The following is a 141,059-nucleotide window of genomic DNA, read 5'->3' as shown; positions in this document are numbered from 1 at the left end:
ACGAGACATCTACGCCCGGTAACGTTACCTGAGAGGATGCTAAGGTGAAATGGAGGTATGTGATCGTATGTGTGCGTGTGTGTGTGTCTTTTTTTTTTTTTGGGGGGGGGGAGGGGGATAGTGCTTCAAAGAGAACATCGACACTTGGGAAGGGCGGGTCTTTAGGGCCACTTATCCGAAGGAGGCTGTAATGGCTCCATGTGGAGTTGATCAGTGATGGGACAAAAAAAATGCACCCAGCCTGATGAATAATTAATGGACGCTGGATTACACAAGATGTAGCTGTACTCAAAGGGCGTGATGGCTGAGTTGTCAAGCGCTTGGTTTCCGAAACGAACGGGTCTCGAGTTCCAATCACTGTGACGACTGGAATTCTGACCAAATGGTTTTTAGGACACTTCCTGAGTCCACCCAACTCTTGCGAGTACATGACAAACTCTAGGGAAGAAAAGATTGTCGTGCTGGCCACATTACACCCTCGTAAATCACCTGTAATAGAAACAGATTAGCTTTAGATCAGGCATGTCAAACTCATTGAGATGTATGGGCCACTTAAAAAACTTAATATGACCTGAGGGGCTGCAGCAAAAAATCATTTGCAAAACAGTCTACTAGTTTAATGTAAATTAGAAAAAATACAACAGAATAAAAAAATTAATGGAATACCTGTCCCTCAGTAAGCTTTTCTTTTTTGAAGAACAATTAAATAATTTTAAATGACTATGATTACGCATTATTTTCTCTGTCCTGATGCTGGACATCTTTTCTTGGATACAAGTTTATTAATGTCAAGTTGATTTTTTTTTTGCCACTGACACTTTCATCACTGATGACAAAGATAATCTCATAAAATTATTCCCTAAATGATTTGATATGGCTTGCAATTATACATGTAAATACATTCTATATGAAAACTCATTGTCAAAACACAAATACACTATAAGAAAGAGAGAGAAAGAGAGAAGGAGAGAAAGAGAAGGAGAGAAAGAGAAGGATAGAAAGAGAAGGAGAGAAAGAGAAGGAGAGAAAGAAGGAGAGAAGTAAAGAAGAGAAGGAGAGAGAAGGAGAGAGAGAAGGAGAGAGAGAGTAGGAGAGAGAGAGAAGGAGAGAGAGAGAAGGAGAGAGAGAAGGAGAGAAAGATGAGTGAGAAAAGGAGAGAGGGAGAGAGAGAAATTGTAGATACAGAAGGGGAGAGAGAAGGAGAGAAAAATGAGAAAAAGAAGTAGAGAAAAGGGAAGAAAAAAAGGAGAGAGAGAGAGAGAGAGAAGGAGACAAAATGTAGAGAGAAAGGAGAGAAAGAGAAGGGGAGAGAAAGGAGGAAAAAGAGAAGAAAGAGATGAAAAGACTGGGAGAGAAGGAGTTGCAGAGAGAAGGGAAAAAAGAGGAGAGAAAGAAGGGGAGAAAGAGAGAGAGAAAGAGAGAAAAGATGGAGAGAGAGAGCGAAGGAGAAAAAGAGAGGAAGAGAGAATGAGAGATAAAGATACCTTATTGTTACAATTTCTAAGATAAGAGACATGAAATTCGTCATCTAGTATTCGTCTTTTTTTTCCAGCTTGCAAAACAATGAAGTCTTTCAACACGGAGCCTTTGAGACCATGTACTAATAGCGAAACAAAGGACACTGTTTAGAACTTGTAAAACAAGCGAAACGATTTCATACCAAAGTTTAAAACAAACAAAATGTAGTTAACTCTTTCTCTCCGTTATTGTTTACTACATTCTGGTGGAATCAACGTTGGTACCGTCAGTTAGGAGACAAAGAGTTAAACTGTGTACGTAGCGAGGTACATGTTCTAGATCACACTAGGTTTTACTTTATTTATATTGCACCCCCCTGATGCAGCAAAATTGCAGCTTTTCACACGGGAAGATGGAGAAAGATTCGGGAGTCAACCCTGAGGAGAAATTAGGAGCCGGCCAACCCTAGGCATCTTGCAGCAGACAGTTCTAGGCCCTGGTTACGCCCTGGTAGAGCAGGCTTCAAAATGGAAGAGCCCTTGAGGCTGCTGATCCCAAATTGTATCGGCAATGGACCTCATTCACCAATCGTAAACAAACAACATTTAATCACCTGATCTTATTGAGAAAAAAAAAAGAAACAAACGGTCACGTGACAACCATCATGAATTAAACATGAGATCGTAAATTACATAGAAGAGATAGAGCACCACGTGGCTAAATGTTGTTTATTTACGATTGGTGAATGAGGTACATTCTCATTCCTTTGGACACATCAGATACATGAAGAAAGGGGGGGGGGCACTATGGGCTGTACCGTTTTGACCCAGTTATTCGTCCCGTTAACCCATTGGACCATACGGTTGATATGCATCATGCAGATAGACAGAGGCATGGTAATTTACTTTGGAGTATATTTGTTGACTTCGAAGTCTATAAAAAATAGGATATAAGTGCTGTAGATTAAGGTTTATTTACTTTTAATTATAATGGGAAGAAAAAACAACAACGAATAATCGAAGTGATCCAAGCATATTTAGAATATTTTTATTTGCCTTTATAATCTCCCCTTGGACTTGGAGAGCTAAATAGATTTAGTAGAAAAGTCAGAAAGTGAATTTTTGTATTAACTCTTTCTCTCCATAATTATTTACCACATTCTGTTGGAATCAACGCTGGTATCGTCAGTTAGGAGAGAAAGAGTTAAAAATAGGCGGAGGTTGAATTCGAAGACACTAAATTTAAAAAGCCTTTAGGACAGAAGACTCAAAAGTAAAGTAGCAATTATACATTAAACAATGAACCATAATCTTCAAATGCAAAAACAAAATCTAATAAAATGCTCAGAAAGACACAAAGATAAAGGCACATTCCTCGTTCCATATGCTAGGACAAATTTATACAAATGCTCCTTCTTCCCTAGTGCTATTAGAGCATGGAGTGGGTTGCCAGAGGATTTAGGTCATTGGTTAATATCCATGACTAAATGCATGACACGTAGGACGTAATTATCTTCTTTTTTTGAAGTAACGTCTGTGTTATATAAGATAAGATCTAGAAAATTATAAATCTATTTCAATGTCTATATCTGTGGTGGAGGATTAAATTCTAAACATATTAACATATGTGAAGGGTTTAAACAAAGATACTGGTTTAACAGCCCTATGAATAATATGTCCCTCACCTAAAAGAAAAAAAAAAAACAATCGTATCTGGTTGTATAAGTGGTACAGTTCAAGCTGTAAGTCTTAACACAGCACATTTGTGAACTCGGGCTAAGGTTGATAAAATAAGGCTGTTGGTTCAAGGGAAACAACTGTTTAAATGTTTTGTTTCTGCGTTATTTTTTATTATTACCTACCTTGCACAATTATAATTCAAATGTCTTTATTAAGAATACAAATTTAGAATGATAATTCATTTATTTTGGTGAAGTAAAAAAAATAATTATACTTTTTTTTTTTTTAATTACAACTTTTATATTTTCCATTACGTTGTCAGCGCTTGTTGTGTAGAGTTATCCACCAGGAAGTAGTCTCACCGTGTCGATTGTGACATTGGAACTCTCATGTTCTCCCGATAGAGACACATCTCAAATTCAACAGGCTGAACTCCAAACTTAAAATTCCTGGTATCCTTATCATATCTCTTTAAGATTGTATGACACCTTTATCTTCACTCGAGCTAATATCCCATGTCTGCTCCTTACTTACTAAACAAACTTGGCAGTCACCATGCACAGTCTTTCTAGTAAGGCAGCGATGCCCAAACGAATACCTGCAGATCATTTCGGCCCGTGACTTGGCCAACCTCCCCCCCCATCCCACGAGTGTTTTGCTCACAGTGCACTTCGACCTGGCCGGCCTTTTGTAATTCGAGGCCCTAGGTGTAGTGAAGAAATAGGAAAAAAAAATAAATTAAGGCTAAAAATACACAATGAATTAAAGGCCTTCCTTGTATCTATTTCTAAATCAACAAAAAAAAAGGCTAAATTCATATGGAGTCGATAGTGAGAAGGCACTTCATGAACGACTGATGATTGCTAGACTAGAAATAACGTTTCGACGTTTCAACAAAATGGAAGAAAAAAAAGGGTTGCTTGAATCAGTCAGGAAATCCAACGACTTAGCAGAGTTAAAGTCATTGATGCATGACTAGATTGACACATGAGATGCACAGGACGTAATTCTCTTCTTTTTTTTTTTGAAGCAACGTCTGTAATATATAAGATAAGATAATATTTAGTCTGACAAGTAGGTCTAGATCTAAGGGCGGCTGCTTAGATTTACTATTCCTATGGCCGGCCTTGACCATGAGGCCTCAGAGACTCTGTCCTTTGGGCTTCGACGACCTGTTATGTGCGTGGTGTTGCGGCCAGCAACACGATTTGTTGGAAATGTATGTAGCTCTCAAATCGGACTACGTAGCTTTGGAAGACTGGTCTTGGACTGCGACATAAGATCAGATCTATACTGATTTTATCAGCAAAAAATGGGCAGCAAGGATTACGATTACTATGAAAACTGTCCTCATTTAATGTTAGCGAAAAGGTTGTGGCTATGTTTTATCAAGCTCACATCTGCAATATTTTAAGTCTCAATATCACTGCCTGGTATGGCAATCTGAGCATTAAAAATAAAAATAAACTTTATAGAATCATAAATGCTGCTGGTAAAATCATTGACAAAAAACAAACCCCATTTGGGCAGCTGTTTGAGACAAACATCTATAAAAAAAAGCTAACATGATCCTCGAAATAAAGAATCACCCTTTGTGTCAGGATTTTGTGATTTTTACCATCACAAAGGAGATACAAGACACCGATAGCAAAGACAAACAGACACAAACACTCTTTTGTTCCCCTGGCAATCAAATCATTACATAGGAACAATCTGATATAAATTTTCACATGTGATTGAGTCTGGTGTGAATGTACATTTTGGTTTCTTATAGTTATAATGTTTTTTGTTTGGTGTAATGCACAAATTGTAAGACAAATTTCCATACGGACAATAAAGATTATTATTATTATTATTTTAAACTTTTATATAGAGGAAATGTTGCATTAAGCGTGCTATCTTGCAGAAATTGGTTTGTGATTCGATTCAGGTACATTTGCACTGAGGTGCGGTGGCCGAGCGGTAGGGTGCTTGGGCCCCGGGTTCGAGTCCTGGTAAACACTGGGATTTCGGGATCTTTGAGCGGCTCTGGGTTCGCCTAGCTCTAGTGGGTACCTGACATTGGTTGGGGAAAAGTAAGGGCGGTTGGTTCATCGAAGGTCAGAGAAGCGGGTGACCTTCACATCATATGCCTTATAGACCAGAAGTTTGAAAGAGGAGCTTTACTTCTTTTATCTTTCGCCCTACTGTAAACAGAAGGGATTCAAAAAGTTAACACAGTGATCTTCTGGCTTCCGCAGATAACAAAACCTCAAACTTAACACTAATAAATAAAGTATACGGTAACTAAATTACAGTTTTCGTACGTGACTTTAATAATTCTCATGGATGCAAACAGTACTTATAGCATCTAGACTCTATATGGGCGTAGCCCGAAATAAATCCCCCCACCCCCTTTTACGCATGAGAAATTAGTTGGATGTTTTTTTTTTGCCTTATATTTTATGGGTTTACCCGTTAAGCCGATACATTCATATCTATTACAAACGAAAGAAGCACGAGTTGAAAAGGATATAAAAGTACAATTAAAACGGGTTTACACGATTTATTAAACGAATAGGATTTTAAAGTACGTAAGGACGTCTACATTCGCAGATATATGGAACGAGTTCATGTAAAACTGCTTTTGAAACACTAATTTGAAGGTTAATTTTTACTAAATAACGAAACCAATACCAATGGAAGTTTCAAAGTTGTACCATCTTTCTGCCAATGAAAAAGTAACTACAGTTACCAAATTCTGTAAGCGTAGCCAACGGGGGTGGGGGAGGGGGTAATTGAGGTAACCTTTCCATCTCTAATAAAAACTAAAGTTAAACTACAATCACCACCATGAACTGTAAGGCTAAATCCCCCATCAACAACAAAAATAAAATAAAAAAGTAAAACATAACTATTGTCACCGAATTTTATGAGCGTAGGGGGTTTTGAAAGAAGAAATAGAAAGAAAAAATTATCTTCTCTTTGAAATAACGTCTGTCATTTATCTTCTTATACATTACAGACGTTATTTCAAACAAGAAGATAATTAAGTCCTACCCGTGTCATGCGTTCATCTTGTCATGCATGTTAACCAATGACGTAAACTCTGCCAAGTCGTTGATTTGACTGGCTGATTCAGGCAACCCATTACATTCTCTAATGGCTTTGGGAAGAAAGCGCACTTGTACGAATTTGTTCTAGCGTATGGAATAAGAAATGTGCCTTTATCTTTGTGTCTTTCTGTGCATTTCATCAGGTTTCGTTTTTCTACTTGTAAGTTATGGTTTAGTTTTGTATGTATTAGAGCTACTTTATTTTTTATTCTTTTGTCCTGAAGTGTCTCTAAGTTTAGTGATTTTTTTTAAATGGTGTTACTCTAATCAAATTGGAGTATTCGTTGGCTTTTATAAATCTCACTGTTCTATTTTGTATTCTAGTTTCCTTTACGTTCTCTCGAGGGATCTCAAACAGATGGATGCATATTGTAATAACTAACGTTAGGCCTGAATAGCATTTAACTTTTATGTTCCTGTTTCATTTGTAAACATTTCTTTTAAGAAAAAAAAACACACTATGTTTTGCTTGATTTTTAAAATAATTTCATCAATATGGTGATTCCATTTATAAGATAAAAACTAGATTGTGCAATGTTAATAAAATTACTCTTTGCAATTTCTTATGTTATCTTATCTTATAAAATATAGACGTAAAAAAAAAAAAGATGATTACGTCCTACGCATCATGCATATAGTCATGCATGTCAACCAATGACCTAAATTCTGACAAGTCATTGGTTTTCCTGGCTAGCTCTCTCTCTCTCTCTCTCTCTCTCTCTCTCTCACTCATTCTCTCTCTCTCTCTCTCTCTCTCGTTGCATTCAGAAATAGATTTACTGTGACATTCTCAAAACATTTATTTGTTTCCCCTTTGCTACCAATAACTGGAACACAATTCAGAAGAAATAAAAGTAACATAGAAAAAAACAAATGTACATTTTAATTATCTAGTATTTAAATTACAACAACATACCACATGCAATAGTTTAATGAATGTTTTGTTTTTGAAACAACACTTGTTTCGCGTCCCATGTATACTGACTATGCATCATGCAAAGGGTTAAAGCTTGTTTAAATTACTAAGAGAACTATGTACAGCGATCAGAATATTTTGGCTAATTATAAACTCTAGGGAAGTGCATTAATGGCTGCCTTTTCTGCCTCGACCTTTGCCATGGCTTCCTTTTGAATCGTTAGAGCCTCGTCTGCCATGCCCGTGACCTTGACCGTGACCTTTTCCGTGACCTTGGCCAGGGTGACATCCCATGCTCTCTGGTTAAAAAAAAAAAGTTATAGTTTTAAAGTAGGGCTACAATTAAAATCTAAGATTAAGAGCATATAATAGCAGTTACTCAGTGTTTAGGGTAGGTGGAGAGATCAATAATTAATTGGAATAGAACAGGGAAGCAACATTACAAAACTGCAATAAAAATAGTTTAAATAAAAGTAGTTGGTCTCTTCAGTCATTAGTTTTAGTGCAAAGGACTTACTATGATATTGAATAACAAGCACAACGACATATTCCCATTACACGAGTAAGGAACTTTTTAGCGCTGGAATAATATAGGAACAAAATATAAATAAAATCAAATAAAAATAGTATAAAATATAATACAGATCTTTATTGCTTGCCTTTTTTTTTCAAAACGAATAAACATTTGTATTGTATTGAAAGCCAATGAGAAATCTATTAACATTTTTTTTTGGTATCACTACACCCTTTCTATTTGGCACGCAAATTGTCACGAATCTAAAACTGTAGAAAAATAATTTATTATTAACGTTAATCACGTTATTCTAAGAATTTAGATGCAATTGAAATAAGTAATACAAGTCTAAAGTCGTAGCTTTCCATAGGTTCGGCAACCTTTGCTACATGTATAATCATAGGCAATTTTCCACGCAGATGGAATCTTATTGTCACGCTTGACTGCATTACTTCCCGCTAAGGAACTGGCCAGGTCAATCTGTGTATTCATAGAGCCATGATCAAAATATGCGGTCACTTGAAAGTCCTCGTAAAGATATTTTAATAAATAAACACGCAGCTCACCAAAAAGAGAGAAAATTCTTACTCAGAGTTAGGACTGACGTATTCATCTAGAATCTCACAAGAAAAACGGGACAAGGTATTGGGGTCATTGTTCATTAGTCTATTGAACAGTAATTATTTATTGTCCACTTTGATTTATTTCACAGCATATTTTTGTTGTCCTGCAAACTATTTACAAAGCTTATATCAACTCGCTCTGTCTGTCTGTCTGGTAAAAAGTTTGTGCATTTTATTTCTCCCACACTCATTCTCGGATCAAGCTGAAACAGGAATCAATAAAAACAAGGTTACAAAGATAGTTTGTGTGGAAACACAAACTCAACATCGGCCCCCGAAGTGGTCCACCTAGAGTCTTCACCAGGATTCGAACATGGGACTTCCGGTTCCAAGTGCTTTACCCCTCAGCCACATCATCTCCATATATTCGTTTAGCGCACATTTATATTTTAAAAAAATAATAATTATTAACTTTATCCATACATTCAAAATTAATAACATTTTACATGTAAGAAAGAGAAACTCAAAAGATGTATTCTTCTAACAAAATTAGATAAATTGGCAACACGAAAAAATAATAATTCTCGACCTACTTTAAGCTACAATTCGGTACAAATGACTTAAATAGGACATTCCCCTTAATATCTCCATTGTCATTTGTGATAGAAACTAGACATAGATCTGAACTACTTTTAGATCTAAATCTAGATTGAAGATCGAAGTCTTTGTCTAAGTCTATCTCTAGATCTATAAGTCTAGATCGAAGTCTAGAACTCGATATAAGGATCTTTCAATTTATTGCTTCTTTACTAGTTTTATGAATACATAGGTGATATAACGCGTTAGTTTGTGTTTCTTGGTATCTTGAATGCGATTCTGTTTAGTTTCAACCTGTTCTCCTATCATTCTATCTATAGTCACTAAGAGTTTCTGTGGCTTACGACAAATTTCATACTCATATCAATAGCCTTTAGATGTACATTTCTATAGATGTTTTTATTACATACCAACTATTAATAAAACAAGGATAAGTAAATAAATATTTCCTTGCTAAGCATTATCACCCTTGTTAGAACAGAAATATTTACGACCGCTGATGCCAGAAGTGTGTTTAAAGAAGTCTTCAGTCCTATTCTCACACTAGAGTCATCGATTTTTTTTATTGATCGATTAGTTATGTAACCTTCACCTTTATCCCTTAGCCTGTTGAACCGTTGGGGCAGCACACAAGATCTGTTAACCGCCTTTCTCCCTTCCTCTCTGTGTTTTGCCTTGGATTTAATTGCCTTCAATGACTGCATTAAGAGCGGCGAGCATAGACCACTGACCAAGGCACAGCAGTCGATATGAACGTGGAACTAACTAAAACAATAAGACTTGTTTTCGAGTCCGAAGATTATTGAGGAATGCAGTATTTCCAAAGGCTAAACAGCCCCAGCTGCAACCTTGTCAAGGGACAACTGAAGCTCATATCGCACACATTGTTCTTAAAGAACATCAATGTGGCTTCGGTATTCCGACAGTGCATCGTGAGAGAAGATACAGAATATTATTATTAGTGCGAAGCGACAAGCCTGGAAAGTTCCGTGACTGAATGCGTCTGTGCCCGCCTAAGCAACTATTTGGTTCTTGAAAGTGTTCTTTTAAGAACAATGTGTGGGATAGGAGCTACAGTTGATTAAAGGGGATGTCTAGTGATACTGTTCGTACTCTGAAATAGTGTACATATAAAAAATTAAATACCGTGAAAAATTTAATTTCGCGTTCGGTCTCTAAACGTATCATCTTTCGAAAATCAAGAAAACATTATATATTTATTTTTAATTTTCATTATAAAATCAATTTTTCAAAAATTTTATTGATTTTACATCACTATAACTGACTATGATTCTTTCATGTAGAAATAATTATAGCCTCACAGCTGGTTCAAACTTCATCGCGTTTTCCTATTCAAATCCGATTGGGTGTCTTTATTTATGAAATAAACGAGATTAATTTGTCGCTTCCGGCTCCTTGTTTTTATTGATGTCAAGGTGAACTGTTAAACAATGATAGCTTCAAAGAATCGACAGGTCATAAGATGCTGTCTTTACCTCAATCGAACGGTGTTTGAAACCAAAAATGTCCTGTTAAGAGCTTGCATGGTAATTGGTACCATAGATGCCGGGGAAGCTTCCAAAATATTAAGTAACAAGTCCTAGTTAATGAGAACTTTGAGAACTGATCTGTATTGCGTAGCAGAAGGTGACAAGGAAATCTATGATCGCTAGTCCCCAATCAGGCACGGGGCCTGGGAGGGTTACCCTACTTGCCTCCCCCTAGGGCCGCTACTGTTTTAGTCCGAAGTTCAAAATCCTAGTCTTCAACGATATTGGAACCCGAGATCCTTCAGTTAAGAAATCAAGCGTTTTACCACAGGTCACAAAGCCCCTTATGAGAGTAAACAGAATTTAAGCCTTATTTTGTACAATTGATCTTCAATTAAAAAACTGTTACTACTTTGACATTTCACAAACACCTACATGTGAACGTCATGGTGGCCTAGTGGTGAAGCCCTTGGCTCCTGTTTAGAGGGATCTCGGATTTGAACCGCTGTGATGACAGGGAATTAAACTTTTGAATTTTTATGGACGCACCCCCCCCCTCTCTGCCTGAGTTTACCTATCTACTGGGTACTTGCCAGTATGTAAATAGAAGTAAAGACACTTGGTCGTTGTGCTAGCCATATGACACCCTCGTCAAGATCAAAAACAAAATTTAATAAAATACTCTGAAAGACACAAAGATAAAGGCACATTCCTCGTCCCATATGCTAGGACAAATTTGTACAAACACTCCTTCTTCCCTAGTGCTATTAGAGCATGGAATGGGTTGCCTGAGCTAGCCAGGAAAACCAGTGACTTGGCTGAATTTAAGTCATTGGTTAATATGCATGACTAAATGCATGACGCGTAGGACGTAATCATCTTCTTTTTTGAAGTAACGTCTGTATTAGATAAGATAAGATAAGATCTGAAAGGGATACCTTTACTTCTTGACTACATGTGATACTGGATTAGCTGCGCTGCATTGAGATACATTGTAAGTTCATCCCTTCAAAAATGACGCCAAGCTATATTTCTATTACATGAAATTGTTAGCTAAGACATACATTTAACACTGAACAAAATTTTATAATTGGAAGAACTAAACTAGGCCGAAAACAGTTACAGTTAATGTATGTACGAAAAACAAACTGTTACTTACTCAGCGCAGACTGGCCACACCCCATTTTTTTTTTTACTTTCTCTTTCTACATACGGAAGAAAGAAACATCATCAATTAACTAATCAATCATTATGTGAACTGCTAAAATCGATAACAGTATAGACCGATATTGAAACAAAAATTGATAAAGCGAAAACGAAGACAAGTCTAAGATAAGTCTATACAGCAAAATTATAATTGCATGTCTATTTAAAAAAATAGCCTGTCCGATTTATGAACCAAAATAAAGAATTGGCCTAAGTGAAATAATTAATACGTAACGGTAATATAATCTTAATCATAAACTCACAGAATAATACAAACACTTTCAAATTTGTATAAGCATCAACTTACAAAAATAAATTGAAACCTTGACGTAGTGGTCTATACCACAACAGAGTCGATCGTATGAAACACTAGATAAATGAGAAACAATTTATACCCTATGTTCAATAACTCGGCCGACATTGTAAATAAATGATCCATAATATCTATTGATGATTACACCCCCTATTTTATTATGTCTGGGCCCTTGTTTACTCCACCCTAGAAGATTCAGGTCGTGTTGATGTGTTGCTGGGGCGACTGAAGACGTTTGACCTCATTTAAAGGTGCAAGAGACTTCTTTCTTCACTTTAGGACTCAAACTAATGCCTGTAAAACAAAATTTATGCTCTGGTTTAAAGGGTTGCCTGCTTGACCTAGGCCTACATATTGATCGAGTCAAATTGTTTTGAAAGCAGTCGACTATGCGGTAACTGCATGCATGCATTCGTATAAATGGATTGTCGATGCTTCCATTCATGAGGGAATTTTGACGTCATCATTTTATAAGTTTACTCCAGAATGGCTACCTAGTCGAGCTGTTTGCGCTCTATTCTGTCGTTCGATTTGCGTGATGGTACCGGTTTCTAAAACTGCAGGCAGCAATCCCCCACCGTTCTGAGGAGGTTTGGGCTAGGATGTAATAATCTTCACTAAGGCACATCCGAAACATTTATAAGTATTATTTTTTATTCAATACTGAAGAGATTACCTTGCCAACAACACATCAGACATTAACATAAGTTTACGGTGTACACAACAGTTTACGTTAAAATTGTTCATAAACTGTCCAAACTTGACGATCACTGGGTTGTCCATTGTCCTTTGCTGTAGAGAAACGAAGTTTTTGGGATTCTTTCGGATGGATCTGTCATTATTTCCTATGGAATCCCAAAGATTCCAAGAAATATAAATGATTATTCAATACTGAAGAGATTACCTTGCCAACAACACATAAGACACTACCGTAAGTTTACGGTTTACACAACAGTTCACGTTAAAATTATTCATAAACTGTCCAAACTTGACGATCACTGGGTTGTCCATTGTCCACTGTTGTTGACGAACGAAGTTATTGGGATTCTTTCGAAAGCATCCGTCCTTATTTCCTATGGAAGCCCAAAGGTACCAAGAAGTATAAATGTTTTTATTGGAGTGATTGAATTCATGAAACTGTTGTTACGTACCACAAAGCGTATAATCAACACAAAAAATTGTTGTTGTTGTTGTTTTTTTTTTTTTTATAAGTTGTTGGCATTGGAAAAATATTTTATTGAAATTTCATAGGCATGCAATTGTAACCCTATGATGTTATGCTGAATGAGAAACATTTATTAAAATAAGTTTTCAGGTTACATTTTTTTTTCAAGACTAACAAATAACATTAACAAATGTTAAAATTTTCTTTAAGTTATGTAAAACTAATAAGTGTGTAAATATGTGTACAAAGGTACAAAGGTAACTCTGCTGATCCATGAGTGTATGTTGTGGACAAAATACAAAAGCAAAATATCTCTAGCATATACAATCGTATAAAGCCATTAATAGCTAAATGTACGAATAAGTACAAATCTTCACATCCATTTTAATTGTCCATTATTTTTGTAAAAGCAAAATATACATCAATTAAACATTAGAACAAATTTTAAAGTAAAAATCTAGAGAACATTTTAACTAACGACTGAAATGTAAAGCATGAAAAATACTTTTCATTTTCTCGAAGCACCGCATTTCTTTTTGGTCGTCTTGGCTGGTTTTCTGCCGGCTGTCTTTCGACCAGCCTTAGGAGGTGCCCCACATTTCTTTGTTGTCTTTTTGACTTTCTTTGGAGTGGTACCTTTAGATTTTCCGCAGACATTCTTGCTCACTGTTTTCCTTTTAGGATGCTTGCAGTTTCGTTTACAGCAGTGGTCATCATCAGAGGAAGATGTATCGGATGAGTAACTTGATGAGGTATAAGATGAACTGTCACTTGGAGTCATACAGTGAGAGCAGTCACAATCACTGGAGCAGGTGGTACAAAAAGAGTCACTGGAGCTGTAACTATCAGAGCTACAGTCAGTGTCGCTGTCGCTTGAGTAGGATGAACTGCTGCTGCTGCTGCTACTAGGGGAACTAATTCTTCGAGATTTCAGTGAACGTTGGCAAGTCTTCTCATTCGATTTGGTTTGGCATCGTTTCTTGCTGGCTTGAGGTTTAGCTCCTTTTTTGTTTCCTCCAGTTAAACGTTGCTTGGTTTTAGCTTTTGTTTTATCCATAGCTAATGTTAGTATTAGAACAGCAGTGTGTCTCTTTCCATTGACCAATGGTAAAAAAAAAAAAAATTGTTCGTGTCACAAAATATAAAAATATGAATGCAAATTTGAAATACATGTGAATATTTGTGTAATTATGTAACCTTTTGTTTCGCTCTAAAAAAAAGCTTTTAAGTTCATGAATAAAGTTAGTTGAATAATTTTAGCATATTTTTAACGATTATTTACACTATTGGAGATTTTCATATATGGCAGAAAAACCAGAATAGCTCAGCATTTTGGAGTATCCGGTGAGCAATATAAAGGAAGTGGTAATATGCTCTGTTTGTTAAAATGTATTTGATAATTATAATTTTTTTTTTCATTTTTCAGCTCTGCAGAATCAAATTTTCTAAACTCTTCAGCTTGTGACACAAACTAATTTTACTAACAAGATAGTAGTAGACTTTCACTCTAGGATTTAATAATAGAAACAAAGCGGCAACTAATTAGCGGTGATAAAGAAGAATAGATAAGATCACCTGCCAGGCATTGAGATCTTGTTCAAATTATAGCTCAATTCTTATTTATTTAGTTAGCATTCAATTGAGACCCATGACGACTAAATCTATCATAGTTAAAGCTCTACTTTATTGATGCATGACACTAGCTAGATTGAAAGTCTGTTACGGCAATATACCTTTGCTGCTTTCTTTGTCCCACTCATCCTCTCCTTCTGTTCCAGTGCCGCCAATGTCTCGACACAAACGTTTCAGAATGGCGACTCTACCTTATCTGACCCCATTCCGATCTTCAAATCGCCTTTCAAAAAGGTTATCAAATAGCTCATTTAAACATGACATTAATGATGGCCCTTGTTTTAATTTTGTGGTCAATGTGTAACGTAAAGAGTGCAAGACGTAGACGACTTTCTTCCCTCGGTGATTAATTCAACCAACAAGATAATAGCCAAGTAAACGTTTTCTAAATGTTTTCGGTTACTTAACTAATCCCAGATCGATAACAACAACAACAACAACAACAGCAACAGCAGCAACAGCAGCAACAAAAACAACAACAAAAACAACAGCAACAGCAGCAGCAGCAACATTAACAACAACCACAGCAGCAGCAGCAGCAACAACAACAGCAACAACAACAACAACAAAAACATCAACATCATCATCATCAACACAACAACATCATCATCAACAACAACAACCACCAACACAACAACAACCACAACAACCACCACAACCACAACAACAACCACAACAACCACAACAACAATAACAACCACAACAACAACCACAACAACAACCACAACAACAACAACCACAACAACAATAACAACAACAAACACAACCACAACAACAATAACAACAACAACAACGTTGACGCAGATTACAAATTTAATTTTCTTTTCTCTAAAACAAAGACAGACCAGTCCCGTTACAAAATATAGCTTTTTTAATTTCTTGCGACACACAATTTAATAATAATTGGCCTCCTTCAGTCGTAGAACGACTATGGTTCATCTCGAACACTTTTTCATATGTGGAGCCCTATTTTGGAGAGACACTCCTGTCCACATATATTGCAGGTCAAGGTGGCCTTCGCTTTGGTGGTGGAGGATCCGGCCATTTTCCAGGTGGCACGCTTTTTTTCAAGAGCTTAGATAATATAAGATAAGATAAGATAATTTTTTATTGATCCAATCAAATGGAAATTCAGTTTGACAACAATTGACGACCTCAGCGTAACTACTGTAACAATAACATTATAGATGCAAAATACGAACAACATTCACACACGAAACACATACACACTCACAACCAGCGCTTCATGAATTTGACTTCTATGAACTTTTCGATGACGACAGCTGATCTTGTAACACTCTGACCGACAGTGGGATGAAGGAGTTTTTAAATATTTCTGTTTTAGTTCTAATGGACCACTTCGTTCAGATCTTATGTAACAGTGGTTTAATGGGTGGAGGTTGTCTTTAAGAATCGTGTGTGTTTTAGAAAGGCATCTTTCATGGAAAAGCTCTTCAAGAGATGGTAGCTGTGTTCAAGTGATATACAATGCTTTTTTAATTAGTCTATTTAGTCTAAGTCTTTGTGCAAATGAAGTATTACCATACCAGCAGGTGATGGCAAAGTTTAACTTAATAAGACTGCTGATGGTTGCTGTATTAAAAAGTTAAATTATTGTTTTGTCGATGTTAAATTTTCTTAGATTTCTAAGATAGAAAAGACGTTGTTGAGTTTTTGAGTAAAGGTTTTGACAGTGTTCACTCCATTTCAGTTTGCTGTTGTTGGTTGTACCTAGATATTTATATTCTTGCTCTTGTTCTACATTTTGGTTATTTATCTGAATTTCTGCAAGATGGTCGCCTTTATGTTTCCTAAAATCTATTATCATTTCTTTCGTTTTCTGAACATTTCAAATGAGAAAGTTATCTATACATCATTGGTAAAAAGTGTTAATTGTTGAACGGCACATATTTTCGTCACCTGCAATAAGGCCGATGATTGCTGTGTCGTCAGCAAATTTTAAGATGGGAGTGTCAGCTGATACGCTCTGAATGTCATTTGTGTATGTGGTATACAATACTGGTGACAGAACGCACCCCTGTGCCGCTCCAGTGCTAAGCTCTCTCGTGCCTGACACATGTCCGTTCATTTTTTCATATTGTGGGCGTTTGAAAAGAAAGTTTAGAATCCAAGCTTTTATGTTTTTGCTAACGTTCAGTTCAGACTTCATAGCTTTCTAGGTCACCGTCTCTCTCCAACTAGTGCGGTCTAGGGCTATGTCTTCCTAATGGTCAGTATCAATTTTCACTGATTTTAAATATTGTTTTATCACATCCATGTAACGGAGGTGGGGGTGACCAGTTTTTCTTGAGCCAGACGCGAGTAGCCCGTACAGAATTATTTTCGGGATGCGATTGTCCCTCATCCGGCGAATATGTCCTAGCCAGCGCAGGCGGCGTTACCTGAGGACTGTAAAGATGCTGGGAAGGCCCGTTCTCGCGAGGATCTCGGTTTTACACACTCTCTCTTTCCATGTTATTTTCAAGATCCTTCGAAGGCAGCTCAAGTGGAGTGGGTTAAGTTTTCTCTCTAGCTTTGTGTAGGTAGTCCACGACTCACTGCCGTACAGTAGCGTGCTAAGAACGCATGCCTTGTAGACCTCCATTTTGGTCGCTGGACACACAATTTATAGAACAAATAATTCACAAAATCAGTGTGATATCCAAGAAGTTTAATATTAATCAAATATGACTAGGACATCAATGTTTGCACATCTATAACACCTGACATTTGTTTTCTCTTCACAATGTTCATACATCACCTATGACCTATACAGACATTTGTTTTTTTTTGTTCCCAATGTCTACTTTAATACTGCTTCGTTTAGATATATACACCAACAACAACATGTAACATCTGTAATAATGAACATGAAAGAACTAAATACGTGGTTTATAATCTTAAAACAATGTAGTGTCAGGGATTAAATCTCTTTAAAAAATACACCATTTATTTATTTATTATTATTATTATTATTATTTGCTGTGTCAGGAACAGTAGGCCTACTAATCAAACTTCTGGAAATTAATGAACATCTTCAAAGATTATTTTCAAAGAGTAATATTGGAGAGTATAAGTTTCTTTCTCTTATAAAGCAGCTCTGAAAAGATAAATAACTAATAAGAGGAACATACTGCATACGTGTCTTGAGATTTTAAGAGATAATTTTTATCAACAGTTAATGATAGGATAATCTTTATTTGAAAGAATGAAAGTTAGTATGATGTGTTCCTATTTACCAGTACTATAACCTATTCACTTGAGGAGGACATAAAAAATAAGACTATGATGCAACCAAAGTTAAGCTACACGGTATAAAATATCGTATTCTCTTAGTTAAATCTGGTATAAAATATCATATTCTCTTAGTTAAATCTGGTATAAAATATCATATTCTCTTAGTTAAATCTGGTATAAAATATCATATTCTCTTAGTTAAATCTGGTATAAAATATCATATTCTCTTAGTTAAATCTGGTATAAAATATCATATTCTCTTAGTTAAATCTGGTATAAAATATCATATTCTCTTAGTTAAATCTGGTATAAAATATCATATTCTCTTAGTTAAATCTGGTATAAAATATCATATTCTCTTAGTTAAATCTGGTATAAAATATCATATTCTCTTAGTTAAATCTGGTATAAAATATCATATTCTCTTAGTTAAATCTTGTATAAAATATCATATTCTCTTAGTTAAATCTCGTATAAAATATCATATAAGAATCTCAAAAAGGAATCTCGTTTTTAAATTTTGGATGATACAATGTGAATCTCATAAAAAAAAAAACAGCAACAAAGTGTGAAAGTGAAATGACTGAGAATTGTGGGAGTTTTTTTTTTTTTCTTTCACCTACAGACAAATCATTGTCACTCAGTTTCACATCAATTATTTAAAAATCGCACAGTGAACAATCAATATATTGCTGCAAATGTGGAGAACAAAAAAAGACTCTGCACTAATGGTCGTGGCCTTTGCCATGACTGCCTTTGGAGTCGTTGGATCCACGTCTGCCGTGACCTTCGCCATGCTCGCCTTTGCCCTCTCCATGACCTTTGCCTTTGCCCTCTCCGTGACCTTTGTCCTTTTTGTGACACTGGCCTTCCTTGCCTTCTTCTGGAAAATAATTTTGAGACGTAATTAAAATACGTTACCGTTAACTTGGTCGTTGATAAATTCGCAATTTACGTTTTTATGAAGAGTCTTTATTTAAAAAAAACCCATAACAAAACAGAATGCCTATTTGCTAAAAAACAGCCCAACAAACTGGCCAACTTTAAATTAGGCAACATACTTTCATCGGCAATGTTCCTATATCATATTTCCTTTCGGTCTCCACTTGTAAACTCGATTGCACCCAAAGTTCCATGTTACTCAATCATTTCTTTGTGTGTGGTGTTACAATCATTGAGACGTGTGTCCCACATTTACATGCTTTCCCCTACCTCACGTTGAAAACGTTTGAGCACCACTGCTCTTCACAACCATTTCGCATCTAGATTATTATATCAAGAAATATTCTACACAACTTGCAGAGTATCGTTGTTGTTGTTGTTGTTTTTTTTTGGTCACGTCATGAAACAACACTATATTGCATTTGCGAGACTTTTTGTTGTATCCTTATATTGTATTAATTCAACACACTATTTTTTTTCCTCATGTCACTATATTGTCATTTTATCCGTATGCTTTAACAGCACACTGAAAACATAGGAAAATAAACTTTAAACACCACACACCACCTCGACCATTGAAATTTTATAATTAAAAATCCTTAAATTTTTTTTTTACATTTTGAATTTGTAAAATAAATTAATAATTCTGTAATTGTAATTCATATTTAAAAAAAAAACTTACTCATTTTAGATGGACCACAACCCATTCTTTGTGGATTTCTTTTTTTGCAGTCAGCGTATACAATCTGTGATATACACAACATAACCCATATTAAACGCATGGCTATTACGAGATTTTTGATGTAACTTATAATAAACTATAGACTTCAATGTTCAAACAGCAATTGAGAATGTAGCGCGTTAAAAGCGCATTCGCATCCGTGTCTTTTCCATTTGTTGAATCATTCGAATATAATGCGTTGTTACATATATTTGGATTATATGGTGCTATATAGGATGAAACAGGGTGGAGGACACGCACTAACCATGAGATATATCAATTGTATGAAGACCCACTAATAGTGACCGAAATAAAAAAGAACAGACTACGTTGGGCAGGTCACCTTGAAAGAATGTCAGATAACAGAGGAGCGAAAATCGTATAATGGCAAAAACAAAAAGGCAGGCGACCCAAAGGCAGACCCCGAATGCGATGGATTGATAATGTGGAGGCAGATCTGCAACAGCTTGGGGTTAGGGCGTGGAGGCAAAAGGCCCAGGAGAGATCTGAATGGAAGGATGTGTTGAAGCAGGCCAGAGCCCTCCGTGGGCTGTAACGCCACTGGGATGGATTGGTGGATATTGTTATGACTTTGCCATGGCACCACCATCCAGGCTAGTGCAGAGATGCGCACCTCTAGTAACCAAACTAGAACAGGATGTTGACATTGAGAGACAAACGATTTCCGCCCAAGGAGAGAGCCAATTTGGAGATGATGTACTCAAGGCAGATGCCCCTTTGTGTTTGTCATGTCTCCGTGTAAATAAACGTCTATGTCTCGTTGAGTTGCCTCCCTTCAGTTATTACAATATTTATAGATGTGCAGTCGATATTTTACGAGTGTTGCAGCCTTAGCGTTGCAGTCCACGTGATGCAGTCCTTGTGTAGTAGCCTTAGTAGCTTTAGTGTTGCTCATTAACTCTGAAATCGTTAACTTCTTCATTACTACAATCATAAAACAACAGATCCAAGCGTCTATTGTGGTTAAAATCGGTGAGTCTACTACTCGTTCAATTATTCTTTTAAAAAAATGTTTAAGGAAAAAAAGCTTATTTTTAAATTCTATTTATAAATGCAAGTCTCTATCTTCTTATCTTATATGATACAGACGTTACTTCAAAAAGGAAGATGATTACGTCCTACGCGTCATGCATTCAGTCATGCATATTAACCAATGACTTAGATTCTGCCAAGTCACTGGTTTTCCTGGCTAGCTCAGGCAACCTATTCCATACTCTAATAGCACTAGGGAAGAAGGAGTATTTGTACAAATTTGTCCTAGCATATGGGACGAGGAATGTGCCTTTATCTATGTGTCTTTCAGAGTATTTTATTAAATTTTGTTTTTGTATTTGAAGATTATGGTTCAGTGTTTTATGTATAATTGCTACTTTACTTTTGAGTCTTCTGTCCTGAAGGCTTTCCAAATTCAGTGATTTTACTAATGGTGTTACTCTAGTCACACCATGGTCTTATAAACTTCTAATAAATAGAGTGTAAAGAAATTCACTATTTAACATTTTCCAATGGGTGTAAAAAGGCGATAACAAAATATGGGACTAGCTATGACCTCCAGTATTTAAGTGGATTTTAGTTTCTAATAGAGAAGTTCCAAGTTTGTATAAATCTAGTCTTCAAAGTTTGAAAATCGTATCAAATAAAAGTAATAAATAAATGCATAATACATGATCTAGTCAGGGCTGGCCTAAGGCATAAGCAAGCTGGGCATCCGCCTAGGGCTTCCGATTGGTGGGGGCCACGCAGAAGAGTTAAAACCATTCTTTTAGAGACGAACTAGCTAAATATCTAACCAGTGTTATTGTCGGAGTACACCAGGTTGTAAATTAATTGCGTACTTTTATTTTTTCGTGGTTTATTTTTTATTTTTTCTATTTCATTTAAGGCCACCAAACTCACTTCAGCTAGGGCCTCTAAATTATCTAAGACCGGCCCCGATCTAGGAAACACTTCAAACACAACTATTGACGTTGAAATGTTTGATTTTAATCAGCGTGACTATATGAGGGGAGAGAGAGAGAGAGAGAGAGAGAGAGAGAGAGAGAGAGAGAGAGAGAATAAGAAAGAGATTAACTTCCATAGGATTTAGGACACTTTGCTGAAAATTTTTAGTAAGAAGAGAGAGATATAGAATGTGTGCGAGCAAGAGAAAGAGAGAAAGAAAGAGAGAGAGAGAGAGAAATGATTAGTTACAATATGTGAGCATGTAGTAATAATAATAATAGTACGTGAGACAATCAACTGTTCGGTCAAAGAACATTCCTAACAACTTATCTGCATACAGGTGTTTATAGATCTACAAAAGTAAAAGTACTGATAAACTTTTTAAAAAAAGTTTAAATTTGAGTTTTTAGAAAACTTATATCAACTCACTCTGTCTGTCTTTCTGTCTGTCTGGTAAAAATTTCAACACGTTATTTCTCCCACATCTATTCTTGGATCAAGTTACAACCTCGCACAATTATTCATTAGCGTAGACTGCCGTAGACAATACATACATCAATTTTAAAAATCATCCAATTAGTCAATTTATTATTAATATTATTAATTTATTAATGGTTATTGGTTATTTTATTTGATACCAACAAGAGAAACTAATTCTTCAGTTTTCACAGTTTACTTAAATATGTCGGATTTTGTCCCCTCAAGTCATTATACACCCTTTTTCTTCCACTCCCATTTCCGGTTCAAGTTGAAACAATAAACAATTAGATAGTGTACCAAACAAAACATGACTCAGTTACAAAATTAACCAATTAGTAATTTTTTTAATAACAAAAAAAGGGAAATAAATTCTACATTCTTGAGTAATATTGTTAGAGGTGCAGAGTTCTTCCCCTTGGATACGCTTTGTTTCTGTTTTTAAGGAATATAAAAAAAATATTTCGCTTTTTTTTTAGCTTGAATTGAAATAAACGAAGAATGCGATACAACTAATGTCAACTTGGACAGACGCTTACAACGCATTTATTAAGCGGAATTTCAGCTAAATGGAAAAGTAGTTGGCGACAATGATAAGGGTAGGCAAGAATATTAGTCCACGGTCACTTGAAAAATCAACCATCGGTAAACCACGGCTCCACTCAAGAATCCGTTTTAACAAACGCTAATCTTTATCTGGGAGCAATGCACGAGATCCATTTAATTGTGTGTGTGTATGTAGGTGTGTGTGTGTGTGTGAATATGTTATATGAATGAATCAAATTGAATCGAAACGTATTAGATAGTTACTGTTGTTGTTTTTTTTCCAGTCCTTATTTTGAATGAATGATAGACGTCTGCTGGTTGGTCTCGCGCTGATCGGAAAGCTGTTCACAGCTTAGGTATGAACAAACAAAAAGTGTCACGTAGCGTGTTCACAAACATCTATTACAAACCTGAACTGGCCTATTCATTATCCATGCCATTAAATAAATACAAGAATTTTTATCGTGTTTTTTCTAAATTCCAATCTATTTCGGTCTCACATTAAACAGTTAATACTAATACGTTTTATCCATTTACAGTAAACATTCTTATTTTCAGCCTCAGACCACAATGATGCGAGTAGTAAAGAATTCATTGCTAACGTTCTTCTGTTTGAATGAAACTGTTACTATTCCTTTATCATTTATTTATTTTCCATGAACCAGTCAATTATTTATAAATTTATAAGACAAATGGAATTTTTTTTTTGACACATCGGCACAATTAGACACTGTCGTGCCGCAAGACATCAGATTTAAAATAATTAATAATGCATTGACTAAGCAATTATTAATTTGTGTACAGAATATAGAACTAACAATTACATAAAGATTATAATTGTGATTTTATATAATTTATTTTAAAAACGATTATGATATCTTAACATCAATTTTACTTAGAAATTTATAATATAATTATTCTCATTTAATTTAAATATATTTATCATTATTTTAATACGATAATGTGTTTTGGTGCAAAAAAACAACAACCAAAAATAACTGATGAAATGTATATTACCAAGTTTCAAAAAACAACCAGCTGTCATAGAGTTTAAACCTCTGAAATGAAGAGAGAGTGTAGTCTAGACCTGCACCTCCTTTGATGTTGTAATATATACTGTTACCCAATCAATACTAATACGGTGTCATAACTAAAAATAAGTCCCGCATAACGACTCGCTTTCACTGGGTCACTTTCTTTCTCTTGCCTTGCAATTCTGTCGGATCATCGCGACGTTTCTTAAAGTACAGACGAAAAGGGAACTGCCTCTACGTGTCAATAAAATAAGAGCTATTCAGGCTCGAGCCTTTGGAATCACACGGTTTGAGACGCGTTGCATGTTACGTCACCCAAAACAAGAGTGTTTGTTGATAGGTCACCACGGAGACTTTGATCAGGAATCAATCGATAAATTACATTCAGAAGGGCCCAGAACAAGTTCTATAAGAAAACATTACGGTCTACAATAGGTACACAGACGTAGCCGTGTCTTAGAAATGGGACACAGTTCACAACTAAATGAAATATCGTAATTTTAAATAACTGTGAACTGAAATAAAAGGATTAATTGTTAAGCTACGTAAAATTAAGTTTCCTACCCAGACCTTGTGATCTATAGGGCAGATGATGTAAAGGTCATCTGTTTCTTTGGCCCACGGTTAACGAGCGTGTCATGTGGCCAGCACAACGACCAACAGCTTTTACTTCTCCCCAATCAATGTCAGGTACCCATTCTGGGTGGACTTAGAGGCGCCGTAAAAATCCCGAAACTCTAACTCCCATTCTTCACTGAGATTCGAACCCGTGACCCCCGGATCAGAAGCCAAGTGCTTTACCAATCTCCCACCGCGTCTCCAAGCTTAATATTGATCAAATATAATCTTAAAACTTTAATTACAATCTGACCCATCATGTTTCCTGACCTATATGATCTGTAAATTATCTGGACTACTTGGCGAGGAGGATCGAGTTTGAATCCAAACTGGAGCTGTGTTGTGTTGGCTGAGCGAAGAATGGAAACCATCTCCCCCTTCCACCATTGGTCCACAGATCATAGTGGACAGAGCGTTCTGTAGCTCTTTTTGAAAAAGGCAATAGCTTCCAGTTCTGGGATGTCGTATAGAAAGACTGAGACGTTTACTCGCGCTCTCAAATCACGTTCTTATATCTGACCACACATCATCTTCGTAAAACTGGTAGACATCGGGATCTACTTTAAAAGCTGTAAGAAATTTAAGGACCATAATCCAATTTAGTCGATTCGCGGTGGCTTCCAAAGTATGGGTCCCGGGTTCGAATCATGATGAAGACTGGAATTTTTAATCTCGGGATATTTGGGCGCCTCTGAGTCCACCCAGCTCTAATGGGTACCAGACATTAGTGGAGGAAAAGTAAAGATGGTTGGTCGTTGTGCTGGCCACATGACACCCTCGTTAGTCGTGGGTCACAGAAACAGATGAACTTTACATCATCTGCCCCTATAGATCGCAAGGTCTGAAAGGGGAACATTATTTTTTTTACTTTACTAATCCATTTAGATACAACACTAGACCTTTTCAGACGAAGAAACCCGAACTACAGACTAGTAATACACATTCCACAGAAGCACTTACGTAGCTGAAGAAAATCTGGAAAAATAAAGGCATTGCCCTCGGCAGTAAAGTCAGACTGATGGAAACTATTTGTTATAGAAGGCCTGAACACTGACCTGCAACGTCACAGCCTGTGGGCAGTTTCGACCAATAGCTCGTTGCTACCTGATACAGAACTGCGATGTGGCAACGAGCTATTGGTCTAAACTGCCTACAGGTTGTGACGTTGCATGTCAGTGTTCAGGCCTTCTATAACAATTGGTCTTGGAATGATGCACTTCTTGACTGCTTGCTAATCTTGGACGCAAGCTGCCGAATTGGAGAGGAGGATTGAAGCCTTGGAATCTAGATACTTTAGAAGGATCCTAGGTATCCTTCCTGCTGGGAACAGTATCAGAATACTTTCGTTTATGTATTATTGTCAATTCTTATTCTTATCAGGAGGATTGTAGCCTTGGAATCAAGATACTATAGAAGGATCCTAGGTATCCTTCCTGCTGGGAACAGTATCAGAATACTTTCGTTTATGTATTCTTATCAATTCTTATTCTTATCAGGAGGATTGTAGCCTTGGAATCAAGATACTATAGAAGGATCCTAGGCAACCTTCCTGCTGGGAACAGTATCTGGGAAAATAAAAAGAGGCAGACAGAGAAAACGATGTATGGACCTATCATCGAAAGAGATTCTATTTGAGGCTAAAGACAAAAACATGGAGAAAAACAGTCTTAGCTCAACAGATCATGTTTGTTGTCCAACTGACCTACAGACTAAGAGATAGTAGATTGTGAAGGGGAGACCCTTTTTCTTAGGTTGATACATAAGTATATGCTTATAATGGGGTGAGTACGACTCCCCGTTTCTTAAGCTTTGACTCCGACCCTGTGTTAAGAGGACCGCATTTTAACTTTTCTATGATCTAGATTTTCTACGATCTAACTTTTCTAAGTTTATTGTAAAGCTGGTTGAGAAAATCAATAAGGGCTTTACAATTTTATTTTTTTAAATAGTTTTCCTTTCGACAACTGCGGTTACACAAAAGTGACTTGGCAATTTTGTATATGAAGTAGCAGACGACACATTGTCTTCCTGTTGCCATCTTGTGCAATCGTCATAACGTCTATTTATACACTTTTTTTTTTGGTCAATGCGCAATAATTTTAAAGAATAAGACTTGACAGGAATGCGTTATGCGTAAATGGAAGGGAGAGTTAAATCATTTGCATTTGTGTTTTCATTTACCCCAAAACATGCTAACGTTTGAAAGTTAACGCTCTTTCTCTCTCCCTCTCCGTTTTTCTCTCTCTCTTGCTTTCTCTCTCTCTCTCTCGTATCTATCTTGCTCTCTCATTAAACGGCTTTTAAGTAGATTTTTAACATTTCTAATCCGATAAAATTTTATCACATCTTGTCTTGTACGTTGTTAGACTATTGGGGATATTATATGAGCTTTTGAGCAATCCCGACATGCCTGCTGGTTTGTTTTTTTCTTGAATGTAATGAGTCTCTTTTCTTATCACTCTCTGTGCTTCATTAATATATGCCTGTTAAAGTATGTCATCAAATGGTGATAAAACTAAATCAATTTTGTGGTATATAGTGTCTTGTAACTAAAATTACACATTTTTAGCATCAATGTTAATAGTATAAGTGTGTTTTTAAATCTTACTTTAACTAAAATCTGAAGTTTTCTCTGACATCTTGAGAAACATGTAGATACAGTCACAGCTTGATCCATAAGTCTCACAGTTACCTTTCTTGACATCTAATTTGAGTCTTAGAGTTACCTTTCTTGACATCTAATTTGAGTCTCAGAGTTACCTTTCTTGACATCTAATTTGAGTCTCAGAGTTACCTTTCTTGACATCTAATTTGAGTCTTAGAGTTACCTTTCTTGACATCTAATTTGAGTCTCAGAGTTACCTTTCTTGACATCTAATTTGAGTCTCAGAGTTACCTTTCTTGACATCTAATTTGAGTCTCAGAGTTACCTTTCTTGACATCTAATTTGATCCATGAGTCTCAGGGTTACCTTTCTTGACATCTGCCTGGTCGTGCTGTATGCGCGCTTAACTGTCGTTTGGTCGTCTCGTTGGTCCCGGGTTCATACCCAGACCGCTGCCATCCCCCGTCGTCCTATTGGAGATTATCTTAAAACCTCTACAGTTCGTAATTCCAGAAGGCCTTAAAAAATATTAGCAGCGCTTTACATGTCATGTTTTTTACCCCAGATGTGTGTATTTTTTTTTCATGGTCTGAAGTTTTAGTAGCTAGTGTATCCGATTCTACTGATAGTTGCAGAATTAAAGTAGGCTTATAAATATGTAAAAGTAACCATTTCAATACGTTTATTTTTAAAGAAAATGAAGAATTAAAATATCATATTTAAAATTAAACAATATTCAAATTTCTTAGGTCTACACATAGAATGTAGATCCGTCCTTATGTAGTTTAAACAGTCTGGGTAAATCCGCCAAGGTGCACAGACCAAAATAGAGCCCTGTGGACACAGCATTTGTCTTTATCAGATGTGGATAAATATGCAGGTCTCAACAGAGCCGGCCTTGGATGATTAGAGATCTGATTTAAGTTATTTTTTGTCAAATTTATGCGGTACCCCAGAGATATAGAAGACCCCTACCAAGTGTATGCCCTAGGTGCCTGCCTAGTTTACCTATGCTTGAGGCCGGCCCTGGTCTCAACTGGATTTACGTAGACTTTATTTAGACAGTTGGGAATATGCCATGTTACAATCTAAGACCTTTACGTGTTTATGAAAGTGCTTGTCAAGTGACTCTACTTTAATTAAATACTTTATTAAGTATGACTTGACACTTTTCTGGAAACAAAGGCATGGACTAGAATGGAAACAATATAAATAAATTTTATTAAAATGACTAGCATTAATAATAGTAAAAAATTCCTTATCAAGCGTTCCTAATAATTAGATAAATGATTACACCAACTATCACTAGACCAAGAGATATCGTTAGGCATTTCTCTATCCTAGAATAACATCTCAAAGGACGTATTGTTGCGCGCCTATCAATTAACGGTTCACGCTCATCATTACAGCCACGTTGATGGACATGTATCACTACCAAATGTGTTCTCTTTATCTCTGCTTTATTAAAATCTTCTAGTCGGTACTTTCTGTTCAAAAGACTCAAACACCTTTGGAGATCATTTAGCTGGCTTTCTCTTTTCACTGGGTTGTCGGTCTTGTTATCAAACAAAACTATTCTATACTCCACTTCATTAAGCAGTGTTTGCATGGCCCCCATTTGTTCCATGCACCAGTCTCTAAAGGTCCTTTTGTTGTTCTCATTGTCCACCTCGAAGAGATCTCCGTAGGTCATAATTATTATTCCGTGATCACGTAACACGTTTTCGCCAAACATCGACCTGACCACCTCCACAGCGTCCTTCTCCTGTTGGGTGAATCTGACCCCGTATTTTAGAACGAGGCAGATGGCATCAAAGCCTCCGTCTCCTTCATATTTTTCTATTTCCTTTCTGACATTTTCCACGACAGATTCGATAGGTGCTTCCAGATCTTCGCCTATGTCCCCTACACCGGAGCAGACTACAGGTAAAAATAGGAGATTATCCAAGTTTATTTGAGGTATGTTGATGGAATCTGCACTGGTTCGTTTTCCATTGCCTCCTCTACCAACAAGAAGTAAGGTCTTCATGATTGCAATGTCAATGTATACGGTTTAGAACTTGAACTTCAGAAACTTGTCTCTAAAACAAGAAACAATGAGTTTAATTAAACTTTCATTTAATGCCATTCATGTATCTATTTAAGTTGAGACTTCTAATGCATACCCTAAATCAATCTGCTGGCCATTTTATTTTCTGACACTCGTTTCGCGGGCCACATCAACGAAAAAATACAAAAAACGAATTTACCCAGAGTCGCAGATATGATTTTCTCCCTGCGGCAACTACAGAAGAAAAGCAGAGAACAAAATCAGTCACTCTATATTGCTTTTATTGACTTGTCAGCAGATCCGCCCCTGTTTGTCGTATTAGAGAGAATTGGCTGTCCAAACAAGCTACGGAAACTAGTGTCAGCTTTTCATGAAAATATGCAGGGCACCGTACAGTTTGACAGCTCCGCCTCTGGGCCATTCTCCATCAAGAGCGGAGTAAAACAAGAATGTGTTCTAGTTCCAACACTATTCGGCATCTTCTTTTCAGTTGATCTCACCAGTGCTTTTAAATCCCTGGAAGATGGAGTATATATCCACAGTAGATCGGATGGAAAGCTATTTAACCTGGCACGCCTTAAAGCCAAAACGAAGAGACGGCGTATTTTGATTAGGGAACTGCTGTTCGCCGACGATGCGGCTCTCATATCTCATTCACAAGAAGGATTGCAGAGTGTTGTGAATGCTCTGGCAGCTGCTTGCCCAGAGTTTAGCCTTTGTTAGGCACTTAGCTTATATTATTAGTTAGTGACGCACCATAAAGGACGTATATTGAACGGGACTAGTGACGCTTGGGATATTATGGGTTAGAGACAGAAAATAAGTTAGCAATAGGATTCTCTTGGGTAAAGACGTGTTTTATTTGACAGAGACTTTGACTGACGCCTTCTTCTTATTAGATTAAACGGTGTTCATTGTTCATCAGTGTTTCGGACTTATCTCTCTACCTGTTAACAAACCGCTGGTGTTTGTTTGTGTTGTTAGTCTACTGCACTGAAATACTGTAATACACCCGAACAAGAAACTCAAACACTTGCTGATTAACTCTTTCTCTGCTAATCGACGATACCATCGTTGAGTTGACCCCAGTAAATTAAATTAATGTTATATAAAAGGGCATGCATTCCCCTTTAATTCTAGACCAAATCCAACATTTTCAGAAAACAAACAACAAAGCTATTGAAGCTTAATCATAACAGGGTAGTGAAATAGTAATGAGCCAAATGAAGAATTCCTTCAAAACGTGGAAAAATAATTACGGAGAGAAAGAGTTAATAGTCATAATTTGACAAGAATCTACAGTTTGACTACAATACAGATTAAGCATCCATCAAACCTTACAATAAGCATCTCCAAGACTATTATCCTGGCACAAGATGTCGAAGAAATACCAGCGATACATATTGGAAATCACACATTTACAGTGGTGCAAGAAATGTACATATTTTGGAACATCAATATTGTTGTTATTCTACAAGGAATAAAACATGATCTTCATTTTTATTTTCATTTATTGTATTTAGTCTTTTGTTATCTGCTACCAAATAACATTTAAATGAACATGCGAAATATTTAAATAATACTTTTAAAAATATTATGTAAGGGAAAGAGTTGCACATTTACAGCAAATATCGTAATAATGTAAGATATGTTTCCTTTTTTTAAATAAAAAAAAAGCGCTAAAAATTAACATTATTGTTATTTTGGAATTGAGTCATGTGTTGTCAGGGACAATGAATAATTGCGTCGGATTTCACCTTGACCAGTTTTCTTCAACTCTGCTGTTAACTCTTTCTCTCCGTAATCATTTTCCTCGTTTTGATAGAATTATTCCTTTTGCTCATTTGCATTTCAATATCCTGTTCTGATTAAACTTCAATAAATTTTTTTTTTTATCAGAAAATGTTATATTTGGTATGCTCTTTTTGTATCTGCACCCCTGCAAGTCTCTGTTCACCCATCTCCAACAGTTTGGTGTTTTCTGTTTTGTCTTACAAGTGTATTTTGTAAGATACTTCTCAGGCATTTGTTGATGAAGGTCTGTAATTTTTTGGCTGCTGTTGCTTCAGTTGTTCTCCGTGTTTCAGAACCATACAGTAGGACATTAGAGTTAGAGATTCTTGTTTTAGTCTTGTTAGAGATGTGAAGAGATTTTCAGGTTTTAGGTCTGTAAATGTCTGACGCGCTAAATTTATTCGACGTTTATTGTCTTCATCTGTTCCACCTGATACACTGACTACACTCCCTAGGTATATAAAATTATCTACTTGGTCTATGGTCTGAGAATCCAGCTCTATGTCTCCTATTTTTAGGCGCAGTTGTAGCGCAAGTGCCCATTATTTTCTCTACTTTTGGGGATGAAGAAATCAATAGTCAAAATTTAAATACAGCCCCGAAAATGACCTTTACTTTGCGATGGAGCGATGACATTCTTTTGTAATTAAAGCAAAGATTTTTTTTGAAAAACAAAAAGGGAAAAACTTTACAACAGACAAATGAATCGCAGAAGAAGAAAAAAAAATGTACTCTATTCTTCCTTTCAAAGAAGAGTTAACTAAGGGCTTAATCCGAGAATGGGAAGTGGAATAAATAAGGTGAACAAAATTTGTATAAAACAGACAGCAACACGGAGAAAGTTGGTATAATCTTTGTAAAAAAAATATTATTTGTATTTTATCTATAAACCAATCCAAAGACATTTTTTTAAACAGACTATAACGTTCAATTACTGATATACTGAAGTGGATGTCTTGTTATTAAATAGCTCAATTAGAAATTGGATTAATTAACCCTTGATTTCGTCATTAACATGTTTTAGAAATGGACAAGATAAAGAAAAAGAAGACAAGTACAGCGAAAACTAAAAACGAAATCAAAACCAATACATTTTTAGGGTTGTCTTTAACAAAATGTGTTAACTGATAACGTGAGCGTCCTCCCTGGGGAAAATGTGAATCATTATAAGACGTATCAGCGCTTAGGTTTTCCCGTCTAGCATTTTCAAAATCTTGTAATGTGTACGGTTCAGATAAATATCCGAAACACTCGATCAGGTTATTGTATTGGCATCTTTTAATTTCCATGTCATTTGTTTTATTGTCTAGTAAATATACTTTACGTCTGACTTCTTTAAACAGCTTCTCCACGTCGCCTCTCTGCTCCGTTACCCAATCCATAAAAGTAGGCCCGTCTGTCTCATCGATCCGCCCAAATAGATCTCCGTAGCTCATGATTATTATCCCGTGCTTCTGAAACACGTTTGCCCCAAACATCAGTTTCACTTCTTCTACGGCGTCCTTTTCCTGCTTGGTGAATCTTGTGCCATATTTCAAGACAAGTGCTATGGCGTTGAAACCTCCATCTTTGTTGTACTCCTTAAGTATCTCCTTTAGTTTATATCGGGTACATTCGATGCTCTCTCTGCGGTCATCTCCTGTGTCCCCTACTCCGGGACATTCTATTGCCCACGTTCGAAAGGGAGTGTAGTCAGTTTGTACATCGTTAATTGACTTTGCACATGATGTTAGGCCATTACCTCCCCTGCCAACTAAAAGTAGTCGCTTCATCGTTGCCATGTCTGCGATTATGGATCTTTAGATCAGTCAGACTCTATAAATAAACAAAAAAATGTTCATTCAGTATTTCATTTTATTCATTCGTTGCTTATTTGTGGCGTATTTCAATTTTGAATTTTTATATTCCTATCTTAATTTCCGTCAGCGTACATCAACAGACATGTTTTAATCTAGTGTTGTATACTATTTGTGGGCTAGTTATATAAGATACAGTATTGCCTCCAGCAAAGTATTTTTCAAGTGATAATCGGCTCACGCAGACCAATACCACTCTTTAAACTAGATGCAGGCCTCAGTGGCACAGAAATCATTTATCTTCGGACTCAAAGACAAGCCTTATTATTATTATTATTATATTTACAGACTGTATCAATAACAAGTCATTGATGATTTTCCTGGTTGATTTAACCAGTACGTTCTAGCTGCACTAAGATAAGAGAATCACTTATTCTGCTTATAGAAATCTGTCGTAGCATTTCGTACAATAAGAGTGCTTTGTGTCGTTCGGACTATATTTGGTTATGCTTTCAAATTCGTAAGTTAGAATTAAGTTTTATACACATAATTAGCTACTTAATTATTTTTCTCGTTTTTTTAAAGCTTAATGATCTTTCTTTTGTTATGAATATCATGATTTTTGGGGTTTCTGGTCTGGTCTACAGGAGGATGGCTGCCTGGTCGTGCGGTTTGCGGGCTGGACTGTCGTTCGGATTTATCGATGGTCGAGGGTTCAAATCCTGCCCGCTCCCATCCCCCGTTTTCCTGCGGGAGGTTTGGACTAGGAAGTAAACTATCTTCAACTCTGAAGGAACATCCGAAACATGTAAAACAAAACATTTTACTTTCATTACATTTTCTACCAGTGTAAGCATATTTTAATATAAAACAATTAAATAGCATGGCTTAGCATCAGTTAAGTTCCCCTTATACGGGGCAGATGAAGTTAAGGTAGTCATCTGTTTCTTTGGTCAACGGATAACGAGCAAGTTGTCATATTGGCCAGAATAACGACCAACAGACTATAAATTCCGAAATTCCGAATCTCAGTCTTCGAACCAGGGACCCCATGTTCGAAAGCCAAGCGCTGAATCACTCATCCACGGGGCTTCCAAGCTTAGCACTAAACTATGTCTAACTAGTACATTATATTTTAGTTACAAAGCTTATATCAACTCTAGTTTGTCTGGTAAAAGTTTGTACATGTTATTTCTTCCACGCCCATTCTCGGATCAAGCTAAAAATTCGCACAATTATTCATTGACATAGACAAGACATGAATCAATAAAACAAAAATTAACCAATAAGACAATTAATTACTGGTAATTCATTATTTTGCATAGTAGTGTATAATGATGATGATAATCGAGCAGGGTGTCATGTGGCCAGCACAACGACCAACCGCCTTTATTTCCCCCCAAATAAAGTCAGGTACCCATTATAGTTGGGTGGAATCAGACGCGCACTGAAAAATCCAAAAATCCAAAATCCCAGTCTTCACCAAGATTCGAACTTAAGGACCCTAGGTTTAGAAGCCAGGTGCATAACCACTCAATCACCACACCCCCTAGCGGTCAAGTATTTTGCTCTGTGGATCACAAGGTCTATACAGAGAACTTCCTTTACTAATTATCCAATACAGAAAAGGAAATATAGCATAAGAGAACATCAGTGCGATTTTTCGAGAGCAAATTTTACGAGATAAACTACTAAAAGTATTTTAGATGTAAAAAATAAAGAGCATATTTAGCTTTAAAACTTTTCTTAAAAGCTTAATTTCAACTCAAAAAAGAAAAAAAAATGTTATAAAAAGTTTCATATATTGTATTTGTATTTAAAATCCAAATGATATACCTTGTAAAGTATCAAGTAAGGGAAAGAAATGCTGCTTATTAAGATATGTGGCTGTGTGTATAGAGTTATTCTCCCTATTACGTTTTATAAACATTCTTCCTTCCACTTACCATCCTCTTATCAAGTTGAATTTTGCATAATTCTTCCTAGTTCATGACAATTAATCAATCGAAAAAATAAATTAACTAATTAGCTAATCAATAAGTTGTCATTTATTATAGACTATTAAGTTCTTTCATTTAGATAAGCTTTGTTTTTTTTTTGTTTTTTTTTTTACATTAAAAAAAAATGTTTTGCAAATTGAAAATAATTTCAAAATATTTTTTTCTAAAAAAATTTTACTAAGTAATTAAAGGCTATAAAATGTGACTACTTAGAAAATTCGTTTCAAATTAGTTTCGCACTATTCAGTTATTTGAAAGGTAAAACTAGACTTACCTTGTCATCCTATTGTTCTAATGAAATGCCTGAAATGGCTGAAAAGAGATATTCTAAAGTGTCTAGAACCAAAAGAGTCGTTCAAATTAGTTTCGCACTTTTCAGTTATTTGAAAGGTAAAACTAGACTTACCTTGTCATCCTATTGTTCTAATGAAATGCCTGAAATGGCTGAAAAGAGATATTCTAAAGTGTCTAGAACCAAAAGAGTCGTTCAAATTAGTTTCGCACTTTTCAGTAATTTGAAAGGTAAAACTAGACTTACCTTGTCATCCTATTGTTCTAATGAAATGACTGAAAAGAGATATTCTAAAGTGTCTAGAACAAAAAGGGCCGTTCTACATGCACCCTATTATCAAATACTAAACGATGCAAAATGATAAACGAGAGAGGGCGTCTGCTAGTGTGTCAGGGCTAGCAAGATGGACACACAAAAAAGATACAAATGTACGTTCTTAAGGCCAGGTATCTTAGATTTTTCCCGGAAAATTAAATCTAAGGTTAGGACTGCTAACGTTGAAAGAGAACGAGGGCAAGGAATGGTAACTGTGTAACACTTTCAAAACAATGAAATCTTAATAGCATTGAAAAGTTAAACCTAGATCTATTGTCATATTACTACATTCGAAAGGGGGTCAAAAACACGGTTTACTTTTAGAAGAAAGCCGCATGGTGAAAAAGGCCTAATATTTTTTATTTCTCTTCTAGTTTTTGAGATCTGAGTGTGACAGACGGACAGACGGACATTTTGCACAAAACTAAAAGCGGCATTTCCCCTTACGGAGGTCGCTAAAAATGTACGGTCTTAATGCCAAGTATCTTGGATTTTCCCGGAAAATTAAATCTGAGGTTAGGATTGCTAACTTTGCCAGAGAAAGAGGACAAGGAATGGTACTTTTAACACTTTCAAGAACAACTATATCCTAACTGCATTGAAAAGTTAAACCTAGATCTATTGTCATATTACTACATTCAAAAGGGGTCAAGTAAACGCTTTATAAAACCAAAATTGATTTTGTTTTTAATTTACAGAGGACAAACTACAACTATAAATGAAGACAGGAGAATGGGATATGTCTTCTTTGTTGTTGACCTGGGGGGGGGGGGGGGTGTTAAGGAATGGATATCTATAAGTGTTACTAAAATTAACGGGTCCATGATATGAGAGCGTGTATGTGTCGGGGGCATTATGAAGCGGGTCAAACCAAAGCAAGTCAGCAGTCTTATTATGCTGGGAAATTACGATACGCTGGTATTGAAAATGGGGGCGGGGGGGGGGGGGAGGGAGCATCCAGAGAGCGAAAAAGAGAGAGAGATAGTGAAGGAAAGAGAGAGCGGGTCGAAAATGTCTTTGTAACAGACACACTAATTCAGGGGCCAAAAAACTGTGCTAGGTTTAACGTTACATTCTGGCCCGTTTATTATAATTTATAAAAAAAAATGAAGCGGGTGTTCCGGCCATAATAAGGCTTGTCTTCGAGTCCGAAGATTAGTGAGGAGTGCAGTATTTCCCGTGGCTGCGCAGCCCCAGCTGTGACCTACATATTTTGCCACATCCAAGGCAAGCATAATCATTGTCCGGCCATAATAAACAGCATAAAGCCTAGAAACAATTCAACGGGAGTAGCCGGTGTGTACTGCTAATCTACTATATAAAAGCTACAAAAGACTACACTGAAACCTAGATATTTAGATCAGATTCTTGTCTACTTCTCTGTTTATAAATCTAGAGTCTAGATCTTGATCTAGTTTTAAAAAGAAAAAAATATATAAAAAAAATGGAGGTCATAAATTTTATATTGTTTTCTTTCAGACACAAAACACTCTCACACAAATCTATAAGGGTCAATGTTATTACAAAGCTTACACCAACTCACTCTGTCTGTCTGTCTGTCTGGTAAAAGGTTTGTACATGTTGTTTCTCCCACACCCAATCTCGGATCGAGCTGAAATTTTGCACAACTATTTTTTTTCTCCTGACAACACAAGAATGACAAAAAAAATAATTTAACCAGTTAGTTAATTAAGTATTGGTAATTATTTTTTTTTATCTTGAACAAGGGAAAGAAATCGTACTTGACAGATGTGGTGGTATAAGTTAAATTAGTTCCCTTGAGGAATCTTGAGCTCTGAGTGTACATTTTGTAAACTCCATTTTTTAAAGAATCGATCATGTCACCGTTCAGAAATATACCCCAATCTTTTCTTTCCCTTTCGCAACAGACCCAGATAACTGATAACACCATAGCGCTTTGAGAAAGCTAAAAGCTAAACAAAAACCATGGTTAAAATTATTTCTACCTCACAGATTGTCTAGGACAGCGGTTCTCAACCTTTTAAGCTCGGCGACCCCTTTTTACAATGCCCCACTCTGCCGCGACCCCCCCCCCCCCTTTTTTGCTCACATACCCACAATCGAAGAATAGACAAAAACAATCCATTTTTTTCGATGGTCATTGGCGACCCCTGGCAAATCGTCAATCGACCCCCAAGGGGGTCGCGACCCACAGGTTGAGAACACCTGGTCTAGGACAATCCTATGTAAAACTATAGGACTGATTGTAAACTAATTGACAATATTACACTTAGTATAAGCTTTTTTTTTAAAGTGCTTTTTTAACTCTTTCTCTCCGTAATTATTTACCACATTCTGGTGGAATCAACGTTGGTATCGTCTGTTAGGAGAGAAAGAGTAAAATGTTTTTCTTGTTTTATTTCTGATTTGTTTGTTTTTTCTCTTTATGTACTTTCACTTAGTTCGCCCATGCCAGAACATGTTCTATACATGGTGCTATCAAAACAATGACAGAGATCTTTGGCTCACATTGCCATTGAAGAGATTTCTTTTTTAGAGCTATTCCTCTTCCATTGAACAAATACATTTTTACAAAGCTTATATCAACTCTACTTTGTCATACCAGTAGTAGAAGTAGAAAGCACCAAACTGTGGGAGATGAGTGGACAGACAAATATAGAAGTGCAGATCTTAGAGAGGAAGTGGAGATGGATTGGTCACACCCTTAGAAAAGATACCAGCAACAGCGCTAGGCAGGCCTTAGAGTGGAACCCCCAGAGAACAAGAAGCAAGCAGAGGAAGACCAAAAAGAACACGGCGACGCAGTGTACTTGAAGAAGCAGAGAAGACCAGCAAGAGCTGGGAAACCATAAAAAAAACTAGCAAGAGACCGTGGAGAGTGGCGTGTTTTTGTCGAGGCCCTATGTTCCATGAGGAACTCAAAGGGGTGATGATGATGATGATATATCAACTCAGTCTGTCTCGTTAAATGTTTGTACACCCAATCTTGGATAAGGGTTACATTTTGCACACTTATTTCTTTTATCTGACAACACAAGAATCAATAAAAGTAATTTGGAAATTAGTTAACTAACTATATTTTGTATGGTATCTCCAACAAGGGAAAGAAATGATACTTTACTGAGGTGGTTTTATAAGATAAATTAGTCCCCCTTATAGGTCGCCACTAACTATACAATATTCTGTAGTCATAAATAACTCATAGAGTGGTGAGCACGTCGGCCCAAGGAGGCGAAATCCACAAGTTCTAATCCAGGTCGTGGTCGCCTTTTTTGTGTGAAAGCTTTTTTTTTTTTTTTTTTTAAAAAAAAGTACTTTTAAATGTACCCAGATATCCCTTTTTATCTTACCCACCAACCCACCATTTTCCTAACTGGTCCAGGTAAGTGATCAGATCATAGCGTATTAAGAAAGCTAAAAGTATGAAATAGCTACTGATAAATACAATTGCAATTACGTTTTTTTTAATAAGTATTTTTGTATGTTTTTCTTCTTCTATAATTCAATCCTATTATAAGTGACTTATTTTGACACCACAATGCTTTAACACTATTATGCTATAGAAATAATAAAAAACCTGAATTAAGTTAAATACATACTATACCATTCAAAGCAATCAATAATGCTAATATATAAAAGGAAACATAGATCATTTTGTGTTGCCAATAATACGTGATCCTTCGAGCAAGACATGGGATACATCTAGAGCAGGGGTTATCAACATGTGGGTCGCGACCCCCTTGGGGGTCGATTGACCATATGCCAGGGGTCGCCAAAGACCACCGAAAATATGGATTGTCATTGTCTACTCTTCTATTGCTGTATGTATGTGTGTGTGTGGGTGGGGGTTGCGGCAGAGTGGGAGATTGTTAAAAGGGGTCGCTGAACTTAAAAGGTTGAGAACCACTGATCTAGATTGCAACTAAGCAACGCTTCTAAGAGTTACCTCTCCCTGTGTACTATGAGCCCCTTGACGCTTCGCATCTTAACAATCCATCCAACCTCAGTGTTGAGCAGAGCTCTAGGGCGCACCATACTATGAGCCCTTTGTCGCTTTGCATCTTAACAATCCATCCAACCTCAGTGTTGAGCAGAGCTCTAGTGCGCACTATACTATGAGCCCTTTGGCGCTTCGCATCTTAACAATCAATCCAACCTCAGTGTTGAGCAGAGCTCTAGTGCGCACCATACTATGAGCCCTTTGGCTCTTCGCATCTTAACAATCAATCCAACCTCAGTGTTGAGCAGAGCCTCTAGTGCGCACCATAATCGCGCGTATTGGGACAACCCTTACATGATTAAAAATGAATAATTGTGCACCTTCAAAGATTAACTATTTGAAAAGAGATTATGTGGCATTTTACGTCTCGAGAGACGATCTTTTCCCTTTGCAACTTCTTGTGTGACTAAAGAGGCCAATCCTTGATACACAGCTGCGGTCGCAGGTTGGGCATATGTGATCACCAGGCGCCGTTGCATTTTCACCCTTCCTTTTGCTTCTGTTGTGTATGACATCTGCAATCCGTGACCCTTCCTTTATGCTCTTTCTCCATGTGGATCTATCCAGTGCTACCTCTTACCAGCTGCTAGTGTCGATTTTGAAGAGCTTCATGTAGTGTTTGCATACATCCGTATAACGTAAAAGTGGGCGACCAGCGGCTCTCCTGCCTTCTATTAGATCGCCATACAGAATGTTCTTTGATAGCTTCTAGAGACTACCCAGAGAAAAGAGATTTACAACAAACATTAAACAACAGCAAAACGAAGCCTCTTACATGCGTAATTTGTTTCCATCGCTAAAGAGCCACTTAAGCCCTTTGGTCCTTTGTTGTTTATGATAACACACACCATTGTCACGTGATATGTGTGTTGTTCTTTTTTTTCCTTGTCTCATTTTCCAGGAAAATTAAAGCTCTAAAAGGTAATAAACACAATATTATCTCCACGTCTTTGCGGACCTGGAGCTAGTAATGATTTGATTAGGAACGACTCAAGCCTATTGTGTTGTTTTTACAAAACTTATAACAACTCTGTCGGTCTGTCTGTCTGGTACAATTTTCGTAAGTTATTTCTCCCACTTCCTAATCTAGGATCAAGTTGAAATTTGACACTATTACTCACTGAACCTAACAAAACAATCGATAAAAAAAGAAATAAATTGTTTATTTTGTTTCATTCTTAAAACATAGAAATAAATCATACAGTATTGAGAGATATTGTTTTAAATGTGGAGTTCCTCTCCTTATGAGTTCAAATTTTTTTTAAATGTACTTCTTTTTTTTTAAAGTATTTTTTACATTTTAATTGTCTCTTCTTAGGGTTGACATTTTGCATATTAAACATATTAACAATTTGCTTTGGTCTCTTAACTCTTTCTCTCCTAACTGACGATACCAGCGTTGATTCCACCAGAATGTGGTAAATAATTACGGAGTGAAAGAGTTAAGGTAAAGCGAACAGTCGAGAGTTCTTTGAAACGTGACTCTGAAGTGGGACAGTGTCAAAATGAATTGGCTAGTTATAGTAGTGTTATACATTCAAACCCAGTCACTGAAATGATAGCGACAGCTCACGATGAATGAAATTACCTCCAATAAAAGCACACATGTAGATTACTTACTGAAGTATCGAAACAATAGGCTGGCCGTATCACGAAGAGATTAGAATCAGGATAAATACAGCTATTGGACCCTACGATGACCTGCTAACCACTGTTAAAAAAAGCTATATGGCCAAATTACAAGGTCCTCAGGACTCGCAAAGATCTTCCTTCAGGGAACAGTACCAATAAAAAGAAGAAGAGGAAGTCAGAGAAAGCTATGGGAAGACAACATCAAAGAATGGACAGGCCTGCCAATAAATGAAGCTCTATCCAGGGCTAAGGACAGAGAGGAACGGAGAAGGACGGTTTACAGATCCTGTGTGGGGCCCCAACAGATTAAGGAATAAGTGAAGGTGAATGTGGCATGACGATAGATTAAAACAGAACTGGGATGATCTAGGAGACGATGAGAAAACCTTATTTCTTGTTAAAGTGAGGACTTGGTTTTGAGACGAAGTACTTAGGTGACATTGAATTGTTACCCTTCATTGAAATGAAAATGTGTGTATTTAACCATACCACTTTACTAAATAAATAATGTTCTACTATCGGTAATTATATAAAATTAAATATGGGCTAATAGTAAGATCAAGATAGAACAACACTTCTGACTCGTTCCAAATAGATAGACACACAAAAGAAGCTGATATCCGCTTGTTTTAAAATACGTTGGCAGCGTTAAGGATTGCCAGCACATAGGCAATTATTTTCAATACTAACTTGTGCCACTATTAGGGGGAGATAATTTCAAGCGTTCTTTCAACCAATAGAAGAAAAAAAAAATAGAGTCAAGGGGAACAAATCAGAGAGCAAATGATGGCATGTCAAGGTCATCAGCATTATGTACGAAGGACTTGTTATCAGATGTAATATGTAGTAAATAGATATTGAATAATTTTCACGTATCGTAATCTGTACATACTATGCAGTGGTTATCAAAGTTTATTTCATTAATTAGTGAAACTATTATATACATATAACAATTCTAAGTCACTTTGATCGCAATTATTTGAAATTAATGGCTGATATCCAATGCATTCGCAAGTCCCCACACTCGAAATAATTTCAAATTTTTTACATGCGCCCTCAAAAGAAGAAGGTTGCGCACCCATGATCTACATACTGTATATAGCATGCGTTATGGTATCAAATAACAATCCCTTTATCATGATCATTTACATTATTTTCAATTATAATTTCTATTACATCACATCACGACATTGCAGCAACAAGATAATTAAAACCATTGCTTTTTTTTGTGACGGTACGCACCGGTACTGCGTACCGGTACCTTCTTCAATGTGGGGAAAAATTATTACTTTTATTATGAATTTATTAGTAGTTAAAAAGTTAGCCAATCCATCACTGAGTACCGGCATCTATTTTATTACATATAAACCACAGAATAAAACTATTAGGCATAGAACAAAAAATATAAACAGAATGAACAGAATTATTCTAAAATGTTTTTGGAGACATAGTAAGAATTGACAATTAGGGTTTGCTTGGCCAAATATTGAATCGATATCAAGTTGGCTGGCTTTTTCAAAATCTTCCAATGTGTACGGTTTCCTTAAATGCATGAAACATTGGCTCAGATACTCCACTTGCTCCCGTCTCTTCTGGATGTCGTCTGTTATATTGTCAAATAAGTAAACTCTGGTTTGAACGTCTTTAAACAACTTTTCAATGTCTCCTCTTTGTGCTGATACCCAGTCCATGAAATAATTTTCTTTTCCCACATTGTCGCCTTCAAAAAGATCTCCATACGTCATGATAATTATCCCGTGCTTCTGAAACACGTTTTTCCCAAACATCAGTTTCACTTCTTCCACGGCGTCCTTTTACTGATTGGTGAATCTTGCGCCATATTTCAAGACAAGGGCTATGGCGTCGAAGCCTCCATCTTTGTCGTACACCTTAAGGATCTCCTTTACATTATTTCTGGTACATTCGATGCTCTCTCTTCGGTCTTCTCCCCTGTCACCTACTCCGGGACATTCTACCGCAAAAGTTTCTATGGGACGGCAGCCTTGCTGTACCTTGTTTATTGATTGTACACATGATGTTAAGCCATTTCCGGCTCTGCCTACTAACAGTATTCGCTTCATCGTTGACTTGCTTCCGTAAGATTTAACTGAAATAATGAATAAACAAAAAGCTGATTGAATATTTCATTTTATTCATTTTGTGCTTGTGTTATGTTGGGAAGACATAGCTCTAGACCGCAACAGATGGAGAGAGACAGTGACCAAGAAAGCTATGGACAGTGAAAGTACACCGGTCTTAGCTCAGGAAGAAAAACGTACAATCCGAAAAAGGGCCAGCTCCTCTACCACCGAAGTAAAGGCCACCTTAACCTGCGCTATCTGTGGACGGGAGTGTCTCTCCACAGCCACATGAGGAAGTGTGCTCTGAGATGAACCATAGTCGTTCTACGACTGAAGGAGGCCAATGAATATATGTTGGTATCGTAATTTTAACCTCCATTTTTATTATATAACATATCTTCCTCATAACTGTTATATAGCATTATCAAGAATCGAAACAGGACAGTGACAATTGGGCCCAACGAAGATTTGATGACCATGATAAAAAAATGCTCCTTCTTTCCTAGTGCTATTAGAGCATGGAATGGGTAGCCTGAGCTAGCCAGGAAAATCAGCGACTTGGTAGAATTTAACATGCATAACTAGATGCATGACAAGCAAGAAGTAATCATATTTTTTTTTGAGTAACGTCTGTATTATATAAGATAAAATAAGAATTTCTGAAACTACTTTAATCATTTTGAAGTGCCCATGAAATTCCGCTGCAGCAGTTGACCTATGACTTATGACTTATGTCAGTAACACTACGTGTCCTGCAAACATTAATTCAATGCAACACATGACTGTCACAGTCTCAGTTGACATTGCTTGATTTAATGTTCACGTCATGTTAAGAGTTTAAAAGACACGTGGAATTCCTGATGTAGAAAACAGGAAGTAGAATGAATAAAGCTGACTTTGAGTTCAGTCAAATCAGTCAAGAAAAGTCAGTCGAGTGTCATCCTCTGTACGAGGCAGTTATATATTATTACCCTTTTAGTCGAGTTCTAACTCTTGAGTTAAGAAGTATCTTTTAGGCAGTTGATGCCAGTATTCTTTTTGAGATATGTATTTATAGTTGTTAATCTGTATTATTCTGCACAGTGTTACCCGCTGAGATGCGGACGTGATTTGTAATATACTCTGGAGAGTTTAACGTATTGGATACATTTGATACCGCTGTTATGCGGATAGGATTGTTTACTATTCCTTGACTTGTAGCACTAACAAGGAGTGCAGTATTATTATGTTGTAAAATAAACTTTATATTTGTCTGCTGAAACGGACTTAACTTAGTTTGTAGTGTCTATATTTGTCACGTGTCAAGAGTACTCCAAGAAGCAAGAACCCAGCATTCCACGACATTCGCATTCTTCAACACTACACCATTTAACATCATTTACAGACTAAAATATGAATGCATCCCATTCACTAAAATGAACGGTCACGGGATGATATTGATAAAACAACCAATACAACTGTCACGTGATAACCATTGATGATTAAAATTAGATCGTAAATTCTATAGAAGAGAAAGAGATGCATGTGGGTTAATGTTATTTGTTTACGATTTGTGAATCAGGTCCATTCTTTGTTAGGGAGTCTATTTAATTTCTATTGAACATTTTTTTATATGCACTTAAAAAAATGTCTACTGTCCCAATTATATATTTCATAAGGTTATTTTCAATACAGCATATTAAGTCTGTACGTGAATAATTAGGCCTAATGTTGCAAATACTTGTTAGTAGAAACATTACACCTAAGTTTGAAAATTGTTATAAATGTGTTACATGTTTCGGATGTTTCTTCAGAATTGAAGATAATCGACCTCCTAGACCAAACCTGCCGCAGGACGACGGCGGATGGCAGCGGGCAGACAACATAACGACAGTCTAGCGCGCATACTGCACAACCAGACAGCCACGGTGTAAACAATGCCTGTGCTCGTTGAGCAGTCGCTAATTTGTACAGAGCATACACAAATATCCAACAAATTAATTATAATTAATAATGATTAATGTATTTGATTAATGTATATATCTGTTCTATACTCGTTCAGTATTTACTTACCTAATCATTCGTAACTAATTCTAAGTATCATTCGAACAAAACTTTGTCTTGTTAACCAAGAAAAAAAAAAATAAAGATATAAAAAAGTTTGTACAGTTTTGTACGCTTAACTGGCAAGTCTTATTTTCTGAAAAAAAAAAAGATTAGCAAAAGTAGCCTTTAGAACATGATTTCTTTATCTGGCCTGTACTGATTAAAAACTCCTTCTTCGTTTTCTTTTTATATCTTTACCCATTCTAAACATTACCTGGAAAGAACATGTCCTTTGATTTTTTATTAGGGTTTAGACACATTGTGGGCGTGGTGGCAGAGTCATAAGGCGCTTGGCTTCTGAATCGAGGGGCCTTGGTTCGAGTCTCGGTGAAGACTAGGGTTTTGAATGTCAAGATTTTTTGGACGCCCTACTCTAATGGGTGCCTGAATAGTTGGAGGAAATTAAGACTGTGGACCGTTGTACTGGCCATTTGATATCCTCGTTAGCCATCGGATATCGAAACAGATTATCTTGACATTATCTGACCTGTTGATTGCAGGGTCTGAAGGTGGTTAATTACTCGAAACATTGTATATTTATTATAAGACAAATATTCGTCTTAATGTGAATATCGCGAACTAAGAATCGAAACTTTTTGATACTAAGAATCGATACTTTTTGGTACTGTGAAGTGAAGATAACTTGGATAATACTTGAAGTCTTTCAGGCACGATATTCAGCCAAGAATATTTTTCAGGCATTTGTCTGGCATTTTACGTCTCAAAAGATGATTATTTCCCCTTTTTCAACTCCTTGTGTGACTAACGAGAAAAATCCTCTAAACACAGCTGCGGTCACAAGCTGGGCATCTGCAGTCACCAGGCAGTGTTGCGCTTTCAGCATCATTCACCTTTCTTTCTACTTCTGTTACGTATGACATGTTGAATCTGGTACCCTTCCTTTATGTTTGCTCTCCGTGTGGACCTATCCACTTTTCATGTCGCATTCGCATACATCAGTATACTTAAAGAATGGAAGATCAGCAGCTCCTCTGCCTTCTGTTAGGTGTCAACGCTGATGCAACTAGTGTTAGCTTGCGCTCCCAGAGTTATTTTTACATGTATTTTCATTTTTAGGTTAGAGCTATTTTGTATATTCTTTCTTTTTATAGGCTGTTGTACAAAACCACAGTCAAATTAACTTTACGAGCCATCTACAGTAGATATAGTTTTCCAACAAAAAGAAGATAAACATTCAGATCTGTCTTCTAGATTTACTATCGACTAGTGAAATATCGCTTTTTTTTTCTAAGAGGTCGAGATAGATTTAGATCAATATTGATATGCCAGTGACTACTAACGTAAATAAACTATTGGAACTTCTTGTTTTGGTTAAAATTCGGCTTTATATTACATTTTTATTAAATGAAAGCTGACAGTGCCTTTTTCTTTTAATCGTAGGTAGAATTGTCGTTTTCAATATTGAATGATATCCCGAAATGTCAATTTTGTCTGTTTTAAGATTTTCATGAATTTTTCTTATATTTTATAATTTCAGGAGAATTCCGGTTAAAATAGTTTAATTTAATAATTTACACCTAGAAATTCGCATCGCGCGGGGCCTATGAAAGTGCGGGGCCCACTGCGCCCGCATAGGTTGCAGTGGTCTAAGACCGGCCCTGGATATAGTATACGACCATCAACGTTTTAGGTTAGAGCAAATAAATAGTGGAGGAGCGGTGACTTAGTGGTAAAGCGCTTAGCTTCCGAACAGGGGGGCCGGGTTCAAATCCTGGTGAAGACATGGATTTTTAATTTCGGGATTTTTATGCGCCTCTGTGTACAAGCAGTTTTAATAGGTACATGAGGAAATGTTGGGCGGTAAATCGTTGTGCTGGCTACATGACACCCTCGTTAACCGTGGACCAAAAAAAAAACAGGGAAACTTTTATATAAATAGATTAAAAGATTGTATTTATTGTGTTCATAAATTGTTAAATATAATTAAAAAAGGTTTAAAATACAGGCTCTTGAAGTAAGCCGACATACTTCCTTCCTTCCCTTTCTTAGACAAGGATAATTCAAACACTTAAATACGCTCCTTGTATTGTAAAATAATATTTTTTTTTAAATCTATTTTTATCCCTTTGGTAACATCGGAAATTACCGTTCTGAGTGAAACTGTTTTTTCCTTGAACATCTGAACACATTTAGATCTATACGTTAATAAAATGTAAGCGTCATAGTTTGGAATGTTTTTAAAGACATTCATGAATTAATACCTAACTAGTAAATAGGTTAATCATAAGAGTGTTTTTTACACCTTCGAAATGCATTCAATAATGAATTGACTTTTTTAGGCGTAGGTCCTCCCGCACAGTTCGGCGCATTGGACGGCAGAAACGACAATGAATTGAGCTTTAAGAAAAAAAAAATCTTTGTAAATCTTTTTTTTTTACGTTATGGATGTCCTTCCAGATTTGAAGATCCAAACCCAAACCTTACACAAGACGATGGTGATGACAGCGGACAGGGTATGAAGCTCACTGTTATCGAATGGCAATGAGTTTAGCAACCAGCTATTTCCAATAAAGACGATGTGAAGGTTCTTTTCTTCTCTAATTTACGTATGTGTATTTCAATGCTGATTACTAAATGTTACCAAGTCCTGAACAATACCGTAACGACACATATAACGACAGAATGAACATTCAGAATGACAATTCACGGACATATAACATGTTTATTACATATGCTTTCATATAATACAGGCACAGTTCTGGCAAATGAAATATCCAGTATCAATTGAAATATCCAGTATCAATTGAAATATAACAGCTCAATATCCCCTAAGACTGAACAATAACTATACAGAAATAATTAGAGTCTATAGTCTATACTTTAACTCTATAACTAAAATCCAACTGTCCTGGACTATGAACAAAAACTACACTGTTTTACTATCAGTTACATTCCATTCCAAAAAAAAAAAATCTCACAAAGTAAAACAATCCAAAACAAAAACAATCTTGGAATCAACAACCCGAATTGCCCCCCTTCTCCTCTAAAGTAAACAGGAGACCCAGGCTGACCAGAACTTATTCCTGACAGACGATCTTATAACGATAGAGCCTATTATACCCAGATCAATTCAATAGTAAAATTCCCTAGCAATCTTTCGCAGAATTATGATTTGAGAATCCAAAAAAACTTAACCATGAATAATAGTTAGAAAGGACGCTATAATCTTTTTCATTAAATTGAACTTCTTTGAGAGCAGGTCACATAAACTGTCTTTAAGAGATGATCTACCCATTCTTAAAATTAGAAGTAGTAGAAATGTTTTTTGTATGGAGGGGTGTATGATTATGGATATTGATATTAGATCATTTGAGGCCCTTGGCGAAGTGAATTTGGTCCCCCCCCCCCGCAAAAAAAAAATAGAAAAATTTAAAAAAATGCTTCGAAAAACAAAAATAACGCCATTTATTAAAATCAGTTAATTTCTCAATAAAATTGAGGGCAAGTTTCGCTATTTCTTTCCTAATTGTTTAATAGCCCTATGTGAGGCCCACACCATCTCTGTGAATACTGAATTATTAGTTTCCTTATTGATATCAAAGAAAATAATTAATTATAAGGAATTAATCGGTTACTTTTTTAATGATATATGTCTTGTCTATGTCAATAAATAATTTTGCGAAGTTTCAACTTGATCCGAGAATGGGTGTGGGAGAAATAACCTGTACTCACTTTTTACTAGACAAGCCAGAATGTAATAATAATGGCTAAACATTATATACACCTAGCAATTAACTAATAAATAAAATCATTTTTAATTTGACAAAACAAATAGGACTATCAGTCATCTAATGAAATCAAAGTACCTGAGTACTATAAAGAAACTTAATCTTAATAGATCACAAGGACATTTTTTTACACAATTTTAAAGCGTTTGGAAATAAGCATAGATCAATAACAGATAGTTTGTTTTAACTTAAAATAAAATCCTAAAAAAAACAAAAACAAACGAAAATGTACAATGGAACAAATAATTTTCACAAGAGCCTATTTTAAAAAGTAGATTAATAAGAACAGAGCCAAGACGGTAATAATAAATACGCAAATTATTAACCATTTAAATCTACACACGAATGCATAGACCGTGTTTCTATTTCTAACTGGAACAAGCATGTCTTGATCGCTGTCACGGCGTGGTCTGGGCTTGAACAAGGCGATTCGTTCGTTTTGGGCACGTTCTCGTAGTGCTTGGTTGAAATCAGAAAAGTTGTACGGTCTTGTTATTTGACTCAAACATCTCTGTAAATCTTCCAGCTGCTGCTGTAGTTTGCTGGCGTCTTGAGCTCTTTTATTAAATAGAACAACTCTGTAGCTTAGCTCTTCAAAAAGAGATTGTATGTCCCCGCTCTGTTCTCTGCACCAGTCCATAAACGACAGTCCTTCTTCCCCAGAGTCCGCCTCAAAAAGATCTCCGTAGGTCATAATAATTATCCCGTGCTCGCGGAAGACGTTAAGGCCGAACATTGACCTGACTTCCTGCACAGCGTCCTTCTCCTGCTTGGTGAACCGGACGCCATATTTCAGCACAAAGCAGACGGCCTGAACGTCGTGTCTCTTCAATTCTTCTCTGACTTTGTTCGTGACGGTTTCGACACTTTCTACGCGGTCCGATCCGGTATCGCAAACACCGGAACATTCCACAGCTTTAATGTCAGTAAGGATCGAGTTCCCATGTAGAGCTGCTCTGTTGATTGATTGAACACAGGATGTTGTACCGTTGCCACTACGACCAACAAGAAGGATTGTTCTCATGGTGTGTCTTGGGCTCCTTTTGTGTGACATTAAATAGACGTCTAGAAAAAAAAAGAATTCAAGAAACATTAAAGTTAAAGAAAAATAAAAGCTACCAACAACAGAGCTAGACAGGCCTTAGAGCGGAGCCCCCAGTGAACAAGACGTAGAGGAAGACCAAAAAGAACGTGGCGACGCAGTGTACTGGAGGAAGCCGGGAGGACAGGGAAGAGCTGGGAAGCCATTAAAAGATACCAAGAGACCGTAGACTCAGCAGCGGTTCTCAAACTTTTAAATTGGCGACCCCTTTTTACTATCCCCCACTCCGCGACCCCCACCCCCATAACATACACAGCAATAGAAGAATACACTAAATACAATCCATATTTTCGATGGTCTTAGGCCACCCCTGACAAATCGTCAATCGACCCCTCAAGGGGATCGCGACCCACAGGTTAAGAACCCCTTGACGTAGAGAGTGGCGAGTTTTTACTTTGGCCCTATGTTGATGATGAACGTTTAAGAAAGTACTACAAATACTTATTTTTGTAAAATAAAAGAATAAAATGTAATTAAAACAAGAAAAACATTATACAATTCTTTAAAAAAAAACACAATACCTTCCTTGTAACACCTTTAAAGCAAATATTTTTCTCTTAATAACTAATGAATGTTAGACTTTAAAAATTGAACATTTTCTTTACAAAACCGCTGTAATAGTAGGCCTAGTGGGAAAGAAAGAGCTTGTACGAATTCGTCTTAGTATAAGAATTAAGAAATGTGTATTTCATTAGGTTGTCATTTTGTTTGTAAAGGCAACCTCTACTTTTCTATACCTTTTTGTAACAAAATATTCAATAATATTTTAAAAAAAATAACGGTAATGATGTTAATTTTTATTTTTTTTCTAGTGTTACAACTATGACATGCTTTTAGATATATTAATATTAAATGCATTTATATTTAAGTTTGAAAAGGTTGGAGGATTCGACAAAAATCATGTACAGGGCCACGGCTTTCTCAAATCTTATCTTATCCTATCTTATCTAATATAATACAGACGTTACTTCAAAAAAAGAAGATGATTACGTCCTACGCGTCATGCATTTAGTCATGCATATTAACCAATGACCTATATTCTGCTTAGTCACTGGTTTTTCTAGCTAGCTCAGGCAACCCATTCCATGCTCTAATAGCACTAGGGAAGAAGGAGTATTTGTACAAATTTGTCCTAGCATGTGGGACGATGATAATAACACCACGACAATGTAAAAATAAGTCAATACAAATGTGTTCTTCGTACACTGTAACACACAGTACATGTAATAAAAGAAATAGCACCTGAACGAAATTATGTGTACACTAAGAAGTAAATAGATAAACTATTTGAGTGAGAAATTGTTTAACACTTTTGCTAAGCTCTGAATGAAATACATCTCTAAACACTTTTATCATAAAATCCTACCTGGTTTAAAGGCGTGTGACCGGTCTGGTAGAGCGTGTCAGGGCATACTGAAATCGTGTCGAAAAAGTTAACTTAAAAAAAATCACATCACACACGCATACCAGCACTTAAGCTTATGAGAGAACTAAAGCTACGAGTTATGTATCCTGCATGTATATAGTGAATTTCTTGGGAATTGACTGACAGAGGTGATATGTCATCGGAAACTCACAAGTTTGGAATATGTGCCGGCGTGTTTGTTACTTTTCCCCGGGAATATGACTAAGGTACCAGCGTAGGCTTATCTAGTGAGGGATAAAAAAAAACCATATACCCACTGAAATCTAAATAAAATTACGTAAAGCAAAAGTATTTTTATTATATATTACTCCTATCATTGCCTAACTAGCTTCCCTTTCAGACCTGGCGATCTATAAGGCAGACGATGCAAATGCCAGCTGTTTCTGTGGCCCAACCGGCTATATGGTTATTTGGGCAAATGTCCGGTGGGCCGGTACCCAATCGGACCTGTAGGGCCACAGAAATGGCCGCATGAATGTCAGTAAATTGTTTTAAGTTTTTGTAATATTCTGTTTAAAATAACCCTTTAAAGTCTAATACTAATGTAAAGCAGTGTCGTAAATAGTCTACATCCGTATACAGTGCTTTTAGTAGAAGTCCATACCTTATAGCCTACACACTAAAGGATAAACAAGAAATTTAAGGCCTTTATTTCTTATTGAGATCGGCATTAGTGTGAATATATTCGGATGAATCTTATGCAGGGACCAAAAAAACAACATTCAAAGTCATATAGATAACATGTCCAGTCACATACGAATTCTTATTGATTTGGTGGAGATGTCGCATGATCTCGCGTTTGCCCAGCTACGAAGTCCTTCATAAATCACAATTATTGTCCTGAACAGTTTAGCAATGCGTTGATTAGAATCAGAATGCAAAAAAAAAAAAAATCGAAAAAGAAGGAGCTGATATTGCTGAAATGCTGAGCAAAAAAAGAAAAAAAAAATTATTAATGTTTTCTAACAAGCACTAGCGATTCACCAACGTTATTATGACAGCAATTATGAATGAACAGGCTCAACGCCAGATGACGACAAAGATCTAGACTTAAGTCTTTGAGGCGCTACTGTAATACGAAACAATCTTAACAGCATTTGTTAAACTGAACGTAAGGATATTATATTACCTTCAAACAAGTGAACTTATTGTTTTTGTGTGTGTGTGTAGCCAACTATAAGATGCAGACCGTCAAGCTAGGTTTCCAAGTTATTGAGAAAGCAGTCAGTATATGACCTTTTAAAGTTTCCCTTTCAGACCTTGCGTTCTACCGGGCTAATGATGTTAAGGACATCTGTATCTTTGGCCAATGGTTAACGAGTAGTGTCATGTGGCCAGCACAACGACCAACAACCTTTACTTTACCCAAGACCCCAGGTTCGGGAGCCAAGCGCTTAACTGCGCCCCGATGACCTTGTAGGATGGGCAGTTAAATAATGGATGAAGAGTTGTATTTGTTAATTGAAGTCCATATGCCTGAGTCTATTGATGGAGGATCTTTAGATGCCTTGAATGTGAGTGTAAAGTACATGCATTTGTTAATGTATATGGTACTAGCAATTTTTTTGACATTAAGAGATTCCCCATTCCAAGTGTAATTTCAAGTGTAATACTTAATTCATTTAGTAATTGAGCTTATCAGATCCTTTCCAAATTAACTAATAAATTATTCATATAAATAACTACTTTCGATGCATAGTTAAACTTCACACAATGCTCTTCATGAGAGACGTCATTGGATGCCCATCATGTGGCATATAATTTGTGGGACGGATTGTATAGAAATGCCTGAGCCGATTTTGACACACCCAGTCCGCCCCTGGGCCCAACTGCCGAACTGGGTGTAATAAGCATTCCTGACTATGATTACAAAAAGCACGCCTAGAGAAGGAATAAAAGAAGGACGGCTTGGACGGATGCCACGACCTTCAAAGGAAGACGTTTTCTCCTTTTGTCAGGTGTCTGGTAACTATTCCTTGTGTGACGGATACTTCGTTTCTGGTTGTGAGATTTTTTATTACTATCTTAAGGTATTGATGCTAGACGCAAGTGTATAATTTTATGAATGTAGTTTAAAATCTTTTGCCAATCTCACACACAGAGACATTACAAACAAACTGGAAGTGACAAAATCCACAAATCTTCAAAAGTTAACAGGTTTTAATACAGAATGGGATAGGAGACAAGTCTCTGTCTCTAAAACCATGTTGTCGGAGTATAATTTATAGTTGTAAATAGACTAAGTCTCTACACTCTCTATGTTTATATTAGGACGTCACTAACATAGTCACAAGTAAGTTTTTATCTATAGTGCGTTGCTATACTAAATAGGTACTTTACGCCTGACAATGGGGTTAAGCGCCTGGCTTCCTAACCTGCAGGTCCTGGGTTCGAATTTCGTTGAAAACTGGGGTTTTGAATTTCGGGATTTTTAGGGCGCCCTTGAGTCGACCCTACTCTAAGGGGTATCTTGACTTTAGTTGGGGGAAAGTAAAGGCAGTTGGTCGTTGTTGAGCATCATATTGGATTAACCTTTGACATTTACGGGTCAGTTAAAAAGCTTTTCAAACTAAACTCAGGTGTTGGCTTGCATGGTATGCCATCTACACTGTAGTTCAAGTCTAAATGGTCCCAGATCCTCCCCCCCCCCCAACACTGCGGGAGTATTGGCTTAGGAAGTAATTATGTCCAAATGTGTAGGAATATGTAAAACACAACTAACAAATTAATGCTATTTTTTTTAACTAGTTCAAATAGTGATTTTTAAAGTTTGGGTGATCTAAACAACCTGTTAATCCGGTTAATTATTCTGTTTGACTTTGTACTATTGCTTTTCAAAGAGTTCATCTTAAAATAGGCCTTTTATAAAAACAAAATAAGAAAACAACAAAATACAATAGTACTAAAAGTTTATGAAAGATTCAGCATCCAGTTTAATTTTAAAATGTTATTGTCCAACTGTAACTACTGTATATACATAACATACAAGCAATTTCAAATCTCAGATAATTGCTATAAAGTACTTCATTGTGAAAACACATAAAGGTGTAACAAATATATTGTTTAGGAGAGTTTATTGGTAGAATCAACAAAAATATATTTAGTCTCATGAGTCTTTCCATGCACTTATATGTGGCCAGCTGATTTGGCAGGTCATCTGTTACATTTGTTAAAGTATTTTAAAAGTTGTATAGTTTTGATAGATTAGGAGTTAATGCACAGCACATATACATTTGCATATTTACCACTTTCAAGATGAATAGCAAATGCTAATCTATTCATAATTAAACAGATTGGGTATCAAATGAGGCTATTGTCTCTACAGCTTAAAGGCAGAGTATCAATCTGGGAACAGCAAAGTGTGTCTGCACCATAAACAGCTTTGGTACATTATATTGATAAATAAATTAAAGAATTTCTAAACATTTTTTCTTTTATACTTCAAATTGGAGTTCCATTGACATGTTCTTGTGCTAGTCAGCTTAAAGACACACTGTCATCTATCATTTCAATACTAACCATAACATCATGTAGCCGCAGGGTGCTACAGGGCCAGGCTGTCATGAAATCAGCTTGACTACCCTAAATTTGGCCAGGCACATATCATAGCTTACAGGACCTGAGGGTTTCCTAAAATCCTAGCCACTAGATGGATCTAATCTCATGAATCTTAGTTCTGATGCCACATGTTGGCAACCACTTTTCCCTTGTAGATATAAGCCTACAATAACAATATTCATGTACAACACATTGACAACATTTTTTTTTCTCATTTACAATAATTAAGTTTACAATTCAGCTTGCCCACATTTACTGTAATATCTTGTCTATAAACTTCAAAAGATGCTTTATAGATTCTTCTTCTTCTTCATTCTCATTTTACATGTCGGAGGTTTCAGATCAGTATTCCTATATCTGAGATGAACTGTGCAGTTGTTTCCAGATCAGGCAGTTCTCCATATAGTTTTTGTTCTGAGGCTTTGAGGCCATGGTCTTGTTCGGGCCTCTTCATATAGTATGCAGCTTTGAAGGAAATGGTCAGCATTGTCTGGTGGTGCTCCACAAGGGCAAGTTTTGCTGGTCCCAACTTTAAGCTTCCGGAACACATGTTGTGTCATTCTGTTGTGTCCGGCCCTGAGGCAAAAAATTATGCGTTGGTCATGTCGAGATTATAATAGGCGCCATCTTTCTTGTAATTGGGATGTGAGATGGTCCAATTCTCATTTATTCTACACTCTATTATTTTCATCATTTCTTCTGGGTAGAGAGAGATTTTCATTTGTTTGTTTATTCTTCCATCTTTGGCCAGCATGTCTGCTTTTTCATTGACTTCTAGTTCAATGTGTGCTGTGATCCATTGAAGAACAGTTTTCCTTGCTGTTGGTGTTAAGGTTTACAAGGGCTGTCATGAGTTGTTTTATATAAAGAAGTGTCCAAGTCGTTCAGGCTTTGAAGGACTGTTTTGGCATGGGTCAGTCAGACAATTTGGCTGTTTGGTGTACATGGCTTTATAGATGAAAGTATTTTTTTTTCTTTTCTGGTTGAATATTTTGATCCATTAAAAATTTTTTATTTACAAAAGTTCAATGAAATTGTGTTGGAAATTTTGTAGGTACATAACAAAAACTGAAAAAGTTAAAAAAAAAAAATAAAAAAAAATCGGAAATTAAATAATTGTGCCAGACATAATATACAATGCATTTATATATTAAGAAATTTGACAATTTTCAAAAAAATTGATAAGAATACTATAGAAAAAGGTATCAGGACATATCAATATTAAAAAAAAACAGCATTAGCAAAGAAACAATCTATAACACAAATGAAATTGCCTCAAAACAATTCAGAAAAAAAAATGTCCAATCCTTAAGGTTTATGACTGGGTGGGCCCTGGTGTAAGGGCTGTTGAGCCTTAAAAAAAAAAAAACTTTTAAAAATAAATGTTATTAATAAGGAAAACCAAATAACATTATCATTGAAAGTAATCAAAGCTGTATCAGTGATGAATTAAAAAACAAAACAAAACCCAAATTATTCTGATATCATCTAAACAAGAACTTTCTTAGACTTGACTTCCATGTCTCTGTCTCTGTCTCCCTCTCAAGTGGAGGTAAGCAGCTCTTGAAGACAAACTCAAACATTTCTCTAACATTCTCATTCCTGAGACTTGAGGTCTCAAAGTAAGGGACTTGCGACATCCTCTCCAGATTCTCTGGCGTGTTCAACTGTCTGGCGTATTCCTCGCCCTCTTCTTTAGTTACCTCACGCTTTGGATCATCCAGTTTTGTGCCCACAACAACCTTTGGGCTATTGGTGGCAGTGAATTTCAAAAGTGGTTCAAATGTATCCCTGGGAAATAAACAAAATATGAAGTCAAAACAAAATAACAAAAATGCTACAGAGAGTTCCTAGGTATCACTTACAAAGACTGTATGAAGAAATAATTAGAAACAGGATTAACAGAGCAATTGGAATCCACCTGCTAACTACTGCAAAAAAAACACTAATGTTAACTTTATGGCCATTTCACAAGATCCTCAGGGCTTGCAAAGACCTTACTTCAGGGAACAGTACTAGCAGACAGAGGCAGACAGAAAAGCAATGGGAAGAAAACATACAAGAATGGACAGTCCTGTCATTGAAAGAAATTTTATCCAAGCAAAAGACAGAGAAGAATGGAGAAAGCCGGTTAACAAAACTTGTGTGGTGTGCCAACTTTCAACAGACTAAGGGATAGGTTCAGGGTTACAAAATATTAAATCATCCAATATATAAATGAACTAAAGTATTTTTTAATTATTAGTTTTATCCATTTCTTAATTATTACTTTTATCAGGTAAACAGAGTTAAATATTTTAATGCTCAATGGAAGAAAAAAAGCTATAACAAATCTATGCACATAAACTATGACATAGCACATCCTAATATTTTTGTTTGATAATTTAAGTGACACAGACAATAATAATATTAAAAGTAGGGCTAGACTTAGGTAAGTGGAGGTCTTGGACAGGATTTTACTATACTATTTTCTACACTCTATACTAAACTTTTTCAAAGACTTTAATACAAATGGACTTAATTAATACAAGGGAAATGACACATGTATATTTAATCTCATTTTCTTTTATTTTTTGTTAAATTTTTAAAGTAAACATATTACATATGATACACATCATCATCATCATTGGCCTCCTTTGGTCGTGAAACGACTATGGTTCATCTTGAACATTTTTTCATATGGCTGTGGAGCCCTATTTTGGAGAGACACTCCTGTCCACATATATTGAATGTCAAGGTGGCTTTTGCTTAGGTGGTAGAGGAGCTAGCTATTTTCTAGGTGGCACGCTTTTCTGCAAGAATCGAGGCCCATGTTTTCTCGCTTTCTAGGTCACCGTCTCTCTCCAACTAGTGCGGTCTAAGGCTATGTCTTCCCAATGGTCAGTATCAATGTTCACTGTTTTAAATCCCTTTTTATCACATCAACGTTACAGAGGTGGGGGCAACCATTTTTTCTTGAGCCAGACACAAGTTGACCGTACAGAATGATTTTTGGAATGCCATTGTCCTCCATCTGGCAAACATGTCCGAGCCAGCACAGGCGGCGTTGCCTGAGGACCATAAATATGCTGGGAAGGGCCATTCTCGCAAGGAACACACTTTTTCTTTCCATGTTATTTTTAAGATCCTTCCAAAGGCAGCGCAAGTGGAATGTGTTTAATTTCCTCTCTTGTTGTTGTCCACGACTCACTGCCGTACAGTAGGGTGCTAAAGACGTATGCCTTGTAGACCTCCTATTTGTTCGCCGTGGTGAGCTTCTGGTTTTCCCAAACTCTTGGTCGGAGTCTAGCGAAGGTTGATGCAGCCTTCCCTATGTGTTTCTTGATCTCTTCTTATAGTGACAGGTCACCTTGAATAGTAGACCCAAGGTAGCAGAATGCGTTTAAGGCATCTAGCTTGTTATCGTCAATGATGATGGACAGTGGTGCTGTAGCAAGTGGTCCCATAACATTAGTTATGATACACATTACATAAAGGCAGAACTAAGAATTTTAATGACAGAATGGTGTAGGGAACAGTTCTCACTAGGGCATGAACAATGGACCCTATGATTTGAAAAAACTGCCTGGCAGCAACACATAACTAAGCAAAGTTAAAAAAAGGGGAAATATTTGGTTGATAAGTTTATCAATATTTATAAAAGATGCCAACAAACATTAAGTCTTACTTTAAAACATCAAAAGATTTTCTAGAATTTAAAGCAAAGAATAAAATGGCAGCCCCAGCATCTCTGCAGTACAAAGAAGTAAGAGATACAGTTGATTCGAGCCCATTAGTGTCCTGAAATTAAAATTAAAAAAAAATAGTCGAATTAGCTTTAGTCATATTTAGACCTAAATAGAGTATCTTATTTTATAAAATACAGACGTTACTTAAAAAAAACAAGATGATTACATCCTATGCGTCTAGTATGGTGCATTGTATATAAAATTTCATAGAACTTAATTTAAATTAGTCAAATGTAAATAAGTGAAACAAGCAGATAAAGTTTTTTTTGCAATAATTGCCCTCAATTTTTTAAAATGTTTCAAGTGGATATCCTAACCACCTCATCCTCCATGACTGCAAGCCAGTAGGTCTAAGGCTATTTAATTAAATATTCATAGCTAAATCATATATCTAAGGGTTTTCTCCCCAATACACCACCTAGTAATGCACTTGGTAGAAGAAGATAGCTCCAACAAGAGTTGAAATAGCTGATACTATGTGTTAGTTAGTTTGATTTTTTTTAATTTTATGGGGAAAAAACAACAACAAAGAAATGCTTCCCACTCGTACATAAATATGACCTGTGAATTGTATTATACCTTACCTCTCACCCTCTAATAAAAAATGTCCTATATACAATCCCAATTCTTTCGTTTATGAGTTCTATATTATGGTAGGCTCTGTCAAGAGGTGAAGAAAATAAAGTCTGCACAATCAATACCTATATCACAACACTTCCCAAACCTATTCATGGCCTGTTAGTTCTAGCATTCATGATACTAGTGCTTCACTGTGTTGAAATAGTTTATAGACAATATATTGGTTATTTGGGCTGAACCACCATCAATTTTTTTTTTGGAGAATGCCCCACATTATAGCAGCCATATTCCCACTGTGAATTATGGTATCCCTTAAATAATAAAAAAAAGCTCCTATATTCATTTAATTTTTTTCTTAACATGAGCATAGAAAGCCAAATATTCACGCAGCTTCTTCCTATCATCGGGAGAAAAAGCAACAAAATGTTTTTAAAACAATGGACAGTTATGCACCAAAGATGAAAGGAAGTACCGGTATATTTTTGTGCTGTTGAATAATTGTATTTAAGCTTTATGATGCGACAGTTATGCTGGGCAGGGCATGTATCCTATATGGGAGACAAAAGTATGCCAAAGGCAGCTTTTTTGGGGAGCTAAAAGGTGGTCAACATAACAGAGGTGCCCCACGGAAACACTTCAAAGACCAGCTTAGGCGCCAACTTGCATTAGCTGACATAGAAGAGAGCACCTGGCTGCATGTGCCTCAGAATGAGACAGCTGGAGGTCACTCACAAAGGCTGCGGGATACACATTTGAGACCAAAAGAAAATCTGCTGCTGAGGACAGACGCAGATGGCAAAAAGAAAATCTTAATCAACCACTAGGAGAAAATGGTTATGTTTGCCCTAGATGTGGTAAAATATGTAGGTCACAGCTGGGGCAGTGTAGCCAATGAACTACTGCATTAATCTTCAGACTCATTTACAAGCCTTATTTACAGCTTTATAATATATCAGACATTTTTCAGGAAACAGTGAAATTAAATACAAAAGCTTGTCAAATTGTCTTCCTAACCGATGTGAAAACAGACCTTCAAAGCTTTAAAAAAAAACTCTGATTCCTCCTATGTGTAACAACTCAGGACAGTACTTATAGAGCTCAACAACAACAGCAAGAAAACTGTTCTCCAATGGATACCAACACATGTTGAACTAGAAGAAAATGAAAAGGCTGACACAATTGAACACTGCACACAATCGGGAAGAAACAGAGATACTAAAAGTGAATAGAAGTAATGAGAAAAGGACCAGCTCTCATCTGAACCACAATAAGACAACAACTATCATAACAAGACTAAGGACCTCTAATTTTTCGCCTCAGAACCAGACATAACAGAGTAAGACAACATATGTGAGAATGAAGAAGAAAAAATACAAAGGCTTAATAGAAAGCTAGTGATATTTAGCAAAATACTGCATTCAGACTGAAAATATATCAAAACTGTTTCTTAGCTAGCACCTAAGAAGATAAAGAAACCTAAGCATAAAACTTTTTGGCAAATGAATCATTGGTATTATGCAAATCTACAGATACAAAATGATAAAAATGGTTATCATTTGATGCTATTAAAAAATGATGCATTTTTTTGTTATCGCACAGTGCATTTTTCTACCTTGTCTCATTTTTATATTCGAGCTTTCAGACGACTCAGAATATATGAGATGAACTGAACAATGGTTTCCAAATCAGGGAGCTCTCCTTATAGTTTTCTTTCTATTTTGGTGCTTTGGGGCCAGTGTCTTGTTCGGGCCTCTTGGTAAAGAATGTTGGAGCACAGTGTATTGAATTTCAGGATTTTTAGGAGGCCTCTCAGTCCACCTAACTCTAACGGGTCCCTGACTTTAGTTGGGGTAGAGTAAAGGTGGTTGGTCATTGTGCTGGCCACATAACACCCTGCTCATTAACCACTGGCCAAAGAAACAGATGACCTTAACAACATCTGCTCTATAGAGGGCAAGGTATGAAAGGGGAAATTTACTTTTAGTGTCAACAAGTAAAATATTTAAAAAAAAAAAAAAACTTACCCAAATGTCAAACTTGTTATCACCATACATCACCCTGCTCATATTAGCACCAATAGTCTGAATTTCAATTTAAAGATAAAAATTAGACAAGGTGTTGTCATTGTAGAAATACTAATTTCTTTATATATGGGGCATCTTTCAAGTTGAATCATCTTTTTTTTTTAAATTATACAATACATTCAATGAAAAGTCTGAGAAATAAATAGTATAAGTAATTTTTTGTTAGTACTCTAATAATTAACAAGTGGTGAAAGGACCTCATTCACCAATCATAAACAAACAACATTTAGCCACGTGATTCTCTATCTCTTCTATACAAATTATGCAATCCATAAAGGCTGTCACGTGATATGTTTTATTCATTGTTTTATCACGTGGCTACATGTTTGTTTACGATTGGTGAATGAGGTCCAATGAGAGAAATCATGTAGACAAAATAAAGAAAAACACTTACAGCATAAACAATTTTGAACTCTCCGTGAACATAGCGATGAATAAGGCAAGATTTACCACTGTTGACATAACCTAAAGCCACAACTTTTGAAATTCTGTAACAAATTGTTTTGTTACATCTATTTAATGAATATATGATATATGAGAAAATACAAGCTTGTATTCTTTAAATATTAGAGGTTATACTTTTTTTTTTTTACATTTTTTAATTCAATGAAACAATGATTATTATTATTTTAACTATGAGTTATAACAAAAGAGCTATCAAAATATCTTTATAAAAGAACTATAGCTTTATAATACATATAAGGGTACATATTAGCATTTTTCTTGAAGAATACAATAAATATAGTTGTTACTGTGAAAAACAGAAATCTGTTGAATGTTGAATGCATGTTGAGAAGTGAATGTCAACATTCAGTCAATATATTTACTAAATACCTTTTTTTCTGACTAACACTGGCATATGTCAACATTCCCCATGCACTAATGATAAATGCTGAATATGTCAGAGATTTATGTTTTCCTTTTATTTCAGTCGTGATAAAAAGTCACAGACGTTGGCAGGCCGGATGAAACCATGTTCGGCCTGAGGGCCGTATTTTGGGTATCACTGTCTTAGATTTTAGCTTGAGAAGATGAGATGCTCAATATTGCTTGCCTTCTTAATAATAGCAGTTGTACTTATGTTTGGCCAAGAAAGAACTTGCCATTTATACTGTATTCAACATTTCTTATTTGAATCATGCTTTATCATTAGAACACATTACCATATGTGTCAAAAGAGAAGAAATGAACTGTTGAACTTAAAACAAACAGTGCAATGTAACTGAAAAAAGAAAATAACAGTTATAAGAAAAACTGTAATTATGAGATGGAAATCTTATTTATTGCAACAATTGAAACTTGTATGACACTTTAAATTACACAAGATTTCCTGGCTTTTACAACTGCATTCAATTATGGAACACTTCCTTTTGCAATGACAGTGTGTATAGCCTTGCTCCTGCTCCTGTGGTGTGCATAGACAATCACCAGTGAAAGTCGACATTCAACTATTTTGTCTTTCACAGTAACACATGATCAACCTAATGTTAAACACATATCCATAGATGGATATATAGTAAATTTTAAATTTGTATGAGTATTCATGTTATCAAAATATTTGTAATGGTAATAAAATAACATATTTACCTTACCTCTTGGAATTATCTGATGAAAAAAAAAAGTGATCCAATTAATTACAAATAAGTTTATATTCTTCTTGTCTAATTTCTTATACTGATCTAATAGTATCAAGAAAGACAAAGTGAGTTTAAACATAATTTTTGAGATATTTTCCCAGGAGGTAGACAATGAAAATGATAGGTTGTGAAGTTTCTGCCTGATCTTGCTTTGAAATTGGGTTGAGAAAAAAAAAAGTGACATCGTGACAATCTTCAAAGTCTAATGAAATGATCCAAGCAAAAACAGGATGATATTGGTTGTAAAATAGTATACAAATAATAAACGGTTTAATTTTTCTACGTGTGTTGTTAAATCATATTCTATTAGCATATTCATATAAAAAATTTATTTATATATATAGTACCATAATACTGCCCTAGAGATTAATGGTTATTTTTCACTAATTTTCTAAACTATCAAATTTTTTTTTCATTTGTTTTTCAAGTTATTACTTTTTAAAAATTTTTAATTGAATTATTTTAATTTATAAGTTTCTATTTCTTTTGTACTTTAAACAATTTTAATTATTTAAAAAAAAAATCCCCTCCCCACTTATAACATGTATAAAAACATTTAGCTAAATTAAAAAGGTAAAAACGAATTCAATAAATGAGTGTTTTGGAAGCAAGGGATGTGGTTTTGAAAGAATCAGCAGTGGTGATCCCTCAAAGTCAGGGGATAAAATAAAGAAGACACACCCAAGTGAGAAATAAGAATGTAGAACAAAAATCACAATGTAGAGATGTATAGCCCCCTCTTAGAGAGTTCAAACAGAGAAATTTTTAAAGAGGTTTGAATCGTGTGAAGAATATTGCAAAATGAAACTAGTTCTATTTTGACGTAACTAAAAAGGTAACTGCTTAAAAATATTCTATTTCCTTACGAAATCAGTTATAGAACAACATTGGCTTTTCTCATAGAGCCTTTCTTCTAGTTAATCTGGAGAAGCTGTCTTAACCACATTTCATATATCTTAGGTAAAAGTGGCATCTGACTAGGTTTCAAAAGCCTACATAAATCATTTTTTGAGTATGCGTTCCTTAGAGTAGAACATACCCTGCAACTTATGCATTTGAAATAAAGAAAATATACACAATGTATATAATTGTACCAGAGTTTTGATCTTATATATGATAAATTTGAACCTACCTTTAGATTGTGCCATAATGATTTCTCCGGACTCTCTCACTGAATTGCCTATAACAATAAAAAAATATTAACTCAATTATAGCACGATAATTTAAAAAATGAATACATTATAAGATTTGGACCTAAACCTGAATGATGATTTTGCAATGAATAGAATGTTCAATGTGTTGAAGTTGTTTCATTTAGTTTTGTTGTTTTGTTTTTCCTCCAACAAAACTGTATTAGAATATAATTCATTTGTAGACTTTATTTAAAAAACAAACAAAAAAAGTAAGATTTTGTGATTTAGAAAATATATAAAAAAAAAAGATACAATGTTGGGCGGATAGAGTTCTTCAAAACATTTGACATGAACAGTAGGTGTTCAATTTTGTATAACTGTAAATAATTTTTTTTTTTTTTTGATTTATCGATGGAACAGTGTCTTTCATGTATTTACAAGTCATTAGATGAACTGTTGTGTTAAGCCAACAATTGTGGAACTAAGATATAAAGAAGCGTAAATTAAAATTACCATTCTTTATCAGCAAAAGCCAAGATTAAAAGAAGCAAATTTGACAGTATTGTCCTAAATAGTGTCCACTGGGAGATTTTGTTAAATTGTGTAAGGCCTGCAGCCGTATGGTCTTCTGACAGATAGCAAGTATCTGCAAAGTTTAATTTCTAGATTCTGAAAAGGCCATTTATCACTACCCTATGTACCATATAGCTGATAATTGCTTACATATTATTATAAATATCAAATTTTTTACATTAAGACACTGTAACAACATAAAAAAATTACATTTAATTTACATAATACACACATACCAGTAATAAAAGAATGATAAAGTAACTCAGATGCTGACTTTCGCTTAGAACTATTGAGTTGAAATGCTGTGTTGAGAAAGTTCTTAACAAGGTCAGACGTGCCAGCTGGCAACTCATACTCTGGATATTTGCAAGTAACTATCTTGTAGATGGCAGCACAGGGTTCTAGGTGAGAAAATGGTGGCTTTGTAGTCAACATTTCAACAACAGTGCAACCAACACTCCTGATAAATCAAACCAAATCTATTACATTTTTACAACTAGGTCAGTTTTTTTTATATCAGTGTGTGCAAAGTTCAATAATGGTAAACATAGCACTGAATATATCTGAATTATAAAAAATGTTTGTAAAATGTTTTACATGTTTCGGATGTTCCTACAGAGTTGAAGATAGTTTACTTCCTAGTTCAAACCTCCCGCAGGACGAAGGGGGATGAGAGCGGGCAGGGATTGAACCCATGACCATTGATAAATCCAAATGACAGTCCAGCGCGCAAACCGCAAGACCAGGCAGCCATCCTTATGAATTATTTCTATATAAACTTGAAACTAATACTCTAAGCTATAATTTAAAGAGTATGTGCTAAGAAAAATTACATCCTTAGATTCCACCTACTTATGAATGATCCTAATGGTGCCACCATTCAGCTTTGTATTGATTATTACTGATTTTAAATACATTACAAAAGTAATAATAATAAAAATTGTAGATGATGAGAATTAAAATAGTAGAGCTATGTTGCCAAGTGGCAAAATCCTTGGCTTCTGAACCAACAGGTCTTGAGTCCAGGTGAAGACTGGGATAAAGACACCATCCTTAATCATCAACCATAGAAACAGATGAGATTTACATCATAGCCCCATACATAGCAAGGGAAACCTAAAATAACCTACTCTAATCTAAATATGTTACCCCAAAATAGAATAAAGATATGTGTCAAGTCAAATGTTTCAACGAAAGGGAAGTAGTCAGCATAAAAGTTTAATGTTTTTTTCCCTCAAGGGCACAAGTAAATTGAGATTTAAGAGTCAAAAGTTTAGGCCTAAACATAAAAAAAAACTTAAGACGAATTGAGCTCACCATAAGTCTGCATTCTGACCATATCCCGCCTCTTTGATTACTTCAGGGGCCATCCAGTAAGGTGATCCGATTGTTGTACTTAAACCAGATGCACAAGAAATGCTGTGAAGCTGTTTAGAAACTCCAAAATCAGTTAGTTTGATGTTACCCACAGTGTCTCTGAGAATGTTGGCAGCTTCATGATAAACAAGAATAAAAAAAGATTTCATTAGAGCATTTAAACATAAAAAAAGAGAAATTAAACTATTACCCTTTATGAAAATGTTACATGTTAATGAATAGACAATGTTGGTAAACATTTAAGTGAGAGCGTGTAAAAATTGGATATAAAAATCTGGGGATAGAAAGTCATCCCCAAGAAGAACATTTTAAAATACTATTCCGACTTGAAGTAGCACATTACAGAGATGACAAGATATGTCAAACTGAGTACTATCTAAAACATAAGTAGAGTAGAATGTTTTGATGTCTGAATCACCTTTGGGGCTTAAGGGATACAGAAGACATGAATTATGAATGTTTGTGAATAACTTTTTTTTTTTCATTAGTTTTAGCATTGAACTGTTTTGTATTGGTTATCTGTGGCTAATATTCCACAGACTCACCTACATCTGAGGAAGTCAATAAATAAACTCAAAAAAACACAAAACACCCAGCACTGATGACCTTTTGGTAGAAATCTTCACAATGAAAGTGTTGCTCTAATATAAAGGCTAACAGATTCACTTTTGGCTTGAGAAAACGGCTTTTACCGCCTGAGCTTCAAGATACCATTACAATATCCATTCATAAGAAAGGAATTAAATTTAACCTCTCCATTACTTTTTCTATTAATAGCAGGAAAGGTATTTGATTTTTATAAGTCTTACTTAACTCTTTCTCTCCGTAATTATTTACCATATTCTGGTGAAATCAACGGTGGTATCGTCAGTTAGGAGAGAAAGAGCTAATCAACTGTCCAACTCTATAGTGGACAAAATTGTGAGAGCCAGTGTGTTTTAGAGCTGGTCAAAGTACCTCCAACATGATTTTTGTCAACAAATGCAAGTAAAATGTAAGAAGTAGAACCTGAATTATATGTGTTGTCTTTGAGGATCTTATTAAAGTTTTGACAAACTAAGTCACGATTGTCTTAGGAGGATTTGTCGGTTGTCCTACAAGGTTCTTATCCATTCTCAAGCAGGTTCATGAGGGACCAAAATGTCCAATGTAACACAATGGTAGCCTCTCTTCCCAATAGAGAATGACATGAAGCACTTGCTCCTACTCTGTTCACTATCTTCTCTGGCACAATTCTGGGTCTAATGAATCAATGATTGCACATTGGCTTCTACATCTGAACAGTTTACAAATTTACAATATCAGAGATGAATCTTCTAGCAAATTCTATGTGAATGGAGATGTCCCTCTAGAGTAGGGCTCTATAGTTACATGTAAAAGTGTGATGCAAGATAAACCATAAAACAAAATTGAAAATTGCATCAGAAGAAGAAATGGAAACATTATTATATGTCAACACAATAATAGGCCTAAAGTTAACATATTAAAAAAAACTAGTTGATTAAACAATGTGCATACCTTTACAACTTAACATATGACTGAAAAAATACTTTAAAAAATAAAAACAACCTTATATTAAGTGTAATTGTATCACTTAGTTTAGATCAGTTATGTAATTATAAGTGCGACTGACCTATAGAAAATAAATATATGCGATGAGAAATATTTTTACGAATTATTTTTGTTTAGCTATTAGCTTTCTCAAAGCGCTATGATCCTATCACTTGTCTGGACCAGTTTTGAAAGGGCGAGGGAAAAATGGAGCATCTTGGTGAATGTTTACATGATCGTTTTTTTAATGCATACAAAAATGTTTACTCAGAGCTCAAGAGTCCTCAAGCTCAAGGAGATTAATTCAACTTGTACCACCACATCTGTCAAGTATGATTGTTTTCCCTTGTTTAAGATACCAAACAAAATAATTAATTACCATTAGTCAATTAACTAATTGTTTGATTTTTTAAAAATTGATTCTTGTGTTGTCAGGTAAAGAAATAAGTGTGCGAAATTTCAGCTTGATCCGAGATAGGATGTCGGAGTAATAACAAACTTTTTAACAGACAGAGTTGATATAAGCATTTTAAACTAAAACTAGTTGATCGAACAATGATTTAAATTTTAAAATATTAAAAATAAAAAACTAGTTGATTAAACAATGTACATACCTTTAATATCCCTATGGACAATGTTATTTTTATGTAAAAATACCAATCCTTCCAAGATCTGTTTTGTACAGTTCCCAGCTACAGCTTCTGTCAGTGGACCAAACTGCTGCATGTGATTTAAAAGTGAACCCTGATAGTGTGTAAAAAGAAATAGATGTAAGTGTAAAGTTAAATATTTCTTGTATTTCTTGTATTTTGTTGTAGAATTGTCAGGTAAAAGAGTACATGAAATAATAAATAAGCTTTAATATCCTGAAGGAAACTCCTTAAATGTTTGGATTCTGCATTTTAGGCAAATTATTAGAATGATTTAATTCTATTTGTAATAATCAAATTGGGAAACCAGGCAGAGATGTCGAAACAGATGCTAGCCTGGTTAAATATGGACAAGATTTCTTTTTAATTACATACAAAAACAACAATTTTTGAAAGATCATTTTAAAAAAATTGCATTTGTATAGCTGACTTTTATGCTTTCAAAGGCTCAGTGCAATCTAAACCAATCTCTTTCGTAGACATTGGTGTGTGTGTGTGTGTGTGGGAGGGGGGGAGGTATAATTGTGAGTTATAAACCACAACTCTGCTTGAGACAAAAATTCACACTCTAAATCCCGATTTAAAATTAAGTCCCTTTGATAGGTACCAAGTGGCATCTGCCACACATCCCATGTTCTACCATAAATGATTTCTGGCATGAGGTACTGCAAGTATGATTTGCTTTTCCTGCGGTAGCAAAATTTTTTTTTTTAATGTAAAAAGAAACTACATAAGACAAAAATGAAATTTAGGTTTAAAAATTTACCCCAGGCATATACTCTAAGAAGATTGATAATGATTCTTTGTTTTCTTGGCAGCCCAAGTATTGCACAACTCTTTCATGTTGAATTTTACTAAGAATCTGAACTTCATTGATCAGTGCTTGAACTTCCTGGAAGAACCAACAGGAAAAAGAAAAATATTTTGCGTCCTCTTTTTTTTTTTCCATATCTCACACCACTTTCTTTCTTTTTTTTTTTATGTTTATGCATTTACTATAATACATCTAAACTTGTCTTTTATTAGCTAAACATGAATATTATTTCTGAAAATACGATTCAAGATAAATGGTCTCAAAGATGACTAAACTATAAGACATGTACACATTCTAATGTTTTGGCACACTTCATGCTAGATGCCCTGAGATTGAACCCTGAGCACTGTCATCTTGCCATCCTGCAGGAGGTTTGGCTAGGATGTAGCAAGCTCTTCTAAAGGAACATCCAAAACTTGCAAAACAAACATCATCCCAGAGCTCATGTCAAAATATTCAAGGGTCCAGGGAGTGAGACAAAGAAAAGAATAAATCCCACATACCCACCCCTCCAAACTCTCACTACCTGAATGCCCTAATTTAATTCACATTAGTCAGTCCCTATTAACTAAAAAGACCCAACATAACCAACACTCTGTATAGTATTGCAAACAGATGGGGAAAAAAACAACACTATTTTTCTTTGGCATAGACTGCAAAAGAGTTACAGGTCAAAAGAAAAAAAAAAGTGAGACAAGTGAAAAATACAAGAAAACAATCACTTTGTATGTTTAATGTGTATGTACTGAGCGGCTGCCTGGTCATGTGGTATTTCTGACATATCGATGGTCCCAGGTTCAAACCACTCCCATCCCCTGTCATCTCGCGGGAGGTTTGGACTACGAAGTAAATAAATTATCTTCCCCTCTGAAGGAACATCCAAAACATGTAAACATTTTACAAACAAACATTTTTACAAATGGATGGTAAATCAGCAATGAAATTAGTCTTTAGCTTAAATACTCTAAGACATACCTTGGAAATGTGACTGTTCAAGTTACCAAGATCAACTTGTTTCATTGCGAACAATATAGAAGTGCTGGAATCACAGCAGAGGTAGACTCTCCCATATCCTCCTGATCCTAACAATCTTCCAATTGTATACTGCTTAGGTGTTTCTGTAGTTGTAACTAAAGAAAAAATGTGACTTTTAATGGAAGTCTCTATTCAAGAACATTTATTTTTTGGGCAATCAAAATATTTTTCAAATTATCTAAGCACATTTGTTAATAAAAGAAAAATAATTAATAAACCAGAAATGTAAATTTTTGGGTTTTCTTAATGTAAAATTAGATCTATTATAGGTTAAAGACAATTTGGAATATTGGTACAGACCTAACATAACCTATTAGGAGGGTAAAGATATACAGTGTGCAGACAGTAAAATATTATTACTATATTACTACTAAGAATTTGTTTTTTTTTATTTCATGGATTTTTTTTTTATCTAGTCTGGGATGTCCAGATCACAAATATTTACCGTCTAGCTGGTTCTATAAAACTTAAAATTTGCTTTTAGATCTACTCAATTTAAATTCCAAATGCTTTTTAAATTTATTTTAAGGAATATTACTTAAAAAAAAACTAGTTCTTGTGGAAAACAATATGAAATAAAATAATTAACTCAATATGTCAATAAGTATTTAGACCATCCCAAAGTGGAAACCAGCCATACAAGTTTGTAATTAAAAAATTAATACTTACATTTATCCACTAACAATAACTTCATCAAAGGTTCTTGAGACACATTGCATTCTTTGTGATCTAAAAAAAACAATAAGTAAAATCTATAATGATTTGTTTACATTAAAAAAAAAATGAACTAATGCTTATATGTAATTTAGTTGCTGTTTTTTTATGCAATTATAATTGCATATATACATGTGTTTAACTGGTGTTTAAACAATGTTTGAGTGGCATGGTACAATATATTATTATAAATCTGTCTCTACACTGTACAATAAACTATGGTACACAAAGTCTTCTTATTGGAAAGATGGGTTTTGAAAATTTCTTTATCATATCATCTGTGATACCAGGAAAAGAAGACAAATGAGTTTGCACTTTTGCTAGTTAACACTCTGGATGGCAAAAAGGAGGAACCCTTCAATACTGTGAAAAGATGAAAGCTAAGCTGGTTTGGTTAGGTCACATAGTCATCTCACTGTCAAAAGTAATCCTTCAAGGTGCAATGGAGGGAGGCACTATGAATAGCTTATCCAAAGAAAAACTGGCTGGCCCATGTATAACAATGGGCTAGCTTCTCTCTTGATGTCCTGCTAAGAACAAGCTGCTGACCAGGAGTATGGAGGGATTTCATTAGGCAATATCCTTCATTAGGCAATCTCCTATGAATCTTAAGACAGAGGGCAAGAGAAAGATGGTGATGACAATGACCAATAAAAGTATTAAAGACTGACATTTTTAAAAAAATTAAATAAAACCCTTAATTACCCTTTTTAAAACAGTTTCTTCCATATACATTTAATTGTTCTGAAATAAAGTTTTTATTCTGGAATAGAAAAACACTACTTTTTATTAGTCCCATAAAACATAATCTGATGAAATGCTTCGTATAAATGTCAAGATGTAATTAGCTAAAAATGCTACCTTCTATATTTAACTGTGCAACTAAAGTTGAAGGATCTACAGTTGGTGTTTTTACATTTTCATTGTCTGGATTTACTGTAACTAGAGCATCTTCATTCATGATTCATTAAATCTTGAAATGTTGGTAAGGTGAAATAATCCAATTAGAAAACCTCATTTTATGGTATTATTTCTGAAAAATAAAAATATTTAAAAAAAAATATGATATAATACTGGCTTATGACATTGCAATGAGATTTTAAATAATTAGTTACTGTTTCTTGCAAAGTTAACAATGAGATGATGCAAGAAGTTTAAGATCTTTAGTAGCTATGTCATTATGTTTTTGGCATTACTCTTGCTATGTTTCAGGCTGACTAGATTCTCTGGCTGGCTTTCCTACTGGCCCATAATTTTTTCTAATTGGAATGGTACCAACCATCCATTGATGTGATTAACTTCCAGGTTAAGACCTCATTGCTTACATGCTGCTTTTTAATGAATCTCATTTCACAGTAATAAAAAAAAAAGTAAAGTAACCCTTTCAGAACTCATGATCTATGGGCTGATGATGTAAAGGTCATCTGTTTAAGTGTGTCATGTGGCCAGCACAATCACCAACAGCCTTTACTTTTTTCTTAACAAATGAAAGGTACCCATTAGGGTTGGGTAGACTCAGGGGTGTCCTAAAAATCTTGAAATTCAAAATCCAAGTCTTCACCAGGATTTGAACCTGAAACACTTCAGTTTGGAAGCTAAGCACTTTACCACTTGGCCACAATGCCCAAATCTCATTTCACAAGCGGTTATTTATTGCTTTTGTGGAGATTCAAGTTTGAAAATAGAACTATATTAAAAATGTTTACAAACATGACCATTGTTTCAATGATTGATGCTCACAGCAATTGCTAAAAGTGTTCAATCTAACTGACTTGTATAGTACTATGTTCTATAACAATTAATTTTAATTTCAGGCACTGCAAGCTAATGCTCTTTAAATTTAGTCTATTCCTTTTTTTTATGGTACCCTATATCTTGCTATTGTTATTACCTTATTACTAGACACTTTTTAGGATTCTATGGTGAACCCAAGTCTAAAAATACTGTTACTGTCAGTGAAAAGGGTCATCTTAATTTAGAAACTAATATGATGAAACTTTAACATTTGGAGAGAAGAGATAAGTAAAAATACATCTACATGCAATGCAAAATAAAAAGTAAAATGATGTGATTTTATTTTTAAGTGGCTTTTCTTTGTTTATACTTTATTCCCCGTAAATATTAAAATGAATGAATAGCCTCGTTGCATTTCTCCACTTACATGCCACAGTTATATTTTCTGAAGCGATGCTGATATGGAGTAAGGACATTATGATAATTATGTTTATCTATGTGATTATTATGATGGTATTTTATATGTAAGTGGTGTTGGTAAACTGTAGTTTCCTGGATCAGATTTATCTCCTTTTTAAAATAGGGCTGTTTGAAGTGCTGCTGTTAAGTGCTTGAAGAGAGGATTGGGAGTCTGTAAAGACAACAATATCTGATGGTGATTGTACCCCTTCATATAATTTGTTTTTGATTGTCTGCAAAGCTATGGTAATTGCTTCAATTTTGGCTTGGAAGTTTGAGCAGTAGTTGCCACAGGGTGCACTTATTTCAAAGTGTTTATTTTTGGGGAAGACCAGGAGAATGAGAATATTTACCAAAATGAGAAAAAGAAAATGAGTCGGTGGTAAAGGCAAAGGTAGCTACAATGATATTCACGTCAAGCCATTAATTAATTAATTAAGTACTAGTCTAGAACCGCATGTTTCTAATAAAATTGTTTCAGGTCAATTTCATTTCGTTTTTGTATCTTTTTGGTCATTTGGCCTGCGAAACGAATGTCGGAAAATGAAATTAAATGGCCCGCAGGTCGAATCAGGCTGGGCATCACTGACTGGGACTCTAGTGAGAGTGTTTATAAATTATACACATTAAACTATTTAAAATTTAAACTAGATCTAGACCTAGTGTCTAGAGCCTACTTTATTGAAAGACTTTATACTTTTACTTGAAGTTGACCAACAAGAGTGGCAAGAGAATCTAGATCTCTGACTAACTAGTCTAGATTCTATGTAATTAATAAAAATAATAATCTATAAGATCTTATAGATCTAGATCTAATACTATGCTGACATTTCAGACATTTGTTTAGTTTTATTTCGTTTTTATTGAAGTCGACTCTAGTCTATATATAGATCTATGTGACTTTGTGTCTCTAAGTCTAGATATCTAGATCAGTGCATGTTTTTTTATATTTTGTAACTGCTGTTTACTTCTCACAGTTTCCTAAATAAATCGTTTTCATTTTTTAGATCAATAAATATGCTTAACCCTTAAAGACCAACTGAAGAGGTTTTTTTCGAAATTGAGATAGCGATTGATTTAGATAGTAGATAGCATCAAAGTTAGTTCCTAAAAATTTGAGATTTTAGAAAAGCGTATTTATATTAGAAAAAGTAATTTGAAAGTGTAAAAAATAACGAGATTTGAAAATCAGCTTCAATGGCCGAAACCGGAAGTGACGTATTGTAATGGACTGAGAAAATGTAAATAAAAATAGACATGGCTGGATACGTTATTGATAGCGATTCAGATAATAAATTTATCTAAATCTAGCTGTCCAACAATTTTAAATGATACTTATCATGGGATGCACCAAAATGCCATGAAGAGAACTCTTCTACTTTTTCAAAATATATTCTAGAACAGACTATTGAATTAATATAATTATAGATAGATTATAATAATAGGACTAGTCACTAGGGCTAGGGCCTAGGGTGACTAGATCACTAGCACTAGATCTACTTGACTACTACTCAGATCTAGACTCTAGAGTGACTCTAGACCTAGTCTACTCTAGTAGTAGTCTCTAGTATCATCAAGTACTAGTAGATCATCTATAAGGACTAGGTCTAGGTATACTATACTTAGACTATACTAAGTCTAATATAACAAAACTAAATGGTTAGATCTATCTATATTATTTTCAATATCTCTAATTCTAGCTAGGCCTTCTAACACTTTTACTAGTCACTCACTAGATCTAGAGTTTATAAATACTTGACTTGTATTATTGTACTAATTGTAGTAATACTACTTACTAGTAGTACTAGTAATACTAATAGTTTATAAACTAGTAGATTTAACTAATTAAGTAGATCTAGAGTAATCTAGACTAGCCTCTATGTTAAGCCTAAGCCCAGTCGCCAACATTTTTTGGTAATAGTTTGTAATAGTAAGACCTAGTGAGTAGTGTCCTAGCAATAGCATAAAGATTATTCATAGATATAAATATAATATTATAATAGTCAAGGACAAAACCTAAAGCCTAAGCTAAATCTATTATATATAGAATATATTTATACTCTTTACTAGCCCTTACTATACTTATTAATAAGGCTAAACTTTAGATCTAAAAAAATAATAAGTCATCATTTATATTGGTAATATAAAATACAGATTTTTACTAAACACATGTGACATTTCTTTAAGTCTTAAACTTAAACAGGGCCGGTCCTAACGATTGCGGGGACCTATGTGAAACTGATTGCGCGGGGCCTAGTCTGGGTGGGAATAAGGATAATAAGTGAAAATTAAGATTTCGTATTTAAAAAAAAATCGACTTTGAATTTTATTAAATCTTTACTAAGTACAAGATTACGATCAAATTAACCATACTTTACGAACTTTGTAACCTATGGCATATTAAAATGCCAGTCACTCTATTAAAGTAAATAAAGTATGGAAACTTCTGATTAAAGTGAAAATTTGCCTGATTATTACATTTTAGTACATGAAAGCTGACAATGTCTTATTTCGTTTATCGTGCGTAGGATTAGCGTTTTCGGAATGAATGACACCCACAATTTTGTCTATTTTTCAGGAGATTTTTATGAGATTTCCAGGTTTTATATATATCGATATATATATATATATATATTGCAATTTAACTATTACACCTAGAATTAGCACGAAGCCTATGAAAGTGCAGGGCCCACTGCGACCGCATAGGTTGCAGTGGCTTAAGACCGGCCCTGGTCTTATATATAATATATTAGATTGCCTAGACCTAGAGTAGAGTAATTTATTATTATTAAGAACAATAAGAGTTAGATGTTGATGTTAGATCAGATAATCAGTATAACATATATAATATATATATATATATATAACCACTAGTTCTATATATGTATACATAATTAAGTATAAATGTTAATAAATAAATTTTTTAAAATCTATTTTACAGAAAACATATATGACATGTGGCATACAGACAAGTTTACTAGATGGATCTTTCATCATTTTGGAAATACAATATTCCCTGTGAAACAAATCACAGAAACATTCTACAATTTTATTTTATATAATAAATACCAATAAATGTAAATACAAAATCACATTTTAATAGAGTTCTTCATTATACACACAACATTATTTTAGTATGTTCCTTTTCACTTGCTAGGTTTAGACAAAGTTTCGAATCAGGATTTAATATTATTAAGTCATAGCCCAAAACTCCAGCAGGATGTTAGTTAATGGCAGTGGTCAATGTTTGAACCTGAGACCACAGAGAAGACAGTTCGGAATGCAAACCACACAACTTTCTGCGTTTCGAAACCTATTCAAATTTTGATCATTTTTATGTTAATGCAGATCTGAATGTCCATTGCAATGATGACTTGATCTGTAAAGGGGTTACATTTTTTAAAAATAAGTTGGATCTCATTCTTCGAATGATGCTATTTATTAGAAATTGCAACGTGGAATACATATTAGAGGCCAAAAGAAAATCCACTGATGAGGGAAGATGTAGACGTCGTAAAGAACATTTAAATTGACCACCAGCTGAATATGGTTATGTCTTCGCTGGACGCGGCAAAATATCTAGTTAGCAGCTGGGGCTGCGTAGCCATGGAAAATACTGCATTTCTCATTAATCTTTCGGCTCGACTGCCAGCCTTATTTATTAAACACTTTAAATTATGAATAGCTCTGCATTTTTTAATAACAATTAAAAAAAAATATATATTCAGTGATTAACTGGCAATAATTGGGTTACTAAAATTTAATAAAATGAGTTGCATAATTACATCAACAGTAGCCTATATGCATTACTTAACATTATATTGATACTATAATTTATTTTCCACTTCCCTGACTTCCCAGAGAAAAGAAAAAAACGACAACTCCTTCTCCAGTAGGATAATCTCTTTCATTTATAGTCTAAACACAATTTAAAACTTTGTTACCTACAGTTACAGATTAACTTGCTAACTTAACTATCTAATAATCTAATGATTCTATTCCAATCAACAAATGAGTCAAGCGTGAGATAAATGAAAACTCTTAAATTTTTAGATATATATTTATAGAACTATGTAAGTATATAGGCCCGAATATACGGTACGAATATATTTAAATAAGAGTGTAATAAAATCCATATTTCGTATATTAATAATATTATAGAATTGGTAGATCTAGGTCTAATTTTTGCCTTATAGATTAGTTTTTAGAAATTTAGATCTAGTACTTTTTTTTACTAGTAGATCTAAATCAGACTACTTTTAAGTCTAAGTTAAGGTTTAAGCTAAAGCTATTTGCCTAGTGTTGTACGGGGTTGTGACTCTAGATTCAAACTAAATATAATCGTAGGCTATACTACAATAACTACGCAGGCACGACATGGCCTAAATTGTGCCGATGTGCCTCAAATCAACAAATCAATACAATAACTACAATGACTACATTGAATGAGCTCAACATTCACATTGTAATAATTGTTTTTTTCCCATATTGGGCCTATTTAGGGACGACTATAGGTTAATAATCACTAAGTGTATAGATAGAGTATATAATTTTAAACTTTGTTTTTCTAGATCTAGGCCCAGCACCAGCACCCAGCATCGGATCAGTCTAAATAGATAGGTCTTATCTCTAAATATCCAATACTACTACTAGATCTAGACTTCATCTAATTGGATTTAGATCTAAATTTAGGTCTACTTCGTACATCATTAATGATCTGAGAAAAGAACTCTGCTCTTGATCAAAAGCAGTAGATCTAGAACTAGAATAAGCCTGAAGCAGTAACATAAGCCATAAATTGCGTAACTTGACTAAAACGAAACATGTGAACTGAGGCTCGCGGTACTGCGTGGGGTGAAACGCTGTTCGCTTGACTAGATCAAGAATAAGCCGACAAACAGTAGATCTAACATGCAAAGCCATAAATTGCGTGATTTGACCTAATTTCCCCAACTCTAACATCCACTTTTTATAAATTGGCGTGTTTTAGTCGCCTTTGTTTTTAGAAACTAGCATTCCTGTAAAAAGGAATAGGGAAATACGTTAAGCCATAAACTGAAAAATTTGACCTAATTTCCCTTAAACTACGTCATCGACCTTGGTTGTCTGGGAAATACTGATCTCGAATGGCTTCGAGATTGTGAAATTTAATAGTCCCTAAAACGCACATTAAATTGCTTATATCTAAATAATTACAAAGAATATATGTCTAAAATTTCGTATGTATGTTTTTTTAAGCATTATGAATCTAAAAAAAAGTATAACACCGGTTTCCGCGTCTGACCCCAAAACCTCTTCAGTTGGTCTTTAAAGTGCTGAGCTGTTTGGCAATGAAGACATACAAAATGAAATTACAATGTTCATGTTTAGAGGCTAAACTACCACACGCATCTTAAGGGTTAAAAAACAACAATAACATGTTGGGCCGTAAAGGTATCTTGGCATCTGAACTAGATCTAGAAAATTCTAGATCTATTACCAGTACCTTTTTATTAACATGTCGAAGTAGATATTATATCTGACAGTGACTGCACGTATGTAGATTGGGCGTCTTTTATTCGACAAAACACAAGTGTGTGCTGAACATGTCGGTGTAAAACCTAAGCTAGGAGGACCTATGAAAATAGTTGAAATAGATGAGAGACAAAAATGGGCAAATCTAAGACTAAGTATAACACTAATAACAGAGGTAGACACATCAAGGGTAGCTGGGTATTTGGTGGCTTAAAACGAGGCAGTAGAAAATGTTTTTTAATATCTGTCGCAAAAAGGGACAAGGAAACAATCAAACATTGTTAAAATTAATAATATAAAACATAGAGCCACAAACAACTATTGTTAGTGATTGCTTTAGATCGTATGCCTGTCTTAATAATGAAGGTTTTAAACACCTTACAGTCACAGTGAAACACAAGTATTGTTTTGTGAACCCAAATAATAGCGCGCATACACAGAATGTAGAAAGATTGTGGAGGGAAGTTCTGTCTCTGGTTCCCAGATACAGCAACAAAAAACACCATTTAGATGGACATTTAGCGGAATTTTTATTCCGATATAAATATCCAGATTACAAAACAAGAATTCATAACATTTTTAAGGCTATAGGGGAACTAGATTTTGAAAAGTATGAAGATGTATTTGAACATGAACATAGGCCTACCATAAATTTAACAAGCGTAGAGTGTGACATCGACTTAGTATCGGAAAGATCAAATTCTGATTCTGAGTCGGCCAGGGAAAGTGAAAAGTTTCAAAATACTCATAACATTGTAGTGAAAAGGTTGCCGATGACTCAGGAGTATAAATTCCTCTCAACAACATTAGAGAAAGAGGGCCGACTATTGAGTTATGTAATTGCCAATGGCAACTGATTTTTCTGAGCAGTATCTGCTAGCATTTATGGAGATGATGCATACTATGCATCTTTTAGAACTATTACTGTTCAATTCTTGACTGACCACCAGAACCACTTCAAACAATTTATTCATAGATGGAGAACATGTCCACGTAAGTGATACTGAGCATAGTTTAAAACTATTAAAGTTGTATTAGTGGCTTATAGGTCTTAACCTTTTTAAAGATACATTTTTATGGTCTCCATCTCACATGCAATTAATTTGGTTGAGCATTAATTATATATGTATTTTTTTTTTCGTTTCTATTGCTTTAGGGACAAATACAGACTATGTCAGAAAATGGTTGTTGGGCAACAACATGTGAGCTGTACGTAGATGCCACTGTACTGCAGAGAGAACTGTATGTCTTTATGCCACACAGTGGAAACACAGAATACAAGTGGATACTAATACTGCCTGTATTTCCTCACCAGGAAATGTTAATTGGTAAAGCCAAAAGTACACAATTATGTTCTAATGTTACTTTATGCAACACAAATGGGAATCATTTTGATATCATTTGGCCAATAAATGGGTGTAACTGATCCTTTCCTCGACCACAACTAGATGGCAGAGTAACAATTATAGATCTAGATTTTACTGAGTGAAATAAGATAATTTTAGTAGTTTATCCCAACTAGACCGACTAAATTGTAAAATGTTTGTGAGTGAAATGTTGTACATGTTTCTGGTGTTTCTTATCTCATAATCTACTTCTGTGTTTGGAGTCCAAATCTCCTGCACAGCCGCGGGGGATAGCGGCAGGCAGTTTATAAGCTTGTGACCATTGAGATGACTGAATGACAGTCCAGCGTGCATATCATGCGATCATCCAGACATCCAATTTTGGGAAAGGTGTAGCCTATATTGTTCTATTTCTAGCGTATTTACTATTCCTCGATGAAATTAGCCACATTTAAAATTTATAAAGCATGTTTTGTAAGCATAATATGTATTCAATGTCTATATGACTAGATATAGGATAATTGTAAGTTTGCTTAACACATCTCCTTAAAAAAAGCTATACTGTTTACAATTCTGACTGCGTGCACTAAACAAATTTTATTTTAATTTCATTTTTACTTTGAAATGTAGGCCTATAAATAATTTAGCTACTAGGACACAATAATCTTCCTTTTTTAAGAAATATCTGAAACTTGTTAAACAAACCAAAAGTAAAATTTATTCTCACTATATTTGTGAAATGTACATAGCTATATGAACTTTTTTTTTTTTTTTTTTGGGATCCAAAAAAAGATTTGTTTTCATTGTCATTATTGTAAGCATTCAAGTTTAATACCCATAACACTGCCTCCTACTGCAGTAGGAGCTAATGGGGCTTATATAGATATACAAATTTGACTGTATCAGCTATAGATGCTCTTAAAGTGCCTTTACTTTAAGCCTACATTATGCTTGTTAATTGTGCTACATAAATTAATATTATTTGTTTTTTTGTGAATAATTTATATAAAATGACTTTTATGGTACTTTTGTTTTTTAATAGGAGGCTGAAATGCAAGCATGTCAAGTAGAAACAGCAGTGCACTCAGTAACATTACATGTTCAGCCACAATCCATTGTTTTTTTGGATCAATACTGGTAAATATATTCAGAAAATGAAAGGCTATTTGTACTTTTAAAGTGTACATTTAAACAAATTCTGTATAATTTTAAGGTACTTTAAATCACAGTTAATTTTTAAGTGCCTTCATATATATTTTATTTCTTTTCAAACAGACCATTGAATGAACTAACATTCACATTGATAAGTTAATTATTTTGGTTGCTTGAGAGTTACAGTTACTATAATTTTACTAAAAATTACTACAAATACATTTTGCTCTTAGTAAGAATTTTGAAATCATGAATAAGTGTTTTAAACAATTTTATGTTGCTAATTTTATTTGGGCTGTAATGTTTCAATTTTTTATACATTTTTTTTTCCTAGGAAGCAGCTACAAAAGGCTCATACCATAAAGCAAACTGTGTAACTATTGAACATCATAAAGTGCGGATGAAATCTGGTGGGACGCAGACTGATAGCTTCATTCTGATTGTATGCTCAACTTAAAAAAAAACCTGTAAGATTCAAGATTCTTATGAACATAATGCGCTACATGAGCTCATTTTCATCCAAATCATCTAGAAGGGATTCAACATTACAAGTAAAAATGTTAGTAACAATTTTAAAGATTTTAGCTCTGATGTCTGTGGAGAAAATTTACATAAAGAAAAAAAAATTGTGTCTTGGAGACGTATTTTGCAACTTTTGCTAAATATCTTATTTGTAATGTTTTAAAAATGTTGATCTACTCTTCTGTAACAATGGTAGCTGCTTTTTATTGTATATGTGAAAAAAATTACACATGGGAATGGTGCAGACGAACTTTACATAGCCAAATGCCTTTGGGTAACATTTTGACATCAGCTGCCATAATTATTACTGGATTATTCCTTTCCCTCTTAAATTCTTAAGATTCTTTAATTTTCTATGTATGCCTGATTCTTTAAGTTTCTCTGTATGCCTGTTTATGCCAGCCTTTAAAAATGATCATCTAACACTTCTGGATCAATGTTACGGCAAATGTGAAAAAATTTACACATGGAAGTGGTGTAGCCTACCTTGACCTAAAGCCATGGGGTAACATTGTGACATCAGCTGCTCTAAAAATAATTATTTCTGGATTATCCCCTCTAAAAGTCTTAAGATTCTTCAAATGTTTCTACATACCTGTCAATGTTATCCTTTATAAATGTTCAACTAAGCACTTCAGGAACAATGGTAACTGCTTACGGCATATGTTTATGGCACATGGAAATGGCCTCAGCCAACCTTGACATAGGCAGCCTTGGGATAGCTTTTTGACTTCAGCTGCCGTAATTATTTCTGGATTTTCCTCTCTAAAAGTTCTAAGATTGTTCAAGTGTCTCAAAATACCTATTTAGGCTATCCCCCTTTCTTTAATTCTTAAAAAAAAATATACATATCCAACCAATAGTTAGAAATTTTGGGGAGAAATAACAAAAATATTAGTCATGGCAAAAAATTAAAACTAGAAATGAACCTATTATCAGATGAGATGCTAAATAAGATTCTCTAGGACACGGTAATAGGTAGCCATACATGCATAGTCATAAAAAGTAGCTGTGCTACCCAATGAAGGGAAGGGCTCGTATCATATGGAACTTAAAAGATTTCAATGTTGTTTAACCTTTTTATAATATTAGTAGATCCAAAATTGTCAGTGATAGACATGTTGAGGAGAAAATTTTGAAGAGTAGAAAGTCCATTAATTTTAATGATGCCATCAAGGCTGAACACTTGAATCCACATGATATGGTCTCTTTAACCTTATCGTAACTAAGATAATAGCACATTCCCATAAATAAATGTAATGGTATCTAAATTATTTCCACAGAATTATATATTATATTATTAGTTCTTAATATTATTTACTTAGAGCTATAAGAAAAGACCAATGGCAGCCTCTATTGCGCTTGTTTTTAATTTAATGGTTAGACCCTTGAAAAACATGATGTTCACAGACTCCTCAGCTACTGGGGTATAAAAATAGTTTGGTTTCTTCGTTTCATTTCACCTATTAAATTTATAATTCAAGGCAACTTGCATTAGTGTTGGACCTAATCTGCATAATGAACGAGCAGTAGTAGAAATGAGGGAAATAGTATTTATAATATTAAATTGTGCTACTGTCATCAAATTTCTTCCACTGAATCATTTCTAACTTTACTCTTGCTTATGGCATTAAATTTCTTGTCACTCCTTCTCCCTGCTGACAGAGGAAGGTCTTGATAATCTAATCTTGAGTTTGATTTAGAGGTTTCTGGTGAGAATAGGGATGGTGCATAGAATGTAGAAGTCTCAAGTTGCTTTTGGGATGTTAGAGATTCTTCAAGTGGAACTGGGGATGCATTAGTTGTTTTTGAAGATATACTTTGTGAAGATCTTTCTGCTTAAGTTGAGATTGGGGAGGTGGATCTATAAGCTTGATTGTTACACAACTTTTTGAACATGTTTATTGTTGTGACGTTAAAAAACTGCTTTGTGCTTATTCTGGTGTGGCCATTTTAACTTAACTAAATGGTTAAACAGGTTTCAAAATTCCTGCAAAGCTCTAATGTGACACCTTTGCCAGTAGTGGCAATGTGTCTTCTGACAGTATCTGTCCATGCTGGCTTAAGAGAACCAAAGAAGGCTTGGTTAAGTGGTTGTATTAGTTGGCTAGCATTGGGCGGGAAACAGTACAGTAAGATGTTGTTTTCAGAACACAAAATGAATGTTTCTAATAAGAACATGGGTACCCCGACAAAATAGCGCAAAAAAAAAAATCTTTTTTGTCCATAAGGAAATGAGTCTTACAATTTGTGCATTACACCAAACAAAACATTGTAACTATAAAAAAAACAAAATGTACATTCACATTATATCAGATTGTTTCTATTTAATGATTTGATTGCCTGGGGAAAAAAGAGTGTTTGTGTCTGTTTGTCTTTGCAATTGGTTTCTTGTATCTCTTTTGTGATGGTAAAATCACAAAATCCTGACCCAAAGGGTGATTTTTTAGTTCTAGAATCTTTTTAGCTTTTTTATGGATGTTTGTCTCAAACAGCTGCCCAAATGGAGTTTGTTTTTGCCAATGACTTTACCAACAGCATTTAGGATTTTATGGAGTTTATTTATATTTTTAATGCTCAGACAATTTTTAATGATCTGACTAATTTCAATGCATTTCTTCAATGCAAAATACTTTTTTCTTGTAATTTCTTTTCTACGGAAAATAATATCTTGTCCCTTGTCATTCTCTCTTTTTTCTTTAAAGTTGCATTTTTCAGCTTGGGACCTTAATTGTGTAATAAGCATATCACATGGAAAGACTTTATCCATATTCCAAAACCTAAATGTTTCCAGAACTTCATTTTTCCTTGGGTTACGATTGTCATTCAACTTCTTTAATAACATTTGTGGGTCATTACATCTTCAGTTTCATCATATTTGAAATGTTCACAAATCTCTTGGGCCTGTGGTCCAGCACAGTGTAAGATAATGGCTTTTTGTCTGCTTTTAGGCTGCTCCTCTGCACCTATAGCCAATAGAAACCATTTAAGTTGTCTTTTCCATTGATGGAAATGTTCACAAATGTTGCCATCTACCAAGTTTAACTGTGATGGTGGTCTGAGCTGACCTTCTGCCATCTAGATCTATATCATGCCAGATATCTAGATCTAACCAAAACTCTTGGTACCGCTGCAACCATGTTGATAACATTTATAAAATAGCACAGAAAAATATATTTCAGTCATTTTGAAAAAAATACATAAGATAGTGTAAAATATGAATAGAGACATTATTTTTTTTTTTAATGTTACCGTCATTTTGCAGGAAACACTTTAGATATTTTAAAACATAGATATGCAAACAGTAAGCAAAAATTATACTAAGCTAAAATGAATAATTTCAAAATATATCATTCATGTACACATATTTTGAAAACAGGCAAAGATACTCATCAGATTTATACACACACACAAACTTGCACAAAGTTAAATTGTAAGCTAAATGTCATGTAGAAATTCCATCACTTGCTTGTTTCCGCACATTAGCAATATACCTTCATGTCGTCTGTTAAGTTGTATCTACTTTGTCTTGCAGCTTGACTTCATTCTCCAGTATTGTACCTCAGAATCTTGTTCTCAGTGTTCTCTTGTTCTCTGAGGAAGTGGGAGATGAACTTGTAGACATTGGGGTAATGACCATCAATAGACAGCTGAAATGCATGGTGCTGTCCCTCCACTAAATGCAAGGGTCAATATCCTGAAGGCATTTTTCCAAATTTGAAAACCAATTTTTAACATCTGTTGCTGAAATGATGGCTCTGTCTTTTCTGAGGGACCTAGGCATTATTGTTGCCAATTCTAGATAGCACTTAAAAAATGAATATAACCATTGTTTTATTTCATACTTCACTATCTAGAGTAGGATCTATATAATTATATCTCTAGCTTTTCTCTTTTCTATGTCTATTTTTCTTTCTTCCGTTGGTAACTTTTTTCCTTTTCCATGGCTAATTTCTCTTTATCCATTGCTAACTTCTCTTTATCCATGGCTAACTTCTATTTCTCTTCTTTATGCATAGCTAACTTTTCATTTCCCCTTGCTAGCTTCTCTTAATTTCTATTTCTTCAATTCTTTTTTGCATAGCTAACTTCCTTTTTTCCATGGCTAACTTATCGTTCTCTAATTCCTTAACCAATAGCTAAATTTTCGTTATCCATGGCTAACTTGTCAAAGTTCTTTTGACTTGGCTTGAGCCAAAAGTAACTTAGTTAATATCCGAATAGTCCCCACTGACTAACACACTTTCTCTCACACACAAGGAAAACTAAAATCATTCAGTTCACATCACAAGCAGACTGTTCACATTCATACCCTGGGAATATATAAACAAAGGAGTGTAACTCTTTCATACTCAAGTTACAAATCATATCTCTCTACATCTACCTTGACATTTCTCTAAATAACTTCTTTTTCTCTAATTTCTTATCAATAGCTAAATTCTCTTTATTCATGGCTAAATTATCTTTATTGAAGGTCAAATTTTCTTTCTCTTTTATTATAGCTAACTTAGCTCTCTCTAAAGCAAACTTTTCTCTTTATAATAATCTCTTTTTTTTTGGCACATATTTTCCAAGTTCTGGACCTTTTAAATTCAGTAACTTCCCCTCTTTCTTCAACTTATTTATGAATTATTCAACTTTATCAATTAAATGTATGTATAACACATATACTTAAAGATTAAACACAACTAAATCAAATATAACAGTTATTGTAATTATACTACTAATGTCTATATAAACAATATAACAATGTCTTTAATAGTTATAGATAGTCTTCTTCCTGCTGGCATATAACTTTTATTGTTGGAATAACTTTCTGCTGTTATTATTGTGCTGTTTATCAGTCCATTGTTGTTTGAATTGAAGATTTGATTCAGTACATGTCTGTTCAAGTATGAAACTAAATATAGTTTCCCAGTGTAGACCGTACAATCAAAGGGCAAACAGGGGTGTCCTCATACAACTCTTTCATAAAGAACCTCAGGGCAGTGAACATCGGCTGGGAAGGGGCTGGAGCTGTAGCCAGTAATCGATCTCTAAGGAGACAGCCCGCTGACTAATGTGCCAAATGGCACCGGGGGTGAGGGGGGGGGGGTGTAATAAGTAAGTCAGTGACGTAGATCACCACGCCATTGTCATGCATTCCCTTAAGTGCTGAGCTGTTTTACAACGAGTGCATAAAAAGCGGAGGCTAAACTACCACACGCGCCTTAAGGGTTAAAAGAATGTGTTAAATATAATTTGAGTCCAATGGTAGGGGATGGTTCCCTCTCACATGTTTCATAACCTTCTGGTTACCCGAAGCAATTGTTTGAATTTTTTAAAAGTATCTCAAACTCTAGTGTTGAGCTTAATGTGTTGAGTAGTGATGCAGAGCTTGACAATCTAGCATATGATTTTCCATTGACAGAACCCTTTGTTATTGACAATAAGCTCATCAAATGAAGAAATACAGTCTGCTGAGTTAACGACTTCACTACACCTTTGCATATTAACCATCACTGATAATAATCGCAAGTGAACATCTAATCTTTGTAATACATGAAAGTCTAATAAAATAAGGCGACGTCTTGATATCATACCAGGTACTCGACTCAGCTAGAACACCATAAGCTTTATATAAAGTCTAGATTTATGGTTGATTGAACACAATTAGATCTAGTTCCACCGAGTGAACAGCACATCTAATAGCTTGACTGTCAGTAGACGAGTTCAATATAAATAAAATGTAAGTCTTGCCTTTTACATTGGGTGCCACTTGTTGCAAGCACGAGACATTAATACATTAACACAGTAAGTTGCTCTATTAAGAATTTAATCTTGATTCAGTAAGTAAACATTGTATACACTATTTAATCATATTACTCCATTTTCCTGCTTCTCTCTCCTTATAATGTCACTTACATTCAACACACCCATTCACACCACTTACATGCTGCACTCCAACCAGAAGGGTTGATACATTTAAGGCATAGACTATATATATACAGGACTGCAAACACTAAGGTAACTAAGCATAAGTTTCGTTCAACACCAAACTCATGGGCGAGGTACTTCCGGTATAAACTTATTTTGCGACATTCATGAAGTTTGAATCATGATGCCAGCTTGGATAATATTTTTTCTTTCTCTTTTCATCACATTTGACAATTTCTTTTTACATTGCATACTATTAATATTTTAGGGTTGACACTAAATGTACAAAATGTGTGTCCCACTTATTATACATGGATGATCTAAAGCTATATGCAGAAACCAAGCAAAAATTACACACCTTAATCAAAACGGTAAAATGCTTTAGTGACGATATCTGTATGTCTTTTGGCCTGGATAAGTGTGGCATCATAAGCATTAAAAAGGGCAAGGCAACGAACACCAACATTGAATTTGAAGGCATCGAGGAATTGAACTCTGCCTCAATTTATAAATATCTTGGAATAAACCAGAATGCCAAGATAAACCATAAGAAATTAAAAGAGGACTTTCTTGGTAAATATAGGCAAAGAGTTAATAAAATCCTCAACACCAAACTGTCTGGCAGTAATCTCTTCACTGCAATAAACAGCTGGGCCGTCCCAGTGCTCCTTTACACGTTCGGTGTGATCAAATGGATTGACACCGACCTACATGACATTGACAGACTCACTAGAAAATTACTAACCAAGTTTCGATGTCTACACCCCAAGTCCTCCACCATAGGTTGATACGTTTGATGTTACCTGCCCAGGAAGGATGGGGGTCATGGATTGCAGAACATCTTCAAATTGTGTAAGATGCAGGTTTTAAAAATACGATCAAAACTGCTCGCCTCCAGCAACAAATTAGTTTCCTTCCTACGGAAATACGACTCCGATGCAACCCCTCTGAACCTACACAATGCTGATGTCAATGTCGGTTTGGACGACGTAGGGCATGAGATTCACCAATGGGAAGAAAAAACACTCCACAGAAAATTTCCGGCTTCATTACATGGGGACAACATCGACAAGGCTGCTTCCTTAACATGGCTCAAAGCAGGTCATCTCTACCCTGAAACAGAAGGCTTTGTTACAGCAATACAGGACAGAGTAATCAGGACAAAAAATTATGAGAAGCATATCCTGAAACTCAATGTTGTAGACAAATGCCGAAAATGTGGAAATGTGGGCAAGTCGATTGAACACATTATGGCAGGATGTCCAGCCCTATCAGAATCAGCCTAATCTTTATTATCCGTAAGGAAATTTGTCTTACAATTTGTGCATTACACCAAACAAAAAACATTATAACTATAAGAAAGCAAAGAGTACTTTTCACACCAGACTCACTCATAATTTACATGTGACAAAGTTTATACCAGATTGTTCTTATTTAATGATTTGATTGCCAGGGGAACAAAAGAATGTTTGTGTCTGTTTGTCTTTTCCTATCGGTGTCTTGTATCTCTTCTGTGATGGTAAAATCACAAAATCCTGACAAAAAGGGTGATTCTTTATTTCGAGGATCTTGTTAGCTTTTTTATAGATGTTTGTCTCAAACAACTGCCCAAATGGGGTTTGTTTTTTGCCAATGATTCTGCCAGCAGCATTTAGGATTCTATAAATAAATTTTTTAAATATTTTTTTTATGCTCAGATTGCCATACCAGGCAGTGATATTGAAACTTAAAATATTGCAGATGTGAGCGTGATAAAACATAGCCAAGGCCTTTTCGCTAACATTAAACGAGGACAGTTTTCTTAGTAATCGTAATCTTTGCTGCCCTTTTTTGCTGATATAATCAGTATTTGCAGTAAAATTTAGTTTATTGTCTAGGTTAGTACCAAGGTATTTAAAGGTTTGCACAATTTCAATAGTCTCTCCAGCTACAGAAACAATATCATTTTCCTTCTTGTCCCTACGAAAATTGATTATCATTTCTTTGTTTTTTTTTTTACATTTAATAATAAAAAATTATCTTTACAGTATTTTTCAATGTGTTCTATTTCTTTGAAATACTCATTTACGCCTGAGCTCTCTGAGAGCAGGGCAAGAAGAGCCGCATCATTAGCGAATTTTGTGAAGGAGCAACAAGAACTATCGGATTGAAAATCATTGGTGTACAAAATGAACCACAATGGCGATGTCACAGCCCCCTGGGGCGCCCCTCTGTTAACTATGCGTTCATTAGATATAACATTGTTTACCCTAACCCTCTGAGCTCTCTGGGTCAAAAATTCATTAGCCCATAGTATTGTGTATGGACTAATCTGCAACGCTTTCATCTTTTCAATGAGTAAATGAAGTTGTATAGTGTTAAAAGCTGATGAGAAATCAATAAAGAGCAATCTCACATAAGTGTTCGGTAAATCCAGATGTTTGTAGACACAGTTTAAAATATTTAGGATGGCATCGTCTACACCTTTACCCTTTTGGTAAGCAAATTGTAAAGGGTCTAACTTATTACAAAGATCATTCAGAAGAAACATTTTAACCAATTTTTCTAAACATTTAGACACAATGGAAGTAAGTGAAACAGGTCTATAGTCATTCATTTCCTTCGGTTTGGAAACCTTTGGCACAGGTACAATTATAGATGACTTCCACACAGGTGGTATCTCATGGTTTAGTAATGAAGTAGAAAATATATCTTGGTAAGGTTCAGCTAGTTGTTCAGCACATTCTTTTAAGATTCGCCCTTTTATTCCATCAGGTCCACCAGCTTTCATTGGGTTGACGTTTTTGAAAATGTTACAAACTTGCTCTTTAGTAATCGCTAATTCTAAACAGTTGTTAACATTGACATCCTCAAGGGCTTTGAGTCTTAGATAATTAAAATCTTTCGTGTCGAAGCGACATTTGAAATCATTTAACTCGTTGGACAATGTTTTTTCGTCTCTTGTAGCAAGATTATTTTTAATTTTGACTTGTGCTCCTGCCATTTTGTTCATGATACCCCATGCCTGTCTCATGTCACTTGTATTAATTGAGTCTTCCAGCTTGGTGCGGTAGTTTCTCCTCCCTTCCTCAAGAACGAGGTTGAGATTTCGTTGAGCAATTTTCCTTGTCTGTCCATCGCCACTCATAAATGCTCTTTTCTTTTTGATTATTTCCCGTTTTATTTTTGCAGTGACCCATGGTTTATTGTTGGGGTATATCTTGATGCTCTTAGTGCTGACACACGTTTTCACAGAATTTGATGTAATTTGTCACTGCGTCGACCCATTCTTCTAGATTTGAAGTGGTCTCTTTAAACAAATTCCAGTCAGTGCAGTCTAGACATCCCTGTAGTTTGAGAATATTGTCTTGAGTCCATTCTTGTAAGTTTTTTTGAATGATTTTTCTTTCTTTAAGTTTTGTACGGTAAGTAGGCAGCAGTTGTATTGTTTTGTGGTCCGATGATCCTAGTGGTGGCTTTTCACGAGATGTGAATGCTCCTTTGATGTTACAATAACATAAGTCCAGAGTTCTGTTCTCTCTTGTCGGACATGAGATGTGTTGATAAAAGGTGGGTAGGTCAACCGTCAAGGTGCATTTATTAAAATCACCCAGTATAACTACTGGTGCGTCCGTTGACCTTGTCTGAAACTCATGCACTACGTCAGCGATGATTGCAGCTGCAACTTCCGTTTGGGCTGTAGGCGGAACATAAACCAGGACTATGTAAATAACACCAAAGTCTCGTGGCAAATAAAAAGGTCTCAATGAGAGCGCCAGTAGTTCTAGATCCGGACAGCACATTCTCTTTTTAACCGTGTAGTTGGCACAGTATTTGAGGTTGATGTTTACACAAAGCCCCCCACCTTTCTTCTTCTTAGACTCAGCCGTTCTGTCAGATCTCACGCAAGAGAAACCATCAATAGCAATCAGGCTGTTGTTGTCCTCCTCCTCTAACCATGTCTCAGTAAAAGCCAATAGACAACTTTCCCTAAAAACGTGGTCGTAGCGTACATGGGCACATATCTCATCCACTTTATTTCTTATTGAGCGGACGTTAGCTAGAATAATCGTAGGAAGTGGTGGGCGAAAACCTCTTCTTCTCAGTCTTTGCCGTAGTCCTCCTTTTTTCCCTCTTTTCCTTGTACTAATAATAGAGGAAGGGTAGAGAAAATTTATATGTGCATAACACGGTGGAAGAGGCTTCCTCTTTGAACGAAGTCCGAGGAGTTGATCTTTACTATAATGAATAGATCTAGTACTAGAACGGCCGCCATCTTGGCTCGCCATTTTTCTTCTTCTATTCCTAACTAAATAACCAAAGTTGAACAAGTCTAGATCTAGTAAAACGTTTAATGTAAATACTTATTGTGGAGCCCACCTTGAAAACAGAAGTCTTTATCTGCATAACTAATTACAAAAGAACATTCAATATACATCCAGCAAAGAAATAATAATGAATAATGAAAGCACAAATTGCATGTTGCCACAGTGCAGCGCCATTTTGAAAAAAAAAAAAAAAAAAAGCAATAGTGAGTCACTAAGCCTACACTCTCACATCTATACCAACTTTTATTTACATCTAGACCTATTTGTTTAAAGTTTATTTAGAGTTTTGTTTCAAGGTAGTATGCATTTTGTATATATTAATGGAGAATTAACCATTAAAAATGAAAAGCAATAATATATTTATGACTAATTGAAAAATATGCATACAACTTTTGGCTTTGAAAGTTATTATTTTTTTTAACTAAATAAAATCCCAAATAACATCCAATTCTTCTAAACACAAATTAGTCAATGTTGTGGCTATGCGAGAATACAGAGAATTATTATGGAGTGTATGATTGTGTGTATTGGATAATTTTTAAAGGATTGGTGGCATGAGCAATGCGCATAAAGGGACTTAGAAAACAGTAGATTTGAAAATGAAGTGAATAGAAGGGATTTGAAAATTGAAAAATCTATCTTATCTTTTATAATACAAAAGTTAATTAAAAAAAAAGAAGATGATTACATCATTATATGAATTATTTATTACTCTTTAAGCTATATTTAATTTTAATATGGTTTATATTGATTATAAAAGGAGATTCAAATTAGGCCCTACTTCGTAATATTAATAATGTTTGAATATAAAGCTATAATTAGTAGTATTAAAATTTCATCATCATCATCATATGTTTTAAAAATCTGGCTTGTTTTGTTAACACAATTATCATTAGATCTCTAAGGTGTAAACACAAAACTGATTTTTAGCCTTCGATGAAAAGGTTTATCGTTAATCATATGGATGCCACAAATTTTGTCCTGGAATTGTTGATGGTAACTTGCAGTAACAGTGAGGATCAGAGTTTAATATTGGCAGCCAGGAAACTGTTGTTAGAGCCATTAAATGGGAAGTACTAATGAAGCAAACATCAACTGGTTTGATATGTAAATATTGCTCTATTGCTAAACGTTTATTAAATAGAAAGTTATTGAGAGCAAAGTCAAGAGGTAATAAGCCATTAAGTAAACATGACCCCTTACATAAAACAGTCAGAGAAAAATTAAAAAAAGGCTAGAAAGGAATCTAATGAATGTCAAAAAAACAAATTAAAACAGTTTCAATTGACTTTGAAAACAGATAGTGTAGAGCCAAGTAGTCTGTTGAGTAGGGATCTGCAAGGTGTTATAGAACACACAGATAATGAATTGGCAAAGCTTTTTGGGATGGAGCAAAAAAAAAAAGCATTTTCAACTAAAGGCAAAGGAGTGAGATGGCACCCAATGCTGATCAGACTATCAATTTTGATCAGAAGTAGAAGCCCAGTAGCATATGACACTTTAAGAAAAACAGGAATTTTGAAATTGCCAGGAGCTTTAACATTAAGAGACTACACAAATGCCTATCAGTCCAAAGAAGGTTTCAATGAATCTGCTATTGAGGAATGGAAAAGGTTATCAAAAACATTTTAAAAATGAAGGAAGGTTTGTTGTATTACTTCATGATGAAATGATTATTAAATATGATTTAATTTTTTGATAAAAGCAGTGGTGAGGTTTTTGGTTTTGTAAATTCTCATTCTTGGAATGAGAAATTTGAAAAAATATTGCCAGTCATGTGTTAGTTTTTTTTTTGTAGTTGGTAAAAACACACATATTAATATTAGTTTAGGTTTCTTTGGAACATCAAGTGTAGCATCAGGTGACTTATTCCCTGTATTTTGGCTAGCAGTTGGAATTTTGGAAACAATTTGTAGCTTAAAAGTCATAGCTTCCACAAGTGATAAAACCTCCTCAAACCATAAAATGTATCGGATGCTTAAACTAACAGATGACGATGAAATTTGTTATAAATGTATTAACCTCTTTTCCCCAGATAGATTCACATTTTTTATCTCTGATCCTCCTCATTTAATAAAAACAATAAGAAATATTTGAAGCAGTGGTTCAGGACAGAATTATTGACTATGGAACAATGGTAAAGAGATAGTCTGGAAACATGTATGGGATGTTTATCAAGTCTGGAAACATATAAGGGATGTTTATCAAGTCTGGAAACATATGGGATGTTTATCAAGTCTTGAAACATATATGGGATGTTTATCATCTAGACTGTCAGATTGAGACAAGACAAACAAAACTAACATTTCTAAAATGAATGTCCGTTTGGCTGCACAAGTTCTGAGTTTTTCTGTAGGCACTATGATGGGATCTAGATTAGGACCAGAAGCAGAGGAAGCAGAAAAAACTTATTCTTCTAATGAATAGATTTTTTGATTGTCTCAATGTGTCATCATTCGTTGGAGGAATGTACAAGAGAAATTCAGATCTTCTTCCATATACCTCATTAAATGATGACAGATTTTCTTTTCTTGAAAATGATTTTTTAGGATATTTTTACGAATGGAAAGCGAGTATTGAAAAACGTCCTGGATATTTTACAAGTGTTCAAAAAAATCAAGGTGTTTCTTTCACATCAGTCTTTCAAAGACATAGAAATGACTGTCAGAGGTTTCTGTGGAGCTACAAGATGCTTGCTTTCACATATTGTTCCGTCAGTCCATAGCAATGTTTTTTGTCAGGATCCACCAGAAGAGCACTTTGGAAGACATCGAGGAATGGGGTCAAAGATCAGAGAATCCTTCTTTGTTTGCTTTTGGTTATCAAGAGAATAAATTATGCATATAAAGAAGTCTAGCTCCTCAGCTACAACCAAAGGGCAATGTTCGTAGACAAAATGAAATACCAATTTCCATCAATTCTAGTCCCATGAAAAAACTGAAGAGAAATTGAAATATATTAATGTTTCCATACATGTATTGCAATAATAATGTTCTGATGAAATCATCAACTAGTTTAGATTAATATCATTATGTTAAAATACTAATTTACTTTCAAAGTATTGTATGTTTTTATTTCGTGAGTATGAGTTGTTTGCCATTTAGATAAAATAAATTGTATGTGTCTGTTTTAATGTTGATTTTGTTAGGAAATTTATTTTTTTTTAATCTTTTTTCTTTTCTATACGGTACATCATATAGACCAATACATCTTCTCTCTCTCTGTCTCTTTCTCTCTCTCTCTCACATACATTTCACTAAGGGATACAATATACTAGAAACTCTTAACAATTATCATAGATTTTCATGTATATGTCAATGTGAATTTCCCATTGAAAGTTGCTTATTGTCAATAAACAATAAAAATAAATAACAATTGAAACAAAGTCTAAAATTGTCAATTAATTATTATGTTATTATGATTTTGAAAGAAAATAATCACAACATGCTTTAATAATAATAATTTTATTTATAAAGCGCTTTTAACAAACAAAATGTAGGCTCAAGGCGCTGTAATAACATTACAAACACAAACATGACAGCGACATTCAAGAACTAATCTAAAAAAGTTTTAAACAAGTAGGTCTCAATGGCCTTCTTAAAAGTGGTGTAGCATGTTGTCTGTCTGAGATCAATGGGGAGTGAGTTCCAAACCTTTGGTCCGTGCACTGAAAAAGCCCGCAGACCATAGCTTCTTAAGGGAGTAACGTGGCACCACTATAAGCGTTGAGTCCATTCAGCGCAGGGCTCTCTGGGGAATATATGAAGTAATCAGTTCGCTAAGGTACAAGGGCATCTCATTGTTATATATACACTGATGACAAAGTGTGGCGACCTTGTAATCGATTCTTGCTTTCACGGGAAGCCAATGGAGCGTGCGTAAGAGCGTAGTAGCAGAATCTTGTCTTGTTTTTCTAAGTACTATTTGTGTGGCGTTGTTCTGTATACATAGCAGCTTGGCTATTTTGTCATCAGGTATACCTGCTAGCACGGTGTTACAGTAGTCAAGGCGGGAGAGTATGAATGCCACAGCTAGCGTTTTTGTTGAATCCGTTGTTAAATATGGTCGGATCTAGCCTAATCTACGCAGCTGCAGATAAAGACCCTTGCAGGGTCGAAAGATAGTGTTTAGTCGAAGAAAACTCCAAGATTCCTAATATTATTGGGTTTCTGTTGGGTGAGATGTTTTCAGCTTCTTTCTGGGGCATTTTTATTTTTTTAGATTTATTCTCTTGTTTTCTAATAATGTCCATTAAAACTTTTAACTTGTGATGAATTATTTTAAAAAACAAAATTAGTGTCCTAAATTTCTCCAATTATGTCTTCATTAACTGTATTATTACATTCATTGACTGCCTCAAAGCAAGAAGATGTAATAATTTGGTTGTACAAACATTCTTTAACACACATTCTCCTCACTTTTAGTTCCTCTTCAGCTCCAACTATGTCTTAAAATGTGGTTTCAGCTTCAAAAAATAATGTAGCTACACCTGGCTTAATGTTTGTTATACCACCTCTATCCAGATGGCCAACTATGTCTTAAAATGTGGTTTCAGCTTCAAAAAATAATGTAGCTACACCTGGCTTAATGTATGTTAGACCACCTCTATCCAGATGGCCAACTATGTCTTGAAATGTGGTTTCAGCTTCAAAAAATAATGTAGCTACACCTGGCTTAATGTATGTTAGACCACCTCTATCCAGATGGCCAACTATGTCTTGAAATGTGGTTTCAGCTTCAAAAAATAATGTAGCTACACCTGGCTTAATGTATGTTAGGCCACCTCTATCCAGATGGCCAACTATGTCTTGAAATGTGGTTTCAGCTTCAAAAAATAATGTAGCTACACCTGGCTTAATGTATGTTAGACCACCTCTATCCAGATGGCCAACTATGTCTTGAAATGTGGTTTCAGCTTCAAAAAATAATATGTAGCTACACCTTGCTTAATGTATGTTAGACCACCTCTATCCAGATGGCCAACTATGTCTTGAAATGTAGTTTCAGCTTCAAAAAATAATATTTAGCTAGACCTTGCTTAATGTATGTTAGGCCACCTCTATCCAGATGGCCAACTATGTCTTGAAATGTGGTTTCAGCTTCAAAAAATAATGTAGCTACACCTGGCTTAATGTATGTTAAACCGCCTCTATCCAGATGGCCAACTATGTCTTGAAATGTGGTTTCAGCTTCAAAAAATAATGGATTCAAAACTTATCAATCTTCTTTAAAAGAAAGGTGGCTTCCTGGCATGTGTGGCATTGATTGAATGGCAGACAAGTTTCTTTACCACAAGGTGCCACTTGTTAGGACACAAGACTCTTCAAAATAATAATACACTCTCAGGGTTATTCTAGCAATACTTTAATATTATAACAATTTATGTAAGTATCAGCGTTTCATCTCTCTTCCTGTCACTTTCTCTCGGCTTCCTCTTTCTTTACATCCCTTCCATTCGTTACACCAATTCGCACCTTTATTCATGCACACCATGCTGTGCTACGATTGTTACACAAAAGTAACTCAGAACTTATGCAATGATTGGTTAGCCCAAGTTTTTCTATAATTAGTACAATGTTCCTCTAGATCATGGAAGGACATAAAACAATTTTACTTTTTACTCCAATACAACATTGCACTGAATGCACTTGCTAATGGAAGAGAAAAACCTTTTCAGCCTGTTGGCTATCTGGAAGAATAAGATTGTGGCCAACACTAATTGCATGGGAAGGAGAGGAATAACTGTGACAGAAACTTTTTATTTTTGGTTAGCAATTGGTTTTTAACATCAAATGATAGACGACCTCTCTTTTTTTTTCAATTCTTTCTTCCTTATTTTCTTTTCAGCAAACTTAAAGCAATCTCTAGTTTAAAAGCCAACAAGGCAAACCTGTTTTCTGGAAGATCTGAAAGTTTAAAATCTTGGACATATAAAAGCCGAGCATGGCCAAAGCTAAATCAAAAATGTGAAAACCAATTCTGCCATACCATTTCTTAGATCAAATAGGATTTCTGTACAAAGCCACAAAGGAATCTATTAAATCTACACCAACCATTAATAAATTGTTCAGCACTATAACATATCTGAACTTTGACCTTTGGATGCAAATTATCAAAAGTACTAAGTGGTGTAACTGATTCTTTTTTCCTTACTTTTGTTTTAACAAGCATAAAGCGATCTCTAATTTAAAAGCCAACAAGGCAAACCTTCTGTTTTCTGGAAAATCAGAAATCTTAAAATCATGGACATCAAAGCCAAGCCCGGCCAAAGCTAAATAAAAAATGTGAGAAACAATTCTGCCGTACCATTTCTTAGATCAAATAGGATTTGTATACAAAGCCACTATAGAATCTATTAGATCTATACCACACATTAAGAAATTGTTCAGCACTTTATACATGGATGGTTAACTTTAAAAAAAAAAATATGTTTATTAATTTTTTTTTATCCCATATCTGAACTTTGGCCATTCGATGCAAAGTACCAAGTGGTGTAACTGATTCAGTCTACTTTACAATTTTTATTTCAACTTGGTCTACAGAATGTTTTTAAAAGATGCCCTTCGACTCTGTTCTCCCTAGACCTTAATCTGAATGCAACCTGCAGCCTTTAAGTCTGTTTGTGTAGACAGGGCCCAGGTATGCAATACCTCGCTGCCACAATAAAGTTTGTAGTGTTATGGAATTAAACCATTTGTCAAAATATACCTGGTGCCATAAGTAATGAAGAGTTTCTTGTATAAGACAGAACAATGTCATCAGAAGCTCTTATATCAGACTGCTTTGGGCAAGGCTCAATTTTCCTAGTATGAAATTCAATGTCATGAATAATTCCATTGAAAAAAAAATCTTGTAGCCCCACTTTGTTTTTTTTCTTTTAGGGTTATATCCTTTCAATTCTGACTTTCCTTTAAAAGGAATGATTTGTTCATCTATACTTAGTGTTTTACACTTGAGGACATCGTTCATTTTCTTTTTGAAATCCTCCTATAGAGGCCTTATTTCCAAAGTTTATGCCATTATTTTTCTTCATAATTTTCATATTGTAAATTAGCTTTAATATGGTCCAATCTTTTTTCAGATAAAGTATCAGCTATCTGGTGACTTTTAGTGCTTGGATTTTGATAATGAACATATATAAAACAAAAGTCCTATTAATATCTCTAGATCATTTTTAATCTAAATGTTTATTTATGTTAGTTTGAAAACTATTTGATTCATTCACTATATGTTTCAATAACATTCTCATCAATGAAACCTTTTCTATCAGGAATTTAACTGGCCTGGGTTCTCTTTCTGGGCTTAGAAATTCTATTTCTTTCATTGTTGTTTCTGATGCTGTTGTTCTTTCTCTCCAAAGAATGCATTAAGTAGGCCCTGGTGGCTCATCTGTCTCAGTGGCAGTTTCACCTCCATCTAATATCAAATTTACGCAGAAATATTAAAGCAACAGGCATTACAACAGGCATTACATTGCTTTCAATTAGTTAAAAAAAAAAGAAATCATGTAGAAATGTGTGTTAATGCTATTGATTGATTATTTTTTTTTACCTTATGATGTACTGAGAAAGGTGTAACATAAGTTTTCTCAACCAAAAATAAACAATCTTAAAATAACACACTCTTCAAAATAGTATGCAACTGCACAAGTCATATATTCAAAAATAAAATAATCACATAACAATAATATGCCCTAAGGCAATCTAATGTTTCATTTGGGAAAAAACTTAATAAACCACTGTATGATACACATCAGGGTAGAAACAAGGTCATACAAAAAACTTTCTAAGGTCACAGGCTTCAGGCCTACACAGGCCACTTTTAGCAGAAACAAAGTCTTGATGAGCTGTAAGCTTCAGGGAAACCCACTTTTAGTCATCCGTTTGGGATAGCTTTTCAGATGGTTCAAAACAAATTTGAGCTCACCACAGACATAAGGGTAGAAAATATGTCAACTTTGGGAATAAAAAATATTTACCCCAGGCTGAAAATCATCTGGGTTAAAATATAATGCCTGGAAATTATTTGAGGCTTTATCTATTACATAATCAAAATATATTAAATAGAATAATGATTAAAAAATAACTAAAAAAATATATAATGACAACAACACTCTCCGAAAATATTAACCGCCCAAAAACCAGTCTAGGAAGCAACTGACTACTTCTTTTTCTCTCATACTGTGAAAAGCATCATATGTATACTGTTTACATTCCTACTTAGGGATCACCTAAATTTTTCATTCTAAAATATCAACAAAGAAATAACACATTCACTCTCACTATTCCTGCCCCTGACAACCTGTTTCACATATTAAATTAGACATGAGGATTATTTAATGACTAAATTAGTTCAATCTGAGTGATAGTTGATCTCCAGTCCAACTGTATACTAAAACCTATTGCTTTCCTTACCGCCCTACTAGCAATAAAAGAAATAATTTGTTCAATTGTGTTTTTATGATTTTTGTAGAAAGATGAACAATAATCATGTTCAGTCAAAAATGACTTGTCACTTAGAAATGAAGATTCATCTGGCATGAGATTTGAATTTTTAACAGGTGCAGTTACTAATTCTGTATTTCTAAAAGAGAAACATTTCCAATCTTCCCAGGATAAACTTCCCATCTAGCCATAAATTGTTTAATTTTCTTAAAGTATCCAGTATTTCTGGTGAGCCATCACAGCATGCATTTGTTCATTCCTGGTGAGCCATCACAGAATGCATTTGTTCATTCCAGGCGAGCCATCACAGCATGCATTTGTTCATTCCTGGTGAGCCATCACAGCATGCATTTGTTCATTCCAGGCAAGCCATCACAGCATGCATTTGTTCATTCCTGGTGAGCCATCACAGCATGCATGTGTTCATTCCTGGTGAGCCATCACAGCATGCATTCGTTCATTCCTGGTGAGCCATCACAGCATGCATTTGTTCATTCCTGGTGAGCCATCACAGCATGCATTTGTTCATTCCAGGCGAGCCATCACAGCATGCATTTGTTCATTCCTGGTGAGCCATCACAGCATGCATTTGTTCATTCCAGGTGAGCCATCACAGCATGCATTTATTCATTCCTGGTGAGCCATCACAGCATGCATTTGTTCATTCCAGGTGAGCCATCACAGCATGCATTTGTTCATTCCTGGTGAGCCATCACAGCATGCATTTGTTCATTCCTGGTGAGCCATCACAGCATGCATTTGTTCATTCCAGGTGAGCCATCACAGCATGCATTTGTTCATTCCTGGTGAGCCATCACAGCATGCATTTGTTCATTCCAGGCGAGCCATCACAGCATGCATTTGTTCATTCCTGGTGAGCCATCACAGCATGCATTTGTTCATTCCAGGTGAGCCATCACAGCATGCATTTGTTCATTCCTGGTGAGCCATCACAGCATGCATTTGTTCATTCCTGGTGAGCCATCACAGCATGCATTTGTTCATTCCTGGTGAGCCATCACAGCATGCATTTGTTCATTCCAGGTGAGCCATCACAGCATGCATTTGTTCATTCCAGGCGAGCCATCACAGAATGCATTTGTTCATTCCAGGCGAGCCATCACAGCATGCATTTGTTCATTCCTGGTGAGCCATCACAGCATGCATTTGTTCATTCCAGGCGAGCCATCACAGCATGCATTTGTTCATTCCTGGTGAGCCATCACAGCATGCATTTGTTCATTCCAGGCGAGCCATCACAGCATGCATTTGTTCATTCCTGGTGAGCCATCACAGCATGCATTTGTTCATTCCAGGTGAGCCATCACAGCATGCATTTGTTCATTCCAGGCGAGCCATCACAGAATGCATTTGTTCATTCCAGGCTAGCCATCACAGCATGCATTTGTTCATTCCTGGTGAGCCATCACAGCATGCATTTGTTCATTCCTGGTGAGCCATCACAGCATGCATTTGTTCATTCCTGGTGAGCCATCACAGCATGTATTTGTTCATTCCAGGCGAGCCATCACAGCATGCATTTGTTCATTCCTGGTGAGCCATCACAGCATGCATTCGTTCATTCCAGGCGAGCCATCACAGAATGCATTTGTTCATTCCAGGCGAGCCATCACAGCATGCATTTGTTCATTCCTGGTGAGCCATCACAGCATGCATTCGTTCATTCCTGGTGAGCCATCAATATGGGAGAGTCTCCTGTCAAACAGAAATTTTTAGCATATTGTGTATACTGGTACTAATAAAATTTGCTATAAAGTCACAGAAAAGTAATGGTTAGAACAGGGAAAATACTATTTATTATTCGCCTGTGTAGTTTTCTAAGAAAAAGAAAAACAGACATCTAAAAATCTGTTTCATATAAGCTTTATATCATAATTAAAAAACAAAATAATGAACCATACATATACCGGTACCTCAGGACCATAAAAGTGCAATTTCAATGCGAAGGATATTTGTTCGTCTGTATAATTTGCATTACCTTTAGACATCTTAAACAAAGATGTAAAGGTAAATCTGAAAAATATAAATATATTTTTTAAAATCATGCATTAAAAGTTAAATTAGCTTCCATTTTTTATATAAATGTCATCTTTTACTACTGCCTAACAAATACTGGTAAGAAGAGTGTCATGTGGGCAGTGGACCAAACACTAATACCTGGTATTTACTTTCCAAATCAAATGAGATTTATAATTTATCAATGATTGTTATGCAAATCATAATTTATTCTTATCACTAAATAAATTTACCATCATATTTTTTAGGCAAGCTTGTAATTTTTTGTTTAGCTTCTCTTGTAAACATTGAACTTTCTTTTTATAATATATCTGAAGTCACTTTGAAGTGTCTAATTTCTTCTTCAACCTTAAACTATTCAGATTTTCCTTCTTCTTCTATTAAGGATCATGATTGAATCAAAAAGTGAACCAAATCTCAAAGTGAAGCTGATGTTAATAGACAGAAGATAATTAAGGATAAGAAACTTATCAATGGTTAAATATTTAGAGACTTATCTATGATATTTCACAGCTGTCATCGAGGGTGTGGTGGCTGAGTGTTGAAGCTTGGCATCTGAACATAAGGGGTCTCCAGTTTGAATTTTAGTGAAGACAGGGATTTTGAATTTCTGGATTTTTAGAATGCCCTTGAGTCCAACCAACTCTAATGGGTACCTGACATTAGTTGAGGAGTAAAGGCATTTGGTCAGTTTTCTGGTCCCATGACACTCTCATTAACTGACCACTAACATCATCCTCTCTATAGATCGCAAAGTCCGAAAGTTTTTATTTTATTGTTTATTTTTCACAATTGTCAATGCACAGCACAATTTCTTTGAAAGCCATTCACAGTTTTGCCCAAAGTTATACCCACTTTTGGTTTGAGGGCATGTACTGCATACTTGCTATAGCTGTACAACTTTTGAGTGAATGAATACATGACATGGCCTAGAATGTCCCTGTGTGCCAAATATCTATAAAATATAAAAAATCCAAACTACTTTTGAATGAAAACATTTAGAGTTCAGGCTAAAACATTAGATGGTGGAGAGATTCAGTCTTCATTAAAAGAAACAAAAAAAGATCATCGACTCTGAAACTGTAAGATGCTTCAGTTTGTTATGCTCAAGGCTTGTTGTCTTGTTGATTATAGAAGGACTAATCCTTCCTTAGGTCTAGCTAATTATTCACATCGGAATCTTCAAATAATACAACGCCAGCCCCATTAACTTTTACAAAGAGCAGAAGCAGTTTATTCTAACAAAAGCCTTTATTAATGTTTGAACTAATTATACTGTTTGTAGTTTGAAAGTGGAATTACAACCATTGAAATGGTATACTTTTTTTTGTTTACTTGTGGCATTATATACGCCTGTGTCTAATTAAAAAAGATGCTATACAACCCATTAGTATATTACAACTAAATAAATTAACTTTTTTTTTAAAAAATGTAATTTCTTTATAAACAGCGAGTTACTTGCAATTTCTAAAATTTTTAAAAAATCTTTCAATCATCCACTGGGTATTCTTTTATAAGCGAACACCTTTGTTGAAGCAGTTATCATTGAAAATGATTTGCATTTTTTTCTTCTGTAATAAAACTTTTGAACTATGCAGTATAACATTGTATTTCCTTATGTTGGTAAAAGATGTTTCCAAATTATACTTGCTTGTTAGATTTTATAGCCATAAGCTGTCACTCTTGGTCTCAATTTGTGTACCAAGTTTATTGAAGTGAAATCCATCTGCCCATGTTTTCATCTTTTTCAAAGCTTGTTAACTATTTAAATGCGTCATTACTCTCAGGGAGTAACTAGGTATATAATATTTATTTCACTATCTTTTTAATGTCTAACTTTTTATTTCTCTCTTTTTTTTTTTTTTTTTCAATTTTTGGATGTGAAAGGGTTCATTCTTTGTTTTGGTAGAAAATTGGATGCAGGACCAACACGTTTAAAAAAAAAAAGAGAACATTGTGTTAGTGGTTCCTCTTTTTAAGTTTATTTCATGGGACCTGAAAAAATTAAAATAATAAAATGTTATAGTGCATTTGTTATTTTTTTTATGAAATTTTAAAGTCTTTGATTTTTTTCATGAATTTTTAAATATTTTTTACCATGCTCAATTTAAATTTAAAAATATTTCTTGAATAATTTATTTTATTTATACACTTTTGTAGCCAGTTCATTTTTTTAAAAATCAAATCAAATTTGTTAGACTGTACAATAAATGAAAAAGGTATGTAAGTTTTCGTAAATATTTCCCCCTTGCACTTTTTTCTTCGTTCTGGAAAACTCCATTGGACACTAAAAGAGTTTAGTATTCGTACACATTTGTTCAACACCTTCACACTAAGTGAAAATGCATAAATTACATTAGTTTTAAAGAAAACAGGTATAACTTTTGTTGCAATAATTAGTTTAGAACATATTTTATTTCTCACATGAACACAATACCTAGAATGTATTCAATATTCCTTTTTAATCACAATTGCAGAAATTTAATTTTAAAATACTATGACATGTCATGATTACTTTTTTTTACTTAAAGAGCTTGAATGTATTTTCTATTTTGGCTTAGATTTGTAGATAGCAGAAGTACCATGTGTTGTATATTTTTTAAACTGATGTAAAAATAAAAGGTGATGACAAACTAGGTTGAAATGTTTTTGTGCACTTCACATTTATTACTTATCAGTACATTGATCAAAATCAAGGCTATTTTAATGCCTGCATAACTTTGACTAGGGAAAACAACACAAGGGGTACTACTCTTCTCTTTCTTCTAAGAAGATGACAGATCCTTAGAGCCAACTGCCTGTCTGTATGCCACATCTCTGTAATTCTGTAAAATATTAATGTACATTTATCATTATTTCAGTGTGATGAATTTCATTCGAATAAACTTGTTACGTAAGTTACAATAAAATGTATACATTAAAAAAAAAGGTTTTTGTTTCATAAATTGCATGTTTGTCTGATACTGTTACAGTATTAAATAATTTGGAAGTGTGATTTAAAACTGTGAAATCCAATTCTTGTTAATTAATTGGCACTGGCACCAATAACATGATCTAACATGATCGAATGTTATGAGAAAAAACAAACCTGTTTATATCTCTAGTGCTTAAGGTTGTCATAATCTACAGTATTGATCAAATGCTATTTCAAAATGTAGAGACATAATTATGGCTGTTCATCTTTCTCATAGTTGTGTCTTGCTGGTGACATTTTCTCTTCATTTTCTAAAGATGAAATTTTAAAATTGGCCACATTTAGATCTACATTTCATGACAGAAAATACTAATGAATTTATTGAACAGTCTAAATTTTGATATTAAATTAGATGCTTCTTAGATACCAAAGATATTCTAATTCATAAAATTTAGGAGTGGATCTCATTAAAAACCCATAATAAGGCCAGACTAACATTTATATGTTACCTGCACAAAACATAATGTTAAAGTCAACAATTTGTTATGCTTCTCATGTGCTCATGTGCTTCTGATAACTTTTAAAAGTAAAGTATAGTTCCCTTTCAGACCATGCGATCTATAGGGCAGATGATGTAAATATCATCTCTTAAAGTGGCCCATGGTTAACAAGGTTGTTATGTGGCCAGCACAATGATCAACCGCCGTTACTTTTCCCCAACTTATGTCAGGTACTCATTAGAGCTGGGTGAACTCAGAGTTGCCCAAAGATCCTGAAATTCAAATTCCCAGGATTCGAACCCTGGACCCCCCTGTTTGGAATCCAAGCGCTTTACCCATCAGCCACAGCGCCTCCTTGGGGATAACTTTTAGTGGAGCTAAAAATAGCCCAGAGAAACTAAAATCTTTCAACCACAAACTCTGGTTCATTCCAAGCTATTGGTGAAATAAATTTTAGAGCAAGCTATAAGTAAAATTGTCGACAAAAAGCCTAGATGGTACATAAGAAATAAATTTTAGAGCAACCTATAAATAAAATGTTTTGTAAAACTGTTTACATGTTTTGGATGTTCCTTCAGAGTTGAAGATAATTTACTTCCCAGTCCAAACCTCCCGCAGGATGATGGGGATGAGAGTGGGCAGGGTTTGAACCCAGGACCATCAATAAGTTCGCACCACCAGGCAGCGAGGTAGACAAAAATCCTAGAATGACCACAAATTCTAGTTCTTTCTAGGCTATTGGTGAAATAAATTTTAGAGCAAGCTATAAATAAAATGGTAGACAAAAAAAGTTTTCTGTTCATATTATTATGTGGATTTTTTTTCAGCAATTTATATTTATACTGGGGCATGTCCATTAACACAAAAAAGACAACATATACCATATTCTCACTGTCAACAAAACAACAAACAATAAAATTAACATTAGATAAAGAAGCTTTAGGAAAAAATGACAGCCCTACTTATCTTGGAGTCACCTATGACCCGAGACTAACCTGGAAAAACCAAATAGATAAAACACAGAGTAAAGGCATCCAGAGACTATCCCTCTTGAAAATTAGCTGGCACAGATTGGGGAGCTAATCACAACATCCTGAAAAAGACCTATACCAGTTATGTAAGACCTGTACTAGAATATGGTGCCACAGCATGGGGCTCAGCAGCCCAAACCATTCTAAGAAAAATAGACAAGGTTCAAAATATTGGTCTAAGGATAATGACAGGAGCAATCAAAACAACACCCATAAGAGCTATGGAGGAAACCACTGCCCTGATTTCTCTGGATGAAAGAAGAGAAATAAAAATCCTTTCCCAATTCACTAAATTGGAAACCTTGGAGAGGCACCCACTCAGAACAAAAATCCACAAAACTGGCACAAAAAACGTCTCAAAAGGACCAATTTCATACAGGAATCTCTAAACCTAAAAAAGAAACACCAACTTGAAAAAATTACTCTGGAATCCTCGATACACTATAATGAATCTCCACCCTGGGACGAAAGCCCTCTTCCTACTATAAGGGACCATATTGAAAACATAAAAAGAAAATCTGATTACAGACCAACAGAGCTCAAGTAAATAGTGAACTGTTTTCTACATACCAATTACCCTAGCAATCAGTGGATCAGAGTTTACATGGATGGCTCATCCCATAAAGCCACCACAAATGGAGGAGCTGGAATACTTATCGAATGGCCAGATGGAGGAAAACTAAAAAAATCCATTGCAACTGGAGAGCTCTCTGACAGTCACAGAGCAGAAAGGGAAGCACTAGCACTAGCTGCTACCATGCTAGCAAATCATCCAAGTTCCCCTCACAGTCAGATTGTCTTTCTAACAGACGCGAAAACAACCCTCCAAAGCTTGCAAAACTCTGATTCCCCTTATATTAAAAACCTCAGAACAGCACTTACAAAGCTCAACAACAACAGCAAAAAAACTGTTATTCAATGGATACCAGCTCACATACAACTAGCAGGAAATGAGAAGGCTGACACACTCGCCAAGAGTGGGAGAACAAACTCACAAGTAAACTCTGCACTCTATCCAGAAGAAATGAAGAAATTAATTGTCGATAAAATAAATGAGAAATGGACGAGCTCTCATCCAAATCACAAGAAAGATGACGCTTACTATAAGCTATCCCGACAAGACCAACGTCTAATCTTTCGACTCAGGACCGGACACAACAGAATGCGACAACACATGTTCCGGAAGCTCAAAATTGGAACCAGTGAAATCTGCCCATGTGGAGTATCACCAGAAAATGCCGACCACGTCCTCCAAAACTGCTCTCTCTACCAAGAGGCCCGTATAAGACATTGGCCCCAAATCACCCCAATAGAAAGAAAACTATATGGAGAGCTCCCTGATTTGGAAACCACTGCGCAGTTCATCTCATGTATTGGTCTAGTCATATGAACACTCCAACATAACAATGAGAACGATGAAGAAGAAGAAGAATATTGTGCATTTAAAACTTTTTTTTGTTATTTCAATTAGTGATATTAAGGTATACACTTTCTCCAAAGAGGATTTCTGTTTTTTTTCATTACAAACTAAGTATTCTCAAGCTAAACTTGGATGTTGTGTTTCTAGATATATTTAAACATTTAGAAATACAGAATTGGATTAACCTCACAATTTCAGTATATCTTAGGTGATGCCTAAGATCTAAGCTCTGAAAATTGACATGTAATTGCTTAAAATTAATCATCATTTAAAAAAAAAATTAAATCTCACCTATTGCTGAATTGTATTAAACATTTGAGTTAATAACATGAAGACTTGATTTAATGATTTTAAAGATAATGGACTGCACTTCATATTTCCAATTCAGACAATTAGTTCGAAGTAATAAACTGATAGTGTCACAGATGTCATCAATCTCTTTCAAACTCCATAGTAAGACTGAGCATTTCATGACATGTTCATTTGCAGCTCTTGTTTAGAGATAACAACAACAACAAAAAACCAACAGCTCATCCAGTTAAAGGATTTTAACCATACATATCAATCTAAATGTTCATAAATAAATAAATTGGTTAATCCTCTTTTTAGAATATTTTTCCATTCTCATAGTTTATATAAAAAAAAAAAGTCTACTTCCCCTCAACACTTGAATTAATCAATAAATATTAGGCTCTAATTTAAAGGTTGTTTTTTTTATTTAGATGATTGCCCTCAAGGGAGTTCAACTACTTCTGTGGCCAATAATTGATGACTATGTTATATGCTCAGCACAAAAGCCAACTGGGGGGGGGGGGGGGGGCAAGGTGGCTGAGTGGTTAAGTGCTTGGTTTCCAAACCTGGGTTCAAATCTTGGTAAAGACTGGGATTTCTGGATTTGTAGGGCATCCCTTAGTCCAAGCAACAATTAATGGGTAGCTGACTTTAGTTGGGGAATGTAAAGGCAGTTGGTCTTTGTGTTGGCCACATGACACCCAGCTTGTTAACTGTCGGTCATAAAAACATAACTTAAAATCATGTGTCCCATAGATGGCAAGGTCTGAAAGGGAAAGTTTACTTTTTTTTTGTTCACAATAGCCTACTGTTTTAATTCTCCACCAAGAATATATGAGAATATTATATATTATTTAAACTTGTTACTGACTTTCAATCCATGCACACACATATTGTAGTTTCATTGATGCAACACAGTGTTGAAATTAAGTCAGTTAGACTTTAATGTGGGCATGGTGGCTGAGTGATAAAGTGCTTGGCTTCGGAACCATGTTGAAATTTTGGTAAAAACTGGCATTTTGAATTTCTGGATTTTATAGGACGTCTTTTGGACCACCAAACTCTAATGGATACCTGACATTAGTTAAGGAAAGTAAGTATGTGTGTAAGTTCCCCTTTCACACCTTGCAATAGTGAAGATGATGTAAAGGTCATCTGTTTCTGTGGTCCACAGTTAACAAGAGTGTCATGTGGCTAGCACAATGACCAATCGCCTTTACTTTACCCTAAAAGACGGCCTACGAATTCCAAAATTCAAAATCCCAGTCTTGACCAAGATTTCAAACCGGGTTCCCGGTTTGGAAGCCAAGCGCTTTACCACTCAGCCACAGCCACCAAGCCTCCTTGGGGAAAGTAAAGACAGCTGTTTATTGAGCAGACCAAATAACACCCTCATTAACTGTTTGCCATAGAAACAGAAATCCTTTACATCACCTGCACTAATGATCACATAGGAGTACTAAATGTTTTTTAATCTTAACGATTCCTTCAAATATTATTTCTCATGCTGACCAGTTCATTTGTTTACACAAAAAGTGTTTTAGGTCAGTCATGATCCAATGCTTTGAGAGACAAACCCAACACTGGACATGATGTGCAGAAGGGTGAGAGAATATAAAAGTTGAATGAAATCCCTAAGACCTATGATCCTCAGCATTCCCCAGAAATCCGCTCCAGAACCTTACTTCAAGCTTAATAAAATACTAAATTCTGCAAGTAAGCTCATTGGCAACAACCAAACCCCACTTGGACACCTATTCAAGAAAAACATTGCTAAAAAAAGCTATTTTGTGCATCACAAAATGGATATACTTACAACACCAATCACAAATACAAATAGACAAATGAACTTTCTTTAGCAATTAAATCATTGAAAAAAAATGTAACTTGCTTTTGTGAATTTCACATGTAATGTTTAGGAAAAATGGGTTTTGAACGTATTCATATATTTTCTGTTATAATGTATTGTCATTTGTAATGCACAATTGTAAAAAATTTCCCCATGGATACCGGTAATAAAGATTACTATTATTATGCACTTTTGTTGCTCTTTATCAAAATTTCCTGTAAACAAGCCTTGCATATTAAAAAATCCAGCTAGTTGGCATGTTTTAAGACATATTTCTAGCTCTAAAAAGAAGCTGTGCATTGTCAGAGATTCTCTCACTTGAAGAAAAATAGTGTACTTTATGTTAGTCTCTAATGATCCATCACTAATGAAGACTTTTGTTCTAGTCTAAACCTCCAGCAGGCAGGGTTCAAACCTGGAACCACTAAACTGACAGTCCAAATTTAATGTGCACACACGCAAAAATATATTTTTAAAGAAGTTAACAGAAAAATAATTATTTAACTATTTGACTATCTTTCCAAAGGCTAAGAATAACATTTTGAATGTCAATATTGCACAGTGCCTACCTGATGAATACACCATTTTTTGGCAACAATATGAGATGCAAGGTAGAGACCCTACACAGGTGACGGTATGAAAGAGTTGACTTCGTGGCAGGAGTCAAATCATCACAGCAATGTAAACCTATCAAACAAACTTTTGTAATCGGTGTCTCACTACAGCCTGCACCACACCTTGAGTCATTACTTCCTGCTGATATTAGAAGTGAAATTGTTAAGATATAAATATGTATGTAGATTTATCTTATCTTATATAATACAGACGTCACTTCAAAAAAGAAGATGATTATGTCCTACGCTTCATGCATTTAGTCATGCATATTAACCAATGAACTAAATTCTGCTAAGTCACCGGTTTTCCTGGCTAGCTCATTGGGTTATCGGTTTGTCTCAAAATTAATACAAACTTGTTTCTTTAACATATCAATATGATGTAAGAAAACTGGCTATATTATAAAAACTGGGTAGAACATAATAAGAACTTTAGGAAAAAAAAAAATTATTTTACAATATTATTAAAATATATTACGACCTCAAAAATTCAAAATGTCAGTTATGACCAAGGATTTAAACCAGAGTCCCCTCGGTTTGGAAGCAAGGTTCTTTACCAATCAGCCACCATGCCTCCCAAAGGTTGACATGTTTCCCATGCCAAATCTTAATGGATCAACATTTTTAAATAGATTCTCTCTCCTGTAAACAAGCCTTGCATATTAAAAAATCCAGCTAGTTGGCATGTTTTAAGACATATTTCTAGCTCTAAAAAGAAGCTGTGCATTGTCAGAGATTCTCTCACTTGAAGAAAAATAGTGTACTTTATGTTAGTCTCTAATGATCCATCACTAATGAAGACTTTTGTTCTAGTCTAAACTTCCAGCAGGCAGGGTTCAAACCAAGAACCACTAAGCTGACAGTCCAAAGCCAACCATTTCAAATCACATTCATTAAAATTTATTTCTTCTTTATATCTTAACCTTTCAATTCAGATCTATGTGTCTTTTTCAATACGTCATGGAATCTATTAATTATTGATGGCAATGTCTTCGATTTCAAAGATTAAGGATGCACGCAGTGATTCACATGACTATGCAGGTCCAGTTGCGACCTTCTTATTTTCTAGAACCTTGTGCAGACTAAGCCATAGTCAGCTGACAGTGTATTTAAGTTTCTTTCCGTCTTCAATATTGGCTTTACTTGAGTCTCAAATGTTTGTCTAGCTCTGCAGTCAACGTCCAAGACTCGCAAGCATATAAGAATGTGGTCATGACCAGGGAGCGCATCAGTCAGATTTTGGTGTCAAGGTCTATAATCTGTCTTACCATATTATTTTGAGTTTTGCCAATGCTGCTGTGGACTGTGCAATTCCTGCCAGTAGTTCAAGTTTCGTTCCCTCATCTGAGACAATAGCTCCGAGGTATTTGAAGACTACTGACACTTGTCAGCTTTTCACCTCCTATGCTGTTGCCCCTTTTAAAGCCCTGTTGGCTATTGGAGATAATTTGGGTTCTTTCGGCATTTGTTTGCATACCATATGCTGTGAAAGTCTTGTCTATGTGCATCACCAAGTCAGCTAATTCTTCTGCTGTGTTCTAGTAGCTCCAATAAGAACCAAATAATCCTTTATTATTTTCTTAGTTTATTTCTCAGATATCTCCATTTATTTAAACTCTCTTTAAAATTTGGTTTGATATTACATTAAATAATCAATACGGTATTATTAATAAGTTGATAATAACAATAAGGCTTGTCTTCGAGTGCGAAGATTAATGAGGAATGCAAGGAGACTATCAATCACCTGTAACATCATGCTCACACTCTTAAAGAAATGTGTGGGTGCCAGCTTTCTGCACATTTTGCATTACTGGTGATATTCAGCTTCATGTTTTTTTCAAACACTGACATTTGAGACCTGGAAAAGCAAAACATTTAACAGAACATCAAAAATATGTTTACTAAGTGTACATGTGCTGGGAACTCAAAAAAAAGTGACTTTGTCTGGGATAGCCAATGTTGACTTACTTATTCTAACCAGCAAAAGGGTTAGAAAAACCTTCAGTTACTAATCATTTGGGAGAGAAGTTTGAGTGATGGAACATTAGTCTGCTGATATCAAGAATATGAGTGGAAAAAATTTATAACGTATCACAGCATGCATAAAGCATTCAGGCACAAAAGCTTTTCAGGAACATTTGTAAGGGAGGTGTATCTGTAAAATGTTCTTTTTAAAATACCTCTATTCAACTAGCAACTTCATGGAACATTCTGAGTGGGTGGACATGATTCTCAAAAATGGCTCTAATGATTATTTAGAATTACTAGCCTATGGGCCACACTGGGAAAACACAAGTTTGACTGTTATAATGTTTTAAAGTAAAAAAAAATAAAATAAATTTAAATTTGGCTAGAGAATGAGAAAATACGTATAAAAAAGAAAGCTTCTCACAAATTATTTCAAATGAGTTATAGAAGTCAATATGTTTTTTACTTGCTTATATGGATGCCTACGCCGGATATTAGGAATTAGCTGGCCAGAAAAGATAACTACTGTCAATTTGTGGGAGAGAACTAGACTAAAGTCCATAGCCCAAGACATCCCAAAGTGAAAGTGGAGCTGGGTAGGACACACCCTGTAAAAACCAGCTACCAATGTTGCAAGACAGGCACTTGATTGAAATCTGCAAGGAAAGAGGAAAGTGGGCAGACCCAAGCAAACCTGGAAGAGGTCAGTCATCAGTGAAGCTGAGGGTACTGGAATGACACAGTAGCAGATGAAGAAAGCTTTAGGTGGAGAGGTGTGGTTGCTCTCTATGCTCCCCCGGGAGTGCACAGGATTAAGTCAATTAGTCATATGGGCAGCAAGCATTATTAAAGGTACGTAGAAATATCTTTATAAAAATCTAGATTACAAAATATAGAGAAATGCCCCCCCCCCCAATTTTTTTCTCTAGATAATACCCAGTATAACAGCATATTCAACTAATTGAATCTATTCTATAATAATTAAAAACAGCAATAAATTGCTGACTCCCAGGACTACATTAGTAGGTGTCTGCCTAATCTGCAAAATTCAAAATCAATTTCTGATTATATATTGTCATACATACATCTTTTAAGAAGGTTGGTAAGAGCATTCTATTTTCAAACAGTCACGTGTATGCCAGATGTTCCCACATTGTGTTGGGGCCCCATCATTGGTTTGTAGCAAGTAAACATAACCTACTAATTTTCTTCTGTTATATTTTAGGGGAAAATAATTCAATCTGCTTTAAGATAACATTAAAAAGCTTGAAAAAACCTTCCAACAATGCTTACGAGAAATAGAATGTATTGCTTAGTTAATAATATACTTAAAATATCATCTTCAACTATCAATTCAAATTATTATACATCCTTCATATACCCTCAGTTCTAATGAATAAACCTGACCTTAAGCAGAATAAGAATGGAACTACCATAAGGTGAAAAAAGTACAGACGTTCATCAACAGATGTCTGAGAAATACAAGTATGGCAAAGTAAAAAACACCAAACTGTGGGAGATGATTGGGCAGAAAAATATGGCGGTGCAGATCTTAGAGAGGAAATGGAGATGGAGTGGTCACACCCTTAGAAAAAATACCAACAACATAGCTAGACAGGCCTTAGAGTGGAACCCCCAGGGACCAAGACATAGAGGAAGACCAAAAAGAACAAGGCAGTGCAGTATACTAGAGAAAGCCGAGAGTACAGGAAAGAGCTAGGAAGTCATTAAAAAACTAGCGAGAGACAGTGGAGAATAGCATGTTTTTACTGAGGCCCTATGTTCCATGAGAAACTCTCTTTGATTCTCTGTCTGCTGTTTCATTTCCATCTAGGGCCACATGGGAGGGGATCCAGATGAAAGATACATCCCTATGGTCAGATGTTATTTGGTCTAAAAGGGCTTAGTTCTTTAAGCAATCTAGCCAGGAAATCAGCAGGTCAAGAAGCTTTCTTTGGTTTTATGCTAGTTAATAGTTTTTGGATCCCTTTTCCTTGTATATCTATTTCTTCTATATCTTCTTGGTTTAGATTCATTCATGTCTTTACAGAAAACTTACCTTGCTTGGATGTTCTTTTCTCTCTCAACTCTAGGTCAATCACACTGTGTCCATACTTTTGATGTAAATTGTGAACCAGAAAACACACAGAAACAAAAAAAAATTCATTTATTAAATATATTAGTCTTCTTCATATGTTTGGAATTATAACAATTGTATTTGCAATCATGGAGTATTTCTTATTTAAAAATAAAAAACAGTAAAGTTTACCCTATCAGACCTTGTGATCTATAGGTCAGATGATGTAAAGGTTGTTTGTTTCTGTGGCCCACGGATAACTAGGGTGTCAAGTGGTCAGCACAATGACCTACAGCCTTTACTTTACCCAACTAATGTCAGGCACCCATTAGAGCTGGGTGGACTCAGAGGCGCCCAAAGATCCCGAAGTTTTAAACCCCAGTCTTCACCTGGATTTGACACCAGCACCTTGGTTCAGAAACCAATCGCTTTACTGCTCAGCCACTGCGTCTCTATTTTCAAATAACCCTTGTTTAATAATGTTTTGGGTCTTTTTGTACTTATTCTTTATGTTTATTCTTTACCCTTTTACATAGTAAGAAATTCTTGATTGCACTAATTACACTATCTATCTTAATTACTGGGAGAAGGAATTGATTTTAAAGAAACTAATTATCTAGGTTATAAATCTTATACTGTAAGACTGAAACATAAACAAGAAAAATATAAAAAATATTTTTTTTTCAAAAAGACAATACCTCCTTTATAAAACTTATTGAGCGATTATTTTGCTCTTAATAACTGATGAATGTTAAATTAAAAAAAAACATTTTTTACCCTGCAAAAATGTTGTGTACTTTAAGTACAATCTGTAAATTGAAACTTGAATACTTTAATTAAATAAACTCTACAATTGTAACTATTTCTTTGTGTCACAGCATTTAATCAAATGTAATAGTTTCATGAAGGCTAGACACACCCCCTAAATGAATATTACAACCCTGAATTCTATAATTATTCTTCTCTATATAGTTTTTCCAATAGGTATCTTTTTTTTCAAAAGCACCTAATATGTCATATGAAATCTTGAGTTTTACAGCCTAGCCAGCACTACTTGAACACATGAGAAAATGGCATCATGCTAGTTATTTTTTTTTACTGTAAACAAAGTTAAAATGGCTAGTGACACTTATCAATTACTAGTACTCATTATTAGGATCAGATAATAATGGCAATGTCTTTGATTCATAAGATTAAGGATCAGATAACCTTAGCTAAATCAGACTGCATGAGCAGTCAGTTGCTAAGTGGAGACGAGCACTTAAGTAGTGATTCAAGGACATTTATAACTTGACCCACCTCTAATAATTAGGTCTACCTAGCATTCTAATTTTTTTTTTTTCACAATAGTATACATTTATTCTTATTGGTTTTGAAAAATATATGATATTAAAGAATAAGATATATTTATATTTCGTGTCAAAAACTTGGTCAACTAGGAAAGCTTCTAAGTTGTAAAGCAAAAAAAGGCAATTGTGATGAAAGAAAGAAATATTAAACAAACTAATTCAAACTTACATTGACAATGAGGTTGCTGTCTGTTTCAAGCATAATGTCATTGACAAATGGAGCCATTCTGGACATTTTATTAAATTTGCCTTGAGAGCATCAATATTTATTTCAGTTATTTCTGATGGTGGTGTTTGATTCAGTGGCAATATCCTAGCAGTCTGAAGAAATGCAAGTAAACTTGTTGGCAAGCCAGTGTGTTGGAAAATCAAAATTACACTTTAGTTACAATTTTAGCTTAAGAAAAAATCAAAAAGCAGATAAACATCACATTCAATACTGTTACAAAGAGCAACTTCTAAATTCTTGTTATAATGTTGAAAGGAAGACACAGAACCTAACCATTGAAATAATAACTTTAAATATACAAAACCAAACAATAGCTCTTCTAAGTAAAATACAATGCAATCTATGGGGCAGAGGATGTAAAGGTCATCTGTTTCTGTGGTTCATAGTTAACAATAGTGTCGTGTAGCCAGCACAACGACCAACCGCCTTTTACTTTTCCCAAACTAATGTCAGGTATCCGTTAGAGCTGGGTGAACTCAGAGGCGCTCAAAGATCCCAAAATTAAAATTTCAGGCCACTTGGCCACCGTGTCTCCAAAATATAAAAAAAGTGTATTTATTGAAAGAAAATATTACATTTAAACTTGAACCATAAATGAGTCTCTACTCAATTTATCTACGCTTTACATATCCCTAGCAAGAAGCCAGAAATGTGCACAATTTTCCTTTATTATTTTGGATGCACTAATTTTAAAGCTTAAGAAACTTTAAATTTTATCTTTTAATTTCAACATCAATCACATTTACACTTTTACAAAATGAGAGGGTGAAAAATGTAAATAGCATCTTATCTTTGTTTAGTTTCTTCAGAACTGAAGATTATTACATCCTAACCAAACCTCTTGCAGGATGGTGAACAGGGTTCAAACTTCAGACCATCTTGATAACAGTCCAAAGCACATTCAACCTTCGAACCATCTTGATAAAATAAAGACTGAAAAATTCTTCTATAATTTCTACCCCATTGACTATGTGCAAAGCTTGAAAATTTATCCATGTGAAAAAATTTAACTAACATCATTGAGGTAGAATATCAACTTTTATAGAAAGCAATAAATAAACTATTAATAGTTTGTCAATCTTTTAAGGTGAGAACACTTTTGTCATCAAGGTATCCCAGATGCATTTCTGTGTCAGCTCATTTGTCAAGGGTAGGTTACAGTCGCTGGTGCCCCCTTTACTTGTTAAATCTTTTGCTCTGTTCCATGAGCACATGTACAGGAAATGTATAGTTTTTGCAGTAACCCAACAAATGGTGCTATCAGTATTAAATCTTCTCTGAACCAATTTTTAGGAATGCTTGTTATGTTAAACATAAAAAAAAAAAGTATTTTAAAATGTGATAATATGTTCAGATAATAAATGATAACTAAAAATAATAAATCTTTATACTTTACTTACCTTAGAAAATGTAGTCAGTCCTGCACCTGGTGATTAATTTAACTCCTCATTAGAAAGATGCTGAAGATGACAGAGCCACTAAAAAATAGTATGTAAATTTAGTTATGATTTTTTTTCAATGGCCAATTGTTTTTATAAAAGAAAAGATTCAAAGTGAAAAGAGAGAAAGGCATATGTAGAATGTACTATACAAAGTTTAAGAGTTCTTCAAATGTTGATTAGTGAAAGCAATTTTACTTAACAGAGCCTTAGTTCATTGTCTGGAATAAAATTGCTGAATACTTTATTTTAAAGATTTTGATTTTAACTGAAGATGATTTAGCAATTAGCAATCATCTAAATAGGTAGAGAATTGTGTTGTAATGTCTGAACGTTTACAAACAATTATGTTCATGAAGGGGATTGTGAACAAAATCATCTAATTTCTAGATACATCTAGTTCTAAATTACAAATCTATACAATGAAAAAAGAATATATATATATATATAATATAGATACATAAGGTTACCAGCAATGTCGACTCAAGAACTAATTTTATGTGGGCAGAGTATATTTTGTGAGGCCACCTTGTAGCACAAAAATAAAAGATTTTGTTTTAAAGAATGGGCATGAAAAGCATTAAATTTATATAAAAGAATATAATGTGACTTTAAACTTGAAGAGAAAAAAAATTAATAAACTCAAATTTTATTCAACTGAAATTTTCTTCTTTTAGTCTTAAAGAAATCCATTATTAGAAAATTGTAATTCATTTTAGAAGCTATTTCTGCTTAACAGGTGAAACTGGCAAAGCTTAAAGTCTTACCTGACCCACTGTGTTTCTTATATGGTCTTGAGTTTGGTTTTACTTTTGATAAGCTCAATCCATCTGAGGCTTTCAATTTATTTTCTGTTATGTATCAGAGTACCTGTTAAACATCTTTAATGAAATTCCTCAGTTCCTTCAGAGGTGTAGAATCTGGCAAAAATAAATCAGTGGAACAGTTGATAAATAAAGATCGGAAAGAAGTACTTAAAATTGGTACTTAAAACAATATTACAAAATTAGAGAGTCAGATCCGACCTTGTGACAACGGAACTAACTGAGATATGGGCTCCCACCTTGAGTACTGCATACTGCCTGAATAGTCCTACCCAAAACAAGGTGCTCTCTTGGACAAACTCCATTGGATTCCTGTAAATTAAGTACGTTTATCAACTACAAGGTGGCCACACTTTGTCAGGAGAGCATGTACAATAAAAAAATGCCTTTGTGACTTATTGAACTGATCATTTGATACATGTCCCTTAGAGAGCACTGTGCTCCAAGGTCACAACGCTTCTATTTCTGGCTCCTTTTTCCCTCCAACGTTTCAGTTTGCAGGTTTTATCAGTGCATAGACGAAAGGTCTGGTACTCGCTACCCCTTTTAGCTTATGGACATGCTTCAAGAAGAACCCATCTGTTCAAAACTATTTTTAACTTTCCTTGTTAAATATAATGTTTATGTCAGTTATCTTAACATAGTGCCATAAGAGCTAGCTCATTATGTCTTTTGAACAGCGCTTTAATTAAAGTATTATTATTAAAACTAAGTTAATTTGGGATCAGGTTTTGTAATAAACAACAAGTAAACTGTAAAAAAAAGCCTTACAGTGTAGGCCCAATATAAGAAAACATGTCTGTACATTAAAAGCTGTAAATCTGTTGTATTTAAAATCATACTTCTCTCAGACGAAATGACTTTTTGCAGTAACTCAGGTGTGAAATTCCATGCACATTTTCTTGAAATGCTTCTCACTGTTTCCATGGAGATGAATATCTGTATCCATTAAGTAAGCCAACTGTGCATTGATCATTGAAAAAGGCTCTTTCAACATAAGCATTTACCTAAATGAGCAAAAGAAAAGTTATCTTAAGAAGCTTTTCCCATTTATTTATTTATTTTTTTAATAACCTTGCAGCAATGATCATAGTGATGTATGAACAGCCATGATCTGTTTAATGAGATTAAAGTAAAGTAAAAAAATCCCTTTCAGACCTTGTGATATATAGTCTAGATCTAATATAGGGTGGAGGCGTGGTGGCTGAGCGGTAAAGCGCTTGGCTACCAAACCGGGGTTTAATCCTGGGATTTTTAATTCAGGATCTTGTGTGCCTCTGAGTCATCCAGTTCTAATGGGTACCTGACGTTAGTGGGGAAAAGTAAAGGTGGTTGGTCATTGTGCTGGCCACATAACACCCTCGTTAACCCTAGGCCACAGAATCAGATAAACTTTACATCATCTGCCCTGAAGACGACAAGGTCTGAAAGGGGAACTTTACTTTTGACTTAAGATAGGGTCATCTGCTTCTATGCTATATATGAGCAAGTTTGTGTATTTTAACATGTCGAAGATAAGAAACTTATAGTAAAAAACCGTTCAATTTTACATTGTTTACTTTAGCTAGGCCAATGCCTGCATGGAGGACTTGGCATAGTAGCCCAATAAAATATACAGATCTAGATTCAGTGATTCTAGATCTAGTGTTGATGTAATATATTAATACCATTATTTATTACAAATATTTTGAAATATCAAAAACTCATACACAAAAGACATCACTTTTTTATTGTTTGTAAGTCTTTTGTTTTGATGTTTGAAGTAAGAAGATGTAAAATATATCAAGGTTTTGGCACAGCGCATCCCTGATTTTGGATCTAGATCTAGTCTAGATAAGTTCCTGCCTATTGTTTTGTTTCTCTGAAGTAGATGACAGTTTTTAAGATCAAACCAGGTAGAAGTAGATCTACGTACCGTAATGCTATTATTTTTACCTCACCCCGAAACCCATTTAAGAGAAAATGACTAGATTATGCGCCTATTTAATCATACAACCATAGGCTGATGGGCATATCAAAATAAGCTTCCATTCATCTATTCAGTGCAAGACTGGGTATTAAAATCGGCCCGGGCATTTCTATACAATCCGTGCCACAAATAATGTTTTGTATATCATATGATGGACATCCAATTCTAGGTGACGAGTAGGTCTAGCTGCCCTCAAAATCATTCTGGTATCGATAACTGAACGCATGCATAAAATGAAACTCTGTATCTTTATAAGAAACAATGTAGGTCGTATGTTGCTTTTTAATCGCTAAAAGTGTGGGCCCTAAAAGGATGAAGCCTACTAGTCACTAGTCACATTGTCTAGGAATGTAGACTATTACATAATTTCGGAAAATTTGTTAGATATTACACTGTAGAGTTTATAAAAGACACTTTTTTTTAGCCTTTTACAAGAGAATATTATAGACTCTAAACCTATAACATTTTAATACGTTCTAGATATGGCAGTCATGAGTCTCAACCGGACCATTTGGGTACCGGCCCACCGGCATTAGCCCAAATGCCCATATAGCCAGTCCGCTCCTGCATCTATAGAAAGACATTCCAATCACAGTTATACTGTTACCTCTTTAACAAATAAAAAAAAAAAGGAGGTGCTCTTCACTTTCACCTTATTATCCAATGAAAGAAAAAAAGAGCCGGCTGTCAATTTGAGGCCAGAGACCACACCCACTGCAGGTGATCACAGCAAGGAGAGTACCGTGAGGCAAACACTTTGCATCTAATGACACAATGTCAAACGGTAAAGAAACAGTAAAGAGAGAGAGAGAGAGAGTCATGTAAAGAATTATAAGTGTAAGTTGGGGGTTAAGGAGTAGGCCTATATTAGGCTATAGATCTACAAAGATTTATTTGTCTGTCTCTACATATAGATTAAATACTAAACGGGTATTTTGCAAGTCTATTCTAGACAACATTTAATGTATGGCAGATATTAATCTCACCTCACCTCTCCCTTTGTCTGTTGGACCGTTGGGGCACCACACCTGTCAACTGTCTTTCTTCATTCCTCTCTGTCCTTTGCCTTGGATAGAATTTCATTCGCTGTCCATTCTCTGATGTTGTCTTCCAACACGCTTAAAATTACTCTGTCTTCTTATTCTTCCTGATAGGCCATATTGTTCCCTGAAGGAAGGACTTTGCTAGCACTGAGGACTTAGTGATCTGGCCATAGAGTTTGAGTTTGCGTTTTTTTGACTGTGTTTCTTAATAAGTGACACCTGTAGCATCTTAGTTCAATCTTAAAAGAAAACATATAATTTTTCTGCAATAAATAATTGGTGAATGTGATTACGTTTTCCATGAAAAAGAAAACACAAAACCAAGTTCGGTGTAGATGAATGAACTGGTCCAATTTATTTTTAAATAAAACCTTAACTGTCAATGAGAAGTATGAGCAAGAATAGCCTATACCAGGGGTCAGTAACCTGCGGTTCGCGAGCCACATGCGGCTCTTTGGAAGTTAGGCTGCGACTCTTTAGTTCCATAGGTGTTAATCACCCTGAATTAGAGAACGACAAATGGTTGTAAAAATGTTACTTATGATGGATATATCAGCAAAAGTAAATGAGATGAATCTCAAACTACATCAAAAATGGAAACCAAGCCGATGTTTTGGTTGAAGGTAAGAGCTGTGGCTTCCCAGCTCTAATGGGTACCTGACATTAGGTGGGAAAAGTGAAGGCGGCTGGTTGTTGTGCTGGTCACACATTGGCATAGCTAGGGTGCCTGGTGCGGCCGGTCCTCACGATGCCCCCTCACCCCAAACAAAAGTCTTTTTTTTTCTCCAAAAGAAATGTGTATTTAATGTTAAATTATTGCTAATTTGGAAAAAAAAAATCTATTTTACAAAAAAGATACTACAAATAAATCTTAGTGCTTTCTTACTAGCAATTCTAGCAATTTATCAATAATTTTATCAACATCTTTTTTTAGCGGCCCCCGTAAAGTGAAAAGACGCTATTAATTTGTTTTGAAAGTCCGTCCGTCCGTCCCGTTTAGACTAGAAAAGATAGTGAAAATCCGACATCATAATATTTTAGACCATTCAAAGTTCTGATGCAATAGCTACTTTTTTTCTTTTTTGAAAGCGAAAAATCTATATTTTTAAGTCATTTATGCAAGCAGTTTTTTTTTTAAAATAAAAATACACCACTTTTACAACTATTCACTATTCATAATAAAGAACATGGGAGGCTCGTTTGTGGGGGAGATTGGTATGTACCATATTTTTAACTCATTTAACCAAATGGTTTTAGATTTTTTTTTTTTTTGTAAATTTTTTTTTACATTTGTATTGCTAAGTTATGTAATTTCTGTCATACTAACTACTACATTAACACACACAAAAATGTTTACTTTTTTTAAAGAGAAAAAATCTATTTAGTGTGCATATAAGTTGGACATAATTTAAAACAACAATTAATAAGTAGTTTTTCATATTATCGTGTGAACGGCAGCACTGTCTCATTGTTGTAGAACACTGAACTAAAGGGGGAAAAAAATGTACGGATAGGTTTTTTTCTTGAGGATTTGAATAAGAGATTGGCCCTTTACAAAACAATTAGATCAATTAGATATTAATTATAAGACATCAGTTAGGCCAGGTTCACATTTAACTTCACATTCACTTTCACCTATCCCTTGGTCTGTTGGACTGTTAGGGCACCACACAAGATCTGTCAACCTTTTTTCTCCATTCTTCTCTGTCATTTGTCTTTGATAGAATTTCTTTCTGATGTTATTTCCGAAAATATTGAAACCTGACTTTTTACCTGCCTGGGTGGACCACTTCGGGGGCTGACTTTGATTTTGTGTTTCCACACACACTTTCTTTGTAACCTAAAGACAACATGGAAAAACCTTCTCCCCCACCATGTGATTTGGTCCCCCCCCCCCCCAAAAAAAATGTAATTTGATCATTGCGCTCTGAGCAAGCTATAAACATGAAAGTAGCACTATATAAAAGCAATAATTAGTATTATTATTCCGTGTAAGTGCCGTCGCTTCAGCTAAATGGACACTGATGTTGACCCCTTTATTGGAACGGTGTTGAGGATAATTGGTTCTTTCCCCACCCCGAGTGAGTTGAATCCTCCAAAAGTAACACCAATCATTGAAATCCGGTCGTCTGGTATGTTCTCCTAACTAACGCTGTCTCATTGTTGTTCGCATGCGCCCCTTTGTGAGTGTGACAGTAGAACATTCCGTCCACTACGAGCTTGGCTTTGGAATGAGGAGGGGAGGGAGGGGGGAATTAAAAAATCCCCCTGACCCTACTTGAAGGGGGGTCCCCAAATGCTGTTTTTTTTTCACATTAAATATTAAATATTACGCAAAATGCAGTGGCCCCAAAAGAGGTCAATCCCTCCCGGAACCCCAAATGGAAAATTCCTAGCTACGCCCCTATGGCTGAACCTTTGAAAAATAATCTTTTTTTTTTAATCTTTCGTTTAATATATTTTTAAAAATCTTTTATTTTTATTTTTGTTAACTGAAACAGAGAAAAAGAAAAAACCCAACAACTAGATGTACATTGTAAAATATATTTTTTTTTCTTCAGTTTTATTGAATTTAACTTTAATCATTGTAATGGAAATTTAACATTTTATTAAAATTATAGCAAATATTATTAATAAAATAAAAATGCCAAAATACATAAAAAAATAGTCCTGTTTCCAACTTTTGTATGTTTATAAACAAAATCCTTTTTTTTTTAATTAATTGATTTATATTTATTTCACAGTAGGTAAACTGAGATATAGATGTATAGATAAGATATATATATATATATATATATATATATATATATATATATATATATATATATATATATATATACATATATATATATATATATATATATATATATATATATACATATATATATATATATATATATATATATATATATATACACACACATATATATATATATATATATATGTATACTCATATATACGTATATATACATATATATATATATATATATATATATATATATATATATATATATATATATATATATATATATATATACATATATATATATATATATACATATATACATATATATATATACATATATACATATATATATATATGTACATATATACATATATATATATATACATATATATATGTATATATTTCAATATAATTAGATTAAGGTATAATTAAAATTCTTGATTATCAATTTGAGGCTATAGAAAAAATAGAAATGTAAAGTTAAATAACAGGTTAGCTCACAATTAATTAAAATAAAAATTGCCAAATTACATTTAAAGAAAAAAAGAATAGTACTGCATATTCGGAAGCATGGATGGTGCATGATTAAAAACCTTTCTAAAATTAATTGATACATTTTTGTTTTGTAATCGGTGAACTGTGATATACATATTTGAATTTAATTAGATATCAATAACATATTCAATAAAACTCTCCATTTTCATCATGAGACTATAGAAGACATCAAATTTTAGTTTAATAAATTTCAAATTTAAATGACAGGTTACCCAAAAGTGACGTAGAACGTTGCTTCACTAGGTAGGTGTGGGAGGGGGGAATTGGGGAGTAGGCCTACGGGCAGAACCAGGGGTTGACATCAAAGCGGGGGGAAAAACAACTTTTTTCAAAAGTAGACAACTTGCAAACAAATAATTAAGAGACAATAGCAGGATTCAAAGTTGTCAAAAGAATGGCCCGTTACGACGTTGCAAAATGGGGAACACTTTTTGCTTTAGCACCATGTTTTTCTTAATTGTTTCTTGTTAAGGCAGCATAGAATTTAACTTTCATATTGATGTCTATTGATAAGACCAAATAGATCTAACTATAGAACTAACTTATATAATATACATATAACAACATAGGAGACTTAACCTAAAAAAAAAGTGACAATGTTAACATTTAAGATAAGTAACATAGCCCGACTGCTTGGAACGGAGAAAGCTATAGACAGCGAGATAGCCTAGGCCTCAGCTCTGGTCGAAAAGCGAAACAAACAAATAGTGGCTGAGACCCATCAAAGGGAATGCCATCTTCAACTGCTTGATTCTAATATAGTGTATGTACGACGTGGTAGCAGGTAAAATTCTCCACTGCCCACAGCGTGTGACGTTACCGATCATTGTAAAAGCCTTTTGTGACGATAAGTCTCGGCTACAAAATTCAAAAAGAAAAAAAAAATTAAGTGAAGGGGACTCTATATGTTGAAATTCCCTTCCAATAAAAAAAAAGCATGAGGGTAGCGAAAAAAAGTTTGAGGTTCAAAACTCTCAAATAAAAAAAAAAACTAAAAGAAAACTACAATAAAAAAAATTCAATGAGTGTAGCCAAGTGGTGTTTTCGATATATATATATATATATATATATATATATATATATATATATATATATATATATATATATATATATATATATATATGTGTGTGTGTGTGTGTGTGTGTGTGTATGGGGGGAGTATAAAAATCACCCCAACACCACATCGAAAAAAAAAATCCTAGCTACGCCCATGCAAGGATTCCAAAACTATTTCTCACACTTTTCAATAAATCTTCAACACTTTGAATACAAAAAAATATGTACAAAAATACATATAAACAAATACTCAAAAATATATAACAAATCATTTAATACTCTGAATACCTGTGGCGTCACTAGGGGAGTGTGGGGGAGCTGATTACAAACTTATATGCGCCTACTGCTTCGAACGTATCGCACAGTTCAGTATCAACTTTTCTTTTTTGCTTGATGGTGTTACGCTTGACAAAAATCTGTTCAGTGCATGAGCTGCCTCTTCAGAAGCAGTGGAGAAACACTAGTTTAATGTACACAAATATTTCTGTGCGGAGCTCTTTTAAAACCTGTAATAAAAATTCAATGTTTCTCACTTCAACAAATTTACTAATTATTGATAAACCGTCATAAACAACGAAAGTTATAACTAGGATTGACAAAAAATTTTTCAGTAACAATTAATTAATTAGCTCACAGCATTATGGTTCAACAAATGAAAAAAAAAACTATTTTTTTGGGAGGGGGAAAATGGCTTGTTCATAACTTTTTTTTTTTCTTCAAAAATGCTTAATAGGTATCCAATATTCAACATAATATTAAATTATAGTACTTTTTTTTCAAGCACCATAACTTATTATGAATATAAATGTACCATGAAACTGTACAACTAAGGCAGACAATTGGGATTAAGTATAAAAAAGTATATACTTCTGGAAAGACATCTTTTGTGAGAGAAAGTGAACGACAAAAACTATAGACAGCGAGATAGCAGAGGCCTCAGCTGTGGTTGTAAAGCGAAACTATCCAAAAATGGCTGAGACCCATCAAGGCTAATGCCATCTCAGAATATACATCTTTAGAATATATATTATATTATATATATATATATATATGGAGTATAAAAATCACCACGAAAACTCAACGAAACAAAATCCTGGCTACGCCCATACAAGGATGCCCAAACTATTTCACACACTTTTCAATAAACCTTCAACACTTTTGAATAAAAAGAAATATGTACATCTAACAAATGGTTTTAAAATAATAAAAAAAAAATTAAAGTGTTTAAATACGTATATAAAAAATTGTAGTATATTATAACAAGAAATAGTATACATGTTTTGTGTGTAGTATAAGAATTAGTAGAGTATTGTAAAGTTTGTATATATACATGTATTTGTATTATATCAACATTTTTCTTTTCAATTATAATATGTCTAAAAACTTATTTCACTAAATGACTTGTACGTCAAAAATACATAAAAACAAATGCTCAAAAATATATAAAAAATCGTTTAATACTTGAATACCAGTGGCATCACTAGGGGAGTGTGGGGGAGCTGATTACAAACTTATATGCGCCTACTGCTTCGAACGTTTCTTACAGTTCAGTATCAACTTTTTGCTTGATGGTGTTACGCTTTACAAAAATCTGTTCAGTGCATGAGCTGCCTTTTCAGAAGCAGTGGAGAAACACTAGTTTAATGTACACAAATATTTCTGTGCGGAGCTCTTTTATAACCTCTAATAAAGATTCAATTTTTCTGATTTCATCAATTTTACTAACTACTGATAAAATGCCATAAACAACGAAAGTTTAAACTAGGATTGACAAACATTTTTCAGTAATAACCAATTATTTAGCTCCCAGCATCATGATTTAACAAAACAAGAAAAAAAACAACAACTATTTTGTTTATTTGGGAGCGAAGGGCTGGGTTGTTTTTTTGGTTGTGGTTAATTTGGGAGCGAAGGGCTGGGTTGTTGTTTTTTTTAGGTGTGGTTAATTTGGGAGCAAAGGGCTGGTTTTTTTTTTTAGGTGTGGTTAGTTTGGGATCGAAGGGCAGGTTTTTTTTTTTTAAGGTGTGGTTAATTTGGGAGCGAAGGGCTGTTTTTTTTTTTTTTTTTAGGTGTGGTTAATTTGGGAGCGAAGGGCTGTTTTTTTTTTTTAGGTGTGGTTAATTTGGGAGCGAAGGGCTGTTTTTTTTTTTTTGGTGTGGTTAATTTGGGAGCGAAGGGCTGGGTTTTTTTTTTTGGGTGTGGTTAATTTCGGAGCGAAGGGCGGGTTTTTTTTTTTTAAGGTGTGGTTAATTTGGGAGCGAAGGGCTGTTTTTTTTTTTTTTAGGTGTGGTTAATTTGGGAGCGAAGGGCTGTTGTTTTTTTTTAGGTGTGGTTAATTTGGGAGCGAAGGGCTGTTTTTTTTTTGGTGTGGTTAATTTGGGAGCGAAGGGCTGGGTTGTTTTTTTTTGGGTTTGGTTAATTTGGGAGCGAAGGGCGGTTTTTTTTTTAAGATGTGGTTAATTTGGGAGCGAAGGGCTGTTTTTTTTGTTTTTTTTTAGGTGTGGTTAATTTGGGAGCAAAGGGCTGTTTTTTTTTTTTAGGTGTGGTTAATTTGGGAGCGAAGGGCTGGTTTTTTTTTTTAGGTGTGGTTAATTTGGGAGCGAAGGGCTGTTTTTTTTTTAGGTGTGGTTAATTTGGGAGCGAAGGGCTGTGTTGTTTTTTTTTTTGGTGTGGTTAATTTGGGAGCGAAGGGCTGGGTTGTTTTTTTTTGGGTGTGGTTAATTTGGGAGCGAAGGGCTGGGGTTTTTTTTGGGTGTGGTTAATTTGGGAGCGAAGGGCTGGGTTGTTTTTTTTTGGGTGTGGTTAATTTGGGAGCGAAGGGCTGGGTTGTTTTTTTTTTGGGTGTAGTTAATTTGGGAGGACGCGACATCTAAAGCTGTCCGCACCGGGTTATACCGACCCTAGTGACGCCTTGGGTGAATACTATTGTTCGTTAACATATTTTTTTTTCATTACAGTTCAGTTAGCATTAAAAATAATTTATTTTGGCAAATCATTGTATATTATAAATAAAATCCGATATATGTAGCTACATAATGAATCGCAATGGGCTCTACACAGGTACCATGTAAAGTAATGAGTAAAAAAAAAACAGTACAAATCATTTCTTTATAAAAATGACACTAAACCGAGTTAAAATCTTTAAAATAACTGAATGTCGGACCACTTGAGCAGTGCTTCGGTACAAAATTTAAGATAAAAAAGCAACAAGATTTGAGAAAAATTATTTTTTTATATTTTATCATATTTAGTGTATCGTTTTCATTACTAAACAATTTTTTAAAATGTTTAATAGGTATCCAAATATTGCCAAACGTAATATTAAAATATAGAACTTTTTTTTCAAGCACCATAAATTATTATGAATATAAATGTGTCAAGAAACTGTACATAAGAGACAAAAATGGGAATTAAGTACAAAAAAGTATATAATCTTTTAACATACAAAAATACAATCTTATGTACAGGGCAAATATGTATAGCTGTAGACAGTCTGAAGCATCTGCAGCACAAAAAATTCAGACAATGCTGAAACTCAGATATTGGTCATCCAGTAGTGGGATGACTAGAAATGCATTTTGCGGAAGCTTAGTAAATCCGAAAAAGAAAAATGCCCTCATCTTCGTCAGCATCTGTATAAAATACACAAAAAACAACAGTTTTTTAAAATAGTAACGATTAAACTGAGATTTTTGAACTTATAAAATGAACCTGACCATATCCAGTGCTAACCATATAAGAGAGAGTGAAAAATCAATAAGTCGTTTTACTTTTCTACCTAGTATGGTTTCTTAGTTCACCGTTAAGTAATACAATGGACATACTAACTGTTTGGTTGTAGGATTTTATTAATTAATTTGAAAGTTGCGGTCTTTATTGTTTCAGTTGTGTCTCAATGTACGCGCACAGAACAGCACGTGCCTTGTCACGAACTGAAGAGAAGCAGTGTTGAAACGAATTCAATTAAGTCTAACTATCAAACTTTATATGAACTGATGAGAAGCAGTGTTGAAACGAATCCAATTAAGTCTAACAATCAAACTTAATATGAACTGATGAGAAGCAGTGTTGAAACGAATTCAATTAAGCCTAACAAACTTTATATAGCTACTCCTTCGGGGTCGAAGATGAGCACATTTCTCATTTCCTATGGACTCGAAGATGACTGTAAAGTCCAATCCTCGCCATATAAAGCTGGCCGCACACGTGGCATGAGTGGGTTAGGTCAAATGCAGATAGGCCTCTTCTCTCAGCTTTATTGTTGGTTCAGCGCTCTTTCACCCTGGCCACTCTTTATAATCCAATGAAATGAATAATACCATAATGTTTGAGTTTTGAGTTTTGGGCACAACGGCACAATAATACCATAATGTAAAGACAATCATACCAAAAAAAAATTAAGCTTGTATTAAAACGCACTAAAATGTAAGAAATAATTTAAATAAAATCTGTGGTGTATGGGTTAAAGTAAAGTTCAAGACCAAAGTTGGTTTTACAAAGCTTATATCAACTCCGTTTGTCTGGAAAAAAGTTTGTACATTCTATTTCTCCCACATGCAATCTCGAGTGAAGCTGAACTTTGGCACACTTATTTACCTTATCTGACAACACAAGAATCAATACAAAATAAAAAAAAACAACAATTAGGTAATTAGCTATTGGTAATTAATTATTTTTTTCTGTTATCTCAAACAAGGGAAAGAGATTGTTCTATTGTTCTTGACTGCATTGATGGTATAAGGTGAATTAGTCCCCCATATATATAGGTCGTCGTCTGAGTCTTAGTGAGTACAAAATAGGACGAGACTATAGAAACAATAGATAACTGTTTATAAGCTCTCCACTTGCAGAGTGGCTAGAGTGCTGACTTGAGAAGCCTGAGAAGGCTTGAGCCATGAGCTAGAAATCAGGTCGTTCCACCAGCCCTTTTTTTTTTATAAATGCTTTTCAACTGTTAGTCTAGATCTAATGCACATTTAATCTCATAACTGATCCGAACTAATTGTTACAGCTACGCATAATATATGCTTTGTTTTTTTTTTTTAAGAATTTAAAAAATTAGCGTTTTCTTTTTTTTTTCATTTATTATAGAGTTTTAATGAAAGCGTTCATTGTTGCGGGCGATGAATGTGAACCTAAAGAAACGCTGTTTATTTTTTTTTTAATCAACTGACTATATATTATTTGACTATTTATTATTTGACCAAATATCAGAAGAAGTTAGTTGAGCTAAGGTCAAACATAAAAAGAAATGGGGGATCAATTAAATACAAAAAACACCATTTTAAGTTTGGCGCACGCTGTCATGAGAAAAACTTTGGAAACTATGGAAGAGTTACATCAGCTTCCAATTAAAATAACATTTAAAATTTGTACCAGATCAACAAATAATAAACATACACACAATAGATAAAGATTGACACTCAACGCTAAGGCTGAAAGAAGAACCCTAACCAGAGCACATGCTACAGAAAAATGCAAGGAACAGATACCTATTAAAGAAGACGAAAAACTGAGTTTTAAAAGTCGAGACCCTGTCTGTCAAGGGGACGTTACCCATGCACTAGATTACCAAAGTGACAAGAGGAAAGCCAAGCTGGTCCCTCAATAATATAAGACATGACTCACTTTCAACAGGCATTCCTCAAGATACAGTGGAGGGAGTACAGCAAAAGGGTCGTCCAAAGAAAAGCTGACCAGACAATAAAACAATGGACGGCCCGCCCCTTGGTTATCCCACCATGAACAGCCGCCAATCGTGAAACGTGTACGGACCTGGTTACGCGAACAGCATCCATACGACAAATATGAGTTAATTACACCAATGGATTGAAGGCGCGGTGGCCGAGCAGCAAAGCGCCCGGCTTCCGAACCAGTAGTCCCGGGCTCAAATCCTGGTGAAGACTGGGATTTTTAGTTTCGAGATCCTCGGGCGCCACCCAACCCTAATGGGTACCTGACATTAGCTGGAGAAAAGCAAAGGCTGTTGGTCGCTGTGCTGGCCACATGACACCCTCGTTAACAGTAGGCCACAGAAACAGACCGCAAGATCTGAAAAGGGAAAACCTTTTTTTACACAAATGGATTAAGAATTTCCTGATATGGAGAGAGCAAACCGTAATAATAAGTGACAATAACAGCAATAAGGCTTGTTTTCGAGCCGAAGATTAATGAGGAATGCAATATTTCCCGTAAATTCAGGTGTACCCGATGGAAAGTCTAAGGTCCACTACTGTTTCTGATTTGAAAAAATGACCAAACAAATTACATTAGTTCATAATCAAACGTAAGTTATCTGAAAATTATTTCATAAAATATAGAACAATAGAAACAACACAAGATACTGACATTTTACAAAAAGAATTAGAAGAATCACAGAATTGTCTTGAATAACTAAAAAAAACAACAACAACAAAGTAAAACAAATAAAAACTTCTTATCCCAATCATGGTACATACATGGTACACCCTCAAAGCTTCTCTGAAGGCGCTCAGCATAGACCCAGGCACCTGGGAGACAGAGGCACATGACAGAGCATCATGGCGTCGCGCTGTGAAGATTGGCGCACAGGTTGCTGAGGAAAAAAGAACAACGCTGGCAGAAGAAAAACGCCAGAGAAGAAAAGCACGGCCCACGACACTAGTTCCAGCTGGAATAACCTGCCCAGTGTGCGGCCGAACATTCCGGCTCACATAGGTCTCACGAGCCACATGAGGAGGCATAAAACCCCAGTGCAAAGCACTCAGCCCCCTGGATGACAAAGTGGTCATCATCGAACCACGATGGACGAACTATATACATACATTGTATTTATTAAAAACTCAAAATATGTAGGTGTTATGGTAAGTAATAAAATGACATTCAATCTTATCTTCTTATCTTACAGATTACAGACGTTACTTCAAAAGAGAAGAAAGTTGCGTCCTAAGCATTTCATGTGTCAATCTAGTCATTGGTTTTTCTGGCTGATTCAGGCAACCCATTCCATTCTCCAATGGCACTAAGGAAGAAGGAGCACTTGTACGAATTTGTCCAAGCATTTGGAAAAAAAAAAGCCTCTATCTTAGTTTCTTTTTGAGTTTTTTTTTCTTGTATTATTTGTAAAAAGGGATTTAAATTAGTGAACATTGGCACTGACAATGGACCTCATTCACCAATCGTAAACAAACAACATTTAGCCACGTGGTTCTCTATCTCTTCTATATAATTTACGATCTTATGTTTAATTCATGATGGTTGTCACGTGACAGTTTTTTTCGTTGTTTTATCAATAAGATCACGTGACTAAATGTTGTTTGTTTACGTTGGTGAATGAGGTCCATTGGGAAGACATAGCCTTAGACCGCACTAGTTGGAGAGCGACGGTGACCTAGAAAGCTATGAACAGCGAGAAAACATTGGCCTCATCTCTTGAAGAAAAGCGTGCTACATGGAAAATGACCAGCTCCTCTACCACCAAAACGAAAGCCACCTTGACCTGAAATATTTGTGGACGGGAGTGTCTCTCCAAAATAGGGCTCCATAGCCATATCAAAAAGTGTTCTAGATGAACCATAGTCGTTCTACGACTGAAGGAGGCCATTATTATTATTATTATTATATTTGTAAATAATGGTTCAATGTTTTATGTATTATTCTACTTTACTTTTTATTCTTCTGTCCTGAAGTGTCTCTAGATTTATTGTTCCCGATAAAACAAACGGGATTGCCGTGTCCTTTGAGTGTATAACAGACAGACTTCTTTGATATTGACTTATGACGAGCACTCCGGTCATGTGATCTAAGGGGACGCAATAACAAGGTAGAGATAATTCTGTAAACGCAAGTCCATGTGTTCACTTCCCTTTAAATGGAACAGTCCATGAATTATGTTTTTCTAAGCTGCTCCAAGTACGAAGCAATGAATAACAAAAGCTCCTTTTGATTTTAATCAACACGCACCCACCCACACACACACCTGTTTTGATTAGACACGTGGATCCACATTCACACATACAAAATTAGACCATATGACATCATAATAATTTGGAATGTTAGTGTAACGTTTGTGATTCATTTAACCCTTTTTGTTTTAGATAAAGCTAAGATCTAGTAACATTATCAAGTACATTAAATTATACAGTTAATTCAATCTAAAAAGTACAGTATCCAATTGTTTGTTCAATATATTTCTAAATATTAAATCTAAATTATAAGGATTGAAAGATATATTGAATTTAACAAATGTATTATACTGTGTCACACTAGACTTCTGTATTCAGACATTATTATTAGTTTAAAAACATAAACGAGGACGCGATGAGTAAGTGGTTAAGCACTTGACTTCCAAACATGAGGTCATGGGTTCGAATCTTGTTGAAGACAGGGATTTTGAATTTTGGGATATTTAAAGGCGCCCATGAAACTACCCTACTCAACTGTAAGGGTACCTGACTTTAGTTGGAGAAAGAAAAGGCAGTCGATCGGTGTGCTGGCCTTAACATCATCTGCCCTATAGGTCGCAAAGTCTGAAAGGGGAAACTTACTTACTTACTTAGTTATATATCATCATGGGCGGACTTGTTATATCGGCAAGCGGGCAAATGCCATGTAGGCCGGTACCCAAGTGCGCCAGTGAAGTCGCCAAATGCGCCACAAGTACTTTAAATCTGATAGACATTCTTTTACCTTTCATAAAAGAATTTTACAAAATTTACTATAATACTAAACATATACTCTCGTAATAATTGAATCCCCTTTTATCTATACCCATTACTTGGTGACATGTACTCACTACGCAAGACAGCAGGATTTCTGTCCAGGGCTTTTGCAAGTGAGGAATTGAGCCTCTCAAGGTCTCACTCCAATGGAGTTTGAGGATGATGATGATACCCATTACCCATTTATCATAAAATTCTCTATATACACTACAGAATCGAATAATAAGCCAACATATTTGTTTTATAAAGAAAGTGTGGTGTTTTAAAAAACCAATATGGCAACATTCTTGGTTTAGGCCACGAATAAAATATTGTTAAGATATGCCTAGAGATAGGAGGATTGATGGGAATATTTACCAAAAAGAGACAAGAAAATAAGTTGTAGGCTAGTTAGGTACAATGTTGATCACAATTTAAGCAGAAAAATTAAGCCATTTTCTGACGTGTAAACAAGTTACTTTTAGATATCCCATTAATTGACTACTGTCACTACTAGATTCACACGTTTCTAATAAAAGTGTCTCAGGTCTATTTCATTTCCATTTTTATCTTTTTACGTTTACCTGGCATGCGATACGAGTGCCGGAAATAAAATGGGCCTGCAGGTCGAAGTAGGTTGGACATCGTAACACTAAGCGATTCTAACAAACAATATAAGTTTTTTTTACTTTGTATAGTTTTCTTAAGGCTCCATTAGTCTGAACCTACTCGGTGGAATCTACAACGAGAGGCTGAGCTTACATAGTAACACATTTCCTGTTGTAATGGGGGGGGGGGTATTATTGTATACAGCAGTGTTTCCCAGACTTTTGACTTATGCATACCCCATCTAGACTTTTCGTATCGCTGAGTACCTCTTGACCGGCTAAAAAAAAAAAAGGATTTATTATAATAGTATTTAAAGTTTGATTTTATTTCAGTAGGCCTGCATACACAAAATAATGATTGCCCAATCCCAATCAAGTATTCAGTCAGTGCGTTTATTTTTTGCATGCTTCAGAAACACATAAAATACATTCTAACAAAATGAAAACATAGTTTTTACACCTAAAATTAGCGCGGGGGCCTATGAAATTCCGGGGCCCACTTTGACTGCATTGGCTGCAGTGTCATTAGAATGGCACTGCTCCTGGGAAACACTGGTACAGTTATCTCTAGATTCTTTGTTACCTCACTATAGCGTACTCAATCAAAGGTGCATTATATTACGGGGTTGGTTCGTCGCAAGATTCCAGGATTTCCCCGTTTACATTTTTACGCTGTTAAGAATAGAGAAAAGTGTGGAGAAGAAGATGATGAACACTCACACCTCAAAAACTAGAAGAGAAATGAAAAATCATTGTTTTTTTTTTGCGAAGTTTAGGTACAACGGCTACTTTTTGCTACCTAACAGCAACCCCTCTTTGTTTTTGTTGGAAGCGATTTTTTTTTCATAAAATTCACTTTTCTAAAACAATACTAAAGTGGGAGGGATATTATGTTAACAAAGAGAGATAATTTGTGAGTATTTTCAGTACCTTTTATTCATGTACATATGTAAAATGTTAGAAATGTTCAAAACAAATTTCAATATTAATTTTTTTCCCTAGTGCAATAGCTACTATTGAAAAAAACAACAACAACACATTAATAAAGTTTATAAGGCCGAAAATGTACTTTGTATGTAAATGTCATGCACCTTTTTAAAAAATTCACCGAGTTAATACAAAGATAAGTCTTAGTTGACTATGCGATAGTCTACACCTCCACACTGTAAAGCTCACAGCCCTCCGAACCAGGGTTCCCGGGACACCTAAATGCCACCGTCCACCAAAAGTAAAGATTGGACCATAGCGCTCTGAGAATGCGATAACAGGGTATAAGCATGGATGTTTCACCATAAAAGGTTATTCATGATTTAAGTATTACAGCGAGAGTCAGCAATATTTGTCTTTTTGATTGTACTTTGATTATGCACAGACCCTTACACACACTTATGTAGATTGATTTCGTATAAGAACTATGGAAGAGAAAAAAAAAAGAAATTTTCCGAGGAATGTTTGGGTTATTGCCCATTTTTCAGTGTTGCATAAATTGTATTAACACTTAAATTGCGGAGAGCCGTGTAGATGGCTTTTAATTTGGTGAAAAGGCCGTTACAGCTTAAAATAAGATGGTGCGTACATGTTTAATTAGGCCTATAGATTCACTAAAACTTGTTCACGTTTTGCAAAGAAATGTTTTAGTGTAGTGCTGTAAGCCGCGCGACGAATTGTTCGTCTAAGACTATCAATCGTACAACACCGATGGTGAGTATCCATACAATTTGTGCATTACACTAAACAAAACAAAAGCTGGGTGCGGTAGTTTCAATACAACGTTCAGATTCCATTGGGTTGTTTTCATATCCTGTTTCTCATCCTGTTTCTCATCCTGTTTCTCGGCACTCATACATGCTTCTCTATCTTTTTGTTGATTTCTTCTTTTATATTTGAAGTGAACCTTGGTTTTATGTTGGGGTAGATTTTAAATGCTCTTGGTAATGATGCAGGTTTTCACAGAATTTAATGTAATTGATCACAGCTTCGACCTATTCTTCCAGGTTTGAAATGTGCTCATTAAATACGTCCGATTCGGTGACTCATGGTTTATTGTTGGAGGTAGATCTTTAATACACATGTTTCCCCAAAATTTATTGTTATTATCACAGCTTCGACCCATTCATCCGGGTTTGAAGCGTTCTTAAATAAATTCCAGTCGGTGCCTCATTGACAACCCAAATAGTTTGAGGGTGTTTTCTTCAGTGAATTTCTGTTTGGTTTTTTGAAAGATTTTGTCAACTTTGAGTTTCGTGCGGTAGCTAGGATACTGTTTTATGGTCCGATGAGCTTCGTGCGGTAGCTAGGGTACTGTTTTGTGGTCCGATGAGCTTCGTGCGGTAGCTAGGGTACTGTTTTGTGGTCCGATGAGCTTCGTGCGGTAGCTAGGGTACTGTTTTGTGGTCCGATGAGCCTAGTGGTGGCTTTTCCCGAGATGTGAATGTCCTACTCATGGCAGGAAAAAAAGCTGAATGTCTTTCACCTCCGATGCTTAAGGCGGATCTTTAAAATAAGGTGGCAAGATAAGATAACCAATGAGGAAGTGCTACAAAGAGCAGGGTGCCAGGACATCCGCTCTGTTATCAGCAGCAGACACCTTGGCTGGCTTGGCCACGTTCGTAGAATGCCAGTAGGTCGACTTCTACAGCACATCCTGTATGGCGATCTAATAGAAGGCAGGAGAGCCGCTGGTCGCCCCACTTTTACGTTATACGGATGTATGCAAACGCGACATGAAGCTCTTCAAAATCAACACTGGCAACTGGGAAGAGGTGGCACTGGACAGATCCACATGGAGAGAGAGCATAAAGGAAGGGTCACGGATTGCAGATGTCATACACAACAGAAGCAGAAAGAAGAGTGAAAATGCAACGGCGCCTGGTGATTATATATGCCCAACCTGCGATCGCAGCTGTGTATCAAGGATTGGCCTCTTTAGTCACACAAGAAGTTGCAAAGGGAAAAGATCGTCTCTCGAGACGTAAAATGCCACAGAGACATAATGTCTTCTTGATGTTACAGTAACATAAGTTCAGAGTTCTATTCTCTTTTGTAGAGATGTGTTACTAGAATGTGGGTAGGTCAACCTTCAAGGTTCATTTATTAAAATCACACAGTCGTGTAACTATTGTAACTACTGGTGCGTCCGGTGACCTTGTCTGAGACTCATGCACTACGTCAGCTAATTGTTAATGTAAACATTATAGCTGTCGTTGGTGACGGATATGTATATTTATCAAAGACTGTATGTATATTAATCCATTAAAAAGAAAAATTTGTAATGGATTTGTTAATTAAGATTGTCTTATCATCAATTTAACAAGTGATTTTCCTTCTGTGAAGTATATATCCCTTACTTAAGACAGATTACGGTCTTATGGGTTACTGATAAAAAAAGAAAAAAATATAAATTAACTTTATTTTCCTTTAGAGAGAACATTTATGCATCATATCTTATATAATACAGACGTTACTTCAAAAAAAGAAGATGATTACGTCCTACGCGTCATGCATTTAGTCATGCATATTAACCAATGACTTAAATTCTGCCAAGTCACTGGTTTTCCTGGCTAGCTCAGGCAACCCATTCCATGCTCTAATAGCACTAGGGAAGAAGGAGTATTTGTACAAATTTGTCCTAGCATATGGGACGAGGAATGTGCCTTTATCTTTGTGTCTTTCAGAGTATTTTATTAAGTTTTGTGTTTGAAGATTATGGTTCAGTGTTTTATGTATGATTGCTACTTTACTTTTGAGTCTTCTGTCCTGAAGGCTTTCTAAATTTAGTGATTTTACTAAAGGTGTTACTCTAGTCAAATGTGAATATTCGTTTGTTATGAATCTCACTGCTCTATTTTGTGTCTGTTCCAGTTTCTTATGGTTTTCTTGAGTTGAGGGGTCCCAAACGGAGGATGCATATTCTATTATTGGCCTAACCAAGGTTAAATAACATTTTAGTTTTATGTTCTTATTTGATTTATAGAAATTTCTTTTAATAAATCCTAATGCTTTGTTTAATTTTTTTGTACTTTCATCAATATGTGGATTCCATGACAGTTTTTCATTTATTATAACACCTAGGTATTTTGCGTTTTTAGTCTGTGTTACTGGTTTGCCATGAATAAGATAAGTGGAATTAATTTGTTTTAGTTTTTTTGTTACTCTTAACAACTGACATTTTTCTGGGTGGAAAGACATGCTCCAATTTGATTCCCATTTCTGTAATTCATCTAATTCTCTTTGTAAAATATCTGTGTCTTGTGTTGTTTTTATTGTTCTATATATTATGCAATCGTCTGCAAATAATCTGACTTTTGTTCCTGAAGTAATACCATTTGGTAAATCATTTATGTAAATTTAAAATAGTAATGGACCCAAGACTGTTCCTTGAGGTACACCTGAGTTTACAGTTATAGGTGTTGATTTAGAGCCATTTATTATTACAGTTTGTTCTCTCCCTATCAGAAAGTCTTTAATCCACTGATGCAGTGGACCATTAATGCCGAAATATTTTAATTTTTTAAGCAAACTATGGTGGTGAACTTTGTCAAAAGCTTTAGAAAAATCTAGTAAGATAGCATCTATTTGTTCACTATTATCTAAACCTTTTGAAAAATCATCAATTAGTCCTATTAGTTCTGTTTCACATGATCTATATTTCCTAAAGCCATGTTGGTATGGTGTGAGGACATTATGTTTGTCTAAGTGGTTTATGATGTTGCTACATATTATGTGTTCTAGGATTTTACATGTGATGCTGGTAAGTGATACTGGTCTGTAGTTTCCTGGGTCAGATTTTTCTCCTTTTTTAAATAGGGGGGTGACATTAGCTTCTTTCCAGTCCTTTGGTACTCTGCCCTGGTTAAGTGAAGCCTGAAAGAGTATTTTGAACACTGGGGCTAGCTCATTACTTAGTTCTTTGAGTAATCTAGCTGGAATACCATCATGTCCAGAAGCTTTATTTGGTTTGGTGTTGGCTAATAGTTTTTTAATTCCATTTTCTTGTACTACTATATCTTCTATGTTGTCTACTTGGTTCAAATTCAGTAATATGTCTTTGTCTCCTGGGGCTGAGAATGCTGATGCAAAGTATTTGTTTAGAATGTTTGCTTTAGTTTCATTATCATTATGTATTATGTTATGTTCATCTTTTAATGGCGCTACGCCTGTTGTTTCCATTTTCTTAGACTTAATGTATGACCATAGGTTTTTGTTGTTATCTTTAGATATTACATTGTTTATGTATTCACTCTGCAGCTGTCTGCTTACTTTTAGGGTTAAGTGTTTAATTTTTATATACTTTTTGTAAACTTTTTTTGCATTAGTTTCTTTAAATTTTCTATATAGGTTTTCCTTCTGTTTACAAAGCTTCTTTAGTCTATTATTAAACCAGCATTTATTTATTTTGTTTGGTGTGTATTTGCTGTTTGTATATGATGTTGAGGTGGTATTAATTTTACAAAATATTGATTCTATATTTTTTGAGTTAGGTAAGGTAATTTCTTCTGCTATAAGAGTGTTTTTTATTGCTAAAAGAACTCCTCCATGATTATCAGCCCTATCTTTTCTAAAAATTTCATCTAGGGGACTACTTCACTTATTCCACATCTGTCGAATACGATTTCTTCTCTTGTTCAAAATACGACACAAAACAATTAATTAGCAATAGTTAATTAACAAATTGGTTAGTTTTTTTTTTTTTTACATAGATTCTTGTGCTGTCAGGTAAAAGAAATATTTGTGGAAAATTTCAGCTTAATCCGAAATTTGGTGTGGAAGAAATAACTTGTACAAACGTTTTACCAAACACACAGACAGATTGAGTTGATTCAAGCTTCGTAAAAAGAATACAAGTGGTTGATTACGCCAATTAGGCTGGACGGCAGAACAAAAATAGTACAAAGAAAGTGTCAAGAATGGGGTGCGATGGCTAAGTAGTTATTCGCTTGGCTTTCGAACCTAGGTCCCTGG

At 35.0% G+C, this 141,059-nt stretch overlaps 4 protein-coding genes and 7 long non-coding RNA genes across 20 annotated transcripts; 3 read left to right on the top strand and 8 right to left on the bottom strand.

Annotated features, from left to right (window-relative positions):
* Window positions 1–7,094: 7,094 nt before the first annotated feature.
* LOC129923257 (uncharacterized) lies at window positions 7,095–12,036 on the bottom strand. The gene is made up of 3 exons (XR_008775171.1): window positions 11,826–12,036; window positions 11,472–11,517; window positions 7,095–7,447 (listed from the first exon to the last, which is right to left on the bottom strand). It is a non-coding gene; the product is annotated as an uncharacterized LOC129923257 (long non-coding RNA).
* Window positions 12,037–13,504: 1,468 nt separating this feature from the next.
* On the bottom strand, window positions 13,505–14,053 carry LOC129923415 (uncharacterized). Its single transcript, XM_056014288.1, has one exon. It carries the CDS (start codon window positions 14,051–14,053, stop codon window positions 13,505–13,507), a length of 549 nt encoding a protein of 182 aa, XP_055870263.1.
* A 3,231-nt stretch (window positions 14,054–17,284) lies between these two features.
* Window positions 17,285–23,658, bottom strand: LOC129923453 (uncharacterized). The gene is made up of 3 exons (XR_008775372.1): window positions 23,531–23,658; window positions 19,490–19,553; window positions 17,285–18,748 (listed from the first exon to the last, which is right to left on the bottom strand). It is a non-coding gene; the product is annotated as an uncharacterized LOC129923453 (long non-coding RNA).
* Window positions 23,659–27,963: 4,305 nt separating this feature from the next.
* Window positions 27,964–35,526, bottom strand: LOC129923329 (uncharacterized). Of its 4 annotated transcripts, none has more exons than XM_056013694.1 (2): window positions 34,949–35,313; window positions 27,964–28,851 (listed from the first exon to the last, which is right to left on the bottom strand). In XM_056013694.1, exon 2 carries the CDS (start codon window positions 28,797–28,799, stop codon window positions 28,032–28,034), a length of 768 nt encoding a protein of 255 aa, XP_055869669.1. In that variant the 5' UTR covers window positions 28,800–28,851; window positions 34,949–35,313; the 3' UTR covers window positions 27,964–28,031. The 4 variants fall into 4 exon arrangements, 2 of the variants coding, with proteins under 2 accessions (XP_055869669.1, XP_055869667.1); XM_056013692.1 differs by lacking the exon at window positions 34,949–35,313 and adding an exon at window positions 34,685–34,757; XR_008775271.1 differs by lacking the exon at window positions 27,964–28,851 and adding an exon at window positions 30,036–32,429 and having other exon boundaries at window positions 34,949–35,526.
* On the top strand, window positions 32,716–47,860 carry LOC129923330 (uncharacterized). Its single transcript, XR_008775272.1, has 3 exons — window positions 32,716–32,930; window positions 33,058–33,218; window positions 47,216–47,860. It is a non-coding gene; the product is annotated as an uncharacterized LOC129923330 (long non-coding RNA).
* LOC106068200 (uncharacterized) lies at window positions 41,968–44,976 on the bottom strand. Its single transcript, XR_001217856.2, has 2 exons — window positions 44,765–44,976; window positions 41,968–42,738 (listed from the first exon to the last, which is right to left on the bottom strand). It is a non-coding gene; the product is annotated as an uncharacterized LOC106068200 (long non-coding RNA).
* On the bottom strand, window positions 47,461–51,205 carry LOC106068188 (uncharacterized). The gene is made up of 2 exons (XM_013227500.2): window positions 51,015–51,205; window positions 47,461–49,611 (listed from the first exon to the last, which is right to left on the bottom strand). The coding sequence occupies exon 2, from the start codon at window positions 49,598–49,600 to the stop codon at window positions 48,806–48,808; it is 795 nt and encodes a 264-aa protein (XP_013082954.2). The 5' UTR covers window positions 49,601–49,611; window positions 51,015–51,205; the 3' UTR covers window positions 47,461–48,805.
* Window positions 51,206–53,966: 2,761 nt separating this feature from the next.
* Window positions 53,967–73,559, bottom strand: LOC106076891 (uncharacterized). Of its 3 annotated transcripts, none has more exons than XM_056013845.1 (14): window positions 73,378–73,559; window positions 71,369–71,540; window positions 70,463–70,522; window positions 69,734–69,888; window positions 68,711–68,836; window positions 67,909–68,038; window positions 65,684–65,858; window positions 64,603–64,826; window positions 63,793–63,840; window positions 62,616–62,628; window positions 61,418–61,511; window positions 60,964–61,020; window positions 58,300–58,412; window positions 53,967–56,423 (listed from the first exon to the last, which is right to left on the bottom strand). In XM_056013845.1, exons 2-14 carry the CDS (start codon window positions 71,466–71,468, stop codon window positions 56,117–56,119), a joined length of 1,602 nt encoding a protein of 533 aa, XP_055869820.1. In that variant the 5' UTR covers window positions 71,469–71,540; window positions 73,378–73,559; the 3' UTR covers window positions 53,967–56,116. The 3 variants fall into 3 exon arrangements, with proteins under 3 accessions (XP_055869820.1, XP_055869819.1, XP_055869821.1); XM_056013844.1 differs by having other exon boundaries at window positions 73,398–73,559; XM_056013846.1 differs by having other exon boundaries at window positions 73,404–73,559.
* Window positions 73,560–73,732: 173 nt separating this feature from the next.
* LOC129923342 (uncharacterized) lies at window positions 73,733–75,794 on the top strand. The gene is made up of 2 exons (XR_008775294.1): window positions 73,733–73,941; window positions 75,642–75,794. It is a non-coding gene; the product is annotated as an uncharacterized LOC129923342 (long non-coding RNA).
* Window positions 75,795–78,311: 2,517 nt separating this feature from the next.
* LOC129923341 (uncharacterized) lies at window positions 78,312–87,715 on the top strand. The gene is made up of 4 exons (XR_008775293.1): window positions 78,312–79,207; window positions 79,371–79,542; window positions 80,603–80,697; window positions 81,047–87,715. It is a non-coding gene; the product is annotated as an uncharacterized LOC129923341 (long non-coding RNA).
* Window positions 87,716–104,582: 16,867 nt separating this feature from the next.
* On the bottom strand, window positions 104,583–120,289 carry LOC106079971 (uncharacterized). Of its 5 annotated transcripts, none has more exons than XR_008775289.1 (12): window positions 120,153–120,289; window positions 119,286–119,450; window positions 118,645–118,755; window positions 118,387–118,539; window positions 117,581–117,658; window positions 116,121–116,272; window positions 114,585–114,639; window positions 112,302–112,415; window positions 110,513–110,699; window positions 105,910–106,087; window positions 105,027–105,163; window positions 104,583–104,763 (listed from the first exon to the last, which is right to left on the bottom strand). It is a non-coding gene; the product is annotated as an uncharacterized LOC106079971 (long non-coding RNA). The 5 variants fall into 5 exon arrangements; XR_008775288.1 differs by having other exon boundaries at window positions 118,683–118,755; XR_008775291.1 differs by having other exon boundaries at window positions 110,513–110,696; window positions 118,683–118,755.
* Between the last annotated feature and the right edge of the window lie 20,770 nt (window positions 120,290–141,059).

This window comes from Biomphalaria glabrata, chromosome 16 (assembly GCF_947242115.1).
Source record: "Biomphalaria glabrata chromosome 16, xgBioGlab47.1, whole genome shotgun sequence".
Lineage (NCBI taxonomy): Eukaryota > Metazoa > Mollusca > Gastropoda > Planorbidae > Biomphalaria > Biomphalaria glabrata.
Note: the sequence above shows the minus strand (reverse complement) of the source record. Positions and strands in the feature narration are given on the sequence as shown.

Bases quoted from the DNA above. Each gene is read 5' to 3' on its own strand.
- LOC129923415 (XM_056014288.1), bottom strand. From the start codon at position 14,053: ATGGATAAAACAAAAGCTAAAACCAAGCAACGTTTAACTGGAGGAAAC.
- LOC129923329 (XM_056013694.1), bottom strand. From the start codon at position 28,799: ATGAAGACCTTACTTCTTGTTGGTAGAGGAGGCAATGGAAAACGAACC.
- LOC106068188 (XM_013227500.2), bottom strand. From the start codon at position 49,600: ATGTCACACAAAAGGAGCCCAAGACACACCATGAGAACAATCCTTCTT.
- LOC106076891 (XM_056013845.1), bottom strand. From the start codon at position 71,468: ATGAATGAAGATGCTCTAGTTACAGTAAATCCAGACAATGAAAATGTA. The intron at 70,523-71,368 runs GTAGCATTTTTA...TGTTTTTTTTAG, and splicing joins TGCACAGTTAAATATAGAAG to ATCACAAAGAATGCAATGTG. The intron at 61,021-61,417 runs GTAAGTGTTTTT...ATTGAAATTCAG, and splicing joins AGTTCAAAATTGTTTATGCT to ACTATTGGTGCTAATATGAG.